Source organism: Castanea sativa, chromosome 11, assembly GCF_040712315.1.
Source record: "Castanea sativa cultivar Marrone di Chiusa Pesio chromosome 11, ASM4071231v1".
Lineage (NCBI taxonomy): Eukaryota > Viridiplantae > Streptophyta > Magnoliopsida > Fagales > Fagaceae > Castanea > Castanea sativa.
In genome coordinates, this window is record NC_134023.1 from 64,314,158 (window position 1) to 64,458,336 (window position 144,179).

The 144,179-nt window shown below is 32.5% G+C and overlaps 8 protein-coding genes across 9 annotated transcripts; 2 read left to right on the forward strand and 6 right to left on the reverse strand.

Moving 5' to 3' along the window:
- Positions 1-4,553: 4,553 nt before the first annotated feature.
- On the reverse strand, positions 4,554-11,643 carry LOC142614952 (serine carboxypeptidase-like 40). Its single transcript, XM_075787598.1, has 7 exons — positions 11,024-11,643; positions 9,774-9,878; positions 9,387-9,661; positions 6,079-6,343; positions 5,728-5,932; positions 4,919-5,024; positions 4,554-4,794 (listed from the first exon to the last, which is right to left on the reverse strand). The coding sequence occupies exons 1-7, from the start codon at positions 11,394-11,396 to the stop codon at positions 4,654-4,656; spliced, it is 1,470 nt and encodes a 489-aa protein (XP_075643713.1). The 5' UTR covers positions 11,397-11,643; the 3' UTR covers positions 4,554-4,653.
- Positions 11,644-28,756: 17,113 nt separating this feature from the next.
- Positions 28,757-40,829, reverse strand: LOC142617989 (serine carboxypeptidase-like 40). The gene is made up of 7 exons (XM_075790969.1): positions 40,385-40,829; positions 34,274-34,381; positions 33,871-34,145; positions 32,313-32,573; positions 30,621-30,832; positions 29,181-29,289; positions 28,757-29,059 (listed from the first exon to the last, which is right to left on the reverse strand). Exons 1-7 carry the CDS (start codon positions 40,755-40,757, stop codon positions 28,901-28,903), a joined length of 1,497 nt encoding a protein of 498 aa, XP_075647084.1. The 5' UTR covers positions 40,758-40,829; the 3' UTR covers positions 28,757-28,900.
- A 5,972-nt stretch (positions 40,830-46,801) lies between these two features.
- On the reverse strand, positions 46,802-55,547 carry LOC142617988 (serine carboxypeptidase-like 40). The gene is made up of 7 exons (XM_075790968.1): positions 55,106-55,547; positions 53,235-53,342; positions 52,835-53,109; positions 48,991-49,251; positions 48,301-48,512; positions 47,211-47,319; positions 46,802-47,091 (listed from the first exon to the last, which is right to left on the reverse strand). The coding sequence occupies exons 1-7, from the start codon at positions 55,479-55,481 to the stop codon at positions 46,933-46,935; spliced, it is 1,500 nt and encodes a 499-aa protein (XP_075647083.1). The 5' UTR covers positions 55,482-55,547; the 3' UTR covers positions 46,802-46,932.
- A 9,353-nt stretch (positions 55,548-64,900) lies between these two features.
- Positions 64,901-72,250, reverse strand: LOC142614636 (serine carboxypeptidase-like 40). The gene is made up of 7 exons (XM_075787195.1): positions 71,878-72,250; positions 69,028-69,135; positions 68,627-68,901; positions 67,116-67,376; positions 66,388-66,599; positions 65,296-65,399; positions 64,901-65,173 (listed from the first exon to the last, which is right to left on the reverse strand). Exons 1-7 carry the CDS (start codon positions 72,248-72,250, stop codon positions 65,013-65,015), a joined length of 1,494 nt encoding a protein of 497 aa, XP_075643310.1. The 3' UTR covers positions 64,901-65,012.
- A 10,330-nt stretch (positions 72,251-82,580) lies between these two features.
- On the reverse strand, positions 82,581-89,886 carry LOC142614635 (serine carboxypeptidase-like 40). The gene is made up of 7 exons (XM_075787194.1): positions 89,405-89,886; positions 88,625-88,732; positions 86,578-86,852; positions 84,619-84,879; positions 83,890-84,101; positions 83,002-83,110; positions 82,581-82,883 (listed from the first exon to the last, which is right to left on the reverse strand). Exons 1-7 carry the CDS (start codon positions 89,778-89,780, stop codon positions 82,725-82,727), a joined length of 1,500 nt encoding a protein of 499 aa, XP_075643309.1. The 5' UTR covers positions 89,781-89,886; the 3' UTR covers positions 82,581-82,724.
- Positions 89,887-94,781: 4,895 nt separating this feature from the next.
- On the forward strand, positions 94,782-95,420 carry LOC142616951 (uncharacterized). Its single transcript, XM_075789683.1, has one exon. It carries the CDS (start codon positions 94,782-94,784, stop codon positions 95,418-95,420), a length of 639 nt encoding a protein of 212 aa, XP_075645798.1.
- Positions 95,421-128,681: 33,261 nt separating this feature from the next.
- On the forward strand, positions 128,682-133,838 carry LOC142615535 (F-box/WD-40 repeat-containing protein At3g52030-like). 2 transcript variants are annotated; one of them, XM_075788273.1, is made up of 4 exons: positions 128,682-128,928; positions 129,638-129,838; positions 132,987-133,042; positions 133,760-133,783. In XM_075788273.1, the coding sequence occupies exons 1-3, from the start codon at positions 128,771-128,773 to the stop codon at positions 133,012-133,014; spliced, it is 387 nt and encodes a 128-aa protein (XP_075644388.1). In that variant the 5' UTR covers positions 128,682-128,770; the 3' UTR covers positions 133,015-133,042; positions 133,760-133,783. The 2 variants fall into 2 exon arrangements, with proteins under 2 accessions (XP_075644388.1, XP_075644387.1); XM_075788272.1 differs by lacking the exon at positions 132,987-133,042 and having other exon boundaries at positions 133,760-133,838.
- Positions 133,839-136,106: 2,268 nt separating this feature from the next.
- On the reverse strand, positions 136,107-141,818 carry LOC142615536 (serine carboxypeptidase-like 40). The gene is made up of 7 exons (XM_075788274.1): positions 141,362-141,818; positions 140,392-140,499; positions 139,986-140,260; positions 138,354-138,614; positions 137,627-137,838; positions 136,529-136,637; positions 136,107-136,409 (listed from the first exon to the last, which is right to left on the reverse strand). The coding sequence occupies exons 1-7, from the start codon at positions 141,735-141,737 to the stop codon at positions 136,251-136,253; spliced, it is 1,500 nt and encodes a 499-aa protein (XP_075644389.1). The 5' UTR covers positions 141,738-141,818; the 3' UTR covers positions 136,107-136,250.
- Positions 141,819-144,179: the final 2,361 nt, after the last annotated feature.

The window sequence follows — 144,179 nt, forward strand, 5'->3', positions numbered from 1 at the left end:
TGATCATAGTCGTTGAACACTTGTGCACCTAGTATGGCTTGGATCTCTTGCTTGATGCCTGGCCTTATGTTTTTGCTAAAGAACAAGGCTGTCTTTCCTCGGTTGATGGCTTGGCCCGAAGCTACTTCATAGCTGTCAAGAATATTCAAAAGTTGTTGGCATCTAGGTTGCACCGACACGGCAATTTTGCCAACGTACCGGTGTCCGACACGTGTCGGACACCGGTACCAGTACGACTCGCCGGACTCCGGTGTTCGAGCGGTGTCGTTTTTTTTTTTGCTACTCCGACACGGCCCCGACGCGGCTCCGACGCGGTGGACACTCCAGCAGTGGGAAAAAAAAAACAAAAACCCAATGCCCAGAAGAGAGAAGTGAAAAATCTCAAATCAAAAACCCACACAGCCCAACCGTTGATTTCCCTCTGCCTGCCGCCCTCTGTCCCTCGCCGGAGCTACATCAGGCCAATCGGCGAGCTCCCTCTGTTCCTTCCGATCTCTCTCTCTCGGCGTGGACAGATCCGAGCTTCTTTTCTGCCCTCTGTCCCTCGCCGGAGCTACATCAGGCCGATCGGCGAATCGGCGAGCTCCCTCTGTTCCTTCCGATCTCTCTCTCTCGGCGTGGACAGATCCGAGCTTCTTTTCTCTCTCCCTCTCTGTTTCACGTTTTTTTTTCTTCTTTTATCTGCTGACTGCTTAAACCTTGTACTGTGGAGTGTTATATTTATAACACCCAAACCTCCTCTTTTTTTTTCTTTTTCTTTTTTAATCCCCTCACTGTGTTATACTTTACTATATATATATATATATATATTTTTTTTTTTTTTCTTCTTTACTCAACCTTGTGTTATAAATTATAATGTTTATTATGACTTTAGTGATTTTTTTTTTGTGTCCTGCTTATTTTATTTTATGTTTTTAGTTTGATATTGAATGTAGTCTATTTAAACTTTTGGTTTGTACTCTAAACATTTTATGTGTTTTATTGTACTACTTTGAATGTTAGTTTACTTATTTGTAATTAATACGTAATTTAAATTCTAGATATAAACGTATTTTATGTCTAAAAATATTTAAAAATATGTCTAAATATAAAATTTAATTAATTATTTAATTGCCGTGTCCACGCCGTGTCGTGTCCTTATTTTTCAAAAATTTCCGTATTGCCGTATCCGTGTCCGTGTCGTGTCCGTGTCCGTGTCCGTGTCCGTGCATCATAGGTTGGCATTCCTCAACCTTAGCTTGGCAAAATAGTAGGCTATCATCTGCGAAGAGTATATGAGAAACGCGAACTCCCCCTCAGCTGGATAGAATGCCTTGTATCCGTCTTTGCTTCTCAGCTTTTCTTAACATGGCTAACAATCCTTCGGCACACATGAGAAATAAATATGGTGATAGTGGGTTACCTTATTTTATTCCCCTTGTAGGCTTGACCCTTTGGCTCACTATTGATGAGAACCGAAAATGATGCTATACTAACTGTCTCCATTGCAAGTGCAATCCACCTCGCATCAAATCCCAACTTGACCATCATCTTCCTTAAGAACTTCCACTCTACTTAGTCATACGCCTTGCTAATATCCAATTTCATTGCCATTTGACCATCTTTCCCCTGTCTCCTATTTCGCATCCTGTGGAGCACTTCAAAAGCTACTGTGGTATTATTGGTGATTAGTCTTTCCAAGACAAAAGAACTCTGAGTATATGAAATTACCCTGTGCAAAATCAGTTTCAATTGGTTGGCTAGGACCTTTGAAAAGAGGCAAGATACTACCTTCTCCAAACTGATTGGTTGAAAATCACATTGGACTGAGGCTCATTCTTCTTTGGCACCAATACAATGTAAGTGTAGTTCATTTTTTGTAGTAAATGACTCGAATTAAGAATAAAGAGGATAGCTGTAGTGACATCAGAACCAACAACATTCTAATATTTTTGAAAAAAGAAGAGAGACATACTATTTGGGTCTGGGGCTTTTGATGGGTGCATTTGGAATAGAGCTCGATGTACCTCTTCACTTCACCCGAGTATGGTTGTAGTAGTGGACTATTCATCTCTGCTATGACACGTTGATCAACTGATTCAAGGACCTTGTCTATGTTACCATCATCAGGTTGAGCTAATGTGAACAAGTCCTGAAAATAAGCTTTTGCTATCTCTGTAATCTGCCTCTCATCTGTACACCATTCTCTCCTTTCGTTGAACACCCCCAGAATTTGATTTTTGCGTCTTCTTTGGCTCGCTCTTTGATGGAAATACTTTGTGTTTTTATTCCCTGCAGGTAACCAAATAGCCCTAGATCTCTGTCTCTATGTCAATTCCTCATGGTGCAACATTCTATTGATTTCGGCCTTTGTTTCCTTGATTCTGTCCAAGAGTGCTGGATCATTCCTTCTAGTTAGCTCCTCTAATACTCGATGTTTTTCCTGCAAGTGGGCTTTAGTGTTGCCAAAAGTCACCTTACCCCAGTTTATCAAGCCTGTCGATTATATTTTATTTTCTCGAATAAGAAAAATATCGGGCTACCTTGAGCTGCTGGGTGTTTCCATGCCTCCTTAATAATATTTCCACACTCCTGATGGGATGTCCATTTCTCCTCAAATCTATGGGGAATTCTTTTTCTTCTGCCGGCTTCCCTAGTTGTGTCTACAACCAGCAAGATTGGGATGTGGCCCGAGTAAGAGGCAAAGAGGTGTACAACCTGACTCCTAGGGAACAAATCTCTACAAGCCCCATTTGCACAGGCTCTATCAATCCATTCTTGAACAAATGCATCGCCAGGCCTCCCATTATTCCATGTGAATATGTTCCCTTGATAACCTACTTCAACTAGTCCATAGTGGAGAAGAGTATTCCAAAAAGCTAGCATGGGAGCAAATGCTTTTCCTTGGATCGTAATACCTCTTATCGTAATGGATTTGTCTTATTGGGGAAGGTTTCCCTAAGAGTGGTTTTTTTTCTATGAATAGTCTTTCTCGGGTTTTTTACTTCGTCACGATATCGTTGCCTTTTTTTTTTCTTTTTTCTTTTTTAAATTTTTTTTAAAATTTTATTTTTTTACGTAATAGGAAAAAGATATCTGGATAGCCCACATGTCGGTTCTATGTCTATTGGATTTTTCTTATTGGCCGGAGATACCTGCATCCATTATTTTGAATCCAAGGCCCACTCTCAAAAGTATGAGCTATTTGAATTGAAAAGGTTGGATCGATTTGTTGAAAGAATAGTGGTTGAAAAATTTTCGGTTTATTCCAAACAGATTGCATAAACAGTTATCTCAAGCACAGTTGTAACCTGCTAAATCTAAAAGGAATAATAATCAAAACAGTTAAAACAACACATAAATTTTGGTGATGAAGTATTAGAAAATCAATGAAGAACTCCTTCAAAAGAAAAGCCAAATCAGGAGATCCAACCCTTTAAAAAATCCATACTATAAAAGAAACAATTACAATAGCCTACCTAGAAAACCTTTGCAGCTTGACTTTCTATGTAATCTCAACAAACGTCATGTTTGCCTTCCTACTGTGGTAACCCTAGAGCAATGAATTAGAATTCCAATGCAAATCTCTAGAGATTTTCTAGCTGTACCAATAAACTCACTGACATAGGTTTTGGTTTTTTATAGTTTGGATGAGCAACACTGAAGTGTAGCGAGAACTCTCAAAGATAAACCATGAAAAGAGTGTCTTAACGAGAAGCACTAAGAAGAAGAATTTAGAACTCTTTGATATTAAGGTCCCGTTTGGTAACAGTGTTTAAATATCAAAAACTGTTGTTTAAACATCACAACATGTATATTCACAGATTTTTTCACCCATATATATTTTTACAAAACTTAAACAATGTTACTAGAAATCTCTTATCAAATGGGCTCTCAGAGTGTATTGTAAAATGAGTTGTTAAAATAGATAAAGTGATTTTTTGAGTTGCTAAATGCTAAACTTTTTTAGAATTTTAATGTGAATGCTCTAAGGAGAGGAATTTAGAAGTTTTTTAAGTTCAAGAAAGTTTGGCTTTTAGATTTAATCTTGTACGTGAGATTTCACTCTTGCTTTGTAACAATAATTGGTTTATGTAGAGAAAAATATAGGTTAAACAAAGTATTACATCAAGTCAATTTATTGTTCATGCAATTCATAGTCAAGTGAATTAACTTTTTGTCAATTAAAAGCTCAGAGATGGCAAAATTGTAACAACATCAAATGATTATATCTCACTCATTTTAAATCCAAATTGAGTCTAATTTTTGTCTATTATGAAGCCTCGACTGTTTATTTTACAATGAAACAAGTTTCACTCAAAAATTGTTTATAAGATAAAATATATGAGTAAAAGATCTTCAACTTATCCTTTTTGAGTAAATCCAAACTTTGTTGTCTTTGAGTAGCTTCTAGCCCAGAGTCAACATCAAAACGATTTTATTTATACAATTCAATTTTGATATGTTCTACACTAGGATTTACCAACACATTATGAACCCTAACTGTGATATAATTGTTGGAAAAAAAGATTGGACAACGTATTAGATGATTGAAAAGTAAAAACAAGTTGCGCTTTGCTCTAAATAGAAACTTTCTATTAGGTAAACGCAGATAATCAAATGAAACATAGTTTGCACTACAAAGGAACCGACTTAGCTAGAGCCATATATAGACTAATGAAGTGGTTTGCCTTCAAGGAAGTGCTTGATCAAAGAAAGTGCTCTTGCAGGCTGGTAGCTCGGCACTAAATGTCCTGCTTCTCTTACTGTCGCAAATGTTAGGTCTCCCTCATACACTTGTGTATAGCCACCAACCTGTGATGACAACAACAAAAAAAAGTTATCTCCACTGTTGAATCAAGGATATTAAAATATTTATAGCCTTTTTGAAGCAAAAACACGTATTGAAATATTCAAGATAAAAAGAATTATGCAATACCTCTTTATTGAGGAACCAAGGATGCCATGTAGTCTTCACAGGAAGCTTCATTTTGTTTATAGAGTATTTGGTTGAAGTAACAGGAACCCTTCCATCAATGTCGCCGCTGCATTTCATCCAACAAAGACCCATTTGAGATTTTTTAATTTGATCATATATTCATAGGGATTATGATTTCAAGTATGATTGACAACCTCTATTTTAACCAATTAGGTTCAATTAATACCTTGTATAGCTGTTATTAGAATTATATCACTTGACAAACTGTATGTTTACAAAATATCCAGATAATTAATGAGTACTAACTAATCATATTTATAAAATATTTACATTTCAAGTTTTTGTGTATTTTAAAATTATATATAAAACATGAAATTATTAATCGAATAGTAAATAACATTTGATAAACATAAAATTTGATATTGATATTAAGAAAAGGAAAATGTATAATACAACAGTTGTATTGTCAATATATTAATATAATTACACTTATTAAAGGTCTATTTAATTTGGTACAGCTTATTTTTTAATTTTTTTGAAAATGAGCTATTTGAAAAGGCTATGCGTAGGAAAAAAAATGAGACTTTAAAAAACTACGCTATGAAAAAAGTGTGGTTTCAAAAGAGGATGCCAACAGGCACTAAGTGGCGTATCATTAACAAAAAATTTCATCATATGTAACTTGATGATGGTGATGATAATTTTTTTTATCAAGATGATAATGATAATACTATAAAAGAAAAAATAAATAAAGGTTGAAATATATTTCAATTCCTTATGCCAGTAACAATACCACATCATCTCTTTACCTAAAAATCCACACTCGAATGCCATTGCTCATAAATTCCTTCAAAAGGGGAATAATGGTTGACGGGCTATCTCTCCATTCTTGTATGGTATCACCACATTGTTCCCATTCATGTGTGAGTTTAGTAACATTAGCATGAAGGGCTTCTTGAACATCAGGTCGATTCAGATAAACATACATATAGTTAGTACTACATGGATCAAATTCTAGTATTTGCACCATAACATAACAAAACAAAACAATTCACTTCAAATTTTTTAACCTTCTAAATGGGGTAAATTTGCATCCCCTTAAAATGATTTGCCCTTCTAATTTAGGCTCAAGCAGCACAAATATAGAGAAATGCGTCAACTTACAGATGCTTTCTTGGGTCGAGTTGTGACATTGGAAGAGAAGCACATGGGAGCATAAATGTTATAGATATTGATGTCGATAATATTATCTTCGAGAGTTCCATAGGATGCTTCGCACTCACGAGATTGAGTGGTGGCATTGGGTGAAAAATCACAGTATTTGTGTATTTGATACACATCTTGGTCCGAAATGATAGCATGGCTTCCAAGGTAATCAACCATTCCTTGTTCGTCTGTTTCATCATTGATCACCGCATTTCCAATCTGCATTATAAATAAAAAATCAATGATAAAGCATGTATTATAATAACGCGATCTACCATGAAACATAATTGAAAGCTCGATAATCTAATGACTAGAGCTAACTAAGATCCTCAAATTTAATTACAACTTGATTAATTTTAATCTAAGCACACTGGATGCGAAATATATGTGTTTAGAAAATTAAATAATTGAAGCACTTAACAATTGCATAGATGAACATATAAGTGCATTGCAAATATGTAAAGGGCAGTTGGGAAAAGAAACTCAAAAACCCAAGATACACGGCAATGTGTTATCGAAGAGGAAAACCGAAGAGCTCGGTGTAAAAACCTTTTCATGGCCCTCTAAGCCGAAATGATCCACTAGTGAATAAGTTGGAGTATAAGGATACCAAAAAGATCATTCAAGCATAATCTATCCAAAATACTTGAGCCCTCCAAATCCTAGCTACCAATGGACTTCACAGAGTCTTGTCTTCACTAGCTTCCTTGATCCCGCAATACCACCCGATTGCACTGCCAGGTCTCACTGGCTTAATTTGGCAATAATCCAATGCTTCCCAAGCTCCAAAACACTTTCAACACTCAATTTGGGCGTGGGTTGTGTTTGGGTACAAAATTTCCTCTTAATGTATGATAATGGAAGAGGGGAAGGAGAAGAGACTACGATTTTTCTCTTGAGGATGAGTAGGGGTCATTTGGTAATGTTTTTCTAGTAACGTTGTTTGTATTTTTTGAAAATACGTATAGGTAGAAAAGTATGTGGAAATACGTATAATGTTGTTTAAACATTGAAAACTGTTACTTAAAACACCCTACCAAACAAACTCCTCTCTCTAAAATGGTGGATGTTGTAAAAACCTCTTTCTAGGGTTTTCTATCTAATTAGTCTCTTTGCAATTTTATGAATAATGAGGGTATATATAGTGTGAGTGAAGGGTAAGAAAATCACACTTAAAATCCCAGTTATCAGTGCATTTCGCAGGTCATCTTGCGAGTTGGCCAAGTCGCAAGATTACTCGGGAAATACACTGACTTTTCTGCTTTTGGTATGTGCTCCTCATGTGACATTCAACTGTCTTGATCAAATCTTCACTAATTAAGAATAAAACCATTACAATTAAATCCCACAAAATACAAGGAAATAAATTAATGAAATTACAACACTTTTCGTCATGAAAAAAAGCCAACATAAATATTATGTAAAAACCATAACTTTACAATAATTAGATCGAGATATTATTGAGATGTTGTTTTCTTCTTCTTTTCTATTTTTTTTTTCTCCTAAAATTTGACAAAAATATAGTCGTAATTGGAAAAAAAATCAAGTTTAAAAATGTCCATAAACAAATAAGCTAATAAACTAATAAAAAAAAATCTAATCCAAACACATGTATTACAAATGATTATCAATAAGCTTCTTTGTATATTTTTCTTAATTATCATGAGTGGTTTAATAATAGAAATCCTCCTTCTCATTTTTTTGCTTTCCATTAATCTATGCTCCACTAATTGTAGTATGTCATGCATTTGAAATTTAGTTATTTTATAATTAAGATAAGTAAAAAAAAAAAAGTAGTAAATTGTAATTGATAGAATATAAAGTAAGAAAAAAAAATAGATAGAATATTTTTATTTTTGACTTAAATCCTTAATAATATAATTTTAATTAAAAATGAGTTTATTTTAAATATAACCACCTTTCCCTAGGGCAGAATCTTATTGTTTATCTCACTTCCCTAAATCATAAAGTTCATTTTATCTAATTTCTTTAACAATTAAACCTCATTCAGTTTTATACTCTAAATTTAATCCTTTTATTTTTAACCATTTAAAGAGGATTATTTTTTACCAAATTAGAAGATAATAACACCAATCACATGAAAGCTTGTAGGTCCATAACTCATAGTATCACTAAAAAAATGTTATTGTTATAGTCTAAGTCATGTCTTTAAAGTAAATTGTAATTTTTATTGGTTAGTCCTTTAATTTTTAACTTCGAAGGACTAAATTTAGCCATTTTTTAAGGACTAAGTTTTATACTTATGAAACTTTGAGGACTAGAAAATCATAAGGCCTTGTAAATCTTGTGAGAGTTTTGTAAGTCCATGACTCATATGATCACTAAATTTTTTTATTTTATTGTTATAATCTAAGTCATGTCTTTCTTTTCGTAATGTTAGACAAAAATGAAACTGTAAAGAACTAGGCAAGCTATAAGTATCTCATAGTGGCTATACTTTAACTTTTTCGAAATTGACCTATTTTCCCCCATATTATTATTATTTCTTCTTCGGCGATCAATTCTTATTATTGAGTTTATATAGACTAAAGAAAATAAGAGATAAAGACACATACAAAGTGGAACTTAGTTGGGCTGGATCTTCGTAATGTTTGTCACAGCCAAGTGGTGAGTGGCGTGGGACCAACTGTGACCACCCTATTTCTTCTCCTTACGGGAAAAGAAAAAATAGACTAACGATGAGTTTAAGTTAAGAAAAATTTCGTCAAAAAAAAAAAAAAAGTTAAGAAAAATTACAGTTTACCTTCGTAAATTATACATTATTTTATATTTACTCACTAAACTATGAGAATGCATAAGTATCTTCCTAAATTATTATCCGTACGTAACACTGATTTTTCTAGACTATAAAAGTGCACACTATTACCTCTAAATTATTATTTATGTAACACTTTTCACCTTATTCCATGAGTAACAGTTTAACAAGTAAGTGTTCATTCTTATAGTTTTGGGGGTAAGTATACATTCTCATAATTTAGAAGTATAAAGAATGTATAGTTTGGGGGGGGGGGGGGGGATTTTAATTTCCGCTTTAACTTCTAAGTTTCAATCATTATTTGTTTTTGAAAAGGATTTATAACCACTTTTATTGTCCCGTCCAATTATTTCCCTTAGACTCTTCCAATTATTGTGTGTGTGTTGTCTTCATTTTGAAAAGTATGAGGAATATATATATATATATATATATATATATATATAGAGAGAGAGAGAGAGAGAGAGAGAGAGAGAGAGAGAGATGTACAATAATTCCTTTGAGGTTGATAATGGTCTTGTTAGCTTTCTTGTTATGGTAGAGAATGGTATGTGCAAGTTGAGGAACATAATGTCCAGCATAGCTTTCTCCAGAAATATAAAAGTCACGATCCTTGTACTCTGGAAATCTCTCTAACCAATTCACCAAAAACACATAATTATCTGCTGCAGTTCTACTATCCCCACTCTTATCATAATCTGATGTTGTATTGGAGTAAGAAAATCCTACACCAGCCGGAGACTCAAGGAATAGAACATTTGCAGCTGTAGAAAAAAAAAAATCCAAATTAAGATAAAATTTAGCTTCAATTTTAGACAAAGAAAAAATAAATAAACTTAGAATTTTTGGCAAATAATAATAATTAGATAAGCATACCATAATTCCATGAAAATTTGTTTGTATAAAGTGTTTTGCCATCACTGTGCACACGAAATGGTCCAAGCTCTACCAATGCTCCAGTAAAAGATGAACAACCTGGACCTGTGGATAAATAAAGGTTTGACATTAATTAATAGTATTAATTAGGTGGCATCTTCTCAAAAAAAAAAATAAAAATAAAAATCCAGGTGGCACATAATGTTTATATAATATTGTATGTTCTTAAAAAAAATAAAGTTATGTTATATAATATTTTACATGTCTCTTTTTATTTTAAATTAATGGTATGCAAGTGCCTTTAATAATCTCAATATACAAATGCTAATAAAGTAATACAATCCCATTTACGTACAAGGGTTTTTAAATTAAAAAAAAAATGTAGTGCCCAAAAGTTTTATAACTCAATTGGTATTTCCATTAAAAACACCCTGGGATCATTATACTAGGATAAAAATATGATAAATAATGCATGGTCATCTTGACTATACTAGGATAAAAATATGATAAATAATTTTATTAAATCATACGGTCAATATATTTTTCATTGTGAGTGCCTCAGTTCTGAGGGCATTGGATTAATCTCTCGGATAAGCGTAGTCTTCTAAGCCACATATTAGGTAATGATAGAGAATAGATATATCTATGCGTGGTGTCAAAATGTTGGTTGAGCAACTTGAACCAAAAACCTTATGTACCACACACATAAAGTTTGAAAAACAGTACATCATTCAATTATTTTTTCAATAATTTGGAAAGAAAACAAGAAAAAAAAGGGGGGGGGGGGGTTATAATATCATTCAAAAAGTTAGTCCAACTGTCTCCTCCAAAGTTTCACTACAAAAGATTGGGTGGTGGTGGGTAAGAGTGGGGGTTTGATTCCCATATCATCACTTAGAATTCTAGGTCATGCACTTAAGAAATACAAAGTAGTACCAGGATGTTGTCTGTGAGTAGAGGACATGGGATCAACCAGAGAACCAAATATCCAGTAAGTCAGGAGAGAATGTGAAAAAGCTGTTTTGGTTTCTTTATTTTTCAAAGGAAATTTTAAGCTGCGTCAATTTATGGAAGTTCTTTAAGTAAAATTGTAATACCATTAACAGTACTATTTCATGTATTCTTATCCATACTATCACTCCCTGACTCTATAGAAGGAAACAAATAAGATGAAAACAGAAAAAGACAAGGAAACAAAACAGAAATTGTGCTAGTCACATTGACTTGAAGACAAGAAATAGATCAAGTACCTCCATTGAGCCAGAGAAGAAGAGGCAATGAATTCTTAGAATGATGTGCTTCAACAAAATAGTAATAAAGTGCTCGACCAGCTGATTTATCCACTGTGACATAGCCACCATATTGAGAGAAATTCACATATGGTTGTCCAGGCAATCTCTCAATCCTATCTTCCTGCTTCAACCCCACCTGAGGATGAACATTAGCTTCATCGACATGATCAATCACCTTGAAAAGACTTGTGTCCACACCAAAATTTTGCTTCAACCTGGACTTGTAAAGATAGAATAGTGTTTGTCCTTCCATCTTTTCATTAGTTTGAGACACAAAGCATAAAAGAATGAGCAAGGATAGAAGAATCCAACAAAAAAGCTTACTTTCCATTGTGTTTGTTTCTCTCTACTTGGACATGATACACAAATATAAGGAAGTGATGAATGGAAAAAGATAATGGATTTGGTCTTAAGCTATAGTTGTTTATATAATATAGTAGAAGAAATTAAGATGGTTCCAAATGTGTACGTTTCACCTTCTAAGATCAGTTAAACACTTTGAATAGCTATAATGGCGATTCCGCCAAGTGCCACGCACTCTCATCCTAGATGGTACTCAAAAGATGCCTTCCGATGCATGACCTCTAGGAAGAAAAAACAAAAACACAAAGGTTAGTATAATATGCTTAATTGTTATATATTATATATATAATGCCAATAATGATATATATATATATATATATATATATATATATATATATATATATTCTTGTGATACACTAAATAATTATAAATTAAAGAATATATTTATTCAATATAATTGAAATCGAACATAAAATAGATTTCAAATTTTAGAAAAATAAAAATAAATTTAATTATGGGTGAAAGCACATCATGTGCGACCAAGTTTTATCAAAACCAGAAACTTTAATAGATTTTAAATAATAATTTTTCTTTAAAATTCTTAGAACTTCATTAATAATTTCACCTAAATAAGCTGTACTTATTAGTAATTTCAATGTAGGTACTTAGTGTCTGTTTGATAACAGTTTATTTAGCTGAAATTAAAAACCTTTTACTAAAAGTATTATAGATAAATGTAAAAGTTAATTGAATAGTACAATGAGACTCATGAATAGTACAGTGAAACTTATGAATAATACCAAAAAGTGCAGTAAAACTCATAAATAGTAGCAAAAATAAGTTGAAATTGCAAATAAACTGAAATTTTCAGCTTGTCTCAGACGGACACTTATACTAACAAAAGCGCGCACATCATACAATTTGTAATACTTGCAACAAAAAAAAAAAAACTACATAGAATATGCACTACTATGAAATCTGATTTTATATATGGCTGAAAGAAAAACTTTTTGGCAGATTATTAAAATAATTTAATTTAAATTAAATTTTCTCTTTTAAATTTATTAAAAAAAATTAATGATAGAATCTTCATTGGAGTAATATTTTTTTCACTTCTTGAAACTTTGACAATATATTTCACTTAGAGAAAATTATGCTAATAATTTAATGTGGCCAAATGGAGCATGCACAAATTAATTAAAAATCATTTGTAAATTGAATTATATATTTCACTAACATAATTAAATGTGAACAATAAAATAAATAGCAAAATCAACAAAAAAAATACCTCAAGTTAAGTGACAAAAGTATATTGTTTAATTAATTATCCATATAAATTAAAATAAAGATAAAATAAAGAAACAAACTTCTTTTAAAATTTCATTGAAATTTTTTATAAGTAATTTTAAATTGGAATAGTAATTTAAATTTCTCAAAACCTTGGCAGTAGAATTTAACTAAGAGTAAACTATGTAACTTTATTATAGCCACATGGCAAAAGAACATCATATAATTTGTAACATTTACTTTCAAGTATGACGAATAAAACCCAACTTTTATTGTTTATATATAAAAAATTATAGATAATTAAACTAATTTAAATATATATATATATATATATAATGAATTTTTTTAGATATAATATATATTTTTACCTTCATAAAACTTTAATGATCAATTTTTTACTTAGAGAAATTATGCTAATAATTTTAATGTACTTATGGTGTGCGAAAGGAGGAAAGCACTGTATTATACTTAAACTAAGCCATTTATCGTAAGCACAAGCAATTTTGTTTATATATATATATATATATATATTAATTTGGTTAAGTGTAATAATTTATATATATATATATATTTTTTGAAGTTTTGGATAAGTTTGTTTTGAAATCGTAGATTAGTAGAAAAGTGTCATATTTTGTAGGTATTTTAAGTGAAGTTGGAGATATATTTTTACCAAGTTGTTCTCAAGTTTTTTTTTTTTTTTAATTTTTTTTTTAACCTAAGATTTATGGGTATTTTTGAACCATATAAAAGTCCAGTTTAAAGAAGGGAATCCTATTATAAATAATATCGATAAGTGGATCATCAAATAGTATTTTGTTATATATTTACAAAATGATGAGAAGTAAACTGCTTTAAATAATGTTAGTGTTGAGGAAGTGCTTGGCCATTTAATAACACATGCAATTTTCCCAACCTCGATGGCACCTTCCTTAATAAATCCATCAAGGGCTTGTTGGTAAGTTTCGGGATATGTTTGAACATTCCACCGTACGTTTGTACATTCCCTGGAAAATGGAAGTATAACTTCATTTTATCATTTATACTAATGAATAATGAAGATATAAAGCTTATTAGAATCATTTGGAGAGAAATAATCCTTTTTAATAACTAATCATTTAATAATCCTTTTTTTAAACTAAGCTAATGATATATGACAAATTTCAAGAAATTTCTCTTTTCTTTTCTTTTTTCAGGGTAAGCCGACTAAGCCCTATGTTTAGTTAAGGGTGTTTGGTGGAGATGACAATCGATTGGCAAACAATTAGTGACAAAGGAACTGGGTGGGTGGGTGGGTGGGTGGGCAAGGGAGGGGGGGGGGGGGGGACAACAATTGCATAGGAATAGGGGGATGGTTGTTGAGGAGATATATCATTGGAACCTCGCATAAAACTGTTTTTTTGATCTAACATCATTGACGATTTGTTGGCATTTTTCTAAAATCAATCTATATGCAACTCGCACTGCACCCTTCTCACGCCAACTGTAAAATGGACCTTAATAACTATGCCTCCTTATCCCACACTGCAGTGAATTCTGATACCACTTGTTGGGAAGATAACAATTTGAATGGAATCTAATTGAAGAGTTAATAAAATACCATTTAACCCAAAAAAACTTAAATATATGAGTTTGGATCCCATTATCTCTTTACTTTTTCTCTACTCAATATTAATGGGTATAACAACTATGAGAGAGAGAGGTTTGGATGGAGGTGCGATAGAGCTATAGGGATATGATTATATGCAACCAATAAGAATTATCCATGTGTAAGGATAAGATAATATGTGATGAATGTGAACCACATGTAAGGTATATTTAGTAAAAGGCATAGGATAAGATTTGTACTCATTTTTATTTTAAAAGACAGTAAGATTATATATATTTGTAATTAGTGTGACATCAATTTTTATTTTTTGAAAAGGACGTCAATTGTTTTTTTTTTTTTAAATTAAAAAGCAAGAGTTATCATAGTCATATCTAATTTTAAATGATATCTATAATGATTTGATATTAGATCAAATTTTAGATTTATGATATTTGATTTAAAAAAAGGTTAAAACCTACTGTGTGCATTGTGACCAATTAGGACTCAGAAGGGTAGGGTTGGGCAGTCTTTTGAACAACCTCTTCTATGGATTTTTCCATTCATTAGTATACGAGAAATGTTATGTTCATAATATTTTTATGACATTTTTATAATAAATTCTAAATAATAGGTTATTATTAGTTCTTATAAGTGGACAAAAAAAAAAAAAAATTAAGTTGTGGATTTAAATTAGAACCAATAGTAACTTACAACTTATAATTTCTTATAAAAATATAGTGGTCGTAGGCTTGTAGCACTTCTCTTATTATATACACTAAGTTTAAATAAAATATTATATACGCGTTGCAATTAATAATGTAAGAAGCAAAGTAATTTTATATAAGCTTTGCAATGCACACGGTTGGTTTTAACATATACGACTTCTAAAACAGCCGCTCAGTTTTAATCCTAAAATTGTTGGGGTCTACTATAATCTTCAATAGACTAAATAGAATCAATCACTAGTTTTTTTTAATCATTTTATTCTATTTATGCAAAATAATATATACTTTTAGTTATTTTCTATACTGATGTTTCACCACTATTAATATTATTTTTTGATATTTTTCTACACTTTTTCTTTCTCCTCCACATATCTACTCCCACTTCTAGAAATAAGACGAAAAATGCAAGGCAACAAAAATACACATGATAAGTGTGGCCCATTAGATACTCCAAATAATAGAGACAACTTCAAACTATAATTTAATTGTCTAGAGTAATGGTCCAATATCTATACTATTTCAGTATTTCTTTTATAAGAATATCTATACCATTATTAAGAGAATTTATCTCTTGGTGTCCACTTTTTTAAATGGTCCAAAACACGTTAATTTTTTTTTATTAATAAAAACCACTTTAGATCATAGATTAACATATTTCAAATTATAGATTGACACATCAACATATTGCAAATACTTAAATTTTAGATCACATTTATATATAATTTGAAGCACAATAAAAGTTAAAAGTAGCTTCTCACATTCTACTCTTTTTGCGCGTGTTGTAGGCTTTTTTTTTTTCATTTTATTTTAAAGAAATTGTTTTTTCTAAAAATTACACATGATAAGTGTGGCCCATTAGATACTCCAAATAATAAAGACAACTTCAAACTATCATATAATTGTCTAGAGTAATGGTCCAATATCTATACTATTTCAGTATTTCTTTTATAAGAATATCTATACCATTATTAAGAGAATTGATCTCTTGGTGTCCACTTTTTTAAATGGTCCAAAACACGTTAATTTTTTTTTTATTAATAAAAACCACTTTAAATCATAGATTAACATATTTCAAATTATAGATTGACACATTAACATATTGCAAATACTTAAATTTTAGATCACATTTATATATAATTTAAAGCACAATAAAAGTTAAAAGTAGCTTCTCACATTCTACTCTTTTTGCGCGTGTTGTAGGCTTTTTTTTTTTCATTTTATTTTAAAGAAATTGTTTTTTCTAAAAATTACACATGATAAGTGTGGCCCATTAGATACTCCAAATAATAAAGACAACTTCAAACTATCATATAATTGTCTAGAGTAATGGTCCAATATCTATACTATTTCAGTATTTCTTTTATAAGAATATCTATACCATTATTAAGAGAATTGATCTCTTGGTGTCCACTTTTTTAAATGGTCCAAAACACGTTAATTTTTTTTTATTAATAAAAACCACTTTAAATCATAGATTAACATATTTCAAATTATAGATTGACACATTAACATATTGCAAATACTTAAATTTTAGATCACATTTATATATAATTTAAAGCACAATAAAAGTTAAAAGTAGCTTCTCACATTCTACTCTTTTGCGCGTGTTGTAGGCTTTTTTTTTTTTTTTTTCATTTTATTTTAAAGAAATTGTTTTTTCTAAAAATTAATGAAATAAATAATGAATAATAAAATTAAAATTTCGAAATGTACTTAATTTCCACTGCTGTATTAGTGCGAGCAGAATTTGATGGATAGTTTCAAATTTTTGTGTCCCTCATCTTTTTAATTGCTAAGTAATTTTCAAAGTGTATTAGGTTATTTTTTGAAGTACTAAAACTAGACACCAAAGAGTTTTATTGTCTTAATAATAGTATAGATAATTTTCTATACTTTTCTGATTAAAAAAAGAAAGAAAAAGAAAATACATTTGTTTGTAACTGCTTACACTTTTCTGATAGGAAAATGAAGCCTTTGTCCTTGACTAATTGAACAGCTGTGTTGTGGCATTAACTGAACAAAAGAAATAAAAACAAAGGAGGATTGTAAAGGTGAGTATGAGACAAAAGAAGACGACTCTAAGAAATGGATTTGTCCTTGCCTATATAAATTGGAGAGCTAAGTTCTTTGTTGGTATTACAGGTCGGTGGCTATACACAAGTGGACGACGGAGACCTAACATTTGCAATATTAAGAAAGGTAGATCATTGAGTGCCTAGCTAATAGCCTGTAAGACAAGGGTGTAGTCAGGATTTGTTACTTAGTGGACAGATTTTTAATACAAAAAATACAAGTATATAAATACATACACGTGTTGCCTAACATTGAAAGAACTTGTTTTTAAGTCACTCATCTTGTGACCTAAAGAGAGTGTTTGAGAGATTGTTTGAAATTACAAAAACTCTTTCCAATAAGATTTCTTGGAGTGTATAGACACTTCATTTTGTACTTCTTATGACTTGAGCCCTCGTTCAGTCATTTCCCAATGACGATACCACTAGAAGGGTTTAGGGCTGATCTAAGATCTACCCAAAAGAACTCTTTAGTTGAAAGATGCTTTTGGGAAAGAAAAACCTCTTGCATGAACCTTAAGCATGTGTATGTAGCCTCAAGCATGAATACACAGCCTTGCGCATGCGTACGCATTAGGGTTTTAGAAAGCCACATAACAAAAGTTTTTTTTACAGAAAATGTGGTAGAGCTAATCCCACATCACTTAGGAAGACCCCTACCCCTCCTATTTGAACACTATAAAAGGCCTGATGGGCCTTTTTCCACAACACACTTAATCCACTTCAAAATAGTGATTTAAGAAAGGCTTTTTACTTTTAAAAAAAATCCTAGAGTAAAGTTTCTTGGCTATGACCTATTTTGGTTCTTATCCCTCTAGTCAAACTTACTAACTCACTGAGTATTTTGTTTTGTAGATTGACCAAGGAGAACAGTCAAAATCAAGGTCCAAGAGCTCTTGTGCTTAAGCTAAGGGTCTAGCCTAATTTCTTTTATTTTATTTATATTTTTTATTTTTTTTTTCTGTTTCCATTGTTTTGATTATCCTCTGTTGCTTAGGTTTACTGCTTTGTAAATTAGAAGCGTGCTAGGACAAGAACATGCGTAGGCATGCTTCTGCATGCGCATGCATGTTCAACCCAGAAACCTAGAATTGTTTGTTCTTCTATTTTCTTTCTATTTTATTAGTTTAAATGCATGTTTTAGGTCTATATAGTTTAATTTATGCTTTTTAAGGTTAGTATGTAGTAGTATACCATGTTTTATATGCTCTCATTATTATATTAAGAATTAGGGTTAATATGCTTGTGTGAACACTTGAACATTCCTTTCAACATGAACATACATTAATGTATAGCTGTTGTGGTGTTGTGAAACAATGAGGTAAGTGAATGTAAGTCATACATTATAACGTAGACATGCATAAATGCGATGAGTGTGATGTGCTTATGAACATATGATGCCTTGTTGTGTGCAATGCTTGGATGATGAACACAATTGATACTCCATGCCTACGACCCTTGAATGTTGTAATTGTTTAGGTTTAAATGTATTAGAACTCCAATTTGTAATGTTGGCAAACCATGATCAAAACATTTAGTCTTGTTTTAGACTTGCTCAAAGTATATTTAAGTTGTAAAGTTGGAATCGAGTATACTGCAGGATTTATTGTGTAAATCTGCCTGGCTCGATTAATCGAAAATTATATTCGATCGATCGAAGCTCGTGCAGATTATTTTTCTGCTGAATTTTCCAACTTAGCCCAAGTCCGGTTTGACGTGTAGGGTTTTATGTTTTATCTTAAGTACAAAAGGGAAAATCCTAACCACATTTTCGAGGTTGTTGTGGTTGCTCTTTATGTTGTGTGTGTGAATCTTTTGTGAGATCTAGAGGTGTTTTCCTTCAGATACACTTAGGGTTATCAAGATCTAGATTGATGTCAAGAGTTTTGTGATCAATTCAGTTGCAGATTCAAGTGCTTAAAGATATACAAGCGGGAGTGCTTGTGCTTGCTGGGAATCCAAGAAAGAAGTAATTCGTGAACTCGAAGCTATCACGTGGTTGTGGTAGTAAGTTTCCTACTCGAGCTGGCAATAGGATGTTAGTGGTCTAAGTCACTATTGTGTAAACTTCAATTCTTACATAGTGGATTCAGTTTGCCTTAAGGATAGCTAGGTTAAATCCTCCCCAGGTTTTTTACCGGTTTAGTTTTCCTAGGTTATCGTATTGCTATGTTATTTATTTTCCGCACTGTTTCAATGATATAATTTCTATGTGTTAACCTAAATTTGCATAATTTACCTAAGTTAATCACTTGGCTAAATAACTAGGTTAATCTGGTTGCATTTTAAGGGATCTAAAAACGTACAAGTGGTATCAGAGCCAAGGTCATAGGTTCGAGTCATTGGAGCTGCATTGTGAGGGATTTCACAATTCACTCAAATATCAATGGGCTTGGTTTGTGATTGAATGCTATAAAAGATTTGTGTCCCCTCATCCTTCACCAATTGGTCATTGGATGGATTGGTAAGGCACACGGTCCGACAAGTGGTATCAGAGCAGGTTAGCTCTAGTGTTTCGATCATTTAATCTAAGAGTTGATCCTTGACCCCCTATTGTCATGGAACACGGCCACTCTTTTGTGATCCCACTTCACTTTGCTGGGAATAATTATACTAATTGGAAAGTAAGGGTAAAAGCATTCCTGAAATCTATTGATGAGAGATCTGGAACTTGGTTGAATACGGATGGGAGAAGCCCACTACTCCAGTGAGTGAGTGGCAAGTTTCTCAGAAAGCAGCAACCGCTTTTAATAGCAAAGTTATGAATACTATTTTTAATACTGTTTCTATAGAGGAATTCAAGAGAATCTCTAATGTTGAGGTTGCTCACACTGCATGAAATATTCTCCAAACTATGTATGAAGGCACAAAGGCAGTTAAGATCAACAAGTTACAGCAATTAACAACTAGATTTGAAAGCATTAGGATGTCTGATGATGAAACTTTTGATGAATTCTATGCTAATGTTAATGATATTGTTAATTTTGCTTATAATTTGGGTGAAATTTATGATTAACCTAAAACTGTTAGGAAGATTCTTTGATCTTTAACTGAAGATTTTAGACCCAAAGTAACAGCCATCATTGAAAGCAAGGATGTGGACTCCATCCCTATTGATGAACTTGTAGGATCTCTTCAGTCCTATGAGTTGGACCTACCTAAGACTAGCAAATACAAATCAATGGCTTGTGTCATGCTACATAACAAAAAGATGCCAAAGTTCTTCTGCGGAGAAGTAGTTAACACTACTTGTCATACACTTAACTGGGTGTATTTTAAACTTGAGTCCAAGAAAACTCCTTATGAACTCTGGAGAGGAAAGAAGCCTGTTGTCAAATACTTCCGGATATTTGGGAGCGACTGTTATATTCTACGTGATAGGGAGAACCTAGAAAAGTTTGATGCAAAGAGTGACAAGGGATATTTTCTGGGATACTCTTCCACTAGTAGAGCTTACCGAGTATACAACTTGAGAACTAAAACAATCATGGAGTCTTCCAATGTGGTGATCAATGATGAATTGTGTACAGAAACTCAGTCAGAAAACATTCCTCTGATTCAAGAAAAGATTGTGGAAGTTGATGACCCTATTTCTGATGATTATATTGGGAAGCATAGTGATGAAGAGTTGTTATTGTTGAATGATGTTGTTTCAGTACCATCAAGTTTAGAACCATCTACACCGGTTCATGAAACTCAACAAAGACAAAGTGAGCCTAGTCCTTCATCAGAACAACAAGGTACTTCCACATTTCTGGTTAAAGGTCCCTCTTCAAGAGTAAAGTTAAATCATCCTATTACAAACATATTGGGTAGTCTGAATGATAACATGAGATTGAGATCCAAAGCTTTGAATGTAATTACTCACTCATGTTATTTATTCCAATTCGAATAAAAAAAGGTGGATGAAGCCCTTCAAGATGTTGATTGGGTTAATTCTATGCATGAAGAACTTCATTAATTTGTTCGAAATGATGTGTGGGAATTAGTTCCTAGACCAAAAAGAGTCAATGTGATTGGAACTAAGTGGATATTTAAGAACAAGTCAGATGAGCATGGAACTGTTATCAAAAATAAATCAAGGCTTGTTGCTCAAGGGTACTCACAAGTGAAAGGGATTGATTTTGATGAGACCTTTGCACCAGTAGCTAGACTGGAATCTATTAGGATACTTTTGGCTATAGCGAGTCATTTGAATTTCAAGTTGTATCAAATGGATGTTAAGAGTGTTTTCTTGAATGACATGTTGCAAGAAGAGGTATATGTTGAATAACCAAAGGGTTTTGTTGATCCTCATAGACTGAATAATGTCTACAAGTTGAAGAAAGCTCTCTATGGTTTGAAACAAGCTCCAAGGGCTTGGTATGATAGGTTAACTGCATATCTCATTGAGCATGGCTTCAAAAGAGGATTTACAGATACTACTCTCTTCATACGAAAGGATAAGGATTACTTTGTAGTAGCTCAAATTTATGTTGATGATATTGTTTTTGGTGCTACTAATGATTCTCTTGCTCAATATTTTGCAGACGAAATAAAGGCAATGTTTGAAATGAGTATGGTAGGTGAACTAATTTATTTCTTAGGATTACAGGTGAAGCAAACAGATTCTGGAATTTATATCAACCAAGCAAAATATGCAAGAAATCTAGTCAAGAGATTTGGACTTGAAAATGCCACACATGCTAGAACACCCATGGCTGCAAATGCAAAATTAACCAATGATCCATCAAGTGAGTCTATTGATGTTACATTATATAGAAGCATGATTGGTTGTCTTTTATATTTAACTACTAGTCGGCCTGATATTGCTTTTAGTGTTGGTATCTGTTCTAGATTTCAATCTAATCCTAAGGTTTCACATTTGAATGCTGTTAAAAGAATCTTTAAATATGTTGGTGGAACTTGTGATTATGGATTGTTTTATAGCAAAGAGTTAAATCTATCTCTTGCTGGATTTTCTGATTTTGATTGGGCTAGTAATGCCGATGACAGAAAGAGAACCACTGGTGGGTGTTTTTATGTAAAAACCAATCTTGTTGCTTGGATGAGTAAGAAGTAAAATTCTATATCTTTGTCTACTGCAAAGGTAGAATATAATGCTGCTGGAAGTTGTTGTTCACAGCTTCTTTGGATGAAAAAGCTTTTGAGTGATTATGGGATATCACAAGACACCATGGTTGTTTATTGTGATAATTCTAGTGCTATTGATATCTCTAAAAACTCTGTTCAACATTCTAAGACTAAGCACATAGAGATTAGATATCACTTTATTAGGAATTTGGTTGAAAGAAACATTGTTGCTCTTGAGTATATCCCTACTGAATGTTAGAATGCTGACATCTTCACCAAACCACTTGATAGAAGTAAGTATGAGACACTTCGTTAAATAATTGGTGTGATTCTTTGTCCCTAGTCATTCTTGGCTTTCTTGGTCCTTGTGTTTCATCACTCTTCTCATTGTGATCATTCTTCTTTGTTGATTTTGTGCCCTTTGTCTTTCTAAGACTTGCATTGCATAACATTCATGTATTTCATTCTAGGTTATTTTTTGTTATTTCTTTTCAAAAAAACAAAAAACAAAAAAACAAAAAAAATGAAGGAAAAGGTAAGCAAAATGTGTTTTGCATTTTTTTTCTTGAATTTGAAATCAAGGTTGGCGAATTTATTTTTACATAACATGTTTATGTACCTTGTTTAGTTTAGATGGGCTTATTTTATTGCACTTTACTAGTTTGAGCTTTGTAGTGCATGTTGTGTAGGAAGATGTTTATAGTTTTTGATCACTTTGTCTTGATCTTGAAGTCACATGTCTTTGATTGTCGGACTTGATTTTAATGAGAAAGGCATAAATAACCATCTCACCATTGTTTACTAGCCAATCATGAACACCTTAGTGCATATCATAAGATTTTGTGCTCGAGAAAGTGTATCACATGCACAAAAAAAATATAAGGTGCAGCCTTGGTTTAAATGAGATAAAATTGATGTGTACATTATTGGACTATAATTAAATCAATCAAATAAAATTGGTGTGTACATTATGAGGCAAATAAAAAAAAAAAAAAACTTTCATGTTTGTAAGCTTTTATTCTAGGAGATGTGAGAGTTATATGATGTAACTCTTTAGATGATAATCTCTTTCAAAATTATGTGATGAATTTTATAGAAATTGTAATTAATTATTATCTACATATCACCTCACATGTATCTCAAACTTTTGCTAGTTGCACACATTACACAAGTTACTCTTTGCTAAACTTTGTACATGTTATTGTGTGTGATTCTGGTTTGGCCAACCAAGTTTGAAAATTCCTTGAGTTTTATGCAAAACGTATTTGAAGTTTTGAGAATTTAAGGTGAATTGATTGAAAATCTTTATTTTTGGGAAAACTGGGTTCAAAACAAGTGTTTTTGAAAAACATTTTATCTCATACTCATGCATTTTATTTATAAAATAATATGATTTGAGGAGTTTCTGCATAAAATTGCTTTTAAAAAAAAAAATTGTTTTTCCAGAATTTCGATTGATTGAAGTTGTTTCTAGACCGATTGAAATTGCAATTAAAATTTTGGTTTGGTTCTGTGTGTTTCAATCGGTGCTCGATTGCTGTTGGATCAATCGAAGGCGTTTTTGATTGATCGAATCTAATTTTCAATCAATCGAAAATCGTATAGAGAGTTTTTTAAAAACTGAGTTTTTCACATGTTCAGACATTATTTCAAAATTTTCAAAACTCTTTCTCTCTCTATTCGATCAGTCTAAGAGTCAAAGCAAGTTTTTTGTCGTTTTCTGTCAAATTTCTTCAAGAGTTTTTGTCATCTAAGGCCGGTAAGACCTTTATACCCCTCATTTTTCTTTTATTTTCATGTTTACATGCATTTTTACCATGCATTAAAGGGAAATTTCAAACCTAAGGGAAATTGGGATTTTTGATGATTCAAGCTTTTTCTTTGGAAATTGATCAATGAGTTTTTGTTGTGGGATGATATACAACTATTCTTGGTGAATTAATTTGATTAATTTGATGAATTTTGGAAAACTAAAATTTCTAGGGTTTGAAACTACCTGAATTGGGGATTTTGTTCAATTGGGTTTAATTGGATGAAATTGGCTTGTTGGATTGATTAATTTGATCATTATAATGTATTATCTATCTTGTTTAATGATTAATTGGTCAATTTCTTGAAAATTGTACAAGTGATTTTTCAAAATTTACGGGTTTTTGATATAGACTCTATGCTCAAGCCAATTTTGTGATTTTAAAGTTAAATTGAACTTATTCTCACTGCATTAGATCATGCATCATCTGATTATACCGTTCATGCATCATATAGATTGTTATTTTTCTATATTGTTTTGTGCTAAATTGCAGTCTGCCCTTGGTTTTTCTTTTCTTTTCTTTTGGTTCCTTTCTGTGTGTTTTGTTCTATCCTTAGCACCATGCCTAGGAAGACTAGAGCAAATAGGAAACTCTACTTTTCTTCTACACCTTCTTTTGAGAGCGATAGGTTTCTGAGTGAGAAAAACTAGGAAACCTATGAGACTTTGAACCTTTTTAGAAACGTTTGGGCTGAGAGAAATGTTATTTTAGATGAACTTGACCCTAAGATTAGGAGAAGCTTTGAGCGTAGGGGTTGGTTACCATTGCTGGATATTTTATACCCCCCTCCGGCTACCTTGATCAGAGAGCTCTACTCGAACCTCTCTGTTCACTCCTATGATGCCAACACTCTTGTGAGAAGTTGGATACGAGGTGACAAGTATACCATTACTCCTTCGGTAGTCACTGATGCTCTTGGGGTGCCATTGGTCCAGCATCCTATTTATCCTTACGATGAGTCTCCTCCCCTTAATGACATCATGTCATACATCACTGGTACTTCTATCCAGTGGGGTTCTGATCCTTGGATCATGTCTGCTGAGTTGACCAAGATTCATTATCTTTTCTTTTAGATTGCTTGTCATTCTTTGTGGCTTATCTCTCATTTGCACACCATCCCTATAGAGAGATGTTCATTTTTGTATGCCCTTGTTATCGATATTCCTATGAGCTTTCCTCATCTTTTCATTCTTTCTTTGATTGAGGTTCATCGAAATAGTTCTGTTTCTCATGCTCTTTTCTTTCCTGTTTTTATTCATCGGATCCTTTTGCATTTGGGTTTAGAGAACTTTCCTGCGTCTGAGCCTGTCCATATAGTTGCTCTTATAGGTGCCACATTTCTTAGGCAGAGGCTTGCTCAGATGAGAGCAAGCTCTAAACATCCTAGGGTTGAGACTTCTGGTGTCATTCCTCCTCCTCCCTCTTCTACAGGTGATACTTCTGTTGAGGAGTCCGTCGATCTGACTCCTGCTGTTGTTGCTGTTCCTCCACCTTCTACTTCGGATGATTCAGACATTTGTCATATGTTGGAGACTGTCATAACCGTTCAGGCGGCTCAGGGTTAGCTCTTTCCTCATCTTTTCATTCTTTCTTTGATTGAGGTTCATCGGAGTAGTTCTGCTTCTCATGCTATTTTCTTCCTTGTTTTTATTCATCGGATCCTTTTGCATTTGGGTTTAGAGAACTTTCCTGCGTCTGAGCCTGTCCATATAGTTGCTCCTATAGGTGCCACATTTCTTAAGCAGAGGGCTGCTCAGATGAGAGCAAGCTCTAAACGTCCTAGGGTTGAGACTTCTGGTGTCGCTCCTCCTCCTCCCTCTTCTACAGGTGATACTTCTACTGAGGAGTTTGTCAATCTGACTCCTGTTGTTCCTTCACCTTCTACTTCGGATGATTTAGACATTTGTCTTATGTTGGAGACTGTCATAACCGTTCAGGCGGCTCAGGGTCAGCTTTTGGTGGACATGCTTGATAAGCTTCGTGCTTTGCGAGTGGATTTGGAGAGTATTAGACGATCACCTCTGCCTCCTTTTGATTATGAGTGAGTGCCCTTTGGCAATTCGTTACAAAAAGGGGGAGTACATATGTAGAGGAGAGGACATTTTGTTGTTAGGGGGAGATTTTGTTGTTTTGGAGCTATGAAGATTTAGACTGTATCTAGGTGCTTCATTCTGTATTTACTTTTTTGGCTCATGATTTATTGTGTATAGGTTATCCTTGATAGGGGGAGATACTTTGATTATATGTCTCTTGTTTCACATTGTTTATTGATTTATATTTATGGGGTTATTCATGATATATGTCTTTATTTTGTGTTATGTGAAATCAAGAAGTCATTGTGTTTTACTTGTATTTTCCACACATGTTTATGTGTTTGTTAAGTGTTACAAAAATATACAGGTTGATTCAGTCGTGTTGTTGTCTACACTTGCAACTGATGGATAACAGTTAGGTTGAATTTGTTGTGTTAGGCAATGATTTTGTAAAGGGCTGTTTTGTTTGTAACTTTGAGCACTTTGTTTAAGTTTGTGTTTTGTCACGGATTGCCAAAGGGGGAGTTTGTTGGGTTCTAAGTCTTTAGGATTAAATGTATTGGAACTTCAATTTGTAATGTTGGCAAACCATGATCAAAACGCTTAGTCTTGTTTTAGACTTGCTAAAAATATGTTTAAGTTGTAAAGTTGGAACCGAGTGTATTGTAGGATTTACTGTGTAAATCTGTCTGGCTCGATCGATCGAAATTAGACTCGATCGATAGAAGCTTGTGCAGATTTTATTTCTGAAGAATTTTCCAACTCAACCTAAGCTCGGTTTAATGTGTAGGGTTTTATGTTTTATCTTAAGTATAAAAGGGAAAACCCTAGCCATATTTTTTAGGTTGTTGTGGTTGCTCTTTATGTTGTGTGTGTGAATCTTTTGTGAGATCTAGAGGTGTTTTTCTTCACATACACTTAGGGTTATCAAGATCTAGATTGATGTCAAGAGCTTGGTGATCAATTCAGTTGCAAATTCAAGAGCTTAAAGATAGAAGCTCGAGAAAAATTTATTTCTGCAGAATTTTCCAACTCAGCCCAAGCCTGATTTAACGTGTAGGGTTTTATGTTTTATCTTAAGTATAAAAGGGAAAACCCTAGCCATATTTTTGAGGTTGTTGTGGTTGCTCTTTATGCTGTATGTGTGAATCCTTTGTAAGATCTAGAGGTGTTTGTCTTCACATACACTTAGAATTATCAAGATCTAGATTGATGTCAAGAGCTTGGTGATCAATTCAGTTGCAGATTCAAGAGCTTAAAGATATACAAGCGGAAGTGCTTGTGCTTGCTGGGAATCCAAGAAAGAAGTAATCTGTGGATTCGGAGTTATCACATGGTCATAGTAGTAAGTTTCCTACTCGAGGTAGCAATAGGATGTTAGTGGTCTAAGTCACTATTGTGTAAACTTCAATTTTTTCATAGTGGATTCAGTTTACCTTGAGGATAACTAGGTTAAACCCTCCCCAGATTTTTTACCGGTTTGGTTTTTTTAGGTTATCATATTGTTGTGTTATTTATTTTCCGCACTGTTTCAATGATATGATTTATATGTGTTAACCTAAATCTGCATAATTTACCTAAGTTAATCACTTGGCTAAATAACTAGGTTAATTTGATTGTGTTTTAAGAGGTCTAAAAACATATAGTAATGATGTGCTTGCTACCCATGTGCTACATGATGCCATGTAATAAAGCATAATGGCTAAATGAAAGGTAGGACGTGTACCATGCCTAGATGAATGTTAGATTATGATTGTGGATGAGATGATGATATGTCTATTTAGATGAATTTTAGGACATGATGAGATATATACATTGATGTCGATAATGATGCGACAAGTTGATATGTCTATAAAATGCCATATGATATGCTATGATAGATGAATGCTAGGTTGTTTACTAGATGCATGTTAAAAAAATTATTAGAAAATTAAATATTGCACCCAAAAAATATCTGCGCCATTACCAACATGGACATGCCGTTTGTTAGTTTGATACATGAATGATTAAACTGTCAAAGTACAAAAACAGAAATCACTTTTGTGGTCATTGTGCTTCTTTCTCGTTTGTCCTAGAAATTACTGGCAGCACCGAAGAGCTCCCACAAAAACAAAGGCAACAATGAGACCCACACCCAATTCTAGAAACGACAGGTCGCAAAGGAAGAAGACAAACACAATCCAGTTCCTTAATAATGAGAAACACTGAGAAGGGGAATTTAGAACTCTTTTAAGTTCAAGAAAGTTTGGATTTTAGATTTACTCTTGTATGTGAGCCTTTCACCCTCTATTTGTAACAATAATTGGTTTATATAGAGAAAAATATTGGTTAAATAAAGTATTACATCAAGTCAATTTATTGTTTAGACAATTTCCAGTCAAGTGAATTAAGTTTTGGTCAATTAAACACTAGAGATAGCAAAATTGTATCAACTTCAAATGATCACATCTCTCTCATTTCAAATCTGAATTGAGTCCAATTTTTGCCTATTTTAAAGCCTCAAATATTTATTTTACAATTAAACAAACAAGTTTCACTCATAAATTATATATATATATATATATATATATATATAAAAGTAAAAGATCACCAACTCTTCATTTTTTAACAAATCCAAACTTTGTTGTCTTTGAGTAGCTTCTAGCCCAGACTCAACCCTAAAATAGATTTATTAATACAACCTAATTTTGATATGTTCTACACTAGGATTCACCAACACATTTATCAACCCTAACAGTGATATAATTGTTGGAACAAAACTAGACAACATATTAAATGAGTGAAAAGTAAAAACAAGTTGGGTTTTTGCTCAAAATAGAAACATGCTATTAACTTTTTATTAGGTAAATGCAGATAATCAAAAGAAACATAGTTGGCACTACAAATGCAAAGGAACCAACTTAGCTAGAGCCCATGTCAACTTATGAAATGTAGATAAAAATGAAATTAATTATGTCTACTCATATCAGGAAGTGGTTTGCCTTCAAGGAAGTGTTCGATCAAAGAAAATGCTCTCGCGGGCTGGTAGCTCGGCACTTGATGTCCTGCTTCTCTTACTGTCGCAAATGTCAGGTCTCCCTCATACACTTGTGTATAGCCACCAACCTGTGACAACAACAAAAAAAGTTATCTTCATTGTTGAATAAAGGATGTTAGAATATTTTGAGCTTTTTGAAGCAAAAACATGTATTGAAATATATTCAAGATAAACATAACCATGCAATACCTGATCTTTAGTGAGGAACCAAGGATGCCACGTAGTCTTCACAGGAAGCTTCATTTTGTTTATAGAGTATTTTGTTGAAGTAACAGGAATCCTTCCATCAATATCACCACTACATTTCATCCAATAAAGACTCATTTGAGATTTGTATATAAGCTTTGATTATCATATATTGATTAGAATATATAAGGATGCCAAGATATGATCCACAAGTCTTAAACAAAAGGTAAAAAGTCACTGAAATCATCAATAACTTCTTTGCTTGTTAACCTGTTAGCGTGCAATAAGCACTAAAATATCCTAAAAATTAAGGTTAATTCTTCAAAACTCCTTGTGATTTTGAAGTTAAGAAGATCTGTATTTGGGATTTGATTTCCTCTATATATTGTAGTTTGTGGTTCATAACCATTTTATAACCAATTAAACCCCAAGTAGTAGTAAGATCTATCGGTTTCAATTTTTTTTTTTTTTAATCTGAGATAGAAATCATACTTTAACCTACACTAAGTATATGTGTATGAAATTTCCTCTGAAAGCTTGAACTTTGGTCTTTGCTCCTCCTTTAGGTCTCTTTATTCTAAAGCTTTTTCTCTAAAATAAAGAGATCTAAAGGAGGTAGATATGTTTGTGATCAACTCATTAAGCAAATGAAAGAGGCTAGGGTAAAATACTATTTTGGTCTATATACTTTACCAAAATCTTGTTTTTCATCTCTAAACTTATAAAAATTCATTTTTCGTCCTTAAACTATTAAAAAGTTCATATTTCGTCCCTAAACTATTAAAAATGTTTTTTTTATGTCTTTAAACTTTACTAAAAGTTTGTTTTTCATCCCTAAACTATCGAAAAAGCTCTTTTTTCATTCTTATTTTTGCCTCTATACTATTCAAAAAACTCTTTACAAAGTTTAGGGATGAAAAAATAACTTTTTAAAGTTTAGGATCGAAAAACAAACTTTTAATAAAGTTTAGGGACCAAAATAGTATTTTATCCAAGAGGTTAATTTTTTCCATTAAGTTGGAGTATTTCTTAGCAAAGATGAACTATGTAATTATTTATAAACCAATTAGCAATAATAAAAATAATGCTAAAGTACGAATTACAATGATCAAACTTTTACCTGTTTCACTGTAGTTCTTTAAGCTTTTTTTTTCCCATACATTTAACATTAATTTGTTTTTCATTTAATCATTTAGTCTAATTCCATCAAACATCATCGTTAGTTTTAATGATTTTATGGCTTTCCAATACGACTTCATTTTGGTGGACATAAAGAATGACAAAATTGAAAATACAAGTTAAATGACTTTTTAAAAAAAATAAGAGAATTGAATTGGAAACATATCTAAATTAATTAGAGAGAGTAACAACAACAAAAGATAAAGGTTAATTCCTAATTGTGTCAATATAGAACAGCGAAAGATATGACAATAATATTTTTACCTGAAAATCCACACTCGGAGGCCATTGGCCATGAGCTCCTGCAAATGGGGAATGATGGTTGATGGACTATCAACCCATTTGCGTATGACATTACTACATGGTTCCCAGTCATGTGTGAGTCTAGTAACATTGGCATGTAGGGCTTCTTGAACATCAGGCCTATTCATATAAGCACGTACATAGTAGTCGCTGCATGGATCAAATTTAAATATCTGCACCTCATAATAACAGAACAATGTAAATTACATTTTTAGTGTTAGAACATAAGTGATTCATGTTAGGAACATATGTCATCATGCATTGGTTAATCCTTTGACAAAACGCACTTTACTTGTAATTAGGTAGATCTAAGATGTGTTTAATATTTTAAGGAATAAGGTTTTAAGTTCAAGTATTAAAGCCATGCAAGTCTATCTAAGAAACAAGTGAAGAAGTGTCGATTCATTAAAATTCAATAGTTCTCTACTGATAGCTATCTATCGAGATTTAATGAGTCTCGACAGCTCTCGACAGATTCTATCTATCAAGGTCTCGACAGCTCTTGACAACTGTATTTATCGAGAATTATGAAAATTAATTTTTCAGATCTGATTTTCGGCCCATGCTTATGTATTTGTATAGGGTTTCAATTCTCACAATCCTAGACATATATAAGGCTTATTTTAAAGGCTGACACACAAGAGAATACAAGGAGAACACATGAAAAAGGTGACCGCTGTTTTATTCTCTCTGAAAGAAGCTACTGCGTCTTTGCGTCTTATAGTTTTGTAACCAAGTAGTTATTGATCTTCATTGTTGATGAAGTGAAGAACTTTGCAACCAACATTCTTCTTCCTCAAGTTAGTAAGTGAGTCACATACTGGGATCCGTGCATAAAAAAGGTGGCGTTCATATATTGAAGAGTTCAGATGTTCTGAAGCGGTAGAAGGTTTCTACTGTGAGTTCATCTACGGGGATTGTGGAGTCTAGGGACAAAGGTTTTGTACTAGACCTGAAACTTCTCTTTACTATAGTGAATTGCTTTTCAGAAAGGTTTTCCCCCAGGGTTTTTATGGTGAAACTAGTTTGCTTCATTGGTTTTCTTGGTTCATCATGTCTTGTCTTATTTTATTTTCTGTTGTGTATGATATTGATGTTAGTTTGTTTTAACAAGATTTATTCATAATAAATTTAATTAATAACTTGGGTTTAGAACCTATTAATTCTATCAACCAGGGTCTAAATTTCCCAACATTTAGGAGCAACAAAGTCATGATATGATATATTATAAATGACATTGCTTTTAAATAATAAGTGTGTTAAAACTAAAAGGGCATTTTGAAAACTTAAAACGTTATTTTGCAACTTCAACTTCTCATAACTTTTTTATAAAATTCATTTTAAACTTAAAATGCCGTTTTGCAAGCTTATACAAACGCACCCATATTTTTTAGACTGATGCAACATGAATGATGCGTGTAAAAGAAAAAAAAAATCCTTAACAACTTCTAAGCTAAAAGGACATTTGTTGGTTAAAAATTGAAGCACCATTGGATCTTAATTAGAAGCATGTACGCAATGAAGGAAATTAAAAAAAAAAATTACGAAACTTTTTAAGAACTTGGATTCTTTAATTTCCTAACCACTTGTATATTTTCCTTCTTGTTTTATTCTTTCTCGTTTCAAGCTCACTAGAAAAATTTATCAACTTACAGATGTTTTCTTGGGCTGAGCTGTGAGATTGGAAGAGGAGCACAAGGGAGCATAAATGTTATAGATATTTATGTAGAAAATATCCTTCGACGCTGCTTCACTGGCTGCAATGCACTCATGAGACTGAGTGGAGGCATTGGTTGAGAAGTTGCAATATTTTTTTATTTGATACATGTCTCGGTCTGAAACGATTGCATGGGTCTCAAGGTAATCAAGCATTCCTTGCGTATCTGTTTCATCGTTGATCAATGCATTTCCAATCTACATTATGAAAACGAAAACATTAAGATATTTGTTTTGTGATTCTATAATTATAATGGAAGGAAGATTTGAATCCTAAGATATATGTTTCTATTAGAAACGTCAAAGATGTTAACCAATTTATAAGCTTCAAAATAATTCTAGGATAACCAATAAACTAATTTTAAAATTATAATACTTACTATATATAAGTAGTTTTAGAATTTTGTGGCTTGCTCTACAACTATTTCAAGCTTGAGCCTCTTGAACCAAGAATCCTACCTTTACCTTCATTTCCTCATTGCTTCACCATTATTACTTTTTTTTTTAATTATTTTTTAATCAGCTTATTTATTTATTTTTTTTTTATTTTACAATTCGACAGTTGGAAAAATTTGAACCATGAATACTTCTGTGTAAATTAAACACCAACCATCCACACATTTTGACCTTTAATCTGTATAATTAAATCATCTATAATTTTCATTTGATAGTATTTATATCTTATATTTTTTTTAAGAAATTTATTTTACAAATGGTAAAAGCTATAGCTTAAGAAATCCAAGAGTCAAAGTGACTTAAATCTCTTATCTCTACATGTGTAATGAGAATGAACTTATAATTCCTATATGATTAGTCAATCAAGGATATCAACATTTTACTTCTAAAAAAAAGATATCAATATTCTCTTATTTTATTATTAAAAATCTTATACCTTAACTAGTTAGTACCTTCTAGATGTTTGGTGTTTCTAACGAAAATATCCTAGGTTCAAATCTCCTTTATCTTATTGTAAGTATTGAATTATCTATAACCCAAAAAAGAAAAAATTACTCGTTTTATCCATATGTGAATATATCCGAAGTTCACTGTGTTTTAAAAATTGGTTTAAAAAACAATTTGCAGTTTAAACATTTCAATGATCTTCAATAATGAATATCAGATTTTAAAATTGAAAAAAGAAACTCACAAACCAAACAAACTTATAAACTGTTTTTTGTTTGTATAAACTTCTACCAAGCAGTTTTTCAATAACTATTTGTACTCTAGAACGTCAACTCACCTTGAAAATCATTTTTAAAGTTTGTAAGTCATGTGATCACCAAAACAAAGTATGTTGTTAATTACAGTCTAATATACTAAGGATGTCTTCTTCACCATCTAAATTTCAGTAAATTCTTCCTTTCGAAAAGCTTAAAGATATATAAACACCTTTTGTGTGACATCTAACTAATTGCTCCTCATAGACTAGTATCTAAATTACAATTGTATGTGTGTGCTTTGAGGGAGAATGAGAGAGAGAGAGATATATATATACAATGATTCCTTTGAGGTTGATAATGGTCTTGTTAGCTTTCTTATTATGGAAGAGAATGGTATGAGCAAGTTGAGGAACATAATGCCCAGCATAGCTTTCTCCAGCAACATAAAAATCACGATTCTTGTACTCAGGAAATCTTCTAAGCCAATTCAACAAAAACACATAACTATCTCCTGCAGTTCTTCTATCCCCACTCATACTATAATCCAATGTTGTGTTGGAATATGAAAATCCTACCCCGGCAGGAGATTCAAGGAACAAAACATTTGCGACTGAAAAGAAAATTCAAATAAATAAACATTGAAAATCTATGTTTGGAAAATAATGAGAATTACATTATTAAATTTTGAAAAAAAAAATAATAACCATAAAATAAATGTTATGAGATATATAGCTATACCATTATTCCATGAAAATTTGTTGTCATAAAGTGTTTTGCCATCACTGTGCACACGAAATGGTCCGAGCTCTTGCATTGCTCCATAAGCAAGAGATGAACAACCAGGACCTATGGAGAAATTAAGCAAGAATAATAATCATCCAATAGGACCATATTATAACTAGGTGGCAGATACTTAAGATGTAGATAACATATCTTCTCTGTTGACAAATACAATATCGAGTTATAGTATTTAAATTTCACTTTTATTTTCTATTTAAATGGTATATACGCCAGTGCCTTTAATATCAAAATATAAATGATAAAGTAATTAATAATACCTGTTAGGTTCTGAAAGTTTAAAACTATTCGCAAATCATGAGCACAAACTTGTCTAAATATAGATTCTTAAGTCTATAGGTATATTAGACAATATTCAAGTTGCTACAAGTCAGAATACAAGAAAAAGGAAGCTGCAGGTTTAGAAGTTCGAAACATCTTAGGTTCGACTGATCGGGAAGAATACTCGGCCGATCAAGACACGGATCTACAAAATTTAATTTTTGCTGAACAGCTCATTAAGCCCATTAAGTGATTAGGGTTTCAGATCTAATTCTCCTAGTATTTAAAGGAAACTCTAACCACCGTAAACCCTTGGTGCGATGGTCACTCCACAAGTATAAATGCTTGTGGAGTGTGGGGGGCAAGTGCCGAGGTTCAAGTCTCCAGGAGGGAGTTTTACACATATATACACTTAGATTAGGCTAAAGTAGAATTCTATCTTGTATAAAAAAAAAAAAAAAAGAAAAAAAAAAAAGAAAGGAAACTCTAAGACATGTTTGGTTATAACTTTGGAGGTGCTATTTTGAGATCGAAAAGGTATTGTGCTTTCTCCTTTCAAAGTCACTATCGGAATTCCATCTACACATTATTAGAACCGGAAGATCTAAAGTTGCTGCTATAAGATCATACATAGCTGATGATTTAAAACTTTGAGTGGGATCTCAGAGTCATAAACGTGGGTATTTGTGTGTGACATATTCAAATAGAAGAGTTTGTGGATTTAGATATGCATGTGGTCGTGTGAGTAAGTACTATAAGGGTTAGCTTTAGATTTAGGGAAAACTCTATTGTAAAACTTTCATTCTATCATAGTGAATTTGTTGCATTGAGAATAGATTACTTAAATCCTTCCCAGGTGTTTACCTTGAAACTGTTGGTTTCATTATTTTTTCTGGATCATCATATTACTTTCCTTCTTTACTTTTCTACAGTAATTAATATGATTGTATGTGTTTAACCTAGATTCGAATAATATACCTAAATACCAACTTGGTTAAATAATTAAATTAAAGAATTTGAGTATAGAAGTGTGTAAATGAACAAAAAATACCATAACAAGGCTTCTTCTTATTTTGTGTAGTGTTATATATATATACACTAGCTGTTAACTCGTGTGACGCACGGAAATAGCTATTGAATGAGTTTCAAGAAAAAAAAAAACCATTATTTTTTAGTTGAAGCAATAAGCAAAAATGCATGATTTAAAAAAAAAAAAAAAAAAAAAAAGATATTGAAAGAAATAGCACAAAGTTTTATTAGTTAGATAGAAGAAAGTAATGTTGTTTTATTTATTAATTTGTGTTGTGTGTGAGTGTATATATATATATAAAAGATAAGTTGTAATATATATGCCAAAAAATGCCTATTGACCGGAAATGTACTTATTGGCCGGAAATGTGCCTATTGGCCCGAAAAGTGCATACCAAAAAATGTCTATTGAAAAGTCATAACCTTTCATATTTGATATACAAATAGATAGCTATTGATCGAAAGAGTGCCTATTGGCCAAAAATGTGCTTATTGGCTGAAAATGTGCATACCAAAAAGTGTCTATTGAAATGTCATAACCTTTCATATTGGATATATTGAAAGGTACCTATTGAATGAAAATGTGTCTATTGACCGAAAATGTGTCTGTTTAAAAATGAAAAGTCACAAATATTTGGTATTTTTAAATATATACATGGCATTAATTTATGTAGTTGTATGGCGCAATAAAGAGAGATTAATAAAAAGTCAAACGTTTCAGTTTTATATTGAAAGATTGTAATATATATACCAAAAGGTGTCTATTAAAAGGTTATAACCATTCAAATTGAATGAAAAGATGTCTGTTAAACGAAAAGGTACCTATTGAACAAGAAAAGTGTATATTGAATGATCATAATCTTTTGGGTATAAATATTTGTCATATTTATCTAATAACTTCTTCTTATTCATCATTCTTAAAAATACAAGAAACCTGTGGATATTTTTCAAAATTGCTATTTGTAATTTTTGTTTGTTTTGCTAAATAAGGAAAAAGTCTAAGAACAAGTATGCACTTCTCTTTTTATAACTTATGTTTTCCATTTCCCATGATCTTGTCCCACTAATCACAAATATTTCTTTTCGTTTTATATATACCATAGGCGTATAGGCACATAAACGCCGAAAAATATGGGAAGGAACTTCCTTGACGCACCAATCGAAACCTAATCATTTTTCTAATTTTTTTTTTAATCTTGTCCCACATTTAACGTTTTTACCCATTTCACTATTGAAGTATTTAAAGTTTCTTGCTTATCTCATAAATGAATATATATCAAAATAGTAGTAGTTAAATGAATAGTAAAAATGCCATTTTAATTGTTTAGTCTTTTAGGCTGTGTTTGGTTTAATGTAAAATGTTTTCCAAGTGTAAAATATTTTCAGCTATTTAGTCTTTTAAGCTGTGTTTGGTTCAATATAAAATGTTTTCCAAGTGTAAAATATTTTTAGGTGAAAATATGTTTTAGAAAAGAAAATATTTTTAGGTGTTTGGTGGCATTTAAAAAAATACTTTGAAAAATATTTTTTAGTATTTGGTTGTGTTTTTGAAAATACTATAGAAAACACATTTTCTACTTGTTGCTCACATTTTCTCAGCTTCCAAACAAATATATAGTATCACCTATCAATATATAAACACAAAAGAAACAAAACCCAACAAAAAAATTCATCAAATCCGGTCAAATTGAGAGAAGAAGGAAGAGAGAGAGGCGACTGGGTTCGATCTAGAGGCAGTGGAGGCAAGATCATGCGAGGGAGGCGACTAGGTCACGGTGGATCACTTGTCTTGCGGTGGTTTGCTTGAAATGGGTAGAGATAAAAAGGGTAGATCGATGACATGGGTGGTAGAGGGAGGAAGAGGGAGGAAGAGAGAAACAGGGCAGATCGGCGGTGGAGTCGATCTTTGCTTGATCGGTAGTGAAAGGCACGACCCAGATGGTGGTGGAGTCAATCTCAAGTTTAGGTGACTGGCTTCTCTCTCTCTGACGGTGGGCGACTCTCTCTCTCTCTCTCTCTCTCTCTCTCTCTCTCTCTCTCTCTCTCTCTCTCTCTCTCTCTCTCGGTTCGATTCCTTTTTTTTTTTTTGGGTAATGGTTTGAAGGTAAAATAGATCTGTAATCTATTTTACACTTCAGCCAAGCTCATTTTACTACCAACGAAAATAATTTTCCGCTTGACCAAACACACGTCAGGGTGTAAATTGTTTTTCCAAATCTATTTTCAGCAAAAACAAATGCAGCCTTAGATAGGATGAATCTTTTTTCTTTTTTCTTTTTAATAATCAAACTTTTTTATTTTCATAATCAAATAGAATGAATCTAAATTCAAGATAATCTTTTTTTTTTTATTTATCATCAATTCAATTAGTGGGTCCCATATCTATATCTATATATATATACACACACTTAATCTTATCATTCTGCACCAAAACCCTAGATCCTCCAACCCTTCATTATATTTTCTGCTCCTTCATTATAGTATATACTAATTTTCTTGCATGGTTAGTTGAGAGGGTTGCAAAAATTAATAACTATCCAAAGGAACGGTGCAATTGTACACCAACCGTAGGAAAGATAGGTTTTTCCAAATGAAAAGTTATAGCTTTATGTGTTTTTTAATTGTAGTCATGCAATAATTTATGTTTTTAAGAAAAATTAAAGAGAAGTTACCAAATGAAGAAATCATTGAGTATTTTTGTTACTACCGTTGATGTGGCTTGATTCCTAGACATTTTCACTATTTAACAAAAAAAAAAAATACAGACTTACAAATAGCAATTTTAGAGAAAGAGAAGAAATTGAAAAGAAGTTACCAAATGAATATAAACCACTATCTATACCCAAAGGATTATAATTCTTTAGTAGACACATTTTCATTCAATAGGTACATTTTCGTTTAACATACACATTTTCGGTCAATAAGCTCATTTCGTTCAAAAGGCACAACTGTTCCATGCTTTTTAAATGTATACGTGTCATAAATTTATGTAGTCATGTGGTGTAATGAAAAGTGGTCAACAAAAAATCAAATGTTTTGACTATTATTATTATTATTATTATTATTATTATTATTATTATTATTATTATTATTATTATGTAGTTTTAAATATTAGCTATAGGCTTCTTTAGGAACAATTGACTATTTTTCAAAGTAAAAGTTTGATGGGGGTAGCAATGCTTTTTGTGCGACCGCGGCTCCAAGATTTTTTTTCTTAGGGGTAAAAAAAAAAAAAAAAAAAGATTAATCTTGAGTAAGAGATGAATTTTGTGGTCTACATGATTCTATTCAAATTTTTCCATGGTACTAAGAAGATAATAAAAGACAAATTATAAGTTCATTCAGTATATTGTTTCTTCATATAATGAACATACTAATTATGATTGCTAAGACCAAATCTTAGAAATAATCTATAGTTTTTAAATACAATCCCACTATGTACCCATGGCATGATGACCACTTCATACGTATAAGTTCTTTTTGGGGTGGGGGACAGGGGTCAAGATTCAAGTTTTTAGGAGGGAGTTTTACATACATATACACTTAAATTAAGTCATTAGAATAAGATTTCTATATCATGTTAAAAAAAATAAAAATACTATAAATATATTAATTATTGTCGTTAAGTGAACTTTAGTTATTATTAATTAGAATATTTTTACCAATTAGTTTATGTCTTTACTCTGTCCAATTTTTTTATTTAACAATTGAAGCCAACTTTGACAATGTACTATTGGTTTTATAATTTTATTAAGAAAATTTTTGTTGTGTTAACATTTGTTTTTGTCTTCACTCAATCACTCCTCTGTCCCACACCTCTTGTCTAATTTTTTTTTTTTTCCTTTTAGAATCATCTATTGTCTAATTGTTTAATTGTCTTTTAAAGTTAGCATTCTCTAAATACTAATTGACTAATTGACCCAAGCCCTAATCCCCACTTAATAAATAAAAAATAAAAAAATTTTAAATTAGCCACTCCACTCACATATTCGATCAAAAGTATAAATTCATTGTAACTTTATTTAATAATTCAACTTAACTTCGACAACTATTGGTCTTTGTAATTCTGTTAAGAAAATTTTTGTTGTGTTAACATTTTTTTTGTCTTCACTCAATTACTCCCCTATCCTACACCCCTTGTCTAATTTTTTTTAATTATTTTTTTTAGATTCATCACTTATCTAATTGTTTAATTGTTTTTTAGTGTTAATATTTACTAACTACTGATTGATTGACTGTCCTATGCCCCAATCTTCACTTAACAAATAACAAATAAAAAATACATTCAAATTCAACCACTCCGCTCGCTGATTCAATCAGAAACTTTATTTGCAAGATTAGATTGTTAAAGGGATCATATTTAATTTTATTTTAGTTGGTTTTGAACTTTTAAAATATAGATTTAGAGACTCAAGAAGTTTAAATTTGTATTTTTTTATTTTTATTTTAGGGCGGCATTAGCTTTGCTCTAGGGGTTCAACCCCCTAGACCAAAGCTAACGTGGCCCCTGTTTTTGTGAGGAAGGGCAACAAACTAGTTAAAAATAAAATATATTCTTTCTTTTTTTCCTTATCGGTTATCCATCCCTGTCCATCTCTAAAACTTAAAAGGAAACAGATTAATAAAAAGAAAAGGCACTAAACACATAAGCAAAGAACAAAACGAAAAAGAAAAAGGAAAAAGTATTTATACATGTGTTTCTACTATTTGATAGTGACATTAACTGGAGACTGAGATAGGATCAAGTATAGTACTGCATACCTCCATTAAGCCAAAGAAGAAGAGGCAATGAATCCTTAGAATGTTGAGCTTCAACAAAATAATAATAAAGTGCACGACCAGCTGATTTATCTACCGTGACATAGCCACCATATTGAGAGAAATTCACTTGAGTTTGTCCAGGCAATCTCTCAATCCTATCTTTCTCCTTCAACCCCTCCTGAGGATGAACACTAGTTTCATTGACATTGTCGATTGCCTCAAAAAAACTCATGTCGAAGCCAGAACTTTTCTTCAATGTGGAATTGAGAAGAAAGTCTAGAGTTTGTCCTTGCATTTTTTCATGAGTTTGAGACACACAGCATGAAAGAATGAGCAAGGATAGAAGAATCAAACAAAAAGGTTTACTTTCCATTGTGTTTGTTTCTCTCCACTTAGACACAAACGAGACACAAATATAAGGAAGAGATGAAAGGAAAAGGATAATGGATATGGATATTAATTAAGCTATAGTTGTTTATATAATGAAGTAGAAGAAAGATGATTCCAAATGTGTATGTATCAACTTTTAGGGTGAGTTAAAAACTGTCATTGTCATCCTAGATCGATGTTAGTCATTAGTCAAAGATGCCAAGGAAAGAAAAAACAAAAAACAAAAAGGTTAGTTGAATATGTTTTGTTATATATGTACTACCAATAACGATATAATATACTAATTAATACTAATATTATAATTAATCGTGGGTAAGGATTTTCAACTGTCCGAGTATTAGTGTTCAAATTAGATATAAATTAAGACTATATTTATTTAGTAGAATTGAAATAGAACAAAATAGATAGCAATTTTTAGGAAAATAAAAATAAGTTTCATCATGTGTGAAAGCACATCACGTGCAACCAAGTTTTATCAAAACCAAAAACTTTAGATTTTAAATAATAAATTTTCTTATATAATTCTTAAAAAATGCATCAATAATAATTTCATTTAGACCAAAGCACGCGCATAAAAAGAGCTACATAGCATGTGCACGACTATAAAATATGATTTTATGGCTGAACAAAAAAAAAAAAGTTATGGCGGAATATCAAAATAATTTAAATTAAAAAATATTAATAATTAAATATTAATCATCGGAACAATAATTTTTTGACTTCTTGAAACTTTGACAATATATTTCACTTAGAGAAAATTATGTAAATAATTTAATGTGGCCAAATGGTGCATGCAAAAATTAATTAAAAATCATATGTAAATTGAATTAAATATTTCAATAATATAATTAAAATTGAACAATAAAATAAATAGAAAAATCGAAAAAAAAAATACTTCTAGTTACGTGACAAAAGTACATTGTCTAATATCATTATCAAAATGAAAGTAATAATAAATTATCCATATAAATTAAAATAATCATAAAATAAACAAAAATATTTCTTTTTTAAAATTTCTTTGAAATTCTTAATAATTAAATTAAGTTTCTTGAAAGTTTTCATATATCATTAGCTTAGTTAAGAAAATTTCTTATCCTCATTCACTAAAAAAAAAAAAAAAAAACGATGTTATTTTAATATAATTGCATGGCAAAAGCACATCAGATAATGTGTAACATTGTCTATGTATATTTAACTTCATTAAACTTTAGTAATAGATTTCTACTTAAATAAATTATGCTAATAATTTTAATATACTTATTATAGCGTGCGAAATGAAGAAAGCACATCACATGATGCATGCGTGTGAAATGACGAAAGCACATCACATGATGCATTATACATAAACTGAGCCATTTGTCGTAATTAAGGACATGCAATTTTGTTATATAATATAATAGTATTTGATATATATGGTCAAAATAACGAGGAGTAAATACTTTGTTCATGGTCTTCAATCATGTTCCTTTAAATAATTTTAATATTGAGGATGTGCTTGGTCATTTAATAACACTTGCAATTTTCCCAATCTCGATATGGCACCTTTCTTAAGGAATCCATCAATGGCTTGTTGACAAATTTTTTGAACACTCCTCCGTTAATTTGTGCATTCCCTTAAAAAAGGAAGTATAACTTTATTTTATTATAAGTTTTAGTTAATTCAATTGGTAAAGTTTTTAATTGTTGAATAAGAGATCTTGAAACTCTCTTAAACAAAAAAAAAAAACAAAAAAAAAAAAACTTCATTTTTTCATACTAATGCAATAATGAAGATATAATTTTTTTTTTATATTAGCTTCATTTTATTAGAATCATTTGGTGAGAAATTAGACAAAGAAAATGATAAATTTTTTTCCTTTTATTTTTTTTTAACTAAGCTAATGATATATGAAAATTTTCAAGAGGTTTCTTTCTTTTATTATTATTATTATTATTATTATTATTATTATTATTATTTAAGGGTAAGCCTACTAGACCCTATTTTCAGTTAAGGGTGTTTGGTGGAAATGACAACCGATTGGCAAGCAATTTGTGACAAAGGAATTGGGTGGGCAAGGGAGGGGGGAGCAACAATGCCAAAGGAATAGGGGGATGGTTTGTTGAGGAGATAATACCATTGGAACCTCGCACAAAACTTTTTTTTTAAACTAAAATAATTGCCAATATTACTTTGTTGGGTGTTTCTCCAAAATCATCTAATATGCACCTCGCATTGCACCCTTCTCACTCAAACTACAAAATAGACCTTAATAACCTTGCCACATTATCTCACACCACAATGGATTCTGATACCACTTTTTTGGAAGATAACATATTGGAGAAATCTAATTGAAAAGTTAATATAACATCGCTTAACCCAAAAAGCTTAAATTTATGAATTTAGATCCAGTTATCTCCATTACTTTTTTTTCTATCCAATATTAATGGCAATAGCAACTATGAGAGAGAGAGAGAGAGAGAGAGAGAGTTTAAATTGAGATGCGATAGAGCTGTAGGTTTATGATTATAAGCAACTAATAAGAAATATCCATATGTAAGGATAAGATTATATGTGATAAATGAGAACCACATGTAGGGTAAATTTAGTAAAAGACTAGATATATAGGATAAGATCTTACATAATGTTACATCATTTTTATTTGAAAAGAGAGTAAGATTATATATATTTATATATTTATTTATTTATTTGGTGTGACATCAAAATTTTTTTTTTCTATTAAAAAGCAAGAGGTATCATAGTCATATCTAATTTTAAATGATATGATATTAGATGAAATTTTTTAGATTTGTAATATTTTATTTAAAAAATGGTTAAAACTAACCGTATGCATTGCAACCAATCAAGATTCAGGAAGGGTGGTTGGGTTGGGCGATCTTTTGAACAGCCTTGTCTTGATGGATTTTTCTATTCATTATTACGAAATATTTGCATATTTTAATGTAAGAAACAAAATACCAATTGTAGTTTCTCTTTTCTTTTACTGCTCAAAATACTTGTACTTTTAACACATCCCACTTCTAAAACAGCAACTAAGTTTTTATCCTAAACTTTTTGGCGTCAAATTATAATCTTCAATAAACTAAATAGAATCAATTAAATTTATTTTTTTTCAGCCATTTTATTCTATTTATCCAAAATAATACTTTCTATTATTTTCTATATTGATATGTCACTTTTCGCTACTATTAATATTATTATTTTGACCTTTTTCGTTCTCTCCGCATATCTTCTCTCACTTCTAGAAATAAACCGAAAAAAGCACATGCAACGTGTGACCCATAAAAGCGACTTCAAATAATAGAGACAATATATGTCACACTCTATCACATAATTGTCTAGGACTCTAGAGTAATGGTCCAACATCTACACTATTCTTTTATAAAATATCTATACTTTCGTTAAGAGAATTGACCTTTTGGTGCCCACATTTTTAAATGGTCCAAAATAAGTGCACATTCGTCTCTTTTTATGCGTGTTGAAGACTTTTTTTTTTTTTTTTTCAAGAGAAATTGTTTCTCCTAAAAAGGAAATGAATAATGTATAATAGAAATAAAGTTTAGAAAAGTAATTAATTTCCAATGCTTGGATGATTAACATGATTGATACTCTATGCCTACCGCCCTTGAATGTTGTAATGATATGCTTGCTGCCCTTGAGCTACATGATGCCATGTAATGTCTTATGCCATGAGATAAAATATGAAATGCTTAGATGAAGGGTAGGACATGTACCATGCCTAGATGAATGTTAGATTTATGATTTGTGGATGAGATGATGACATGTCTATTTAGATGAATGTTAGGATATAATGAGATATATACGTCGGTAATGATGCCACGAGTTGATGATGTCTATAAAATGTCATATGATATGCTATGATAGATGAATGCAAGATTGTTTACTAAATGCATATTAAAAAAATCATTAGAAAATTAAATATTGCTGTAAAGAGCGAAAATTCCTGACTTATCACAAGCTGACACATCATACTACTAAGTTCACAAAGTACGGCCAATTACAAAGTGTCACATACTGCTATTAGGTTATGCTATCACTATTCAAAAACCAAAACAGAAATTTGTCAAGTGTTGTTGAAATAGGGGCATAAAATGCATTCAAAAAATCAATCTTACATCAACACGTGAAAGTGATGACCCAGACAGTCCAATCGGGTGCTGACATGTGTCACATTGAAAATCAAAACATTTTAGCCAATCAAAAGATGCCACATGTCTTGGAGAAAAAGTCTAAAGCTCCTCCAATCAGACTGTGACTGTCACCAATCAAGCTTCGCCACGTGTTGCCCACCCACCCCCAAACTCCTATAAATAAAAGCTTTCCTAAGGCATTTCCAGATACCAAGACATCCAAAGCACAAGCAACACCAGAAAAGATTCAGAAGCCACATGTCTTGGAGAAAAAGTCTAAAGCTCCTCCAATCAGACTGTGACTGTCACCGATCAAGCTTCACCACGTGTTGCCCACCCACCCCCAAACTCCTATATATAAAAGCTTTCCTAAGGCATTTCTAGACACCAAGACATCCAAAGCACAAGCAGCATCAGAGAAGATTCAGAAGCACTCAGAATTATATAAGCTCTGCAAGAATCTAGCCTCAAAGCCTTCAAAAACTTCAAGAACTTTAACCGAAAAACCGAAAAACATTCGAAGCAAAACCATCCAAACTATCAACCTAGATCTTGAAGTTTGTTGGAACCAAGCTCAAAAGCCTCCAGAAACTTTGACAAGCCATAAATCAACGAAGCTCTACACATCCAAGCCTCTAAAGCACCGAAGAACTTCCACCACAAACCTTCGAAGACGAAGAACGCACCAAAAACACGAAAAATAAAGAGTTTCTAACAAGCCCATAGCCAAAAATTCATTGTAATTCTATTTCAAGGCTCTTCGATCCATCTTTTAGCCAAATTGAAGGATATTTGGTGTTTTAGTCAAAATCACATTATTACAATTCCAACTAACAAGTCTTTCAAGGAGATCGAATCAGAAAATCAATCTTTTGTAATTTCAGAGAATTGTTCAACATATTCATCAATACAAATTCGCATTTGTGAAACTATTTTACTTGTTGAATTTATTTCAAACTAGAAATTTAGTCGCCTACAATTGCACCAAAAAAAAAAGTATTATTACTGACATGGACATGCTTTTTGTTAGTTTGATACATGAATGATTAAACGGTTAAAGTAAAAAAAAAAAAAATTAAAAAAAAAAAAAAAAAAAAAAAAAAATCGCTTTCATGGTCGTTGTGCTTCTTTCTCATTTGTCCTAGCAAGCGGTAGCGCCGAAGAGCTCCCACAGAAACAAAGGAGACGATGGGATCCACACCCAATTCAGGGCACAGAGGAAGAAAAGGAAGACAATCCAGTCCCTTAATAATGAGAAACACTAAGGAGAGGAATTTAGAACTCTTTTAAGTTCAAGAAAGTTTGGCTTTTTGATTTACTCTTGTATGTGAGCCTTTCACCCTCTCTTTGTAACAATAATTGGTTATATAAAGAAAAATATAGGTTAAACAACAATCACAGAAAGTCAATTTATTGTTCAAGCAATTTAACAGTCAAGTGAATTAAGTTTTGGTCAATTGAACACCCAGAGATAGCAAAATTGTACCAGCTTCAAATAATCATATCTCACTAATTTCAAATCCAAATTAAGTCTAATTTTTTTCCATTTTAAAGTCTCAATATTTATTGTACAATGAAAAATAAGTTTAGCTCAAAAAACATTTATAGGATAAAAGATTTAAGTAAAATGTCATCAACTCATCATTTTTGAAAAAATTCAAACTTTGTCGTGTTTAAGTAGCTTCTAGCCCAAACTCAACCCAAAAACAATTTTATTGATACAACTCAATTTCAATATGTTCCACACTAGGATTTACCAACACATATATTGAACCCTAACAGTGATAATATACACCGGTGGATTGTTGGAACAAAACTCTGACCACATATATATTAAATGATTGAAAAGTAAAAAAAAGTTGGGCTTTGCTTTAAATAGAAACTTGCAATTAGCTTTTTATTAGGTAAACGCAGATAATCAAAAGAAACGTAATTAGCACACTTCAAAGGCAAAGGAACCAACTTAGCTAGAGCCTATGTAGACTAATGAAATGCTTCTAAAAATGAAATTAATTATATCTATTGATATCAGGAGGTGGTTTGCCTTCAAGGAAGTGCTTGATCAAAGAAAATGCTCTCGCAGGCTGGTAGCTTGGCACTTGATGTCCTGCCTCTCTTACTGTCGCAAATGTTAGGTCTCCCTCATACACTTGTGTATAGCCACCAACCTATAACAACAACAAAAAAAGTTATCTTCACTATTGAATAAAGGATGTTGGAATATTTTGAGCTTTTTGAAACAAAACCATGTATTGAAATATTCACGATAAAAAGAACTATGCAATACCTGATCTTTATTGAGGAACCAAGGATGCCATGCTGTCTTCGTAGGAAGCTTCATTTTGTTTATAGAGTATTTTGTTGAAGTGACAGGAACCCTTCCATCAATATCACCACTGCATTTCATCCAATAAAGACTGATTTGATTATCATAATTAAATTGATAAGAATATATAAGGATGCCAAGATGTGATCCACAAGTCTTAAACAAGAGGTAAAAAGTCAACGAATAATCAATAACTTCTTTGCCTCTAACGTGTTAACATGCAGTAAGCATTGAAACGTCCTAGAAATTAAGGTCAACTTTTCAAAACTCCTTGTGATTTTGAAGTTAAGATGACCTGTATCTGGGATTTGATTTTCTCTATATATTGTAGTTTGTGTTCCGTAACCATTTTATAACCAATTAAACCCCTAGTAGTAAGAACTATTGGTTTTGACTTTTTTTTTTTTTTTTAATCTGAAATAAAAATTATACTTTAACTTACTCTAAGTGTATGTGTATGAAGTTTCATCTGAAAACTTGAATCTCGATCCTTGCTCCCTTCCTTATTTTCTTTACTAAAGTATTTTCTTTAGAATAAAGAAACCTAAAAAAGGTAGATATATATGTTTGTGCTTAACTCATTAAGCAAATGAAAGGGGTTAACTTTTTCCGTTATATAAGGTGGAGTATTGATCTTAGCAAAGATGAACTATGTAATTATTTATAAACCAATTAGCAATAATAACAATAATGCTAAAGTACGAATTACAATGATTAAACTTTGACCTGTTTTCACTTTAGTTCTTTAAGTTTTTTTTCCCCATACATTTAACATTAATTTGTTTTTCATTTAATCATTTTGTCTAATTCCATCAAACTTCATCGTCAGTTTTAATAATTTTTTCACTTTCCGGCCAATACGACTTCATTATGGTGGACATAAAGAATGACAAAATTGAAAATACAAGTTAAATGACTTTAAAAAAAATAAGAGTATTAAATTGGAAACATGTCTAAATTAATTAGAGAGAGTAACAACAACAAAAAATAAAGGTTAATTCCTAATTGTGTCAATATAGAACAACCAAAGATTTGACAATAATAATTTAACCTGAAAATCCACACTCGAAGGCCATTGGCCATGAGCTCCTGCAAATGGGGAATGATGGTTGATGGACTATCAACCCATTTCTGTATGACATCACTACATGGTTGCCAGTCATGTGTGAGTCTAGTAACATTGGCATGTAGGGCTTCTTGAACTTCAGGCCTATTCATATAAGCATATACATAGTACTCGCTGCATGGATCAAATTTAAATATCTGCACCACAAAATAACAGAATAATGTAAATTACATTTTTAGGAGCAAAAATTCATAATATGATAGATTATAAATGGCATCTCTTTTAAATAATGAGTGTGTTAAAACTTAAAAGTGCATTTTTAAAACTCCATAACGTTTTCTCACAACTTCAACTCGACATAACCTTTTTATAAAGGTTCATTTTAAACATAAAAACGCCATTTCGCAAGCTTATAAAAATGCACTCAAATTTTTCAGACTAATGCAACATGAATGATGCGTGTAAAAGAAAAAAAAAATCCGTACAACTTCTAAGCTAAAAGGACATTTGTTGGTTAAAAATTGAACCACCATTGGATCTTAATTAGAAGCATGTATGCAATGAAGGAAATTTAAAAAAATTACAAAACTTTTTAAGAACTTGGATTCCTTAATTTCCTACCCACTTGTATATTCTTTCCCGTTTCAAACTCACTAGAAAAATTTATCAACTTACGGATGTTTTCTTGGGCTGAGCTGTGAGATTGGGAGACGAGCACAAGGGAGCATAAATGTTATAGAGATTGATGTAGGAAATATCCTTCGACACTGCTTCACTGGCTGCAATGCACTCACGAGATGGAGTGGAGGCATTGGATGAGAAGTTGCAATATTTTTGTATTTGATACACATCTCGGTCTGAAACGATTGCATGGGTTTCAAGGTAATCAAAAATTCCTTGCGTATCTGTTTCATCGTTGATCACTGCATTTCCAATCTGCATTAAGAAAACGAAAACATTAAGATATTTGTTTTGTAATTCTATGATTACAATGGAAAGAAGATTTGAACTCTAAATACATGTTTCTATTAGAAACATCAAAGATGTTAACCAATTAAGCTTCAAAATAATTCTAGGCTAACCAATAAACTAATTTTAAAATTATAATACTTACTATAAGTAGTTTTAGAATTATGTGACTTGCTCTAGAACTATTTCAAGCTTGAGCCTCTTGAACCGAGAACCCTACCTTTACCTTCATCTCCACATTGCTTAACCATTATTGTAAAGTTTTAGACCTCTTAACACAATATGTTTAACTTAGTTGTTTAGTCAAGTGATTACTTAGATAAATTATTCAATTCTAAGTTGACACATACAAATCATATCATGTGATTAATACGGAAATATAAAGAACATAACGATATGATAATTCAGGAAAACTTAACCGGTAAAAAATATAGGGAGGATTTAACTTAACTATCCTCAAGGTAAAAAATAGATCCACTATGCAAAAATTGAAGTTTTTACAATAAGACTTAGATCACTAACATCCTATTGATACTTCATGTAGAAAACTTACTACCACAATCACGTGACAGCTCCGAGTTCACGGACTACATTTTTCCTTAATCTGCTGCAATCACAAGTTCTTCTACTCGTGACTTTGAGATTTCACTCAAAAGTTTCAGATCTTCTTTAAGTTCTTTAAGCAGCAACTGAAGCGATCATCAAGCTCTTGATACAAATCTTGATCTTGATAATCCTATATGTGTGTATGAAGGTAAACACCTCAAGATCTCATAAAAGATTCACCACACAACACTCAAAAGATCTCTAAAATGTAGCTAGGGTTTTTCCTTTTATATGTGAAGTAAAACATAAAAACTCTACACGTCAAACGAGCTTGGGCTGAATTGGAAATTCTGAGAAAATTAAATTTGCATGAGTTTCAATCGATCGAATCTAATTTTCGATTGATCAAGCCTTACAGATTTTGTCCAATAATTTTTGCAATCACTCAATTCCAATTTTATAATTAAATATGCTTTGAACAAGCCTAAACCTAGACTCTATGCTTTGATCATGGTTTACCAACACATTACATATTGAAGTTCTAATACATTAGTCCCTAAGGTTTTAGAACCTAACAATGATTACTTTTTAAAAAGAATTAAATTTTAATTTGTACTTTTTTTACAATTCAATAGTTGGAAGGATTTGAATCTTAGATAATTCTGTGTAAATTAAACACCAGCCACCAACATTATGACCTTTAATCTGTATAATTAAATCATTTGTTATTTTCATTTGGTAGTATTTATATCTTATTAACTTTTTAAGAAATTTCTTTTACAAACTTTAAAAGTTGTAACTTAAGAAATCATGAAGTCAAAGTGAATTAAATCTCTTATCTCTATGTGTGTAATGAGAAAATCCTTATTCCTATGATTAGTCCATCTAGGATATCAATATTTTACTTTCAAAATAAGATATCAATATTCTCTTATTTTATCATGGTTAAATTGCAAATTACACCTTTAAAATTTGAAAGTGATTGAATTTTATACCCTGAATTTTCAGATTTTAAATTTTATCCCATGAATAAGTTTGTGGTGTTTGAATTGTACACTCTGACATTTTAGAACTTGGATTTACGACTTAAAGTTTAGTATTATTTGGATTTTGCATCCCTAAATTCTGAAACTTTAGGATGTAAAATCCAAACACCTCAAAAGTTTAGGGAGTAAAATCCAAACACTTCTAAAATATAAGGAATAAAATCCAAATTATGAAATATCAAGGTGTAAAATCCAAACATCACCAAATTTCAGGGGATAAAATCCAAATTTTGAAATTTTAGGGTGTAAAATATAATCATCCCCAAAAGGGGTGTAATTTGCAACTTACCATTTTATCATTAAAAACCTTATAATTTAACTGGTTGGTACATTCTAGATGTTTGGAGTTTCTAACGAAAATATCATAGATTCAAATCTCCTATACCCTATCGTAAATATCGAATTATCAAACAAAAAAAAATAATAATAAATTTACATACTTTATACATATGTGAATATATCCGCAGTCTGCTGTGTTTTACAAATTGGTTTAAAAAGCAATTGGAGTTTAAACATCTCAATGATCTTGAATAATGAATATCAGATTTTAAAACTTGAAAAAAGAAACTTACAAACCAAAAAAACTTTATAAACTATTTTTTGTTTATATAAACTTCTACCAAACAGTTTTTCAATAACTAATTGTACTCTAGAACGTCAATTCACTTTGTAAATCATTTTAACATTTGTAAGTCATGTGATCATCAAAACAAAGTATGTTGTTAATTACAGTATGATATACTAAGCATGTCTTATACTTCACCACAGTGGCGGAGCTAGGAAATTTATCCAGGGGACCAACTAATTATAACAAAATTCTTGAAAAAAAAATTCATCAAAACAAATAGTTAGTTCCATATATTAACTTTAAAAACTCACAAAGCTAAATATTTGAAATTTATAAACTAGTTATATAATTAAGTTAAAATATATATAAAATAAAGAATAATATTATATATTAGATGTTAGTATATGAATAGTGAATAAGTTGATTCTACAAACTAAAGAATAATTCTTCTTAGAAAAAAGAAAGAATAATAAATAAAGTTATAAACAAACACATACAGCCATACACGTGTTTTAGCTGAAGTTTAGAATCAGTCAGTTTAAACTTTAAAGTTACAAGACAGCAATAAAACTACTAAAAGAGCACATGGTATCGCAAAAAAAAAAAAAAAAAAAAAAAAAAAAAGAGAGGGGCAGAAACCGGCACCTATCGACTTGGACTGGAGCATGAACAGAGAGGACCATGTTGGCGAGGTGATTTGATAGACGGCGTGGTGGCATGAGGTTTTCACACAATAAATTGATCTGTTTTATTTTATCTGTTGATTTGGATTTTTTTTTTTTTTTTTTTTTTTTGAAGAAACTGTTGATTTGGATTTTAGACAATTGGGGTTTTGTAAGTATTTAAAGAGGCCAGGCCCACAGCTAATTAATGGTCCAAAGCAATATTTTGTTTTTTGGGTTTTTCTTTTCCTATGTAAGTTTTGGGTTTTCTGTTCCATTCCTTTTTACAAGTTTAAATATTTGAGGATCAAATATAAGTGTTTTAAGGACTAAACTCTACTCTATCTATTTGCTAATAACAAAAAGTTCTCAAATTCTAAAATTTAAGGGAGCCGAGAAGTAAGTTGTAATTGATTTTTGTTTGTTTTGACGAAGCTAATGGGAATTTCAAAAAGTTAGGAGGGTCATGGGCCTCCTTCCCCCCCCCCCCCCCCTGCCCCCCCACCACGGCTCAGCCAGTGCTTCACCATCATGATAATTTTTTAGAATGGAAAGACTAACAAGTAGTGTAACATCTAAATTTCAGTAAAGTCTTCATATCGAAAAGCTTAAAGATATATAAGCATTTTTAGTGTGACATTAATTTAATTATTTCTCATTGACTATTATCTAATTTACAATTGTTAATTTGTGTGTTAAGAGAGAGAGAGAGAGAGAGAGAGAAATACAATGATCCCTTTGAGGTTGATAATGGTCTTGTTAGCTTTCTTATTATGGAAGACAATGGTATGTGCAAGTTGCGGAACATAATGCCCGGCATAGCTTTCTCCAGCAACATAAAAATCACGATTCTTGTATTCAGGAAATCTTTTCAGCCAATTCAACAAAAACACATAATTATCTCCTGCAGTTCTTCTATCCCCACTAGTACTATAATCCTTTGTTGTGTTGGAGTACGAAAATCCTACCCCGGCAGGAGACTCTAGGAACAAAACATTTGCGACTGAAGAGAAAATTCAAATAAAGAAACAAGTAAAATTGAAAAAATGTTTTGGAAGAGAATGATAATTATATTATTAAATTTTGGAAAAAAAACCATAAAATAAATTAATGTTATGAAAGCTATACCATAATTCCATGAAAATTTGTTTTTGTAAAGTGTTTTGCCATCACTGTGCACACGAAATGGCCCGAGCTCTTGCATTGCTCCATAAGCAAGAGATGAACAACCAGGACCTATGGAGAAATTAAGCAAGAATAATAATCAATCAAATAAGACCATATTATAACTAGGTGGCTGATATTGTAAATCAAGGGAAAAAACTGTTTTGGTTTGGCTAAAAAAGCAATATGTTTCGGTACCAATTAATACCAGTGTACTGTTTCGAATATATCGCTATTTTGTTATTAAATTAATAAATCTTTTATATAATCTATTAAAAATATTGAAAATTGTAATTAAGTCCATCCCGAATTTATTTTTGATGAGAAGTCCATCCCAAATTAATATGTTCAGTTCCAGCCAAGTGTTAAAACTCAATATAAATATATATTAACTACTAGTTTGAGAATGAAAAAAAAAAAATCAAAACTTATAATTAGTAACTTAGTATTTGCCACCTGGAAGGTTGACAAACCACATAAATTCATTGATTTGTCCACAACTTTTTAGTGGGTAGACGGTAGACTTTCACTTACTTTTTGAAACATGGGGTACAACTAGGCAATGAAATAAAAGAGTAGGGGTAAAAAAGAGAAAGCAAAAGATAGAAAGAGAAGCTAAAAGAAAGAAATGATAAAAGACGCAATTACAAAGAGTTGTTGACACTGACAAAAATGAGAGGAGAAAAATAACGCAGCAACGAAGAAAAAATTAAAGGCGTTTTAAGATGTTTTTGGTACTGGTTTGGTAACTGATATGAATTTTTTCTGCCGAACCTGCTGGTACAGTACGAATTTTACTTCTTGCTATAAATACTATAATATAAAAAAAAAAGGTGGCAGATACTATAGATGTAGATAACATTTCTACTTTGTTGACAAATATAATATCGAGTTATAGTATTTATTTGGTTAAAATGCAAAATTTACTTTTTCAGTTTCTTTAGAATTTATTTTAGTTCTCTAACTGTGCTTTTTTTCATTTTAGTTTTCTAAGTTTCAAATTTATTCAATTAAAGCATTCCCGATAACTTTTGTTAAATTTTTGTGAAAATCAAAATTCAGAAAATATTTTTCAATCATTAATTGAACTTTTTTAATTTAAAAAATTTGAAGAAAATTTTAAAAAATTGAAAAATTAATCATAACATATATCAAAAGTTGATAGGAAAGCCTTGATTTAATAAACTTAGAGGGCTGAAATGAATTTTAATGATGCATAAATGATAGGTTTTGCATTTTAGCCTATTTATTTTTTACATTTTTATTTTCAATTTAAATGGTAAGCAAGTTACTTTAACATTAAAATACAAATACTATAGTAAATTATAATTCCATAACAAGGCTTCTTCTTTTTTGTGTGTATATTATATGTATGTCATTTTTTTTTTATCAGAGAAAATTTCAACCTATGACGTTCGCTCTTAATGATAACTATTTATCATCAGACCGAAACACCAATTGACATTTATTATTTAACTGTTAGTTATAGGCTTCTTTAGGAACAATTGACTATAGTTCAAAGTAAAAGTTTCTTGGAGGGTAGAAATGCTTTTTATGAGGGAGGGCAACACACTAGTTAAAAATAAAATATATACATTCATTTTTTTTTTCCTTATCAGTTATCCCTCCCATTCTATCTCTAAAAATTAAAAGGAAGCAAATTTATAAAAAGAAAAGGCACTAAAAAGTAAAAACAGAAAGAAAGAACAAAACGTAAAACAAAAAGAAAAAAAGTATTTACTTCAGACAAAATAACATGCATTTACATGTGTTTCCACAATTTGATAGTGACATTAACTGGAGACTAGGATTGGATCAAGTATAGAACTGAATACCTCCATTAAGCCAAAGAAGAAGAGGAAATGAATCCTTAGAATGTTGAGCTTCAACAAAATAATAATAAAGTGCACGACCTGCTGATTTGTCCACTGTGACATAGCCACCATATTGAGAGAAATTCACTTGGGTTTGTCTAGGCAATCTCTCAATCCTATCTTTCTCCTTCAACCCCTCCTGAGAGTGAACACTAGTTTCATTGAAATTGTCATTTGCGTCAAAAAAACTCGTGTCGAAGCCAAAACCTTTCTTCAATGTGGAATTGTGAAGATAGACTAGAGTTTGTAATCCTTGCATTTTTTCATGAGTTTGAGAAACAAAGAATGAAAGAATGAGCAAGGATAGAAGAATCCAACAAAAAGGTTTACTTTCCATTGTGTTTGTTTCCCTCCACTTAGACACGAGACACAAATATATAAGGAAGAGATGAAAGGAAAAAGATAATGGATTTGGATCTTTATTAAGCTATAGATGTTGATATAATGTAGTAGAAGAAGAAAGATGATTCCAAATGTGTACGTTTCAACTTTTAGGATGGGCTAACTATCATTCTCATCATCCTAGATGTTAGTCATTAGTCAAAGATGCCTTGGGAGAAAAAACAAAAAATAAAAGGTTAGTAGAATATGTTTTGTTATATATGTACTACCAATAATGATATAATATACTAATACTAATATCATAATTAATCGTGGGTAAGAATTTTCTACTATCCTTTTATGAGGAGTATAAAAGGATAATTAGGGTTCAAATTAGATATAAATTAAAGAATATATTTATTTAATATAATTGAAATAGAAAAAAATAAATAGCAAATTTTAGAAAAATAAAAATAAGTTTAATTATGGGTGAAAGCACATCATGTGCGACCTAGTTTTATCACAACCAAAAAATTTAGATTTTTTTAATAATTAATTTTCTTTTAAAATTCTTAAAACTTCAGTAATAATTTCATTTGTTGTAAGTGCATGCAATTTTGTTTTGTTTTTTTTTTTAAAAGAGTTTTAACCTATGACATTCGCTTTTAAAGAGTTTTTAAAGAGTCTTCACCAATCAATTTTTAGTGTGGACAGGAACTGAACTCCAGATCAATGTTACCGATACCGTACCGGCCAGTGCACCGGTACCGGTACACTTTTATTTTGTACCGGAAAAAATACCGGCCGTACCGGCCGCGTACCGGCCATACCGGTCAATACCGGCCGATACCGAGCGTACCGGCCGGTACAGAAAAAAGCCTTTTTTTTTTTAGTTTTGTAATTTTTGAATTTTTGTAAGGGTATAATGGTAACTTATTAGTATTATTTGTTTTCTTAGTATGCAATGAACAACAAGCTTTCTATTTTTTATATTGTGTTTTTTTTTTCCTTTTAATTGATACTAAAGTCTAAAACTATGAATAATTTGTTCTGAATTGAGATAATGTTTTATGATAAACTTTTATATTTACTATAATATAAGTGAAATATTATATACTTATAAACATGGTTCTAGAGATTTTGGTGTGTGTGTGTGTGTGTGTGTATATATATATATAAAATAGCGGTAAACCCGAAACGGTACACCAGTATTGACCGGTATCTGAAATATATCGTACCGGTGGCCAAACCGGTACAGCCTCCGGTACGCTATTGACTTCCTTGCTCCAGATATCTTATTCAAATATCAGAAACTTTACTTGTTAAGCTAACTAGAATCCACTGCAATATTGTTAAATAATATAAGTGGATCATGTACTTGGTCATTTAATAACACATGCAATTTTCCCAACCTCGATGGCACCTTCCTTAAATTTTGGAATTTGTTTGAACATTCCTCCGTTAATTTGTGCGTTCCCTTAAAAATGGAAGTACAACTTCATATTCCCAACCTCGATGGCACCTCCCTTAAATTTTGGAATTTGTTTGAACATTCCTCCATTAATTTGTACATTTCCTTAAAAATGGAAGTACAACTTCATTTTATCATGGTAATGAATAATGATGATATAAAGGTATAAAATGGTAAATTCTTTTTCCTTTTATTTATTTATTTTTTGAGATAAACAGTAGAATCCTTTTATTTTATTAACTAAGCTAATGATATATGACAAATTTCAAAAGGTTTCTTTCTCTCTTTTTTTTTTTTTCTTTTTTTTTTTTCCTGATGGGTAAGCCGACCAAATCATTAAACCCTATTTTCAGTTAAGGGTGTTTGGTGGAGATTACAATCAATTGGCAAACAATTAGTGACAAAGGAATTGGGTGGGCAAGGGAGGGGGGAACAACAATTGCAAAGGACTAGGGGGATGGTTGTTGAGGAGATAATACTATTGGAACCTCGCACAAAACTGTTTTTTTAAACTAACATTATTGACAATACTACTTTGTTTTGGGTATTTTTTCCAAAATTATCTATATGCACTCGTGTTGCACCCTTCCCACTCAAACTGATAAATGGACCTTAATACCTTGCCACATTATCTCACACTGCAACAAATTAAATTAATTCTAATATCATTTATGGGAAGATAACTCGTTGAGGGGAATCTAATTGAGGAGTTTTTTATTTTTATTTTTATTTTTTTTACAAGATAGAATTTCTACTTTAGCCTAATCTAAGTGTACATGTGTGTGAAACTCCCTCCTAGATACTTGAACCCAAAAAGCTTAAATCTATGAATTTGGACCCAGTCATCTCCTTTACATTTTCCCTACCCATTATTAATGGCGATAACAACTATGAGAGAGAGAGAGAGAGAGAGAGAGAGAGAGAGAGAGAGAGAGAGAGAGGTTTGGATGGAGATACGATAGAGCTAAAGGGTTGTGATTCTATGCAGCCAATAAGAAATATCCTTGTGTAAGGGTGGAATCTAATTGAGGAGTTAATATAACATTGCTTAACCCAAAAAGCTTAATTCTACGAATTTGGACCCAGTCATCTCCTTTACATTTTCTCTACCCATTATTAATGGCGATAACAACTATGAGAGAGAGAGAGAGAGAGAGAGAGAGAGAGAGAGAGAGAGAGAGAGAGAGAGAGAGAGAGAGAGAGAGAGAGAGAGAGAGAGAGAGGTTTGGATGGAGATACGATAGAGCTAAAGGGTTGTGATTCTATGCAGCCAATAAGAAATATCCTTGTGTAAGGGTGGAATCTAATTGAGGAGTTAATATAATATTGCTTAACCCAAAAAGCTTAATTCTACGAATTTGGACCCAGTCATCTCCTTTACATTTTCTCTACCCATTATTAATGGCGATAACAACTATGAGAGAGAGAGAGAGAGAGAGAGAGAGAGAGAGAGAGAGAGGTTTGGATGGAGATACGATAGAGCTAAAGGGTTGTGATTCAATGCAGCCAATAAGAAATATCCATGTGTAAGGGTGGACCCAATCATCTCCTTTACATTTTCTCTACCCATTATTAATGGCGATAACAACTATGAGAGAGAGAGAGAGAGAGAGAGAGAGAGAGAGGTTTGGATGGAGGTACGATAGAGCTAAAGGGTTGTGATTCTATGTAGCCAATAAGAAATATCCATGTGTAAGGGTGGAATCTAATTGAGGAGTTAATATAACATTGCTTAACCCAAAAAGCTTAATTCTACGAATTTGGACCCAGCCATCCCCTTTACATTTTCTCTACCTAATATTAGTGGCAATAAGCTGATAACAACAACTATGAGAGAGAGAGGTTTGAATGGAGATGTGATAGAGCTATAGGTATATGTATATGATTATATGCAGCCAATAAGAAATATCCATGTGTAAGGATAAGATATATATATATATATATATATATATATATATATATATATATATATATATATATATCACTGGCGGAGCCAGAGGGGGGCGAGGGGGGCACCTGCCCCCCCTAACTCCTAATTATTTTTTTTTTTGTATTAGTAGTCACATGGAGGGGAAAAAAAAAAAAAAAAACTTCTACTTGTTGAAACTTGAAAGTGACCAATCCACCTATTTCACTATTTTTTTTTAATTTTATATTATTATTTACACAATTTTTACTATATATGATACTTTTCACAGCATTTTATCTTTGAAAATGATGCTAGAGATATTACAAATTTTACTACTTATGTCTTACAAATTGGCATGTTATCAATCACAAAAAATAATTTCAAATATTTATTCATTATATTTTTTAAGTAACACTAATTATATTTTTACTCCATCAGTTTGTAAATTTTTTAGTAGCTATGAATTGGTTTTTTTTGTTTATTTATTTTAATAATATGAAATATATTCATATTTGCTTAAAATCGTTTATTTATTTTGTTATTATTGTTGATTAATGTTTTTTAGATAAATTTCACTTTTAATATCGTTTTTTAATTTTGCCCTCTCTAGACTAAAATCCTAGCTCTGCCACTGATATACATATATAATATGTGATGAATGAGAACCACATGTAAGGTAAATTTAGTAAAAGGCTAGGCATATAGAATAAGAACTTACATAATGTTACGTCATTTTTGTTTTTTAAAAAGAGAGAAAAATTATATATATATATATTTTTACTTGGTGTGACATCAATTTTTTTCCTATTAAAAAGAAAGACGCATCATAGTTATATCTAATTATAAATGATATGATCAATATTAAATGAAATTATAGATTTACAATATTTGATTTAAAAAATGATAACAACCAAGTGTGTGCGTTGCGACCAATCAGTATTCAGGAGTGTTGGATTGGGCGGTCTTTTGAACAGCCTTGTCTTGTTGGATTTTTCCATTCATTATTATGTAATATTTGCATATTATGATGTAAGGAGCAAAGTGATTTTATATATACTTAATGGTCCGTTTGGATTAAAAGGAGTAGAGTAGAGTAGAGTAAATTTAGCCTAAAATTAGTCTAGTTTTAACCAACTTTATTCTACTCTCCTCCGCTCTCGGCCCTCCTCCTCCCCTCCATATATCCAAACGGGCCATTAGCGATTTATATTATAGTTTCTCTTTTCTTTTACTGCTCAAAATACTTGTATTTTTAATATATCCCACTTCTAAAACAGCAGATAAGTTTTAATCTTAAAAATTTTGGGGTCAATAATAATCAGACTTCAAATATATGTTTCCTTTTTTCAGTCATTTTATTCTATTTATCCAAAATTATACTTTTCGTTATTTTCCATTCTTATATATGTCATTTTTCACTAGTATTAATATTAATATTTTGACATTTTTTTCTACTCTTTTTCGTTCTCTCCACATATCCGCTCCAACTTCTACAAATAATACGAAAAATGCAAGGCAACATTAATGCACATGCAATGTGTGACCCATAAGAGACTCCAAATAATAGAGACAATATATGTCACACTCTATCACATAGTAATTGTCTAAAGTAATAGTCCAACATCTGTACCATTTTTCTTATAAGAATTTTCTATACTTTTATTAAGAAAATTGACCTTTCGGTGCCCACTTTTTTAAATGGCCCAAAATAACTACACGTTAATTTTTCTTTTTTCTTTTTTTTAAGAAAAGAAAAACAACTCTAAGTTATAGTAGCAAATAAGGAAAAAAAACACACATTTCAAATACTTAAACTTTAGATCAAGTTTATAATTTAAAGCAAAATACAAGTTAATAGCAGCTTCTCACATCACTTTTCTTTTCTTTTTCTTCAAGAGAAATTGGTTCACTTAAACAGGAAATGAGTAATGAATAATAAAAATAAAGTTTAGAAAAGTAATTAATTTCCACTGTTGTACTAGTGGGAGTAGAATTGTATCATTTGTGTCCATCTGTTTAACCCCTAAACAACTCCAATGTGTATTAGGTTGGTTTTGGAAGGGAAAAAGTAGCCACCAAAGAGTTTTATTCTCTCAAGTCTTCGTTTTTTTGACTTTTTTGGTGTCTACTTTTTTAAATGGTCCAAAATTAAAACACATATATATATATATATATATATATATATATATATATATATATATTTATTTATCAAAAAAGAAACTCTAAGTTATAGTGGCAAATAAGAAAAAAAAATTCAAATACTTAAATTTAGAACACTTTTATAATTTAAAGCACAATAAAAGTTAATAGTAGCTTCTCACATTCTGCTCTTTTTATGCGTGTTGAAGACTTTTGTTTTCTTCTCTTTTTTCAAGAGAAATTGTTTCTCCTAAAAAGGAAGTGAATAATTAATAATAAAAATAAAATTTAGAAAACTAATTAATTAATTTCCACTGCTGTACTAGTGGGTGTAGAATTGTAACCTTTGTGTCCATCTGTTTAACTCTTAAACAACTTCAATGTGTATTAGGTTAGTGTTTTTTTTTTTTTTTTTGAGAAACATAGAGAAACATATTAGGTTAGTATTGGAAGTAAAAAAAAAAAAAAAAAAAAAGACACCAAAGAGTTTTATTCTCTTAATAATAGTATAGATAATTTTCTTTACTTTTCCGATTAAAAAGAAAAAAAAAAAACATTAATTTGTTTATAACTGCTTACACTTAATTTCTCATAGGAAAACGAAGCCTTTGTCCTTGACTAATTGAACAGCTGTGTTGTGGCATTGATTGAACAAAAGAAATAAAAACAAAGGAGGATTGGAAAAGATGAGTATGAGACAAAAGACGACGACTAAGGAATGGATTTGTCCTTGGCTAATTAAAGTGGACAGCTAAGTTGGAGTTACAGGTCGGTGGCTATACACAAGTGGACGATGGAGACCTAACATTTGCAATATTAAGAAAAGTAGAGCTTTGAGTGCCTAACTATTATATAGCCTGTAAGACAAGGGTATAGCCAGAATTTGTTACTTAGGGGACATTTTTTTTTTTTTTGTTAATACGAAAAATACATGTGTGTATATATATATATATATATATATATATATATATAGACATACATGTGTTGCTTTAACATTGAAAGAACTTGTTTTTAACTCACTCATCTTGTTACCTAAAGAGTGTTTGAGAGATTGTTTGAAATTACAAAAATTCTTTCCAATAAGAATCCTTTGAGTGTATAGATACCTCATCTTATACCTCTTATGACTTGAGTCCTCATTCAGTCGGTTCCCAATGACGATACCACTAGAAGGGTTTAGGGCTAATCTAAGGTCTAGCCATAAGAACTCTTTAGTTGAAAGATGTTTTTGGAAAAGAAAAACCTTACATGAACCCTAAGCATGCGTATGTAGCCTCAAGCATGAATACACAGCCTTGCGCATGCACATTAGGGTTTCAGAAAGCCATGTAAGGAAAGTTTTTAATGGAATATATGGTAGACCTGATCCCACATCACTTATGAAGACCCCTACCCCTCCTCTTTGAACATTATAAAAGTCCTCATGGCTCATTTTCCACAGCACACTAAATCCACTCCAAAATAGTGATTTAAGATAGGCTTTTTACTTCAAAAAATTAACATCCTAAAGTAAAGTTTCTTGGCTAGGACATATTTTGGTTCTTATCCCTCTAGTCAAACTTACTAACCCACTAGGTAATTTGTTTTGTAAATTGACTGAGGAGAACGGTCAAAATCAAGCTCCAAGAGCTCTTGTGTTTAAGGTAAGGGCCTAACCTAATTTCTATTATTATATTGTTTTTTTCTTGTTTCCATTGTTTTGATTATCCTTTATGTAGTTTAGGTTTATTGCTTTGTAGATTAGAAGCATGCTAGGACAAGAACACACGTATACATGCTTCTGCTTGCGCACGCATGTTTAACCCAGAAACATAGAATTGTTTGTTCTTCTGCTTTCTTTCTATTTTATTAGTTTAAATGCATGTTTTAGGTCTGTATAGTTTAGTTTATGCTTTTTTAGGTTAGTATGTAGTAGTATAACATGTTTTATATGATTTGATTATTAGATTAAGAATTAGGGTTAATATGCTTGTGCGAATACTTGAACTTACGTTTGAACATGAACATACATTAATGTATAGGTGTTGTGGTGTTGTGGCATTGTGAAACAGTGAGGTAAGTGAATGTAAGTCATGCATTATAACATGGACATGCATATATGCGATGAGTGTGATGTGCTTGACGAACATATGATGCCTTGTTATGTGCAATGCTTGGATGATGAACACGATTGATACTCCTTGCCTATGGCCCTTGAATGTTGTAATGATATGCTTGCTACCCATATGCTACATGATGCCATGTAATATCTTATTCCATGAGATAAAGCATGAAATGGCTAGATGAAGGGTAGGACGTGTACCATGCCTAAATGAATATTAGATTATGATTGTGGATGAAATGATGATATGTCTATTTAGATGAATTTTAGGACATGATGAGATACATTCGTTGACATCGATAATGATGTGACAAGTTGATATGTCTATAAAATGCCATATGATATGCTATGATAGATGAATGCTAGGTTTTTTACTAGATGCATGTTCAAAAATTAGAAGAATTAAATATTACTCCAAAAAAAAAACGGTACCATTACCAATATGGACATGCCATTTGTTAGTTTGATACATGAATGATTAATCTATTAAAGTAAAAAACAAAAAACAAAACAAAACAAAAATCACTTTTGTAATCGTTGTGCTTCTTTCTTGTTTATCCTATAAATCAACGGGAGCGCTGAAGAGCTCCCACAGAAATAAAGGCAACAATGGGACTCACACCCAAACTTTATTGTCTTTGAGTACCTTCTAGCCCAGACTCAACCCTAAAATAGATTTATTAATACAACCTAATTTTGATATGTGTTAGGACATATGTGAAACTTGTTAGAACATATGTTATGTAAATTGGCTAATCCTTTGATTGTAATTGAGTAGATCTAAAATGAGTTTAGTACTTCAAGGAATAAGAGTTCAAGTCTAGTATTGAAACCATGCAAATTTATCTAAGAATCAAGTGAAGAAGCATTGTTCATTAAAGCTCAACAAATAGCTTCACAGATAATATCTATCGAGGTTTAATAAGGAATCTCGACAACTGCTCGACAGAAACAGTATCTATCTAGAATTAAGAAATTCACATTTTCAGATCTATTTTTCATGCATATCCAAGTTATTTGTGCAGGATTTCTTTTCTCACAATCCTAGACATATATAAGGATTCTTTTAAGAGCCGTCTCATGTGATGCAAAGTGATTATTCATGCATATTGTGACCGGAGACAATTTGCCCTAATTCATTATATTTTTTGTAGAAGCTATTGCGTATTTGCACCAAGGGTTTTGTAACTAAGGAGTTTCGTAACTAAGGAGTTTCTTGATATTCATCGTATAGATGAATTGAAGAATTTTGCAGCCAACATCTTTCTCAAGTTGGTGTGTTAGCCACGTACTTGGATCCGTGCATCAATTGGTTGGTCACGTACTTGGAGTCGTACATTAAAAAAAGAGATTGTCACTACATTACAAGCCCAATTGGGTATTGGGGTAATGGTTCAACTATAGGTTGGTATTAAGTACTGTGATTCATTTTACTTGTAATCGCTTGTTTTGATAATAGTGGATTCTCGGAAGTAGTGATCTTAAATTCACCCGGTGAGATTTTGCCTTGGTGGTTTTCCCCATTCGTAAACAAATCACTCGTGTCAAATTTAATTTCCACTGCATTTAGTTATTTGGTGATTTGTTTGTGCTACCACGCTTATTGCATGTAATTGAATCTAATTAAGTGTTTAATTTACCAAAGGAGTCAATACATTCTTAGCCTATCAATATGTTCTACACTAGGATTCACCAACACATTTATGAACCCTATCAGTAATATAATTGTTGGAACAAAAGTAGACCACATATTAAATGATTGCAAAAGTAAAAACAAGTTGGGCTTTTGCTCAAAATAGAAACGTGCTATTAACTTTTTATTAGGTAAATTCAAATAAGCAAAAGAAACATAGTTAGTACTACAAAGGCAGAGGAACCAACTTAGCTAGAGCCTATGTGGCCTGATGAGATGCAGATAAAAATGAAATTAATTATGTCTACTGATATCAGGAAGTGGTTTTCCTTCAAGGAAGTATTTGATCAAAGAAAATGCTCTCGCGGGTTGGTAGCTCGGCACTTGATGTCCTGCTTCTCTTACTGTCGCAAATGTTAGGTCTCCCTCATACACTTGTGTATAGCCACCAACCTGTGACAACAACAAAAAAAGTTATCTTCACTATTGAATAAAGGATGTTAGGATATTTTGAGCTTTTTGAAGGAAAAACATGTATTGTAATATTCAAGATAAATAGAACTATGCAATACCTGATCTTTGGTGAGGAACCAAGGATGCCATGCAGTCTTTATAGGGAGCTTCATTTTGTTTATAGAGTATTTTGTTGAAGTAACTGGAACCCTTCCATCAATATCACCACTACATTTCATCCAATAAAGACTCATTTGAGATTTGTATATTTACTTTGATTATCATATAATGATCAGAATATATAAGGATGCCAAGATATGATCCACAAGTCTTAAACAAGAGGTAAAAAGTCAGTGAAATAATCAATAGCTTCTTTGCCTCTAACATGTTAACATGTGGTAAGCACTGAAACATCCTAGAAATTAAGGTTAACTCTTCAAAACTCCTTGTGATTTTGAAGTTAAGATGACCTGTATCTGGGATTTGATTTCCTCTATATGTTGTAGTTTGTAGTCCGTAACCATTTTATAACCAATCAAACCCCAAGTAATAGTAATTAAGACCTATTGGTTTCAACTTTTTTTTTTTTAAATCTAAAATAAAAATTCTATTTTAATCTACTCTAAGTTTATATGTGTAAAGTTTCATCTAAACACTTGAACCTCAATCTTTGCTCTCTCCTTTAGGTCTCTTTATTCTAGAATTTTTTTCTCTAGAATAAAAAGACCTAAAGGAAGTAGATAAGTTTGTGGTCGTTAAGCAAATGAAAGAGGTTAATTTTTTCCATTAAGGCAGAGTATTGATCTTAGCAAAGATGAACTATGTAATTATTTATAAACCAATTAGCAATAATAACAATTAATAATGCTAAATTGCAAATTACAATGATCTAACTTTGACCTGTTTTCACTTCAGTTTTTTTTTCCCCCAAACATTTAACATTAATTTGTTTTTCATTTAGTTATTTTGTCTAATTTCATCAAACATCATCGTTAGTTTAATGATTTTTTCACTTTCCAATGCAACTTCATTTTGGTGGACATAAAGAATGACAAAATTGAAAATACAAGTTAAATAACTTACAAAAATTAAGATTATTGAATTGAAAACGTTTCTAAATTAATTAGAGATAGTAACAAAAACAAAAAATAAATAAAGATTAATTCCTAATTGTGTCAATATAGAACAACGAAAGATATGACAATAATACTTTTACCTGAAAATCCACACTCGAAGGCCATTGGCCATGAGCTCCTGCAAATGGGGAATGATGGTTGATGGACTATCAACCCATTTCTGTATGACATCACTACATGGTTCCCAGTCATGTGTGAGTCTAGTAACATTGGCATGTAGGGCTTCTTGAACATCAGGCCTATTCATATAAGCATGTACATAGTACTCGCTGCATGGATCAAATCTAAATATCTGCACCACAAAATAACAGAACAATGTAAATTAGTACATTTTTAGGAGCAAAAACTCATAATATGCTGTGTTATAAATGACATCTCTTTTAAATAATGAGTCCCTTTGGTTAAGTGATTTGGGAGCCTTAAAACGCATTTTTAAAACCTAAAACCTTGTTTCACAACTTCAAATCCTCATAAACTATTTATAAATGTTCATTCTAAACCTAAAACACCATTTCTCAAGCTTGCACCCAATTTTTTCAGACTAATGCAACATGAATGATGCGTGAAAAAGTAAATAGAAAATAGAAATCCTTAACCACCCCTAAGTTCTAAAGCTAAAAAGCACAGTTTTTGCTTAACAATTTAAGCACTTTTGTATCTTAATTAGAAGCATGTATGCAATGAAGGAAAAAAAATTACATAAATTTTGTAAGAACTTGGATTCCTTAATTTAATAACCACTATTATATTTTCCCTTCTTGTTTATTCTTTCTCACTTCAAACTCACTAGAAAAATTTATCAACTTACAGATGTTTTCTTGGGCTGAGCTGTGAGATTGGAAGAGGAGCACAAGGGAGCATAAATGTTATAGATGTCGATGGAGGAAATATCCTTCAACGCTGCTTCACGGGCTGCAATGCACTCACGAGATGGAGTGGAGGCATTGGATGAGAAGTTGCAATATTTTTGTATTTGATACACATCTCGGTCTGAAACGATTGCATGGGTCTCAAGGTAATCAAGCATTCCTTGCGTATCTGTTTCATCGTTGATCAATGCATTTCCAATCTGCATTATGAAAATGAAAACATTAAGATATTTGTTTTGTAAATCTATAATTACGATGGAAGAAAGATTTGAACCCTAAATACATGTTTCTATTAGAAACGTCAAAGATGTTAACCAATTAAGTTTCAAAATAATTCTAGGCTAACCAATAAACTAATTTTAAAATTATAATATTTACTATATATAAGTAGTTTTAGAATTATGTGGCTTGCTCTACAACTATTTCAAGCTTGAGCCTCTTGAACCGAGAATCCTACCTTTACCTTCATCTCCTCGTTGCTTCACCATTATTACTTTTTTTTAAAAAAATTAATTTTTAACTGCATTTATTTTATTTTTTTTTACAATTCGATAGTTGGAACGATTTGAACCATGGATACTTCTATGTAAATTAAACACCAGCCGTCCACACATTTTGGCCTTTAATATGTATAGTCAAATCATCTATAATTTTCATTTGATAGTATTTAGATCTTACAACTTTTTAAAGACATTTCTTTTACAAATGGTAAAAGCTGTAACTTAAAAAATCATGGAGTCAAATGACTTAAATCTCTTATCTCTACATGTGTAATGAGAATATCCTTATTCCTATGATTAGTCGGTCAATGATATCAACATTTTACTTCTAAAAAAAGATATTAGTATTCTCTTATTTCATTATTAAAAATCTTATAACTTAACGTTGGTGCCTTCTAGATGTTTGGTGCTTCTAACGAAAATATTCTAGGTTTAAATCTCCTTTACCTTATTGTAACTACTGAAATTATCTACAACCCAAAAAAAAAAAAAAAACTCATTTTATCCATATGTGAATATATCTGAAGTTCGCTGTCTTTTACAAATTGGTTTAAAGAATAATTTGGAGTTTAAACATCTCAATGATCTTGAATAATGACTATCAGATTCTAAAATTGAAAAAAGAAACTCACAAACCAAACAAACTTATAAACTGTTTTTTGTTTATATAAACTTCTACCAAACAGTTTTTCAATAACTAATTGTACTCTAGAACGTCAATTCACCTTGTAAATCATTTTAAAGTTTGTATGTCATGTGATTACCAAAATGAAGTATGTTGTTAATTACAGTCTAAAATACTAAGGATGTCTTCCTTCACCATCATGATAATTTTTGAGAATGGAAAGACTAACAAGTAGTGTGACATCTAACTAAATGCTTCTCATAGACTATTATCTAAATTACAATTGTATGTGTGTGTTTTGAGAGAGAGAGAGAGAGAGAGATACAATGATTCCTTTGAGGTTGATAATGGTGTTCTTAGCTTTCTTATTATGGAAGAGAATGGTATGAGCAAGTTGAGGAACATAATGCCCAGCATAGCTTTCTCCAGAAACATAAAAATCACGATTCTTGTACTCAGGAAATCTTCTCAGCCAATTCAATAAAAACACATAATTATCTCCTGCAGTTCTTCTATCCCCACTCATACTATAATCCAATGTTGTGTTGGAATACGAAAATCCTACCCCGGCTGGAGATTCAAGGAACAAAACATTTGCGGCTGAAAAGAAAATTCAAATAAATAAACATTGAAAATCTCTTTTTTGGAAAATAATGAGAATTACATTGTTAAATTTTGAAAAAAAAAATAACCATAAAATAAATGTTATGAGATATATAGCTATACCATTATTCCATGAAAATTTGTTGTCATAAAGTGTTTTGCCATCACTATGCACACGAAATGGTCCGAGCTCTTGCATTGCTCCATAAGCAAGAGATGAGCAACCAGGACCTATGGAGAAATTAAGCTAGAATAATAATCATCAAATAGGACCATATTATAACTAAATGGCAGATACTTAAGATGTAGATAACATTTCTTCTCTGTTGACAAATATAACATCGAGTTATAGTATTTAATTTTTACACTTTTATTTTCTATTTAAATGGTATACATGCCAGTAACATCAAAATATAAATGCTAAAGTAATTAATAATACCCGTTAGGTTCTAAAAGTTTAGATGAGCACAAACTTTTCCAAGTATAAATTCTTAAGTATATAGGTATATTAGGCAATGCTCAAGTTGCTACAAGTCAGAATACAAGAAAAAGGAAGCTGCAGGTTCAAAAATTCGAAACATGTTAGGTTCGACTAATCGAGAAGAAGACTCGATCTATCAAGACACGGATCAGCAAAATTTAATTTCGGTCCAACAGCTCATTAAACCCATTAAGTGATTAGGGTTTCAGATCTAATTCTAAACCCTAAGACACGTTTTGTTATGACTTTGGAGGTGTTTTTTTGAGATCTAAAAGGTATTCTGTCTTTTCCTTTCAAAATCACTACCGGAATTCCATCTACACATTATTAGAACCGGTAGATCTAAAGTTGCTACTACAATATCATACATAGATGATGATTTTAAACTTGGAGTGGGATCTCACAGTCACAAACATGGGTGTTTGTGTGTGACATATTCAAATAGAAGAGTTCATGGATTCAGTGGTCTTGTGAGTAAGTACTATAAGAGTTAGCTTTAGATTTAGGGAAAAATCTATTGTAAAACTTTCATTCTATCATAGTGAATTTGTTGCATTGAGAATAGATTAGATTAAATCATTCCCAGGTGTTTTACCTTGAAACTGTTGGTTTCATTGTTTTTTCTAGGTTATCATATTACTTGTCTTTTTAACTTTTCTGCACTAAGTAATATGAATGTATGTGTTTAACCTAGATCTAAATAATATACCTAAATACTAACCTAGTTAAATAATTAAGTTAAACAATCTGAGTATATAGGAGTCTAAATGAACAAACAATACCATAACAAGGCTTCTTCTTATTTTGTGTAGTGTTATATATATATATATATATATATATATATATATATATATATATATATATATTTGTTTTAAGTATTAGTTATAGGCTTCTTTAGGAACAATTGACTATTGTTCAAAGTAAAGTTTGATGGGGTAGCAATGCTTTTTGTGCAACCGCGGCTCCAAGATTTTTTTTCTTAGGGGTAAAAAAAAAAAAAGTTAATCTTGAGTAAGAGATGAATTTCATGGTCTACATAATTTTATTCAAATTTTTCCATAGTACTAAGAAGATAATAAAAGATAAATTATAAGTTCATTCGGTATATTGTTTCTTCATATAATGAACATACTAATTATGATTGCTAAGATTAAATGTTGGAAATAATCTATAGTTTTTAAATACAATACCACTGTGTACCCATGGCATGATGATTACTTCATACGTATAAGTTCTTTTTGGGGTGGGGAACAAGGGCCAAGATTCAAGTTTTTAGGAGAGAGTTTCACACACATATACACTTAGATTAGATTAGAGTGAGATTTCCATATCATATTAAAAAAATAAAAATACTACAAATATATTAATTATTGTTGTTAAGTGAACTTTAATTATTATTAATTAGAATATTTTTATCAATTAGTGTATGTCTTTACTTTGTCCAATTTCTTTAATTAACAATTGAACCCAACTTTGACAGCGTACTATTGGTTTTATAATTTTATTTAGAAAATTTTTGTTGTGTTAACATTTATTTTTGTCTTCACTCAATCACTTCTTTGTCCCACACCCCTTGTCTAATTGTTTTTTTTTTCTTTTAGAATAATCTATTGTCTAATTTTTTAATTGTCTTTTAAAGTTAGCTAGCATTCTCTAAATACTAATTGACTCATGCCCTAATCCCCACTTAATAAATAACAAATAAAAAAAAGTAAATCAGCCTATCCACTCACATATTCGATCAAAAGTATACATTAATTCAACTCAATTTCGACAACTATTGGTCTTTGTAATTCTGTTAAGAAAATTTTTGTTGTGTTGACATTTATTTTTGTCTTCACCCAATCACTCCCCCGTCTTATGCCCCTTGTCTAATTTTTTTTTTTTTTTTTTAGAATCATCCCTTATCTAATTGTTTAATTGTTTTTTAGTGTTAATATTTACTAACTACTGGTTGACTAACTGGCCTATACCCCAATCCCCTCTTAACAAATAACAAATAAAAAATACATTCAAATTCAGCCACTCCGCTTGCAGATTCGATCAAAAACTATATTTGCAAGATTAGATTGTTAAAGAGATCATATTTAATATTATTTTAGTTGGTTTTGAACTTTTAAAAATATAGATTTAGGGACTCAAGACGTTGAAATTTTTATTTTTTTATTCAAGGGTGGCGTTAGCTTTGCTCTAGGGGTTCAACCCCCTAGACCAAAGCTAACGTGGCCCCTGTTTTTGTGAGGAAGGGAAACAAACTAGGTAAAAATAAAATATATTCTTTCTTTTCTTGTTTTTACCTTATCGGTTTTATCCCTTCCTGTCTATCTCTAAAACTTAAAAGGAAACAAATTAATAAAAAGAAAAGTCACTAATCACACAAACAAAGGACAAAACGAAAAAGAAAAAGAAAAAAGTATTTATACATGTGTTTCCACTATTTGCTAGTGACATTAACTGGAGACTGAGATAGGATCAAGAATAGTACTGAATACCTCCATTAAGCCAAAGAAGAAGAGGCAATGAATCCTTAGAATGTTGAGCTTCAACAAAGTAATAATAAAGTGCACGACCAGCTGATTTGTCCACTGTGACATAGCCACCATATTGAGAGAAATTCACTTGGGTTTGTCCAGGCAATCTCTCAATCCTATCTTTCTCCTTCAACCCCTCCTGAGGATGAACATTAGTTTCATTGAAATTGTCGACTGCCTCAAAAAAACTCGTGTCGAAGCCAGAACTTTTCTTCAATGTGGAATTGTGAAGATAGTCTAACGTTTGCTCTTGCATTTTTTCATGAGTTTGAGACACAAAGCAGGAAAGAATAAGCAAGGATAGAAGAATCCAACAAAAAGGTTTACTTTCCATTGTGTTTGTTTCTCTGCACTTAGACATGAGACACAAATATAAGGAACAGATGAAAGGAAAAAGATAATGGATATGGATCTGAATTAAGCTGTAGTTGTTTATATAATGTAGTAGAAGAAAGATGATTCTAAATGTGTATGTTACAACTTTTACGGTGAGTTAAAAACTATCATTCTCATCCTAGATCGATGTTAGTCATTAGTCAGAGATGCCTAGGAAAGAAAAAACAAAAAAGAAAAAGGTTAGTAGAATATGTTTTGTTATATATGTACTACCAATAATGATATAATATACTAATACTAATATTATAATTAATTGTGGGTAAGAATTTTCTACTACTATCCGAGTGTTAGGGTCTTAAAACTTGCATCGATAACAATTTCATTTAAGATAAAATATACTTATTAGTAATTTTAATGTACTTATATATACTTCATCACAAGACCAAAGCACGCACATCATATACAATTTGTAATACTTGCATGAAAAAAGCTACATAGCATGTGCACGACTATAAAATATGATTTTATGGATGCAAAAAATAAGTTATGGCAGAATATCAAAATAATTTAAACTAGTCGTTAACATGTGATACACGGGATTGTTTTAAATCAAATGTTAACTTGTTCAAGTTTAAACATTTCTCTAATTTCAATTATTGAAAGCTAAATTGACTTTAATATAAGATGAAACATGTAATTATGATGAAACTATCAAAATATTACACATAAAATCATTAAAAATGAGATAAATACAAATATTATGAAGTAATATATTACAATAATTATAATGTGTTTTTACATTTGGTTTAATAAGTATTACAAAAGAATCATTAAATAGAATAAATATACAATTGTGCTTACATCTTCAAGCTTTATCCGATGCTTTTCAAGAATTTATTTCCTCCCTTTCTTAGGCTCTTCTCTTTTCTCAACTTCCTCAAACTACTTTATTTTTTGCCAAATTAGTATCAAGTATAACACCAAATTATACCAATTCATCAAAGATTTACAATGTAAAACCAAACACTCTTAATGTCAATAAATTTCATGATAACCCCACCCCAACTCTTGAAGTATTAAAAAGGTTCAATATGTCTATAATCTTCATGAAAATAAGTATTTCATTGGTTGTCATCATGAGATTCAGAAATAAATAAAATAGATTATTCATGCACAAAAAAACTTCAATATATCCAGTTATAAATAAAATACCAGTACGAATTGTCTAACATTCTTGAGATCAAAAGGTAAAGATATGGTTGTAACCCTTAGTGATGGTGAAGTTTCTGATCACGAGTCTAGAAGTGATGAAGATGGAAACTTCTTTGCTTTCATAGCTACTGCTGTAGTTAATGAAAGTAATTTTGTTGAAGAAAACCCTTCTGATGGGGAACTCTCTGAGTGTGCTGACTTACAAGAAGCTTATAACAAGCTATGTAAGGCTGCTGCAAAGGATGCAATGAGTGTGGATTTAGGGCTAAAGAAGATAGCCACTCTTGAACATGAAAAGAAAAACTTCTTGTTGAATTTGCTTGATGCTAATGAACTAGTTAATAAGGTGAAGACTGAAAATATTATGTTACTTGAAAAGATTAAGAACCTAGAACTAGAATTATCTGTTGCTAGAGAACAAACAAATAGGTCTGCTAGTTCTAAACTTGATCATATGTTAAGTATTCAGAAGTCTCCTTTAGACAAATCGGGTTTAGGCTTTGTTGATAGCATCTCTATGTCTGAAACTCATTCCACAAAGATAGAGGTTGTCAAACCAAAAGAAGATGTTCTTGCTCCTAGGAAGATTAGGGTTGATCTTAAAGAATCTAAGCCTAAGAATCCTAACCTCCCTAAGGACAAGAAGCATGATAGACCTTTGTGGGTTTGTCATTTTTGTGGAAAAACTGGGCATACTTGCCCAAACTGTTTCAAGTTGCAAGCTGCAAAGCAAACAAATAAGCAAAAAGTACTTATGCCTCAAGCACAAGAACTTATGGTATTTATTGGTGAATTGGTAAAAGCATTAAACCTTTATACCAATGCTGGAGTTGCTCATTATTCTATTATGAATATATAATAACTCCAAAACCAGAGTTTCATCTAAGAGGTTATGTATGCAAAAGGCTCGATCTAATTGAGTCTTTCTAACATTGTCCTTGTGCTTCATCGCAAAATCCTTTGTGACCATTTTCATAAAAAACAAAAAAATGGAAAGAGGAATGTGGAAGGATGTATTTTGTATCACATATCATGGATGTGTAGTTAAGGTTGACCATATTATCTTTACATAACATGTCTACGTACCTTGATTAGCTTGAATGAGCTTATTTTTTTTGCACATTGCTAGTTCTAGCTATGTAGTGCATGTTGCGTGTGAGTTGTTTATAGTTTTTGATCAAATGATCTTGATTTTAAAGTCACATGCTTTTGATTGTAAGGATTAAAAAATTCTAAGAAAACGGCATAAATAACCATCTCACTACTATTTACTATCCAATCATAAACACCTTAGTGCATATCGTAAAATTTTGTGCTCGAGAAAGTGTAGCACATGCACAAAAAGAAAATAAGATGTAGCCTTAAAATAAATAAATAAAAGGAAATAATAATAATAATAATAATAATAATAAATTGCATGAATACAATAAGGCTAAAATAAATAAATAATGCATTATTGCAAGCTTGTTTTCTAGGAGATGTGAGAGTTATATAATATAACTCTTAGGTGATAGTCACTTTCAAATTTATGTGATGAATAATGTAGAAATTATGATTGATTACTATCTACATATCACCGCACATGTATCTTATGTTGTTACTAGTTGCACACGCTTCACAAGTTATTTTTTGCTAAACTTAGTACATGAAATTGTGTGTGAATTTGGTTTGGCCATCCAAGATTATATATTCTATGTTTTTGATACAAAATATGTTCATTGGTTGAAAATTTGGGGGTAAAAAGTGTGAAAATCATGTTTTTTAAATTTTGGATTGAAAACAAATGTTTTTGAAAAAGTTTTAAACTCATTCTTATGCATTTCATTTATGAAATTACTTGAATTGAGTGTTTTTTGCATAAAACTTCTACTGTTTTCCAAAAAATTCAGTTTTCTAGAATTTCGATCGATCGAATGTGTTTTTCAACCGATCGAAAATCCCTTAATTTTTAAGCTTGGCCTCGAGTTGGTTCAATTGATCCTTGATTAGTGTTCGATCAATCGAATATGTTTTTCGATTGATCAAAACCTTTTTTTTCAACCAATCAAATTTTTAAGTGATTTTAAAGAAAACCTTCCATCTGGTTCAATTGGCACCCGATCGGTACTCGACTGATTGAGATTCGAAAGGAAAGAAAAATAACAGTCTTTTTCAACTTACGTGTTCTTCACTTTTTCAAATATTTTTTTCTCCTTTTCGTCCTTTTCTCTCTCAACCAATCCAATCCAAGATTGTTTGTCATTTTCCTCCTCAAGTCTTCAAGGGTTTTTGTCCTCAAGTGTAGGTAGACCTAAATACCCTTCCTTTTTCAAGTTATTTACATTTTTCATGCATTTTCTTCATGACTTTCAAACTAAAGAAATTTGGGGTTTTTGATTTTCGGGTTGTTTTTGTTCATATTTGATCAATGGGTTTTTGTTCCTAGTTCATATACATATGATTTCCATTCATTAATTTGATCAATTTTGTGATTTGTGAAGAATTGAAAATTCTAGGGCTTAAAATTTTGAGAAATTGGGGTTTTTGTTCAATTGGGCTTAAAGTGATGAATTGACTTGTGAAACTAATGGATTAATTCATTATATGATGTTCCCCAACTAATATAATGTCTAATTACTCAATTTGATTTGGTTTTGAAAAATGGATTTTTATAAATTTGGGGTTTTTGGTTAAAACTCTTGGTTCTAGTCACTTATTGGTAAATGTTGAAAAATTGAACAAGCTTTTTGTGCATTAGAGCATGCATCATATGTGCATTCATTACATGCATTATATAGATTTTTATTTATTATTGTATTTTATGCTCTAACCCTTTCTAATGCAGTCTGCCCTTGGTTTTTGTGTTTTTCTTGCTATTTTTTTTTTCCTTTCTACTCTTAGAGTCATAGTTAGGAAAACTAGAGCTAAGAAAACCTCGACCTCCTCCTCTTCAGATTTTCAATATTCTAGGTTTCAGTTTAGGTCTAATCAAGAGGTTTATGAAAAATTGAATATCTTTAGTTCTGTTTGGGCTAAAAGAAAAGTTATACTAGATGAGGTTAACCCTGAGATATGTAGGAACTTTGAGAGTCAAGGTTGGTTACCTCTTCTGGATGTAGAGCATCCCCCTTCGGCTGCTTTGATTAGAGAGTTTTATTCAAACCTCTCTATCCACTTTGATAATTCCAACATTCACTATGTGAAGACTTGGATAAGAGGTGAAGAGTTTGTCATTACCCGTGAGGTAGTGACTTCTGCTCTTAGTGTACCTTTGGTACAGCAACCTATGTATCATTACACAGAGTTTCCTCCTCTTGATGACATTATGTCTCTTCTTACTGGTACTACCATTAGTTGGGGTACTAATCCTAGGGTTACCACTCATGAGCTTACTGAGCTCAATTATTTGTTCTTCAGGATTTCTTGTCATAGCATTAGCCTATTTCTCACATACATACCATTCCTATTAAAAGATGTGCGTTCTTGTAAGCTCTCATCACTGATACTCCAATTATTTTTCCTACTCTTTTCATTCTTTCTCTTGTTGAGATTCATAGATATTTGTTCTCTTGTAATGCATCTAAAGCCCCTCCTTCTGGTGATCCTATGGCTGAGGCTTTTGTGGACCCCACTGTTGCTGTGGATCCTCCACCATCTACATCATTTTATTCGTCTATGCGTACTATGCTGGAGACATGTCTCACCGTTCAAGCGGCACATGGACAAATTTTGTTGGATTTGCTCAATGAGGTTGCAGCCTTATGAGCAGATTTGGCTGATGCTAGAGGTGCTTCTCCACCGAGTCCACCCTCAGATGAGTCTTGATTGCCCTTTGGCAATACGTCACAAAAAGGGGGAGTGCATAGTGATAGGGGGAGATGAGGAGACAGAGATATTTTTTTTATGTAGATTGTATTTTAGGGGGAGATATGAGATATGTTTTGATGATGTGTTGTATATGTTAGGGGGAGACACTATTTTTATATTTTTATGTTTCTTGTTTTATTTATGTTTATGTTCTTGTTTCACAAACTATGATACATTGGTTATGAGTTATATAATGAGGTTATTTATGGTATATGTCTTTTATTTTATGTTTTTGAAAACAAGAAATTTATTTGGTTTACTTGTATTTTTCACACATGCGTTTATGGTTTGTTTAGTGTTTTAGGAATTTACAGGTTGATTCATTCAAAGCTGCTGTCTAATTTTGCAACTAATAGATAGTAGTTAGGTTGAATTGTATTTTGGGCAACAATGTGTAATTAGGCTGATAGACTTGCTCAAAGTCTGATATAACTCCCCCTTTACAGGTTTAGACTTGTTCAAAGTTTGGTTTTATGTAAGTTTGGAATAAAGTAATTGCAGGAAATTACTATTCAATTTCTGTAAGGCTCGATCGATTAAGAATCGTGGATCAACAATTTTCTGCAGAATTTCTAAACCAGCCCAAGCCCATATGATGTGTAGGGTTAAGTGTTTCACTCCAGGTATAAAAGGAAAAACCCTAGCTACGTTTTAGAAGTCTTTGTTGAGTGTTCTGTTGAATTTTCTGTGAGATCTGAGAGGTGTTTACCTTCAAACATGCACATAGAGCTAACAAGATCAAGATTCATGTCAAGAACTTGATGATTGCTTCATTGCTGCATAAAGAACTTTCAAGAAGATCTGAAACCTTTGAGTAGAGTCTCAAAGTCACAAGTAGGAGAACTTGTGGTTGCTGTAGATTAAGGAAAGAAGTAGTTTGTGAACTCGAAGCTGTCACATGGTCATGGTAGTAAGTTTTCTACATAAGGTAGAAATAGGATGTTAGTGGTATAGGTCTTATTGTACAAACTTCAATTCTTTCATAGTGGATCTGTTTTTACTTTGAGAACAACTAGGTTAAATCCTTCCCAGGTTTTTAACCGGTTTGGTTTTCCTGGATCATCAAATCTGTGTGTTTTTTACTTTTCACATTATATTTATTTTACACATATTTGTTTAACCTAGATTTAATTAAAAAACTTGTTAATCAACTTGGCTTAATATTAGGTTAAACATATTGTGTTAGGGGGTCTAAAACCTTACTACTCCTAAACAACTTCAATGTGTATTAGGTTAGTTTTGGAAGGGAAAAAAAGTAGACACCAAAGAGTTTTATTCTCTCAAGGCTTCGTTTTTTTTTTTTTTTTTTTTTTTACTTTTTTCCTGCCCACTTTTTTAAATGGTCCAAAATTACAACACATTATATTTTTTTTATCAAAAAAGAAACTCTAAGTTATAGTGGCAAATAAGAAAAAAGAAATTTCAAATACTTAAATTTTAGATCACTTTTATAATTTAACGCAAAATAAAAGTTAATAGTAGCTTCTCACATTCTGCTCTTTTTATGCGTGTTGAAGAATTTTGTTTTGTTTTCTTTTTTTCAAGAGAAATTGTTTCTCCTAATAAGGAAATGAATAATGAATAATAAAAATAAAGTTTAGAAAACTAATTAATTAATTTCCACTGCTGTACTAGTGGGTGTAGAATTGTAACCTTTGTGTCCATCTGTTTAATTCTTAAACAACTTCAATGTTTATTAGGTGTAGAATTGTAACCTTTGTGTCCATCTGTTTAATTCTTAAACAACTTCAATGTTTATTAGATTAGGGTTTTTTTTTTTTTTTTGAGAAATATATTAGATTAGTGTTGGAAAAAAAAAAAAAAAAGACACCAAAGAGTTTTATTCTCTTAATAATAGTATAGAAAACTATCTTTACTTTTCCAATTAAAAAGAAAAAAAAATACATTAATTTGTTTATAACTGCTTACACTTTTCTGATAGGAAAACGAAGCCCTTGTCCTTGACTAATTGAACAGCTGTGTTGCGGCATTAATTGAACAAAAGAAATAAAAACTAAGGAGGATTGGAAACGATGAGTATGAGACAAAAGACGACGACTCTAAGGAATGGATTTGTCCTTGGCTAATTAAAGTGGAGAGCTAAGTTCATAATTTGTTGGCGTTACAGGTCGGTGGCTATACACAAGTGGACGATGGAGACCTAACATTTGCAATATTAAGAAAGGCAGAGCTTTGAGAGCCTAACTATTAGCCTGTAAGACAAGGGTGTAGCCAGAATTTGTTACTTAGGGGACAGATTTTTAATACAAAAAATACGAGTATATATATATATATATATATATATATATATATATATATATATATATATATATATATATACATAAATGTGTTGCTTAACATTGAAAGAACTTGTTTTTAACTCACTTATCTTGTGACCTAAAGAGTGTATAAAATTACAAAAATTCTTTCCAATAAGATTTCTTGGAGTGTATAGACACCTCATTTTATACCTCTCATGACTTGAGCCCTCATTCAGTTGTTCCCCAATGACGATACCACTAGAAGGGTTTAGGGCTGATCTAAGGTCTAGCCAAAAGAACTCTTTAGTTGAAAGATGTTTTTTGAAAAGAAAAACCTTGCATGAACCCTAAGCATACGTACGTAACCTCAAGCATGAATACACAACCTTGCGCATGTGTATTAGGGTTTCAGAAAGCCATGTAAGGAAAGTTTTTAATGGAATATGCGGTAGAGCTAATTCCACATCACTTATGAAGACCCCTACCCCTCCTCTTTGAACACTATAAAAGGCCTCATGGCTCGTTTTCCACAGCACACTAAATCTACTCCAAAATAGTGATTTAAGAGAGGCTTTTTACTTCAAAAAACATCCTAAAGTAAAGTTTCTTGGCTAGGACCTATTTTGGTTCTTATTCCTCTAGTCAAACTTACTAACCCACTGGGTATTTTGTTTTGTAGATTGACCAAGGAGAACGGTCAAAATCAAGCTCCAAGAGCTCTTGTGTTTAAGGTAAGGGTCTAACCTAATTTCTTTTGTTTTATTGTTTTTTTTCTTGTTTCCATTGTTTTGATTCTCCTTTATGTAGTTTAGGTTTATTGCTTTGTAGATTAGAAGCACGCTAGGAGAAGAACATGCATATGCATGTGCACGCATGTTTAACCCAGAAACCTAGAATTGTTTGTTCTTCTACTTTCTTTCTATTTTATTAGTTTAAATGCATGTTTTAGGTCTGTATAATTTAGTTTATGCTTTTTTAGGTTAGTATGTAGTAGTATAACATGTTTTATATGCTTTGATTATTAGATTAAGAATTAGGGTTAATATGCTTGTGTGAACACTTGAACTTACATTGGAACATGAACATACATTAATGTATAGGTGTTGTGGTGAATGTAAGTCAAGCATTATAATAGGGACATGCACATATGCGATGAGTGTGATGTGCTTGGTGAACATATGATGTCTTGTTATGTGCAATGCTTGGATGATGAACATGATTGATACTCCATGCTTATGGCCCTTGAATGTTGTAATGATATATATGCTTACTGCCCATATGCTACATGATGCCATGTAATATCTTATTCCATGAGATAAAGCACGAAATGGCTAGATGAAGGGTAGGACATGTACCATGCCTAGATGAATGTTAGATTATGATTGTGGATGAGATGATGATATGTCTATTTAGATGAATTTTAGGACATGATGAGATACGTATGGACATTGATAATGATTTGACAAGTTGATATGTCTATAAAATGCCATATGATATGCTATAATAGATGAATGCTAGGTTGTTTACTAGATGCATGTTAAAAAAATTATTAGAAAATTAAATATTGCTCCCAAAAAAAACTGTACCATTACAAATATGGACATGCTGTTTGTTAGTTTGATACATGAATGATTAATCTAAAAAATAATAATAATAACTTTCGTGGTTGTTGTGCTTCTTTCTTGTTTGTCCTAGAAATCAGGAGTAGTGTTGAAGAGCTCCCAAAGAAATAAAGGCAACAATGGGACCCACACCCAAACTTTGTCGTCTTTGAGTAGCTTCTAGCCCAGACTCAACCCTAAAACAGATTATTAATACAACCCAATTTTGATATGTTCTATATTAGCATTCACCAACACATTTATGAACCCTATCAGTGATATAATTTTTGGAACAAAAGTGGACCATATATTAAGAGCATTCACATTAAGAATTCTAAAAATTTTAGCATTTAGCATCTCGAAAAGCCACTTTATAACATTTAACATCTCACTTTATAATACATTAAACATCCGAACTTCTATTTTTTTTTTACAACTTCATTTAAATATTATTTCTTTATTATTTTTTATTACTTTTTTTAAATTTTTTTCATCCTCCCTCCCTCTCGGTCTCATTGTTTCTCTCTCCCTCTCAGTCTCACTGTCTCAACCCAGCAATCCTACCTATTGCCAGCCACCAGCCACCCCAATTCTAACGACCACCACAACAATTAGAGACCCACGCCGACTAGCCACCACAATCCTACCCATTTTTTATTCTTCCACTCTTTGTCTCTCTCTCCTTTGTGTCTCTCTTTCTTAACCCAGCACCGCTGGCCACCATATCCACCCACCGGCCCACCGATCAGAGACCGACATTCTCCAAAATCAAAAACAATCACCGGATCCATACACTGCTCACAAAACCCATACTTAAAAATATTTCTCAAAACCTACATATAGATCTGATTTCTACCACCATATCCCAATTCTATTCCCATGAAGATAGAGAGAATCAAACAACCGGATCACATTAAGAAAATGTCTGTAATTAAATTTAAGCAAATAAATATCATGAAAATTTTCCACATTGTTTGTACATAGATCTAACAAAACTAAGCAAAACCCAGATCACAAATAGCACCAAACAATATAGAAATCCATCTAGAGGTGAGGTATGGTTTGATATACCTGAGGAAAGCTTGAGTCTGATGAGAGAGAGAGAGAGAGAGAGAGAGAGAGGGGAAAGCTGGGGGAGAAGAAACACACACGACACATGAGAGAGTGGGAGAGAGAAAAAGAAAAAAATATATTAAAAGATTCTAGCATCTTGCTATAGTAGGGTCTCAAAAATGAGATTCTACTGAGCTCAATGCAAAAAATTTTAAGATTTAGCATATTAATTTGTTGTAGCTAGATTTTTATCATGCATTTGAGGTGCTAAAAATGCTAAAAAAATGGCATTTAGGATTTTTAGCACATTTGATAAGAATGCTCTAAATGATTGAAAAGTAAAAACAATTTGGGCTTTTGCTCAAAAAAGAAACATGCTATTAACTTTTTATTAGGTAAACTCAAATAACCAAAAGAAACATAATTGGTACTACAAAGACAAAGGAACCAACTTAGCTAGAGCCTATGTGGGCTTATAAAGTGCAGATAAAAATGAAAATTAATTATGCCTACTGATATCAGGAAGTGGTTTTCCTTCAAGGAAGTCTTTGATCAAAGAAAATGCTCTTGCGGGTTGGTAGCTTGGCACTTGATGTCCTGCTTCTCTTACTGTCGCAAATGTTAGGTCTCCCTCATACACTTGTGCATAGCCACCAACCTGTGACAACAACGAAAAAGTTATCTTCACTATTAAATAAGGGATGTTAGAATATTTTGAGCTTTTTGAAGCAAAAACATGTATTGAAATATTCAAGATAAACAGAACTATGCAATACCTGATCTTTAGTGAGGAACCAAGGATGCCATGCAGTCTTTATAGGAAGCTTCATTTTGTTTATAGAGTATTTTGTTGAAGTAACAGGAACCCTTCCATCAATATCACCACTGCATTTCATCCAATAAAGACTCATTTGAGATTTGTGTATATACTTTGATTATAATATATTTATCAGAATATATAAGGATGCCAAGATATTATTTACAAGTCTTAAACAAGAGGTAAAAAGTCAGTGAAATAATCAATAACTTCTTTGCCTCTAACATGTTAACGTGTGGTAAGCACTGAAACATCCTAGAAATTAAGGTTAACTCTTCAAAACTCCTTGTGATTTTGAAGTTAAGATGACCTGTATCTGGGATTTGATTTCCTCTATATGTTGTAGTTTGTAGTCCGTAACCATTTTATAACCAATTAAACCCCAAGTAATAGTAATTAAGACCTATTTGTTCCATTAAGGTGGAGTATTTATCTTAGCAAAGATGAACTATGTAATTATTTATAAACCAATTAGCAATAATAACAATTAATAATGCTAAATTACAGATTACAATGATCTAACTTTGACCTGTTTTCACTTCAGTTTTTTTTTTTTTCCCCAAACATTTAACAATAATTTGTTTTTCATTTAGTTATTTTGTCTAATTTCATCAAACATAATCGTTAGTTTTAATGATTTTTTCGCTTTCCAATGCAACTTCATTTTGGTGGACATAAAGAATGACAATTGAAAATACAAGTTAAATGACTTACAAAAATTAAGATTATTGAATTGAAAACGTTTCTAAATTAATTAGAGAGAGTAACAACAACAAAAAATAAATAAAGGTTAATTCCTAATTGTGTCAATATAGAACAACGAAATATATGACAATAATACTTTTACCTGAAAATCCACACTCGAAGGCCACTGGCCATGAGCTCCTGCAAATGGGGAATGATGGTTGATGGACTATCAACCCATTTCTGTATGACATCACTACATGGTTCCCAGTCATGTGTGAGTCTAGTAACATTGGCATGTAGGGCTTCTTGAACATCAGGCCTATTCATATAAGCATGTACATAGTACTCGCTGCATGGATCAAATCTAAATATCTGCACCACAAAATAACAGAACAATGTAAATTAGTACACTTTTAGGATAAAAAATTCATAATATGATATGTTATAAATGACATCTCTTTTGAATAATGAGTCCCTTTGGTTAAGTGATTTGGAAGCCTTAAAAAGCATTTTTAAAACCTAAAAAGTTGTTTAGCAACTTCAAATCCTCGTAACCATCTTTTAAATGTTCATTCTAAACCTAAAACACCATTTCTCAAGCTCGCACTCAATTTTTTCAGACTATTGCAACATGAACCATGCGTGAAAAAGAAAATAGAAAATAGAAATCCTTAACAAACTCTAAGTTCTAAAGCTAAAAAGCACAGTTTTTGCTTAACAATTTAAGCACTTTCGGATCTTAATTAGAAGCATGTATGCAATGAAGGAAAAAAAATTACATAAATTTTTTAAGAACTTGGATTCCTTAATTTAATAACCACTATTATATTTTCCCTTCTTGTTTATTCTTTTTTCACTTCGAACTCACTAGAAATATTTATCAACTTACAGATGTTTTCTTGGGCTGAGCTGTGAGATTGGAAGAGGAGCACAAGGGAGCGTAAATGTTATAGATGTCGATGGAGGAAATATCCTTCAACGCTGCTTCACGGGCTGCAATGCACTCAAGAGATGGAGTGGAGGCATTGGATGAGAAGTTGCAATATTTTTGTATTTGATACACATCTCGGTCTGAAGCGATTGCATGGGTCTCAAGGTAATCAAACATTCCTTGCGTATCTGTTTCATCGTTGATCAATGCATTTCCAATCTGCATTATGAAAATGAAAACATTGAGATATTTGTTTTGTAATTCTATAATTACGATGGAAGGAAGATTTGAAACGTCAAAGATGTTAACCAATTAAGTTTCAAAATAATTCTAGGCTAACCAATAAACTAATTTTAAAATTATAATACTTACTATATATAAGTAGTTTTAGAATTATGTGGCTTGCTCTACAACTATTTCAAGCTTGAGCCTCTTGAACTACCTTGACCTTCATCTCCTCGTATATTCACCATTATTACTTCTTCTTTTTTTAATTTTGAATCTACTTTTTTTTTTTTACAATTCAATAGTTGAAAGGATTTGAACTATGGATACTTCTATGTAAATTAAACATCAGCCGTCCACACATTTTAACCTTTAATCTGTATAATTAAATCATCTATAATTTTCATTTGATAGTATTTATATCTTATAAATTTACAAGAAATTTCTTTTACAAATAGTAAAAGCTGTAACATAAGAAATTATGAAGTCAAAGTGAGTTAAGTCTCTTATCTCTACATGCGTAATGAGAATATCCTTATCCTTATGATTAGTCAGTCAAGGATATCAATATTTTCTATCTAAAAAAAGATATTAATATTCTCTTATTTTATCATTAAAAATTTGATAACTTAATTTGTTGGCACATTCTAAATATTTGGTATTTCTAACAAAAATATGCTATGTTCAAATCTCCTCTACGTTATTGTAACTATTGAATTATTTATTAAAAAAAAAAAAAAACTCATTTTATCCATATATTAATATATCCGTAGTCCGCTACCTTATTGTAACTATTGAATTATCAACAACAAAAAATACTCATTTTATCCATATATTAATATATCCAAAGTCCGCTGTGTTTTACAAATTGGTTTAAAATTCAATTTGGAGTTTAAACATCTCAGTGATCTTGAATAATGAATATCAGATTTTAAAGCTTGAAAAAAGAAACTCACAAACCAAACAAACTTTATAAACTGTTTTTTGTTTATATAAACTTCTACCAAACAATTTTTCAATAACTAATTGTACTCTAGAACGTCAATTCACCTTGTAAATCATTTTAAAGTTTGTAAGTCATGTGATCACCAAGACGAAGTATGTTGTTAATTACAGTCTAATATACTAAGCATGGCTTCCTTCACCATCATGATAATTTTTGAAAATGGAAAGACTAACAAGTAGCGTAACATCTAAGTTTCTATTAAATTACTAATTGTCCCAAAAGTTTAAGCTATTGAGATATGATAAATTTAATCATTTAACCAATACTTCTAGCACCCCCCTCACGTGTGGGCCGAAACTACCTTTTAATTGGTGAGGCCCAACACGCGGGAATTTAAATAGGAGGTAGAGTGGAAGAGACAATGATTGAACTCAGGATCTCATGTTCTAATACCATGTTAGATTACCGATTGTCCCAAAAGTTTAAACTATTGGAATATAGTAAATTTAATCATTTAACCAATACTTCTAATAGTTTCAGCAAATTCTTCATTTTGAATAGCTTAAAGATATATAAACACTTACAGTGTGACATCTAATTATTTCTCATAGACTATTATCTAATTTACAATTGTTAATTTGTGTGTGTTTTGAGAGAGAGAGAGAGAGAGAGAGAGAGAGAGAGAGAGAGAGAGAGAGAGAGAGAGAGAGAGAGAGAGAGAGAGAGAGAGAGAGAGAGAGACATACAATGATCCCTTTGAGGTTGATAACGGTCTTGTTAGCTTTCTTATTATGGAAGAGAATGGTATGTGCAAGTTGAGGAACATAATGCCCAGCATAGCTTTCTCCAGCAACATAAAAATCACGATTCTTGTAGTTAGGAAATCTTTTTAGCCAATTCAACAAAAACACATAATTATCTCCTACAGTTCTTTTATCCCCACTCATACTATAATCCTTTGTTGTGTTGGAGTACAAAAATCCTACCCCAGCAGGAGACTCAAGGAACAAAACATTTGCGGCTGAAGAGAAAATTCAAATTATGAACAAGTAAAATTGAAAATATGTTTTGGAAGAGAATGATAATTAATTAATTATATTATTAAATTTTGGGGAAAAAAACCATAAAATAAAGGTGTAAATGCAATTTTAGTCCCTACATTTTGACCTTTTTTCATTTTAGTCCCTACATTTTAATTTTACCACTTTTAGTCCCTAAATCAATTAACGCGTTTCATTTTGGTCCTTTAGGTTAGCCCCCACTAACAGAAATTGTTTAGGTGGCAAACTGAGTGCATTGCTGGCACATTAAATGCTGACGTGACCAATTAAAAAATAAAAAAAATAGCATTTAAAAAAATGCCATGTCAGCTTCTAAATATTAAAAAAAAATTTAATCAATTTTAACGAAATTAAAAAAGAAAAAACAAATTATAAACATTAAAATACATCAATTCAGATCTAATTCATTTTGAATAAGAACACAATCACAGATTTAAACATCAACACAAGAACATAAAACACAAACCCAAAACCAAACACAAACTCAACACTGAACATAAAACACAAACTCAAATCACAAATACAAAGAATACAATTACACAGCCCACCCAAACCCAGACTACATCTTCGGCATTTCCTTCCTCAAATCCCAAGACTACTCCCTCAACCTCCAAACACAAACTCTCCATTTCACGACATAAATAATATATTAACTCAAAACCACCATAAACTAACCGCCAACAGCAACGGTAAATCACCACCAATGGCAAATCAACCACAACAAACTACAATTACAATCACTGGATTTCCAACAAATTCTAAATCCAAAAACCTCAACAAAAGAGGAAAAACTAAAAAAATAAAAACAAAAACAAAAACAAAACAAAAAACTCAAAATCTTCAACAAACACCGCCGGCCCACTACAGCCATAAACATCGCCGCCCACTACACCCACAAGCATCGCTGGCCCAAAACTCAAACCAACCACCGCCACAACCACGACACCACCACCGGCCCAAAATCCCAACCCAACCGATCAACCAATGACCCAAAACCCACACATCGAAACCCATCCCAAATCTCACACCCACGACCGATCAAGAGATCTGAAGGTCGACGGCGAGGGCTGTAGAGGTTGGCGGCGAGAGATATTGAGCAAGAAGGATAGGGAAGAGATAGAGAGTGACAGAGATAGAAGAAATGAGAGACCTAGCGTGGGAGGTCGGCGGTGAGGGATTTGGAGGTTGGCGGCGATGGCTGTGGAGGTTAGCGGCGAGATGAGGAGGCGAGAGATCTTGAGCAAAGATGAGAGAGATCTTGAGCTAGGAGGACTGAGAGGGAAGAGATAGAGAATGAAATGGAGAGTTTGTGTTTGGAGGTTGAGGGAGTGAGCTTGGGATTTGAGGAAGGAAATGGCGAAGGTGTAGTCTGGGTTTGGGTGGGCTGTGTAATTGTGTTCTTTGTGTTTGTGATCTGAGTTTGTGTTTTATGTTCTATGTTGAGTTTGCGTTCTTTGTATTTGGTTCTGGGTTTGTGCTTTATGTTCTTGTGTTGATGTTTAAATCTGCGATTGTGTTCTTGTGTGTTCTTTTTCAAAATAAATTAGATCTAAATTGATGTATTTTATTGTTTTTAATTTTGTTTTTTCTTTTTAATTTCGTTAAAATTGATTAGTAATTTATTTATATTTAGAAGCTGACATGGCATTTTTTTAAATACTAATTAAAATTTTTTATTATTTTTTAATTGGTTACTTTAGTATTTAATTTGCCAGCAATGCACTCAGTTTACCATAATTCCATGAAAATTTGTTTTTGTAAAGTGTTTTGCCATCACTGTGCACACGAAATGGCCTGAGCTCTTGCATTTCTCCATAAGCCAGAGATGAACAACCAGGACCTATGGAGAAATTAAGCAAGAATAATAATCATCAAATAGGACCATATTATAACTAGCTAGGAAATTAAGCAAGAATAATAATCATCAAATAAGACCATATTATAACTAGGTGCCAGATACTATAGATGTAGATAACATTTCTACTCCGTTGTCAAATATAATATCGAGTTATAGCAATTAATTTTTACATTTCTATTTTCAATTTAAATTGTATGCACGTGCCTTTAACATTAAAATAAAAATACTATAGTAAATTAATAATACCAGAACAAGGCTTCTTCCTATTTTGTCATTTTGTGTAGTGTTAAATATATGTAGTTTTAACTTTTAAGTGTTAGTTATGGGCTTCTTTAGGAACAATTGACTATAGTTCAAAGTAAAAGTTTCTTGGGGTAGTAATGCTTTTAATGAGGAAGGGCAACACACTCGTTAAAAATAAAATATATACTTTCATTTTTTTTTTTTTCTTATCACTTATCCTTCCATGTCTATCTCTAAAAATTAAAAGGAAACAGATTAATAAAAAGAAAAAAGCACTACAAAACGAAAAGGAAAATATATATATATATATATATATATATATATATATATATATATATATATATTTACTTCAGACAAAATAGCATGCATTTAACTGGAGACTGAGATAGGATCAAGTATAGTATTGTATACCTCCATTAAGCCAAAGAAGAAGAGGCAATGAATCCTTAGAATGTTGAGCTTCAACAAAATAATAATTAAGTGCACGACCAGCTGATTTATCCACCGTAACATAGCCACCATATTGAGAGAAATTCACTTGGGTTTGTCCAGGCAATCTCTCAATCCTATCTTTCTCCTTCAACCCCTCCTGAGGATGAACACTGCTAGTTTCATTGAAATTGTCGATTGCCTCGAAAAAACTCGTGTCGAAGCCAGAACTTTTCTTCAATGTGGAATTGTCAAGATAGGCTAGAGTTTGTCCTTGCATTTTTTCATCAGTTTGAGACACAAAGCATGAAAGAATGAGCAAGGATAGAAGAATCCAACAAAAAGGTTTACTTTCCATTGTGTCTGTTTCTCTCCACTTAGACACACACGAGACACAAATATAAGGAAGAGATATGAAAGGAAAAAGATAATGGATATGGATCTTAATTAAGCTATAGTTGTTTATATAATGTAGTAGAAGAAAGATGATTCCAAATGTGCACGTTTCAACTTTTAGGATGAGTTAAAAACTTAGAATAGCGATGATGGCTTTTCCACCAAGTGTCATTCTCATCCTAGATGTTAGTCATTAGTCAAAGATGCCTAGGAAGAAAAAACAACAAAAAGGTTAGTAGAATATGTTTTGTTATATATGTACTACCAATAATGATATAATATACTAATAGTAATATTATAATTAATTAGATATAAATTAAGAATATATTTATTTAATATAATTGAAATAGAACAAAATAGAAAGCAATTTTTAAAAAATAAAAATAAGTTTAATTATGTGTGAAAGCACATCATGTGCGACCAAGTTTATCACAACCAAAAACTTTAGATTTTAAATAATAAATTATTCTTATAAAATTCTTAAAACATGCATCAATAATAGTTTCATTTAGAATAAAATATACTTATTAGCAATTTTAATGTACTTATATACACTGCACATCACAAGACCAAAGCACGCACATCATACAATTTGTAATACTTGCATAAAAAAGCTACATAGAATATGCACGAATATAAAATCTGATTTTATGGCTGAAAAAAATAAGTTATGGCAGAAGATCAAAATAATTTAAATTAAGTAAAAAATATTTTTTAAATTAAATAATAATAATAATAATAATAATAATAATAATAATAATAATAATAATAATAATAATAATAATAATAATGATGATGATGATGATGATAATGACATACATTGTCTAATATCATTATCAAAAAGAAAGTAATAATAAATTATCCATATAAATTAAAATAACCATAAATTTCATTATCTTTGAAATGATAATGATATACATTGTCTAATATGATTATCTTTGAAATGTTTAATAATAATTAAATTATTTTCGAAGTGGTACTTTAAATTTCTCGAAACTTTGGCAGCAGAATTTAACTTAGTGCTAATTACTATGTTATTTTAATATAATTGCATGGCAAAAACATATCATATAATGTGTAACATTTATACTGAGTCACATAATGCAAGTATAATATATATATATATATACACACACACACTGGCTGCTCCACATGCAAGCTAGGGTGGTCACAAAACCATTCTGACTTGCACCTAACTTGACAAAAAAATGTATATATACAATTGAAAAAAAATATTGTAAGCGCACATTTGTACCCGGACCCAAAGTAGGTGATGGGCACAAGCCCAATGAGCCTTATATAATGAAATTTGTAGAATATAGATTTGAAACTTAGGTTTGGGATGTTGGAAATTTGATCAACAGGCTAAAATGACTCAATCTATGCAAATGATAAGCAAATATAACAAAGAAATCTCCTTGGACGTAAGCCGAGGACAAGTTGTATATTCCTTTTCTTTCTATGCCAAAGATTACAATTCTTAGTTCTTTTTCTCGCTAAGAAGCCAGTCCCCTCCTCTTTCCTCTCTCGTCTCCTTATATATTTCTTCTTCTTCACTGGTTCGTCCACGTGTCATACAAATCTTCCTCTTAGATCCTTGTCCCATCCACCACCTTCTTGAAGTCTTCAAATAATAGCAGGAATGCGGAATTCCATTGTTCAGATGTCATTTCCCCATTAATGCGGCCAAGGAAGTAGATGCAGAGCCTTTAATGCGGTGGTAGCAGCTTTTTCCTTAGATATTTCTCACATGTTCCTGCTTCTAAAGGGTGCTTGGATCACCTTCTTACCCATCAGTTCTTCTAAAATTCTGCCTCTAACCCATTTAGCAAGTCCCAGGGTCGTTGGTGGGTCTGTCCGAGGAGACATTCTTCCTCAGATAACTCCTCGGACCTCTACAGTGCAGACCGACTTGTGGGCCTAGAGGCCCTGATCAAAACAAACTAATACCAGTCAATCAGGCCTAAAGCCTAAACGTTTATTCAAGAGCTTTTACTCCCCACAAATATCATATGCTAAACTAACTTATTGTAATCACTCTAATAAAAATGTTGAACATCCTGACTTGAGTATCACAAAAATTTGAGTTCAACAAAAATAAGAGTAATGTTAGATTCACAACATTTTTATAATACTTTTACAACAAATTCAAAGTAGTGAGCTGTTACTAATTCTAATTTGACCCAAATACCGATAATATTTTTTTACCCACCTATAAAAGCTTTTTGCATAAGATTTATTGTAAGAATATTGTGAATGTAGCATTACTCGAAAATTAATTCCCTTCCCCTCCCCCCCCCCCCCCAAACATAATCTTTAATCCCTTTTATAATTTTTTTTTTAAATATAAAATAATAACAATAAATATTAGCCCAAATAATAACAAACATAAACCAAACAACAAGTGAACAAATTGTTCAACAAAAAGCCTATTATAAAATAAAAAGATAAAAATGGCTAGTCATTTAAATTTGTAAAATTCAACCTATTCAATAAAATAATCTCTAATTTCATTTTTCCTTAAAAAATGGTACTAAGAAAAATAGTGGTTGTGAGTTCTTTTTTATGATAACAACAGCTATACTCTTTTTGGTTTTGCAATCACAACAATTTTTCTCTCCTTAGTGATTTGACTTGCAATTGTAGCAAATATTCAAGTTAGCACTTTATTAGGTTTTGTATAGTTTAAATTTCTTAGTGACTACCCTAAAAACAATTCCTAGAGCCGCCATTATATATATATGATCCCTAGTTAGAGTGTTAGACTTAAGTGATTAAATTCACAATTTCCTCCTAACAGCCTCTCCTCACGTAGGAGTCTACTCTCTCGTTTACTAAACGAGAATCTCCCTCCCTTAGGGCAACCTGAGGGTCTGCTTTTTTCAATTTTTTGGACTGCGTTTGTTAACTCTGTTATTATGACGGAAGATGTGATTGAGAGTTTGGGGAATATGAAGCTTACAGCAGAGGAGGAAAGTTATTTTGATATCTAAGGAGGCCAGATTACCTGCGATTGAGAGTTGCAATCTGAGTTTAATCGGCAAATTTTTTACTTGCAAGGCTTTTAATAAAAGGGCGGCATTGTCAACAATGAGAAGAGTGTGGGGGATGCAATCCGGCTTGCAAATTATAGAGGTGGGAATGAATCTATTTCAGTTCAAGTTTCAAAATGATTTTGATCTGAACCGTGTGTTGAAAGGGGGACCGTGGTGTTTTGATAATCAATTACTAATACTCAAGAGATGGCATAAGGGGATGACAGCAAGTAATGTGAAGTTGGAGTGTGCATCTTTGTGCGTTCAGATTTGGGGTGCTCCTTTTGATATGCTTTCTTCTAAAGTAGCAACTGAAGTAGGGAGTAGGTTGGGTATTGTGGAAGATGTTGAACGGCGTCGAAGACAAGATATGCAAAAAATTTTCATAAGGGTCCGGGTTGCATTGCCTATTTCAAAGCCTCTGAGGCGTGGAGGTTTCATTTCAGACTCTGATGGTGTATGCACATGGGTAACGTTTAAGTATGAGAGGTTACCTATTTTCTGCCATTATTGTGGACTACTTGGACATGATTTACGCCATTGTGCTAGTCACTATGCTGTGGAGAAAATGGTGGGGAGATAGAGTACCAATATGGTGATTGGCTGAAGGTTGCAGGTAGCAGACAGCGATCACCACCACGAAAGGAAGAGGCGGAGGAGAAGGCTGGTGCATGGAGGTCCGAAAATCTGGGAGAGGATTTCTATCAACATGATGATCAGGCCGAGGATCAAGGGATAGAGATGAGTAGTCAGATGGTGTGCCACGAGAAACAAGAAGTGGAAGAGGTTGATGATAATACGTTACATAAGGAGGTTGTGAATAAACGACAATCTGATCCTATTGATGTTGCTACGGTAGTAGGCAACTTGATTAATAATTCTAAGGAAAAAGGAGTAGCGGATAGGCTGATGTCAGATGATGTGGTTTCAGATGTGGGAATTGTAGAATCAAATTTGGAGATGCCACAAGCAGATCAGGTAGCTAGGTTGAATGGGCATCATGGGCCTAAACAAAAGTCTACCTGGACTAGAATTATGAGGATGGACTATGGGCTAGGAAGCTTCACTAAAGCACTTGGGGGTCCAATATTAGGGAAAAGAGTTAGTGAGCAGTATTCTAATCTCTCTTTGTCACATGCAAAGGAAGTTCAGAAAGTGAAACGTGAGAAATTATCTTCAAGTTTTGCAGATGGATCGGCGAGGGTGGACGACCACCCTTGCTGGGAGCAATGAAACTCTTAAGTTGGAACTGCCAAGGGCTTAGGAACCCTTGGACAGGTTGAAGCCTTCACAAAATTGTGAGAGAACAAGCTCTCAATGTGTGTTTTCTGATGGAAACAAGGTTGGACAAAGAAGGGTTTAATAGGTTGTATGGTGAGTTGCCTTACCCACATAAAATCATTGTAAAAAAACCGGATATGGGTGGTGGGTTGGCTCTGATTTGGAAGGAAGGGGTAGTGTTAGAGTTGATAAATTACACAGATAATCATATCCTAGTGAAAGTGAAGGAAGAAGATAGGTTCGAATGGTAGCTGACATGTTTCTATGGCTGGCCAGAAACAAACATGAAATATAAGTCTTGGGAATTATTAGAGCATCTTAAAACTTTTGTGGGGGGACCTTGGATGTGCATTGGTGATTTTAATGCAATCATTCAGTCTACATAAAAGCTCAGCAGAAGACCACCTCAAATGAGCCAAATTGATGCTTTTCGTGCTACCTTGGAGGTTTGCTAGTTGGAGGATTTGGGATTTAAAGGATATCCATATACCTGGAATAATAAAAGACCGGGTGATGCAAACACAAAACTCAAGCTAGACGGAGCTGTTGTGACAAAGGATTGGGGAGACAAGTTTTAGCTAAGTTTTGTAACTCATCTTCCCCCTCATGAGTCAGATCCTCTTCCTATTATTCTTCGAACAAAACACATGAAGCCGAGAAAGGGTAGAAAAGGCTTTAAGTTTGAGGAAAATTGGTTGCATTGGGAGGATTGTGAGGAGGTTGTGTCAGATGCATGGGTGACTGGTGAGTTTGGGGGTCAATGGTTAGGGATGATCCAACATAAAATAAAGTGTTGTGGTGAGGCTTTAAGTGCTTGGGGTTCAACTAAAACAAACCCGAATACTAAGGAAATTACACAACTGCAAAAAAGGATAGAACTGTTAAATATGGAGGAGACAACTGAAGCTTCGCGAGCTGAATTTTTGGTTGTATGCAAAACATTGGATGATTTACTTCTAAAACAGGAGATTTTTTGGACTCAGAGATCTAGAGTGGCTTGGTTGAAACATGGGGACAAGAACACAAAATTTTTCCACTCAAAGGCTTCACAACGTAGAAGGAGAAATCATATAAAGGGGATAAAGTATACTAAGGATGCTTGGATGGAGGAGGAGGAAGAAATAGCTGTGGTGGCGACTGATTATTTTGATAACTTGTTTACTGTAGGTACATGTTCCCAAATTGATGATTATCTCAATACTGTACCTCACAAGCTGACCCCAGAAATGCAACAAGATTTAACTAGTGATTTTACTGCTGAAGAAATCAAGGCTGCACTGTTCTAAATGGGGCCAATCAAGGAACCTAGGCCTGATGGTATAAACGCACTTTTTTTCCAAAAATTTTGGCATGCAGTGGGTGATAGTGTTGTTAATGATGTCCTGGATTATTTTAATTCTAGTGTCATGGTTCCTGCTATAAATCATGCCCATATTGTGTTGATCCCTAAAATAAAGTCACCTGAGAAAATGTCTGACTTCCAACCTATTAGTTTATGTAATGTTATTTACAAGATTATATCCAAAGTTTTGGCTAATAGGTTGAAACATATTCTCCCAAGTATTATAGCCCCTACCTAGAAAGGAGACTCATCACAAACAATATATTTGTGGCCTATGAAACTTTACATACCATGCACTCTCAGAAAAAAGGCAAAAAGGAATCTCTTGCATTGAAGCTTGACATTAGTAAGGCATATGACCGTGTTAAGTGGCACTTCCTGCAGGGTATTATGGCAAAGTTGGGTTTTCTAGTCACTTGGATTAGTTGGGTGATGGGTTGTATCACCATGCCTTCTTTTTCCATTCTTATTAATGGGAAGCCATATGGCAACATCAGGCCATCTAGGGGGATTCGTCAGGGGGATCTCTTATCACGATACCTATTCCTATTGTGTGCTAAGGGTTTTACTTCAATGATGGCAAAGGCGAAGATGGATAGGCAAATTAAGGGTGTGTCTATTTGTAGAGAGGCACCAACAATCTCAAATTTAATGTTTGCAAATGACTCTATTCTCTTTTGCCAAGCAACTACTAGAGAGGTGCAGGTGATCAATGAGATGCTACAGGTTTATGCTAATGCTTCAGGCCAGTGTATTAATATGGAGAAGTCATCGATTTATTTTAGTAGCAATACCCATGGCAGCCATAGGGATGAGATTGTGTCACTCTTGGGTGTAAAGAAGGTGTAGCGATTTGACTCTTATTTGGGTCTACCAACATTGGTGAGTCGAGCAAAATACTAAGCTTTTTCTTTCTTGAAGGATAGAGTTTGGAAAAAATTGCAGGGTTGGAAGGGAAAGCTGTTATCCAAGGCGGGGAAGGAAGTGCTTATCAAGGCAATCACTCAAGCTATTCCTACTTATACCATGGGGGTATTTCAATTACCAGTGAAATTGTGTGATGAACTAAACTCCTTGTGTGCTAAATTTTGGTGGGGGCAAATAGGCAATGAAAAGAAAATTCATTGGAAGAGTTGGGATTGTTTAACTCAAGCAAAAAAGGAAGGGGGCATGGGCTTTAGAGATTTGAGGTATTTTAATCTTGCTATGTTAGCCAAGCAAGGTTGGAGGTTGCTGAAAAATCATGAGTCTCTAATGTTTAAATGCTTCAAGGCAAGATATTTTCCTCGGTGTAATTTTCTTTATGCGAAAGACTCTCCAAACAGCTCCTTTGTATGGAAAAGTATGGTGGTTGCCTTACCAATTTTGAAGAGTGGGTGTTGTTGGAGAGTAGGGAATGGAGAGTCCATTGTGGTTACCAAGGATAAGTGAATTCCAACCTACCCTTCAAACAAGATTCTACATCCGGTGCATGGAATGGAGGAGGGCTGGAGAGTATCGGATTTGATTGATTAGGACCATCATGGGTGGAAAAAGGAAATCATTATGACACATTTTAATCAAGAAGAGGCTGAAGCTATTTGTAGAATCCCTTTGAGCCGAAGGGTTGTGGAAGATTCAGTGGTATGGCTACATAATAAGAGGGGTGAGTATTCGGTTCGGTCTGGGTACCATCTTCCATGACAGGTTTTAAGGAAAGCTAGTTGGGCTGAATCATCAAATAGGAGTGGATGGCAGCAGATGTGGAGCACGTTATGGAAGCTAAAATACTTGGGAAGATAAAAAATTTTGGCTAGAGGGCATGCCGTGATATTCATCCCACATGGATGAGTCTAGCAAAACGCAAAGTTGTTCTAAAAAATTTGTGTCACTGCTGCCAGAGGGAACCCGAGGATGCTGTTCATGCTATATGGGAGTGTGGAGCAGCCCAAGATGTTTGGGCAGGAAGCCTCACTGTGTTGTAGAAAATTCAGACTAACCATTTTGATTTTATGCAGCTTTTTGAATCTTTGGCGGACAGGTTATCTACAACAGAGATGGGGCTTTTCTTTGTTCAAGCTTGGCTCATATGGAATCAAAGGAATGTGGTTGTACATGGAAGACATATGAAGGACCCGCGGTGGTTGAATAACAAAGCAGCTAAAATGTTAGAAGAGTACAAGAAAGCTCAAGCAAGTACTGTCATCTCAAATGCAGCACCAAGAAGCAGCAGCTACTAACAGCCCCCTGCACAGGATGTCTACAAATTAAATTTTGACGCAACGGTCTTCTCGGACATTAATTGTTCTGGTGTTGGCGCAATAATTAGAAACCATGCAGGTGAGGTGATGGCTGCTGTGTTGGCAAAGGGAGAATATGTGCAGAACAGCGATAAAGCAGAAGTATTGGCATGTCACAAAGCCTTGGAATTTGCTATGGAAGCTGGATTCTCAAACCTGATAACTGAGGGAGATAATTCAAATATCATGAGAGCACTTTCGGCATCTGCAGTAAATAATTCATTGTATGGACATGTGGTTGATGACATTAGATCTTATTTTTTGGGTTGGCAATCTGTTGGTATTAGCTGTGTAAAAAGGGAAGGGAACATGGTAGCTCATTCCTTAGCTAGATTTGCTAGGAACATTGTGGATGTTTTGTATTGGATGAAGGATGAGCCCCACCTGCTATAGATGTGTTGCATTATAACCGTTTACATATTAATGAATGAGTGAATCGTTCAATTTTTTTTTTTTTTTTTAACTTTAGTAATAGATTTCTACTTGAATAAATTATGCTAATAATTTTAATATACTTATTATAGCGTGCGAAATGACAAAAGCACATCACACGATGCATTATACACATAAACTGAGCCATTTGTTGTAATTATGGACATGCAATTTTGTTATATTATAAAATAAGTGGATCATGTAAATGTATTTGATATATATGGTCAAAATAACGAGGAGTAAATACTTTGTTCATGGTCTTCAATCATGTTCCTTTAAATAATGTTAATATTGAGGATGTGCTTGTTGATTTAATAACACATGCAATTTTCCCAATCTCGAAATGGCACCTTCCTTAAGGAATTAATCCATCAAGGGCTTGTTGACAAATTTTTTGAACACTCCCCGGTTAATTTGTGCATTCCCTTAAAAAAAAAAAAAAGGAAGTATAACTTTATTTTATTGTAAGTTCTAGTTGGCTCAATTGGTAAAGTTTTTTTATTGTTGAATAAGAGATCTTAAAACTCTCTTAAAAAAAATTCATTATATCATACTAATGCAATAATGAAGATATAAATTTTTTTATATTAGCTTCATTTTATTAGAATCATTTGGTGAGATATTCGACAAAGAAAATGATAAATTTTTTTCCTTTTATTTTTTTTTTTAACTAAGCTAAGAATATATGAAAATTTTCAAGAGGTTTCTTTCTTTTTCTTTTTTGTTTTTTAAGGGTAAGCCTACTAAACCCTATTTTCAGTTAAGGGTGTTAATTTGGTGGAAATGACAACCGATTGGCAAGCAATTTGTGACAAAGGAATTGGGTGGGCAAGGGAGGGGGGAACGACAACAATGAAGGAATAGGGGGATAGTTTGTTGGGGAGATAATACCATTGTAACCTCGCACAAAACTGTTTTTTTTTTTTTTAACCAACTTCATTGACAATATTACTTTGTTGGGTGTTTTTCCAAAATCATCTATATGCACCTCGCATTGCACCCTTCTCACTTAAATTATGAAATAGACCTTAATAACCTTGCCACATTATCTCACACCACAATGGATTTAATACCACCTTTTCAGAAGATAACACATTGAGGAGAATCTAATTGAGAAGTTAATATAACATCGCTTAACCCAAAAAACTTAAATTTATGAATTTGGATCTAATTATCTCTATTAATTTTTTTCTATCCAATATTAATGGCAATAACAACTATGAGAGAGAGAGAGAGAGAGAGAGAGAGAGAGGTTTAAATCGAGATGCAATAGAGCTATAGGTATATGATTATAATCAACCGATAAGAAATATTCATGTGTAAGGATAAGATTATATGTGATGAATGAATTGAGAACCACATGTAGGGTAAATTTAGTAAAAGGCTAGGCATATAGTATAAGATCTTACATAATGTTACATCATTTTTATTTGCAAAGAGAGCAAGATTATATATTTTTTATTTGGCGTGACATCATTTTTTTTTCTTATCAAAAAGCAAGAGGTATCATAGTCATATCTAATTTTAAATAATATGATATTAGATAAAATATTTTAGATTTGTAATATTTTATTTAAAAAATGGTTAAAACTAACCGTATGCATTGCAACCAATCAGGATTCAGGAGGGGTGCGTTGGGTTGGGCGATCTTTTGAACAGCCTTGTCTTGATGGATTTTTCTATTCATTATTATGAAACATTTGCATATTTTAATGTAAGAAGCAAAGTGATTTTATATACACTTAGCAATTTATATTATATCCATGACCAAACACCATTTATAGTTTCTCTTTTCTTTTACTGCTGAAAATACTTGTACTAATAACACATCCCACTTCTAAAACAGCAAATAAGTTTTAATCCTAAATTTTGTGGGGTCAAATTATAATCTTCAATAGACTAAATAGAATCAATTACATGTATTTTTTTCAGCCATTGTATTCTATTTATCCAAAATAATACTCTCTATTATTTTTTATATTGATATGTTATTTTTCACTACTATTAATATTATTATTTTGACCTTTTTCTACACTTTTTCGTTCTCTCCACATATACGCTCGCACTTCTAGAAATAAAACAAAAAATGCACATGCAACGTGTGACCCATAAAGAGACTTCAAATAATAGAGACAATATATGTCACACTATCACATAATTGTCTTGGACTCTAGGGTAATGGTCCAACATCTTTACTATTCTTTTATAAAAATATCTATATTTTATTAAGAGAATTGACGTTTTGGTACCCACTTTTTTAAATGGTCCAAAATAACTACACAACAATTTTTTTTTATCAAAAAAAAACTCTAAGTTCCGGTGGCAAATAAGGAAAGAAAAAGAACATATTTCAAATACTTAAATTTTACATCACTTTTATAATTTAAAGCACAATAAAAGCTAGTAGTAGCTTCTCGCATTCTACTCTTTTTATGCGTGTTGAAGACTTTTTTTTTCTTTTCTTTTTTTCAAGAGAAATTATTTCTCCTAAAAAGGAAATGATTAATGAATAATAAAATTAAAGTTTAGAAAACTAATTAATTAATTTCCACTGTTGTACTAGTGTGAGTAGAAATATTGTAACCTTTGTGTCCATCTGTTTAACTCTTAAACAATTTCAATGAGTATTAGGTTAGTGTTGAAACTTGAAAGTAAAAAAAAAAAAGTAAACACGAAAGAGTTTTACTCTCTTAATAATAGTATAGATAATTTTCTATACTTATCTGAATTAAAAAAGAAAGAAAGGAAAAAGAAAATACATTTGTTTATAACTGCTTACACTTTTCTGATGGGAAAACGAAGCTTTTGTCGTTGACTAATTGAACAGTTGTGTTGTGGAATTAATTGAACAAAACAAATAAAAACAAAGGAGGATTGGAAAAGATGAGTACGAGACAAAACACGACGACTCTAAAGGATTGGATTGTCCTTGACTAATTAAAGTGGAGAGCTAAATTTTTTGTTGGTGTTAAAGATCGGTGGCTATACACAAATGGACAACGAAGACCTAACATTCGCAAATTAAGAAAAGTAAGGCATGTTTGGTTGTGTGGTTCTATTATACATTTTCACATTTTAAACAACTTTACATATATTTTAATATGTTTTTTCACTCACACGTATATCAAAAATACTCAAATAATATTACTCAAACTCTTCTACCAAACAGGTCCTAACGCATCGAGTGCCGAGCTATTAGCCTGTCAGACAGGGCGGAACTAGGATTTGTTGCGTGGGGCCAGATTTTTAATACAAGTAGACGACAAAGATCTAACGTTTGCAATATTAAGAAAGGTAAAGCATCAAGTGCCTTCTGTACACTTGGAATAGAACTGTATTCATCTTCAATTTCATCAATCTTGCAACAGCTGCTACTACGAACCAAGTTTTGTTGCGTGAGGCCAGATTTTGACTACGAAGATCTAACATTTGCAACATTAAGAAAGGTAAAGTATCAAGTGCCGAGGTATTAGCCTATAAACAGGGGCGGAACTAAGATTTGCTGCGTTGGGCAAGTTAGGAGTTTGCAGGGTTTACAATAGTAAGTCATCTAGTTGTACAAAAGTTCAATAAATAGATTGTTGTAGGTTTTTCCATTAAAGAGGTTCTTTGGTTTTTTATTTCATTACCAGATCTTGTATTATATTCTTTTTAATAGGTTAGAAATATAGAGAATTGTACTCACTCGACATCAATACAAATTGCATTTGTGAAATGATTTAATAATTTGATTTCTAAAGTTGATATTTTGCAATTACAATTAAGTACCCCAAGTGCAAAAACGAATTAAGGAAAGAAGGAAGAGACTATTAAAATGGAGAAAGATGAGTACTTCAAATCAATTAACATGATTTGTGCAGCATAAAGAAACACTAAGGATATCTTTGGTTGGAATGATTTTGGAGAGGATGGAAAAATGGAAGTGGAAAATAGGAGAGAAAATAAATGGAATGACCGTTTGATTAGGAGGGGAAGGAGAGAGAAAAATGGTAAGACCAGCTATTTTCTTTCCAGCCCCACAAATTGGGGAGAAAACGGAGGTGTGTTTTGGACCAAATTGTCATTCCCCACCAATTGACACTTTTTTGTCTTTTTTTTTTGTTATTTAATAGGGACATAACTGTAAATTATACTAATTTCATTTTTTATCCTCTCATTTATCTTCTTAACCAAACAAATAAATTTTTCATCTCTCCACTTTTCTATCCTCCCAACTAAACACACAAATGGTCTAAACTCTTTTATCTTGGCACTTTTCTACCCCTCCAACCAAACAGACTCTAAGTCATATCCATAAAGAAGAAACTTTAATAGTAGATGCAAAGAGATGAATAAGGATTAGAGGACGAAGAAATATTTTGAAAGGTTAAAGTGAATTGGCTGTAAGGAAATAGTAAAAAATACAGCTTTCTTTAATGCTATTCTGAGACCACAAAGAAATAATATTATAGGATGTTAAGATTTGTTGCTACGGATATGTTTTGTCAAAATAATAAATTTAATATTTAGAACAAAAGTATCGAATACTTTGTAATAAATCTCAGCTATTCAAATAAAATAAACAAATGAACTCTTAATAAAATAAAATAAAAACATCTTATTGATACTTAAAACGCTATCCACACCTTGCTACAAATTAACCAATTACAATCTTGCTTCAAGCAATGTTAGGAACACAAAAAGAAAATTTACAAATTTTACCGCAATTCGTCATGTGAACAAATTATGAGTGATAAATGGTTCACATCTCCACCCCTCATAACCCACCAAATGGTGAGTTGCTGCAAAAGTTACGGACTTTTTGTGTTCTTGCGCTCAAGAGCTTATGCAATAGATGAGAATGACGATCATCTAAAAGGTAGAAGAAAATTATCCTATACTGGCTAGAGTTGTATAGAATGCATGCAAGATTATCCTATACTGCCCTCCATAGTCAACAAAGGAGATAAGGCATTAATAGTCTATCATCTATTAAAGGTAGAAGAAAATTATACTGCAAGTTGAAAGTGTTGGATTTGTGTGAAGATCAGAAGAGTCAACAAAAGCAACTCTTCTTCGTTCAGAACTCTACTCCGCGTGTTTCTCGAAAAGAAAAAAAAAAAACAAAAGAACTCACTAAGTCTACTTCACGTTGTTAGTTTTCTTCACAAATTTTTTGTTTTTGTTTTTTTTTTTTTTTGTAAAGTTATGATTTATAACTCTATTTTATGTTAACTATATTTTATGTTAACTTTATTCCATGACAAAAAGTATTATAATTGCTAAATATGTTTCTTTATATTTTTGTGGGATTTTATTGTATTGGATTTAGTATTAAGTTGGTGAAGACTCAAGCTTATTTGAAGATCAGTAGATTTCGCGACTGTCTCGCTAGAAGCTAATTCGCAAAAGAGCCACGTGAGAAGCACATGTTAGAAGCTTAAGAGTCCTGCCAGCCTGGAAGATTTCGCAAGTGTCTCGTGAGTAAAAGCAATGAAGCCGGAATCTTTTAATTTGGGGTATAAACAAGCTCTTGTGTTGTAAAACAAATTTAAGCTTTCAATTGGTATCAGAGCGGGTACACTTGTTTTGGTTTCATTACCTAAGTGTGATCCTTGACCCCTTTGTGTGTTTTGCCATGGATAGTGTTTTGTATATTTCTACGGATGTTGTTGATTGTAACATGCCATGTGTTTGTGAAAATGTCTCTATGAGTGTTAATCCTCAATATTGTGATGACATGTTACATGAATCTATGGGTGTTGTTAATATTCCAAATGTCAAACTCTTGAAGAAAAAGACTACGAAGGTTCATGAGAATTTGAGCAAGTTTATGTGTGAAAAGGATGATTTGATTGCTAAGCTCAATGAATCCAACAAATTGGTTGAAAAGTATAAGAAAATTGCTGAACATTCTCTTGAAAAACTAAAGGAGTTTGAATGTTTGAATATCTTGGATGCTAAACTTGTTTTATCTAACAAACTTGTTGATGAACTAAAATGTGAAAATGAATCTCTTAAGATGCATGCTAAGTGTTTAATTGCTGAACCTATTGCTAAAAGGAATGAAAATATTTGTTGCAATCATGTTGTGGTACCCAATTTTGTGCCTATTGTGTGTTCTACCTCAAATGACAAATCGGTGTACATTCCTTCACACAAAAGAAATCAAAAGGTGGAGAGAAAGGCTCTTAAGCCAAAGCCTTCATTTAGGTCTCAATCTAAGGTTTTGAATGGATCTAAGTTTGTTCCAACTTGTCACCACTGCGGTGTGATTGGTCACATAAGACCTTAATGTCCCAAGTTGAAGAGAGAACAAAACCATGTTGTTATATCCCCTCTCAAAAAGCCTAGTGGACCTAAACACATTGTTTGTCACCATTGTGGTGCTTTTGGCCATCTTAGACCACATTGCTCTAAGTTTCATGCTCTTAAAATAATCAAAAGAAAAAAGAAACTTGAGCTTCTTGGAAGTTGTGCTATGAAAGCTAAACCGGTTTTGTGGGAAAATGGTAAGTTGTTAAAGAAAGCTTTTGATGTTCTTACCTCCTTTTCTATGTGCATCTCCGGTTCTCATTCTTCCAACCCTCGTCTCACTTCTCATGAGACACTTATTCCAAACAATTGTTCCGTTTGGATGAGGAATGGTTCCTATGGTTAAGCTTTTGCTTGTTTGGTCCTTCATCTAATTCTTTCGATCTTTGTAGGACCCTTTATGCATTGAATGCTTCATTATCATGCATTTGTGCATCATGCATCTCTTTATATGCATTGTTTTGTTTTTACATTTGATCTTACTTTTATACTTTTGTTTTTGTGTGTGTAAAAATCCAAAAACTCATAAAAATTGAAAAATCTTCAAAAAGTTTGATCGCTTATATTGTGTATATCACATGTGAGTTTGACCTAGTACTTTCGTACTAATGGCATAGTGCATTTACGAGTTTAGCTTGTTTTGTATGCACATCTATTTTTGTAGGACAAATCTTGAAATCTATGTATAATTGTTGTAAATCGATCTTCAAATTTGTCATGAATGATTAGTCGATAATCTTGTTGGTCTTGATACATGCATAGACTTGTGCCTATATCTTTTCCCACACTTTTATTTATTTATTTATTTTGCTTAAAGAACTCATCAAATGTCAAATCTCGAAAAGAGATATGGAGCTGCAAAAGCCATCGCACATACCAGAATTTGACTAGAAAAAATGGAAAGCAACTTGTATTGAAATATATGGTGCCTCAAAAAGCCAAAGGCTTAATCACTTACAAAGTTGAAATATCAAAAGTTTAGGCATCAATCTCAAAATGAGATGTACTTTGTTCAAAAATGATCATATGTTATGTTTTGTAAAGAAGCCAAAATGAAAAGCTTCAAAGTTTTGTACTCATTCTTGTGGGAGATCATATATGTTCATTTCTATAATTGAGATAGTCCACTTGACTTAGTACTAGTTGTGTATGACTTGATTGAATTGATCATTGAAACTTCATTCTAGACTAAGGACTATACCACATTTGATACTCACACACAACACACAAGACTTTGTTCAATGAATGCTTATTTCATTCGTATGATTGTACATGATCAAATGTGATGTGTATACTCAATTGCTTGCCGATCAAAACCAAAAAGGTTTTTTGATTATTTTATATGTTTTTGAAAGTGTTTTTATACTTTCGTGTTTCAAGTTTTTGTTCAAAATGCATTTTTGTGTTTTTCTTCAAAAACTGGTTCAGAGGCTTTTCACGAGCAGCTCGTGACTTAGAGCTACTCGCGAAAAGTGCTTAAGGGAAATTAAAAAGTCACATTTTCATCTAGAGAGTCTCGTTACTGCCTCGCGAGTATTCCGCAACTAAACTCTACTCGCGAAATGGTTTTAGGCAAAAACTGGAATTTTTCAAGTTCATACAGAGACTTTAGCGAGTGTCTCGCGACTATGTCACTACTAAAAGCTTCTCGTGAAAGTCTCTATATGTCTCAAAACTAATCTCACGACTCTCTAACCCGCGAAAATCGCGTGTTTTCAGTTTTAAGTAGCAGATGTGACATTTTTTTTTGAATCACTCACTTTCCCTCACTTTGTCTCTCAAACCCCAAGCAAAATCTCTGTAAACTCCCTTCAAGGTATGTTTTCCTAAACATTTTTTTCCATTTTTGTCTTAGATTATGCAGAAATTCTCTTAGGGTTACAAATTTTGGGGTTTTTCAAAACAAGGGTTGGGTTCATGTTTTCTAAGCAAAATTTTTTCCAAATTGTTGATTAAGGTGAATCCCATTTGCTATGTTTGTGTATGTGTTGGCCCCATGTGGCATTCTAAGCATGTATTTAGGAATTTTCATTTGTGCTCTTGCATTGTTTTTCATGTAAAACTCTATTGCATGTTAGGTGTTTGAAAAAATGTCCAAATGACATTTTTGTGTTGTTTTGGACTCAAATGAGTTCCAATGCTTGGGTTTACCCTTGATTAGACATGCTTGACATGATTTGATCATTGGATGTGTGTTTAACACACTTTTCCCATTTTGTGCCTCACAATGCTATGCCATGCATCACTTAGGCACACACTATGCATCACCTGCCGCACACACATGCATTAGCACATGCACTCACATGCATCAGCGCATACACACACATGCACAGTCATTTTTTTATGCATTGTGTTTATGTTTACATGCTTCAATGCTTATAACATGTTGTTTTGAGTTTATTATACTCTGTTTTAAGTTGTTTTACTTTTGATTTTGGACTAACTTGAATCTAATCAAGTGTTTGTGGTCTGTTTTGTGTTTCTGTTTCTCTTTTTGTGCTTTATATCTGTTTCTCTTTTTGTGCTTTATATCTGTTTTGTAGATGTCTCCCACCAAGCATACTGCTAAGAAACCATCTTCCAAGCGTGCTCGCACATATTCTGACAACTTCAAGTTTATTGAGGCAGACATGAAGTACAATGACTTCTACAAATGAGCAACTATTATCATGGAAAGAGTTGTGCAATTAGAAACTCTTGCGGACACTTTCATACTTGAAGTGTTCAAGGAAAGGACATGGACAAAACTGCTAAATCCAAGTGGAGTAGTGTACTAAGAGATTATTAGAGAGTTTTTCTCCAATGCTAGTGTTGAAGGGGATCATATAAACTACTGGGTACGACATAAAGAATTTGTCATCACTAGGGACAGCATTCAGGAGTTTTTAGAAGTTTGTCCTCCATGTCAACCAATCACGATGCAATATGATGAAAGATTGGAATCTACTGAGGAGATGGTAAGGATACTTGGCGGTACTTCTAAGAAAACCTCCATAAACACAATCCAATTCAATTCAAAGATGAGAACCCTTGGTCATGTGATGATCAACAACTTATACCCGGTCTCCAAGCCAAGGACCATCTTCCTGTTCGATCTCTTCACTCACAAAGAGATTGATATTTGTGGACACATCCTCTATCTTTTGAAGAAGAGCATTGTGAAGCAAAACTCCAGAACAGTTTTTCCATTCTCTTCAATTATAATGGGCCTAATTGCAAAAATGAGGCTCAAACTTCCGAGTGGTCTCACTGTGGTTCAGAGGGATTATCCTATTGGTGGTCACACAGTGATTCGAAGCATAGCTCACATCAAAGGATTAAAGACCGGCACTTCTCAAATTCCAAGAGCTGCTGTTCAAGATGAAGGTGGAGACACAGAAGATGAGATTGATCGCTTCACTTCTACCCCAAAGACCACAGCACAACCATCCTCTTCAACACCTACACGAGGATCCGATCGTCTTGATCACCTTCTAGCAACGGTTGATCAGATATATGGCATGCTTGAGTCTCATGTGCATCATACCACGGAGCAATTTGCTTACCTCCAAGGTCAATTCACTACCCTATCATCACAGATCGAGGATATGTCGACGACTCATGGGTCCGACTCCGAATCCGATCAGTTCTAGCTCATTTGGCCATTCCAGTCAAAAAAGGGAGAAACTTTTGAGGGGGAGCAGTACATTTTGAGGGGGAGATACATAGAGCATAGCGAAACATAGTGTAGACTGTAGCACATGCACTTTTTAGACCTTTTGGCTAATTATTGTTGTGGTTTAGTTGTTTACTTGCTCTTTTATTTACGTTGCTTTCTTTTAAAGCTTTAAGTACTTTGATTTAAATTCAGTTTTATATTCAGTACTTCGTGTCTATCTCTTTGCTTTGTAGCATTTTTTTGTACTTATAGTTAATCTTGAGTACTACACTCTTATGTCCTTGTTGGATCGTGTATCCTTATGCAAATACTTTGGTATTTTGCATTGGTTGAGTGTTTTGGACATGAAATTAATTCTTACTTTGCACTTAATTGCATTGTGTGTCTAGATGATCGTTTACTAGTTAAATGATCACTGTAGTCTTTCCATATGACTGTTTTGGTGTATGATCAAGTTGTCGTATGTTTCACATCATGTTTACTTGATCGCATTTTACTTGTTACATTATACTTGTTCTTTTATTACTTGCTTTAACCTTGAGGGTCTAATGTGTTTTGTGCAAGTGTTTCAAGTTACAGGTATATATGTTCCAAGTGCTTCACAACTTCTAGATTTAGGTGTGAGTGAGTTTTGTCATTGTTCCCAAACTCACGTTTAAGTCTAGAGTCTGTTATAGGGTGTTTTGTCACGGAATTGCCAAAGGGGGAGATTGTAAAGTTGTGATTTACAACTATGTTTTATGTTGGCTTTATTCCATGACAAAAAGTGTTGTGATTGCTAAATTTGTTTCCTTGTATTTTGTGGAATTTTATTGTATTGGGTTTAGTATTAAGTTGGTGAAGACTCAAGCTTATTTAAAGATCAATAGATTTCGCAACTATCTTAAGCTAACCCGCGAAAGAGCCACGTGAGAAGCACATGCTGGAAGCTGAAGAGTCGTGCCAGCTTGGAAGATTTCGCGAATGTCTTGTGAGTAAGGCCTTCCCGTGAAATACTTGCGAAACTCTCTGCCTGGAGGATTTTTTAAGTGTGACTTTCTTACCCTTCACTCATACTATATATACCCTCATTACCCACAAATGTGTAAGGAAGCCATTCGAGAGAAAATTCCTAGATAGGTTTCCTACAACACACACACCCATCTTTTAAAGAGAGAGCTTCCAATCCTTAGTGAGATTCATTCTAGCCTCTTCTCCTTCCCTCTCCCATTGTCATACCTTGTGAGGAGATTTGTACCCAAACACAATACACACCTTTTCAGAGTGTAAAGAGTGTTTTGGAACTTGGGAAGCTTTTGGGATTTGCCAAATGAAGCCGGTGAGGCTTGGCGGATGCAATCGGGCATATTGCTGGATCTGGAAAGCTAGAGAAGACATGACTCCATGAAGTCCGTTGGTAGCAGGAGCTTGGAGGGCTCAAGTACATTGGGTAGACTAGACTTGGAGGGTCTTTTGTTATTTGTGTACTCCAACTTTATTCTCTAGTGGATCGATTACTGCTTGGAGGGCGGCGAAGAGGTTTTTCGCCGAGTTCTTCGGTTTCCTCTTCGATAACACATCGGCGTGTTATCTTGTGTTTGCATCTTTCTTCTCTTACTCTTATGCTTTACTTTTATTGTTTGTTGTTCATGTTTATGCACTAGAGTAGTATCAGTTGTTTGCACTTCATTTATTCTTATTTTCGCACTTAGATAAGTTAGAGTAAAAACAATCTAGTCGTAATCATTTAATTTGGGGTCTAAACAAGCTCTTGTGTTGTAACACAAATCCAAACTTTCAAGAAGAAATTTTCTTCACAATTTGAATGTGAAAAACAACCTAATTTAACAACATGCAAATAACACATGCAAACTATTTTAAGATCGAATAATCACCATCTAATTGCTAAAATTGAATCTTACATATAGGAAGCAACCCAACAAGTTGCAACTAAGTCTGGATTCTATGTATATAGAATATAGATGAATATATGCAAGAAATTGTAAGGAAACTCATGAGAGCCTCTAAAAGCCTGAGATGAACATGGGTCAATTGAAAAATCATGCACCTAGTGACCTCCTTAACATGAAGTATTAAAGCTAATGTAAATGAGGAATGCATCATAATTGAATTATGGGTGGACTTGGCAAAATAATATTGGCATTTCGAGAATGCATAAAAATAGGTCAGGAAATGTGGTTTTTCATAGTTTACCATTGAATGTGATTAGACAGGTAGACACCATGTTACATATACTCTCCATTATCAATATTTGGAAGGAAGAAATGAAAGGCCTGAAGCTCATATTTGTGCTAATGAATGTAAATAGGATAGCTCATAAACTAGCCTCTTTTGGTTTAACATATGATGAAGAGTACGAGTATCTATGGATTGCAAATCCTTTTTAAGTCTTAGTTGACGGCTGTAGCCAATTGTTGAGTGGATAAAAGAATGTAGAGTACTTTATTATGAGAAATGTCTGGACACGATGGAGACTCGTAGGCTTTCAAGAATCTTATAGCTCAACTACTTTAGAGTGTTTTTAACAAATAAGTTCAGTATTTAAATCTTCATCCCTAATAATCAAAGGATTTTGCTAATGTGTGCCCTAAGGACACACAATAATGAATCATTTTTGAAAATATCAAATTATAAAAATAATTTATATAATATCTCGAAGCTTAAGCATTTATTATTGCTACGCTTCTGTTAAACCATATCAAGGATCATGTCATCATTTCTTTTAAAAATATGTATATAAATATTAATGTATGCAATAATGCATTATGCCTTTACATGCAAGGCACTTTCCTGGGTATTTTTTTGTGGTATACCAACTTTCACTACATGGTACCAAATTCAACTTGAATAAAGCCTTCAACAGGCACATAGAATCACAAATGCATGCATGATAATTTAGTTAAAAATATTAATGTGAAAACAAATTTGATTGATGTTAATTTAGTTAAAAATATTAATGTGATGACAAATTTGATTGATGTTAGTTTAATAACAAACCACTCCCATTACATTGGAATACATTACTTATCTATACAATTATTTAAGGGGTTTCCCCTGTTTGGATTCTTCATTTCTTAGTTTGAAAATGCCCTTACACCTTTACGATTAAGTAGAGAAACAACTAAAAGACAATTCGGTAAAAATGCAACTCTAACTCCAACTAAAACATTGCCTAAAAAATAAGACCACTCTCCTTTTAATTTTCAAATTGCTTTATCCACTTATAAATTAGATATCTATACTACTATTTAAGGGGCTTCCCCTATTTGGATTCCACATTTTGGATGCCTAAAGTACCCTTATCATATCCACTTACAAGTTTTCAACTAACGAGGATAAATATGTAAATTAAAACTCCTACACTTTAAAACCCACAAACTCACATACGCTTTGCAGTTTCTATCTCACTTTCTATCTCTCATTCTTCTTCAAATTGAAGACATTTAATTTAGCTCTACATCCTCCTTTCTTTTTCTTCAGATTAAAGACATTTATTGTCAGAGATTCCAATAAATTTTCAGGTTCTATCTTTTGCAAGTTCCTCTTTGTTTTCTTTTCTTTGGTTTATGTTGATTTTCTTTGAGCTTTACTCTTTTTTTTATATATATATGTATCTCGTTAACTCTCTTTTTTTTTTCTTTTTCTTTTTAAATGTAATTTTAAAATGAATGGTTCCTTCATATACTCTACCACTGTACTTCTTAATGAATTGTCATTTCATGCTGTAGGTATTGTGATCCAAAGACATGGCTGTCTTATGCTACAAAAGAAACATTCAACCAACAAATTTTCAGGTTTTATCTTTTGCAAGTTCCTCTTTGTTTTCTTTTCTTTGGTTTATGATTGACTTTCTTTGAGTTCAACTTTTTTTTTTTTTTTTATATATGTATCACGTTAACTCTCTTTTTTTTTCTTTTTTTTTAAAATGTAATTTTGAAAATTTGAATTTGATTAGATTTTAAAGAGTCCATGATAAAGTTAAATTCTAAAAAAAATTTATCTTCTATTTCCTTACTTTTTTTTTTCCTTCTACGTATTTTTTTTTCTTTTTAAGATTTTTTTTTTTTTTTACCTTCATTGTATATGTTTTTGGTGTTAAATTTTATTTTTTTATTTAGTTATTTATTTAAATAGTTGATGATGTGGTGATTAGATTTTAAAGAGTCCATGATAGAGTTAAATTCTAACTTTGGTTTGTTGATTAAATTTTTTTAAAAATACTTGGTTTAACTTTAATTCTTTTATTACTCTCAGGTTCACATACGCACAAATGTTTTGGATTGCATTGAGGAGTCATTGGAATGAAATATTAGATAAGTTCAGGTGAGAGACTTTACAATAATTATTATATGTATTAAACCTCACATAAAGTGGTTGTTATCAAAGAAATTTTTGTAAAAAATTTCTTTTGTAATAGAAACTATATTTTTTATTTGTATAATTCTATGTCAAATTCAATTTAAATTTTTTTCCATAAGTATTAATTTACTACTTCATAAAAAATGTTACGTACCTTTTTCTCAGTTTTAAAGGTTGTTGATATTGTTGATATATTTGAAATTTAAACTATTTTTAACTATTGTTATGGATGTGTAGTGTTTCTTTTGGTAATGTTGTTCTTTTTAAAAAAAATTAATAACATTTATCAATTTTTGTTTAATCCAAAATTTAGTTTTTTAGTCCTAAAAGTTAGCCACTTACTACTCATCCATAACAAAAGTTAAAAATCTAACCCACAATCCCACGTTTTTTTTTTTTTTTTAATTTTTAAACAACCTCAGGTTTCCTTTCGGTTTGTTCAAAATCCAAATAATGGTAATGTTCTATTTGAACTCAACTAACTTCTTTAATTACGTCCCATGCGGTTTGTTGAAAAAAAAAAAAACTATACATCCTTATCCAGAAAGATATGCTCACCTCACATTCTCTCTCTCTCTCTCTCTCTCTCTCTCTCTCTCTTTTCCTTTTTTCTTTTATCTATAATACTATTTAAGCAACTGCACTTATTTGAACCAGATTTTTTTTTTGTTCCAAAATACCCCTACACCCCTAGGTTTAAGTAGAGACATAACTAAATGATAGTTTGGTAAAAATACATGTCTAATTTGCACTAAAATATTGCCTACAAAATAAGAATACTCTTCCACTATCTCACTTCTTCAAAGTAACTATACATTTATTTTTTTTAAATAGAAAAATAAGTTAAACACCCCACATTTATCCAAAAACAAATCTATATATATATATATATATATATATATATATATATATATATAAAACAGCTTTCACCTCAGTAAAAGCAATTTACTCTCCGTAATTTCAGCAGTCTTCAGCCGGCATCTGAGGCTCCATCCAGCCTATAAAAGGAAGCCAAGACTTCATTCTTCAGCAGGTCCAATTTTAGGAGCAACTTCAGCAACTCCAAAATTCCCTCCTTCTTTGTTAAGGATCCTCAAAAATCACAGATCTCCATCAGGCTCAGTACTCCATTACAGTTATTATGACTACATGAATGCCTTTGAAAAATTACTCTTCTTCCAGAATCAAAAATTTAATCATTCATGGTTCTTAATGTTCAGTAAAGATTTTGAGAGCCAAACCCCCTCCTGGTTCCTTAAGTGGTGGGAAATGTTTGGATCCATCCCTCAAATCTTCCCAAAACCATTACAAGATGCTTTAAGGTACTTTGATTCAAGATGCAGCTCTTCCAGACACAGATCCCAGTTCCCAGTAATCTTGATCTTCACCCAGAGGTACAGGATCCATTGGATCAGTATGTGGAAATACACAATTAACAGCAACCTCTTAGATCGAGAATTCTCAGTAAAGTGGTGGGACGGCCTTAAGATTAATCCAATTATCAATCAGGTTTATAAGGATTATCCTCCCCCAATTCAGAAACCCGTTGCCCACAGGAGAAGATCTCAGTCTAGCCTAGACTCTGTCCAGATTGCCGGAAAATCTAGCAAAGAGTTAAAAGAATTGGCCCAGCAGCTAATAGCTCACTCACAACAGCTAGAATCAGAAGAACAGGTCTCTCCTACTGCCTCTGAGGGATCCGTCAACCACAATCCAATTGATCCGTTCCAAGATTCCCAAGATCCTTACAGTGGGTATAACTTGGATAGCGATTAGAAAGTATCCTGACAAAGCAACTCAGGATAAGATCACAATCCGGTTACTATTCATATCAGCATCTGATGGATACCCATCATAAGGATTCCATGGAGAATTATCATCACAATTGTGCTCATGACATCTGGCATAGTGATTGTAGAGTCCACAGTAGAGGAGAGGTTCTTTTTCCTTGTACAGGAACTCTCTAGGGTTATTTGGACCAAGTTTCTTGAGATTTCTGATGGCAGAGTCATATGGACGTCTTCCAAAAACATAGATCCTATCTGTAGAACCTATAAAATGGTAATCCTTCCATAGATCCTGGCTGATATCAAGAATTTGGTCGTTGAAGTAGTTCCTCCAGCGTTCTGCTAGGGCATCAGGGTATCTGTATGAAACATATGTGTACCCTTCATACCAAGGGTCCTGATAAGTAAAACCATTAATGAGGACAAGATGCTTTGAGGGATGAACTTCCATCTAGTTTTCATATACTCTGGAGCTGCTCCCAAAGTATTCTTCCCATGCGGATTGTACTAGGATATTATCAATATCATCTGAATCATCTGAATTAGGAATAGTGGTTGTGACCAGCATTTTGAAATGTTCATACCAAAGATTCAAACTTTCGAACATAATCTTGCTTTTCAGAATACGAGATTGTAAATCTGAAGGCAAGTTGGCAGTGGCACTTCTTAGAGTAGCTCGAGTCTTAAGACTGAGCCTAGCATAGTCAGTGCCCATGATTGTCATTCTATCCATTGAATGGATATCCTCTTTGCCAGAGAGTTGACTGGTTAAGACCTCATTCATAGCCTCAAGGCTAACTAGGTGAATCTCTAGGGCTCTGAGGGTTTTTTGGAAAAGGTCTTGGTTTGATCTGGTGTAGGCAAATTGAAGGTTATCAAGGAGACATTTAATGGAGTAGGGTAAGTCTGTGTAAGCTCCATTATTGAATTGTAATGCCCTGGATAAGACTTCCTGTAAAACAATAGCCATATCACCACTGGAATATGTCACCGTTGGAGGGACAATTTCCTGAAGGGATGTTGTTCCTCTATGGCTGGTAGAGGATGCGCCTTCATGCTTTACAAAAGACTGTCCCGCTGGTAGTCTTTTGTCTTGAGGATAGTCCCTTGCGGGTACTTTCCCCTTGCCCTTCTTCTCTGCTGAAGAAGTCATCTTCCACTTACTAGTGGTATTAAATATTGCTCTCTTTCTCTCCTGCCAAGAAAGGTTTGGATCATTTGAAATTTTCAAATAATTTTTAAAAAACCTTTTGCTTTTAAAACTGATGGATGCAGAGATGCAAATATGATGGATGCATGATGACAATTGATTGGAGTAAAAGGGATAATCAATTGTTTTGGCTGAATCAAGTTGCTGGGCTTGATTATGTGATGGGAGGATGGTGACAGTACTGAGAGTTTTTGATATAGAAGCTTTCTGGAGGGAGTTGACTTCCCAAGGTTCGGGGCTTCTCATGAACTCAAATTTGACTGACTGACCAAAGGGATGGGCTGTGATTCCTTCATTATCTGTGATGAAAGGATATAACAAACACAAGAAAGGATTTCCTAAGATGACTCTATCTGTCATGTTTTTGACAAGGACAAATTTTGTCATAAAGGATATGCCGCCTCGGCAAACCTCAACTTGTGTGATATTGAAATCAATTTGCATTCTTCCGCCACTTGCGGATGTCAATCTCTCCTTGGTCTTCTTAAAATACTTGGAGGGAATGATTCCTTCTTGAATGCAATTAAGATCAGCACCTGAATCAATTAAGGCTATGACCTCAAATTCAAAATCTTTGCTGATGACAATCCTGACTTTGGAATGCCATTTATGGAAATTAATCTTGCTGATGGTATCTAAGAACAAATCTTTGCTAGGTTCCTAGATAAGGTCAGCTGTAGGGTTAACTGTTTGATCAACTTCATCATCTGAGGGATCTTCCTCATTGCTTTGATGAGAAGTGTTTTCCAAAAGTTGGATTCTTCGGTTGAGAAGATCATAATCGACCCTAAGAATGGTTAATTCTTGCTTCAGGGTTCTAACTTCTGACTTAGTTTCCTTAATCTCCTTATGAAGGTCGTTGACGGTAACTTCCTTCTTAGACTGGGTAAACCTATTGTAGATTTGCTCTAAATCTACCTTGGGTTGCTGGATCCTTAGTGCAGGTTTGCTAGTTTCCTTTACTAAGGTCTGATGGAAAAGGGTAAGCTTCTGAGCTTTGATGATAGGATCTTCTATAGCCTCTATGAGGTCTAAAAGGAGTTCTTCTTGTCTGTTGAGAACACTGATGATTTTGTTCCTACAACAACCATCTTTGCATGGTGTGGGTTCATCCGGGCCACTAGAGGTACTGGTCCTAGAGGAATCAGAGGATGACCTGTATATCTGCCTAAGCTCACTATCACTAGCGCTGCTGAATGACTCGCTGTCTGAGCGGTCAAGTTCTAGTAACTTAAAGATCTCATTTTTGCTGGGTTGGTCACTAATGAGGGTATTGATAAGGGATTTGGCCTTAGCTCTACACTCGCTCTTGAAATGACATTTCTTTCCACAGTTGTAGCATTTGCCAGATGCTTGTGGAATGGGTTCTTTGGATTTTCCTTTCTTATAGAAATCATCAGTCTTGTACTTCTGCTTTCTATAATACTTGGTTGCTTCCTTCCTATAGGATTTTTCAAAGGATTCCTTTCCTTTGTGCTTGGATTTCCTCTTGGAAGGTTTGACTGAGGGTAAGCCATACTATGTACAGAAATGTCCTATTTCGTACTTGGCTTTGTTCTTGTTCATATGGCTTTGGATTTTGAGATCTCTGCACATCTTCATTCCTTCACTTCGAATGGTGCTAGAGATGTCTCCATAGGTTAGGTTATCATAGTCTATGACACCTGAGGGGCTGCAAAGGGTTTCCTTAACCTTCTGGCTGAAGAGGGTTGGTAAACCATTAATAAATTTCTCCTTCCAAAATGGAGAATTACAATCTCTTCTGTGCATGACCCTAGTGGTAAAGACGTCTTCATACCACTTGTAATCTCCTAGGGTTTTACACCTAAGGTTACTCAGCTGCTCATAAATCCTAGCTGTGATATTGCTGGGTTTTCCTATGAAGTGTTTCATGATTGTATAAATCAGGGTATTGACTCCATCAGAAATTCCTTGTTCAATTTCATTGATGATGGGGTTTCCTTCCTCATCTTTCTGGATGGCATACTTGATGTCTTCTTTAGACACTTCAGTAACGCAATTGTTCCACCATTGCTGGAGTTTACCTGTGAATCCTAATGCCATCATTTCAATGACTTCTTTATGGTTTCCGGGCCGAAAATCTTCCTAGGTTTGGTTTGGTCAGCCCGTTGAAGCCGAGAGAAGGCGTGTTAGGGTGGTCCCCATTATTGGAGGAGAGTCCGGCGGAAAGGAGTTCACAGATCAGGTGTCTATCCCATAGTTGTATTTTTGTGCTTCAGATCTAAAGGTTAGATCCAGAAGTTTGAGGATAAAGGTGACTAGGTTGTAACTTTGAGGTGCATAGTACTATGGATAATATTTCTTTTTTAATAGTACTATAATCAATCTGAGTGGGAGTCCATATTCCCGAATGGAAACAGACTATCTGTTCAGGAGAATTTGGAATAGCACGCTGGAGGAGGATGCCACCATAACCTATGTTTGAGGCATCGGTCTGGACAATCTTGAAGGAATTGTCAGCAGGAATTCCTAAACAAGGAAGGGTTTTAACATATTGTTTGATATGCTGGACCACTGTAGTATGGGCTGGAGTCCAGGGGGATGGATTGGTTCGAAGTCTATCAAAAAAGAGCTTGCATTACTGTCTAAGATTTTGATAGAAATCTGAGATGTAGTTGAGAGAACTTAGAAATCTCTAAAGCTGGGTTTTATCTAGGATTTCATCTGGAAACTTATCTGCAAACTGGATAGCTCTGTCTATGGGTTTGAAAACACCATGATGAATATCAAAACCTAAGAAACGAACTCTAGTTTGGAAAAGTTTGATCTTGGGGGCTGAAACAACAAGACCATTGAGCTTGATGGTGTTGAGAAATGCTCTAAGGTGTTTCTTATGTTGTTCTAAAGAATCTGAGAAAATGAGTACATCATCGATGTATACAATGGCATGACTGGAGAATGGATTAAAAATCTTATTCATGATATTTTGGAATTCAGAAGGTGCATTTTTGAGACCGAAGGGCATCACATTCCATTCGTAATGGCCGAAGGGTGTGGTGAAGGCTGTTTTATACCTATCAGGCTCTTTGATTTGTATTTGCCAAAATCCACTCTTCATATCAAACTTGCTGAAAACAACTGCTTTGCTAAGCCTGTTGACTAAGTCCTTTTTGTTGGGAATTGGGTACCTTACCCATTCTAAGACTTTGTTGAGGGGCTTGTAGTTGATGACTAACCTAGGGACACCTCTCTCTATCTCAGCACTTTTCTGGACATAAAAGGCTGGACAAGACCATGGTGATCTAGATTTCCTGATGATTCCTTTTTTAAGGAGGTCCTCTATCTCAGCTCTGCAAGTATTCATAAGTTCCTGGTTCATTTGGATAGGTCGAGCTTTGGTAGGGATATCCTTTTCATTGAAATCTTTGACATATGGGAGAGCTACCTCGTGTCTCTTTCTATGCCAAAAAGCTGTGGGTAGATCAGAGCAGACTTCCTGCTTAAGTTTTTCCTCGAACTTTCTGATCTCTTCTTGGAGGATTTTACAAGTTAGTTGGTCCTCAACTTTCTTGCATCTTATTTCCTCCTTAAGGTATTTAAGATGTATGGTCTTGGCACTAATCATGTTTAAGGTATTGGAGACAAAGTTTGCTTGGATAGTGCTAATGTTTCTAGGCACTGGTCCACTAAGAAACTTAAACTTGATAGTTTGGCCAAAGGGTTGGGTAGTGATTCCTTTACTATCCACTGTGAAAGGGTAAAGGATGCAAAGGAATGGATTTCCTAAGATGACCTTGTCTGTCATATTTTTGACAAGAACAAATGTGGTTTTGAAACACATGTTATCTTGGCAAACATGGGCTTTAGGAAGTTTGAATTCGATCTGCATTTTTCCGCCACTTGCGGATGTCAATCGTTCCTTAGACTTCTTAAAGTATTTGGAGGGAATGATCCCTTCTTGGATGCAGTTGAGATCAGCACCTAAATCAATTAAGGCTATGACCTCGAATTCAAAATCTTTGCTAATGACAATCCTGACTTTGGAGTGTCATTTATGAAAGTTAATCCTAGTAATAGCATCTAAGAACAATTCTTTGCTGGGTTCATGGATGAGATCAGCTGTAGGGTCAACTGTTTGATCAACTTCATTATCTGAGGGATCTTTCATATTGCTTTGATAAGAAGTGTTTTCCAAGGGTTGAGTTTCCTGGAGGGTATTAAGACTTTGCTTTAAGGTCCTAATTTCACACCCGGTTTCTTTGGTTTCTCTTTGAAGGTCGTTGATCTTAACTTCCTTCTTGGACAGGACAAACCTATTGTGGGATTGGTTCCCATCTACCTTGGGTTGATGGTTACTGGGTTCAAGTTTACTTGGTTCTCGTACCGAAGGCTGGTGGGTTTGGCTAGGCTCCTGAGGCTTGACAACGGGGTCACCCATTCTTAGGTGAGAGTTTTTGGTGCTACAATTTCTCTTGAAATGGTCACGCTTGCCGCAACCATGACATTTTCCAGGCTTGTTCATAGTTCTTTGGTAAGCTTTGGAAATAGGTCGATGAGCTCTGCTAGCACGTCTTTCTGGTCTTTTCATTCTCAGGCGTTTCCACTTGGCTTCTAGGGTTTCATCATCTGTGTCAGAGGAGGAATTGCTAGAGGTTGTACGGATTTTTAACACCTTAAGCTGACTTGTACACTTTGGTGAAGGAACGGCTGAGGTTTTTGCTAGTTCTTCAAGTTTCTGGGCAACAATTTCTAAGGCTGTTTTGTCTTTAGGATAACTGAAGTTGGTTGCAGGAGACTTGACTAGAGGCTGCTTAAGAGTTGGATTGCTAACCATATCCTTAGTTGGGTTGGGTTCATCTAAGGTCCAAGTTCTGGTAGAGGCACAAAATTGCTTGTGCTGGCCAAAATACCTTTCGAAGTATATGAAAAAGGGGACATTACGGGATATTTCCCTCATGAATGCCGTCCATGCTTCAAATACCTTTTCTTTTTGATCTCTGGTATAATTGGCTTTGTAGGCTTCTCTTTGAGTCCTGTTTTCCTCAGAACTAAACTCCTTACCTAACTCTTCTAGGTCAGGAACGAATTCTCTGTTTAGGACCAAGATACTCAGAGATTCTTCTTGCTGATCTGGAGGCTGTTCCATATCAGTTTCAGATGGGGATGGAGGGGATTGCTCACGATCGTCTTCCTCATTGACAATCGAATCCTGTTTGGCTGTGTAGCAAGGTGTGGTGAGTTGGGAATTGGTTCTAACTCCCTGAAGTTAAACACCTAAGTCTCTTCTAGACCTTGGGAATGGTGATCCTAGAGGTCTGGTTGAGCTACACTGGGATGCAGATCTATCTCTAAGGTAGATAGGTGACTGCCTATGGGGCTGATGTAGATCGGTTGGAGATCTAAACCGGGATATATCCAGAGGTTGCCTACACTCATAATCTAGAGGAGTGCTAAGCCTAGATCTGTCGAAACTTAACCTAACCGTGCCGTCGGCTAGTTGTTGGACAAATTCTAGATCTGGATTCTGGGCTGGGTTTTGGATCTGTAGAGTATAGTTCTCATTCTCTAAAGTCCAATTGGTTGGGAAAGTGACTTCTGACCATTTGAGGGTTCTTGGAACCTTAATTTTGGCGCTAGGGTCAGTGGTCTGGATGAGGGTTGTCTCACCTTTCTGTCTCCTATCAAGTGCTCCAACATTCATGTTCGTTCTCATGCACTTGTAGTATACTCTGTATATCAAGGCGATCTGACTGGTTCCCTGTGTCATGAAGGTTCTATGGGTCTTGATATTAAGTGTGAGGGCTTTGATAACTGTGCTGTCATGGAGATAGATAGAAAAATCTGGGAAACAGTTAAAATGGATGGGTCTGTTGCTAAGACTGGTTTCTGTGGTTCCTAGAAGGCTATCGTCGAATCTGATGTGACGAGCATCTCTAAGGGCCATGAGGATTGAGCTGTTCAAACCTCTTCTGGTGAGTGGTTTCACTCCAACTTGGACTAATCCTATGTGCAGGAAGTTATGTCCTTTGTCTTTATGCTTCTGGATAGCTGAAGGGGATAACAAGTAGCACGTTTCGTACTCCTTGTTTATTCCATAGACTTGTTCTATGGTCTTAACATGGTAGTCTGTTTTGAACGCTCTGCTCAAAGACCATGAAGACTTATAGAATTGGCTGGTGGCTACTTTTGGGATATTCCAATCTCCTATGTCTAGATCTAGATCGGATAGCTCATAAGACTCCGAATTAAGTACTCCTATGTCTGTTGGGATATCTGGAATGGATGTAGGTTGGGAACATCTAATGCTGGTGGAAGAGGAACTCCTAAACAACCTATTCATGATTCTGGGGTTACAAGTTTAAATCAACGATTACAACCTAGTCACCTTTATCCTCAAACTTCTGGATCTACCCTTTAGATCTGAAGCACAAAAATACAACTATGGGATAGACACCTGATCTGTGAACTCCTTTCCGCCGGACTCTCCTCCAATAATGGGGACCACCCTAACACGCCTTCTCTCGGCTTCAACGGGTTGACCAAACCAAACCTAGGAAGATTTTCGGCCTCTTTATAGAACAGAGAACACCACAGACTTTGGTAACAAATCTCACAGGTATATAAATCTGCAACAAACTTTAGGGCTAAACACAAAAATAGGAAGAATCGGGATAACAGGGAAGCAAAGGTTAATCTGAACAAATAATCACAGAATAACAAATAGGATGGTTAGAAGGAGGCTCAGCCTACCATTTGCAGATGTAGTAGAAAATAATGAAATAATAGCAGACGAAGAAATAAATAAATGGGAATAGAAGAGTTATCATGAAATAGATGTAAAACAAAATATGGGGTATGAGAGATATATCCATAAAATAATTCAAAATAATTATAATGCCAAAATAATCTGGATAACTATGGCGGCAGTGCCGACCAACTTGATTTAATGATAAACAGTAACTTACAACTCCGACCGGGCCAAACTTGGCTCTGATACCAAAAGGCCCCGACCGATCCTGCCTTCCAGGTACGATGACCTACCAGAAGGTCTTACGTTTCCGCATCGGCGACGAGAGAACCCAAGGGTACCTATCAGAGTCGACGAGGGCGTAACCCGTAAACCAGGGCAACCACACGCCAAGCAGGCGGAGAGCCTCTCCATATCCCTGTAGGGGAGTGAGAGTTCCTGCTTCGCACAAAGGCGGCGGCTCTGATACCAAAAGGGGGGTAAGTTACAAGATAAGGCCGGATATAATAAAAAATAAAACTAAAGGAAAATCCAGATTGTTTTTTTTCTAAAATACCCTTACATTCCTATGTTTAAGTAGAGACAAAACTAAAGAACAATCCAATAAAAATAAAACCCTAACTTCCACTAAAATATTGCCTAAAAAATAGGGTCACTTTCCTATTGATTTTCAAATTTATTTATCCACTTATAAATTATATTCTCAAAATAAAAATTATATATATAATAAAAAACATAGATTTTTTTTTTTTTGCTACTACCACTAAAAAAAAAAAACCTCATCTCACGCGTGAAGCACGTGTGATAAGGCTAATATCTATTATCTATATCTACACTATTATTTAAAGGGGCTTCTCCTGTTTGGATTCCTCATTTTTAAGTTCAAAAATGCCCTTACACCTCTATGATTAAGTAAAGAAAAAACTAAAAGACAATTTGGAAAAAATGCAACTCTAACTCCCACTAAAACATTGCCTAAAATATAGGACAACTTTCCTCTTAATTTTCAAATTGTTTTATCCACTTATAAATTAGATTCTCAAAATAAAAACACAGATTTTTTTTCTTTTGGCTAAAAAAAAGCCTCATTGCACGCGCAAAGCGTGTGTGATGAGGCTAGTATTTATTATCTATATCTACACTATTATTTAAAGGGCTTCCCCTATTTGGATTCCTCATTTTTTTTAGTTCAAGAATGTCCATATACCCTTATGTTTAAGTAGAGACAAAACTAAATGACAATTCGGTAAAAATGAAACTCTAACTCCCACAAAACGTTGCCTAAAAAATAGGACCACTTAATTTTTAAATTGATTTATTCACTTATAAATTATATTTTTTATAAAAAATTATATATATATATATATATATAATAATAATAAGATACAGTTTTTTTTCCACAAAATAAGACCACTTAAAAAAAAAAGCCTCATCGCACATACGAAGGGTGTGTGATGAGGCTAGTCATAGGTTACAGTTTTACTTTCCATCATCACTTTATTATTATTCTAAATATTACTAATTTTTTGAGTTATGTTTACTAATTACAATTCGGCATTTGGTCCACTTTGGTCTAGTTTGGTCAACTTTGGTCCAATTCGGTCTATTAACTACTATCTAATTCAGTCCATTTAGGTCAACTTTAGTCCATTTAGTCTATTTCGGTCCAATTCGGTCCTTCAATCCATTTTAGTCCACATTAGTCCAATTTAGTCCATTCTGTCTACTTTAGCCCACTTAAGTCCATTTAGATCTAATTCAATTTATTTAATCTACTTTAGTCCAATTTGGTCTTATTGGTTCATATGATCCACTTTGGTCCAACTCGATCCATTTTTTTCCATTTTGACCCACTTGGATTCATTTTAGTTTGCTAATTTAAGAACAGGAAAAAACATGTTTTGGTTAGTACTATTAGTTATTTAAGTAATATCGATTATAATTATATAATAAGTTTTGATTATAATGATAATAATAATTTTCTTAAGATAATACTAGCCTCTGAACACGCGCGTGAGGCTCTTCTATTTTTTGGGTAAGGGTTAATTTAGAGCATTTATTATAATTTGAGATTACTATATTTTCCAATCATAAAAAATAAAAATAAAAATAAAAAAACCTAGGGGTGTGATGAGTATTATGTGTGGTGAAATAATTTTTCATCACACCCCTAGGTTTTTTTTTGTGATTGGGAAATGTAGTAAGCCCAAATTATAATAAATACTCTAAATTAACCTTTACTCTAAAAAATAGAAGAGCCTCTGAGTACGCGCGTGAGCGCGTGCTCAGAGGCTAGTGTTATTAATTTATTTCTCTTAATAATTTTTTAATGGGAGTTATATATGAAGTTATTATAATCTTAAAAGATAGTTACTTAGTAAAAAAAATCCATAAAAATAACTAAAAAAAGGTAAGAAGGGTATTTGAATTTAGATTAACACCAAAAATTTACACTGTTGTTTTGGGTTTGAATTTTGAAAATTGATCCAAAGCATTTCAAATTGTCATCCCTAGATTTTCTCAATCATTGCAAAAGTATAAAATCATGGAAAACATTACTTCTAAATAATATCTAAATAATAGGCAAAATTTTAGAATAAAAATACTTAAAACATTTTTTTTAAAAAAAAATTTAATGTAAAATAGTGCTGGCATATTATTAAAATACCTAAAACATTGGGATTTTTTTTTTTTTTGGATTGAAGTTGTAAAAAAATAGGAAACCAACGTTGAAGGACTCACCACCCCCCCCCCCCAAAAAAACGTTGATGCAAATTTATTAAATGAGGACACGTAACACTTGATGCAAATTCAAATTAAAAGGCATGGTTTGTTTGGAGTCTTTTTGTCTTTTGGTAAGTTATTTTGGATTAGATTAAATTGTACATATTTTAAAATTTTTAAAATGAAGTAACATTTTAATCAAATATAAGATATATTTAAGGGTATAGGTTTTAACCCCTAAAAGTTAGTCTATTATTTAGAAGCAATTTTCACCACAACTTTAAAATTTTATCTTTAAAGATAAGTTCTCCAATATCATATTTTATTTAGTATCTAAATAATAGGCAAAATTTTAGGAATAAAATACTTAAAACATTTTTTTAAAAATTAAATGTAAAACAGTGCTAGCATATTATTAAAATACCTAAAACATCCGGATTTTTTTTTTTTGCTTGAACTTGTAAAAAAATAGGAAACCGACGTTGAAGGACACGTAACACTTGATGCAAATTCAAAAGGCATGGTTTGTTTGCAAACTGCTTTTGCTTATCCCCAGAACCAATGATTTGCTGCTCCAAAACAAAGACTCGTGAGATACTTTAAAGGCTGCATTATTGAAAGAAATGATTGAATTCTCTTGCAAGGTTTTCATTCTTGGGTCAATGAATTGAAACATGTCCATACCACTACCTCTGTCAGCACGAATCAGTAATTCTAGCCACCCACATGTCACTTCATCACTATCATCATCAAAGCCTATAATAAATGTGTAAAACAACAAATAGCCAAAACACAATAAGACCTAAAAATTTACATAACCGAACTGTAAAAGGAAAAGAAAGAAAGAAAAAGAAAATTTTTAATTCAAACAATGACCTTTTGTGTTCTGTTTTGATTCTTCGCCTCCCTTGGTACATTCTCGCTCTCAATAAAATCCAAGAACATTTTTTCCTTGTAGTCACGTTACAGCCTTATTGCAGATAGTTTTCAGTTGCATAAGAAAATTAGCGGATAGAAATTTGGAGGCGTACGGTTGTAGTTGGGCAATGAAGGATCTAATTGTTGAATTTTGGGATCAGTTATTTCAACCAATTTTGAGTTTGAAACCGTGAGAGTGGTTTTTTAGATGGTGTTCTACATGGGAGTTAAAGAAGCATTTTTACTAAATTTTGCCCTTACTTAAACATAGGGTGTAGGGGTATTTTGGAACAAAAAAAATTCGGTCCAAACAGGTGCAACCCCTTAAATAATAGTATAGAAGATAGATGTATAATTTTTATTTTGAGAATCTAATTTATAAGTGAATAAAGCAATTTGAAAATTAAGAGGAGAGTGGTCCTATTTTTTAGGCAATGTTTGGGTGGGAGTTAGAGTTTCATTTTTACTGAATTGTCCTTTAGTTTTGTCTCTACTTAAATATAGGGGTGTAAGGGTATTTTTGAACAAAAAATGAAAAATCCAAACAGGGAAAGCCCTTTAAATAATAGTATAGAAAAAATTTGAAACTTAAAAATTTTAATCTTACCAAAAGAAATGAAGAAAGTATAATGCATAACAAATTAATTAGAATAATATAGACCACTTCAAAAAAAGAATAATATCAATAAAATAAACACCAAATATTATAATATTTGTAAAAATAAAGAGGATGGAAATTACTTTTATATATTTTCAATTTAATAGTAAATAAATTATCAACAATAAAATTTAGAAAATAAATTATACATAATACTATATCTCAAAATAATTTGGTCTATGATGGGTAATAATCTATACTACTATTTAAGGGGCTTCCCCTGTTTGGATTCCACATTTTTATAGTTCTAAAATGCCCCTATATCCCTATGTTTAAGTAGAGACAAAACTAAATGACAATCTGGTAAAAATACAACTCTAACTCCTACTAAAACATTACCTAAAAAATAGGATCACTCTCCTGTTGATTTTCAAACTGTTTTTCCCACTTATAAATTAAATTTTCAAATAAAAATTATATATATAATAAAAACACATGTTTTTTTTTTGCTACAAAATAGGACCACTAAACAAAAAACTCATACGTTACTATCCCTTATAAGAGACGGTTCTCTCTCCTCTGTTTGTATAGTCTCTGTCTCCTCAATCTCCACTCTCAACCTCTTTTATCATTATGTGATTAATCTGCTTCTCATGAAATTCTCTCTCTACAATTTTCTCTTACTCTTATTTTTTAAATTTTTTTTAGTTTGCGTTGCAGAGAATGATGATAATGCCAATTACTCAGTTCCACTGCCACGTGATACCTAGCAGAGGGCGCGGTTGTCTTCAAAGAGAAGTTCCCACAGGTCTTCTTTGTTTACCAATGGGTGGTTTTTTTACTCTTCTTTGAGGTAGGCTTACCTTTGTTCCCTCTTTTCTATGAATTTATGTTTAAAAAATAGTGAGAAATTGAAAATTGAGATCTCAAAGTTTCATCTTTCTCACGTTTTAAAAATTTGTCATGACCTTTCTAATGAGATTTTCTTATTTGTCACCTTTTATTTGCGGATGATTGTTTTCCCTTTATTCATGGAGATGACATAGTGTATTCTACCTATATAAGGTAGCGATATTAAAGTTGGCTGAGTGAAAGTGTTATTTTATGAATCAAGTAGTCTAAGTAGATAGTATTTGGGAACCTCAAATTTTACTTTGATGTATTTTTAGGTGCTGAAAATTCTGCTTCCCACTTATATTCTGGGAAGTCCTATTTGCTTTCTGCTAAACAATAACCAATAAATTATACTCTAAAAGTGATATTATTTGCAAGTACAAATGCTACTATAAAATTGATGCTTCACACTCATCGGGATATCCACAATCCATCTTTCTCGGTTTCAAAATCTTTCATAGCTACTTTTTGTAGTAGTCATCTTTGTGAATACTCAATATTTTGAATTAATTCAATTCATTTTCATATGAGATGGAAAAAAAGAAAGAAAGAAAAAGACTACATAGCCATGGAATGCAATTTACAACACAAATGTTCTTATGAATATATGGTATTATAGCTGGGAATGGTGGGGAAGGAATGAAATGTGTGCATGTGTAATTTCACTCTCTCTCTTACTCCTTCTATAACATAAGCGCTGACAATCCTTTTTATTTGAAAATTGGGAGCAATTAGTGAATTTAGTTTTGTTAGATTGATGAGTCTTTTTTTTTTCTTTCTTCTATACTATTATTTAAGGGGCTTTCCCTGTTTGGATTCCTCATTTTTTTAGTTCAAAAATACCTCTACAGTCCTATGTTTAAGTAGAGACAAAATTAAAGAACAATCTGGTAAAAATGCAATTATAACTCCCATTAAAACATTGCTTAAAAAATATAACCACTTTCCTTTTTATTTTTAAATTGATTTATTCACTTATAAATTAGATTTTTAAAATAAAAATTATATATATAAAATAATTAAATACAGTTTTTCTCTACAAAATAGGACCATTTAAAAAAAAATCTCATCGCACCCACGAAGTGCATGTGATGAGACTAGTAATACCTTAATAGCATTATGTACTAAGCACAATTCACCATGTAAGCAGTTGTGAAAAAAATTTGTCGAAGATGTCCGACATAAATAAATAAAATTTATATAATAAATAAATAAAAAACAGCATTACCGTTACTGAAATGGACATTTCCGTTTGTTAGTTTGATAAATTTAATGATTAAACGGTTTAAAGTAAAAAAAAACAAAAAAACAAAACAAAACAAAAATCACTTTGGTAGTCGTTGTGCTTTATTTCTTTCTCGTTAGGCTTAGAAAATAGCGGCAGCGAGCGCCGAAGAGCTCCCACAGGCCACAGAAGCAAAAAAAGGCGACGATGGGACACACACCCAGTTCCTCAAACGACAGGTCGGAGAGGAAGAAGAGGAACGCGAAAACGACAATCCAGTCCCTCGAGCACGACACCCTCTGTATGATCTTCGCCCTTCTCGACTTCTTCGACCTCGCTCGTTGTTCCGCCGTCTGTAAATACTGGTTCTCTCTCTCTCTCTCAAATCTCTTTTGATAATTAAGGACAAAGTTATGATCTTTCCAAATTATTGTAAAAATTCAAATGGGTATTAACTTTATTGACAAATTTCTAACAATTGTGACATGGATTATGCGAATTGAGATAGTCTATAGAGTTCTTAGGATAATCCCACTATGGATTTTCTGAAAAATCATAGCCATCCATTTTTTAATTTGTTTATGCAAATGAATTAGATTTTGTCACATTGTCAATAATTTAAATAAATATTAATGTTCACTTCCTCAAAATAAATAAATGACGGTGATGTGGCAAAAATCTAATTAATCCACCGATTTCAAAATTTATGAATATAATTTTAGTACCCCATGATGGAGAGTTACAATAAGTAGATCGTGATCCGAGTAATGGTAGATAATATATACAACCAGACATTGAGTACATTTTTGTTGTGAATTGATTTGGACTTGCGGACCGGTTATGCATGGCATCATAATTCAGCTTCCAAATTGGTTTGTAACAAAATTGCAATAGAACTTATAATACCTAGAGAAATTTTCATGTGAATTGGAATTATAGGAGAGGACACATTATAAAGGTTGCCTGTTTTTTGTGATAAGTTTGTATGTCATTCATATATGTCTAGTTACCACACCAAAAAAAAAATGTAGTTATATGTCTGACCAATTTACTTTCTCAATGCTTTTTATGAAGGAATACGATTATTAATAAGTCTAAAATGCTGCGGGAATTCTACGCCAAGCAGAAGCAGAACTCTGCAGATTTTTCCAATAAGTCTACATGCTCAGAGACATCGTTAAAGACATACTTAGAGGAGCTTGCCATGGAGCATCACGGATTCTCCTTGCAAGAAGGTTTGATTGATATTGATCAATGGAAAGGTCATTCAGTTGGGTAAATCCTCTTCTTCTTGTTTGGTTGTCATTTATACGTAAGTTCATTGTGAATGATTACTTGTTATATTATGCAAGAACAGTCTGAATATAGTTGGAGGTAGATTATGAACATTTGAAAAGTCTCTGAGTACTATGTTGATAGCCATAGGCATAAGGTACTCGAGAGTCTGTTGTGCTATTAAACTGTTCTCTCTCATAAAACAGTTCTTACGTAGTTGTTTCGAAGTCAATTCAGATCAAATTATGTTTAAACTTCAGAATCATGGAAACTTAAATATCACTAGGGAAGAAACTTCGCTCTATAGTAGCTTTTGTCAATTGATTCTTAGAGTGAACTAAAGAATCTGGGCTGTTTAATAATAACTTTTAGCAAGCTCATTTGGTAACACATAAATCAGGTCTTAAATTGAATGGACTATATAGAGACATTTAGTAACAGCATACTTAATGTTGAAAGTAGACCACACTCGCTGCTGCAATTTTGTGTTCTTATTGAACTGACCCTTTATTCCATTATATTCTAATCCATTAAGCGTTCACCCATCACATAAACAACAATCATGTTGCCACCATGATCGCAATGACCATTATTAAAGTTACACCATCATTGTCACCGCAAAAAGGTTAAGGCAATTGTAGATTGGTCCAACCCAAAAATATTTATGACATTTAGAGTTTCATGGGCTTGCTTCCTTTTACCGTAGGTTCATCTGAAGATTTCGTATTATCATGTGCTCCATTACTAATTGTACGAAACAAGGTGTGTTTAAATGAACAAATACTACTAAAATGGCATTTAAGGAGGTCAAACAAAAGATGACCTAGGCACCTATCATGTGCCTTGCAGATTTTTTTTTTTTTTTTTTAAAAAGTCTTTCAAGTAAAATGTGACACATCAAGTATTAGCATAGGTGGATTACTTGGTCAAGAGCAGCATCTAGTAGCTTATTGTAGTGGAAAAATGAATAAGGCTAAACAAAGGTATTCGCCACCATTATCTTCTCTCACAAAAATTTGTCATCTATTTTGACCATGAAAGCCCTCTGCAACCTCAACTCTCATAAGAAGTTAAATTTTAGGCATGGCCGTTAGGTTGAGTTCCTACAATGCTACTTATTTGTAGTGAAACATGATTTAGGAGTTGAGAATAAAGAACCTAATTCTCTTAGTTGAAGGTATCCTTGCTATCAATCATGAGCATTAAGGTTACAGGTTCAAGAGACTTAAGGAGGAGTATGAATTGCGCCGAGACTTGAAGAGATATATAGTTCCCTATTTAGCGTATCCGTCTACAATCTTCAACATGGGTATTTCTCCAAAGACAATTTAGTATCCCATGAACTTCAGTTAGATTTCCTAGCATGGGAGATTATGTAGGAGGTCTTTCAGACATTTTGGTTTGGGTACGAAAATTGAGAAAGTAAAATGTCAATTAAATTGCTCAGCCTTAAGTGAGACACTGCCAAGATAATTGGGAAATGCTGAAATGTCAATTGGCCAAACATCACTAGCAACACCAGTCTTTATATCCCACTACCTTTCCCAAATTTTCCCTTGTCTAGATTTGAGCTTGGACATTGTGTTAGGATTGCCACATACCTTTAGATGAGCATATTGTTATTGAGGAATTCAACACTCTAGTTTGTTGGCGAGGATGGCTAGATTATGATCGCACATGGATTACTTGTTTTGAGCCGGTAGATTGACCCAAACTTGCTTGATTGACCCTAGCTACGTTTTAGAAGTCTTTGTTGAGTGTTGTGTTGAATCTTCAGTGAAATCTGAGAAGTGTTTACCTTCAAACACGCATATAGAGCTAACAAGATCAAGATTCACGTCAAGAACTTGATGATTGCTTCAGTTGCTGCATAAAGAACTTTCAAGAAGATTTAAAACCTTTAAGTGGAGTCTCAAAGTCACAAGTAGGAAAACTTGTGATTGCTGCTGATCAAGGAAAGAAGTAGTTTATGGACTTGAAGCTGTCACATGGTCGTAGTAGTAAGTTTTCTACACGAGGTAGCAATAGGATGTTAGTGGTCTAAGTCTTATTGTACAAACTTCAATTCTTTCATAATGGATCTATTTTTACTTTGAGGATAGCTAAGTTAAAGCCTCCTCAGGTTTTTAACCAGTTTGGTTTACCTGGGTCATCAGATCTATGTGTTATTTACTTTTCACATTATACTTGTTTTACACATATTTGTTTAACCTAGATTTAATTAAAAAACTTGTTAATCAACTTGGCTTAATATTAGATTAAATATATTGCGTTAAGGGGTCTAAAACCTTACAACTTCTAAACAACTCCAATGTGTATTAGGTTAGTTTTGGAAGGGAAAAAAGTAGACACCAAAGAGTTTTATTCTCTCAAGGCTTCGTTTTTTTGACTTTTTGGTGCCCACTTTTTTAAATGGTCCAAAAATTACAACACATTATATTTTTTTAATCAAAAAAGAAACTCTAAGTTATAGTGGCAAATAAGAAAAAAAAAATTCAAATACTTAAATTTTAGATCACTTTAATAATTTAAAGCAAAATAAAAGTTAATAGTAGCTTCTCACATTCTGCTCTTTTTATGCGTGTTGAAGACTTTTGTTTTCTTTCTTTTTTCAAGAGAAATTGTTTCTCCTAATAAGGAAATAATGAATAATAAAAATAAAGTTTAGAAAACTAATTAATTAATTTCCACTGCTGTACTAGTGGGTGTAGAATTGTAACCTTTGTGTCCATCTGTTTAACTCTTAAATAACTTCAATGTGTATTAGGTTAGTGCTTTTTTTTTTTTGAGAAACATATTAGGCTAGTGTTGGAAGTATAAAAAATAAAAAAATAAAAATAAAAAGTAGACACCAAAGAGTTTTATTCTCTTAATAATAGTATAGAAAACTATCTTTACTTTTCCGATTAAAAAGAAAAAAAATACATTAATTTGTTTATAACTGCTTACACTTTTCTGATATGAAAACGAAGCCTTTGTCCTTGACTAATTGAACAGCTGTGTTGTGGCATTAATTGAACAAAAGAAATAAAAATTAAGGAGGATTGGAAACGGTGAGTATGAGACAAAAGACAACGACTCTAAGGAATGGATTTGTCCTTGGCTAGTTAAAGTGGAGAGCTAAGTTCTTAATTTGTTGGTGTTACAGGTCGTGGCTATACACAAGTGGACGATGAAGACCTAACATTTGCAATATTAAGAAAGGTAGAGCTTTGAGTGCCTAACTATTAGCCTGTAAGACAAGGGTGTAGCCAGAATTTGTTACTTAGGGGACAGATTTTTGATACAAAAAATACGAGTATATATATATACATACATGTGTTGCTTAACATTGAAAGAACTTGTTTTTAACTCACTCATCTTGTGACCTAAAGAGTGTATGAGAGATTGTTTGAAATTACAAAAATTCTTTCCAATAAGATTTCTTGGTGTATAGACATCTCATTTTATACCTCTTATGCCTTAAGCCCTCATTCAGTCGTTCCCCAATGACGATACCACTAGAAGGGTTTAGGGCTGATCTAAGGTCTAGCCAAAAGAACTCTTTAGTTGAAAGATGTTTTTGGAAAAGAAAAACCTTGCATGAACCCTAAGCATATGTACGTAGCCTCGAGCATGAATACACAGCCTTGTGCATGCGCATTAGGGTTTCAAAAAGCCATGTAAGGAAAATTTTTAATGGAATATGTGGTAGAGCTAATTCCACATCACTTATGAAGACCCCTACCCCTCCTCTTTGAACACTATAAAAGGCCTCATGGCTCATTTTCCACAGCACACTAATTCCACTCCAAAATAGTGATTTAAGAGAGGCTTTTTACTTCAAAAATCATCCTAAAGTAAAGTTTCTTGGCTAGGACCTATTTTGGTTCTTATCCCTCTAGTCTAACTTACTAACCCACTGGGTATTTTGTTTTGTAGATTAACTGAGGAGAACGGTCAAAATCAAGCTCCAAGAGCTCTTATGTTTGAGGTAAGGGTCTAACCTAATTTCTTTTATTTATTTATTTATTTTTTTGTTTCCATTGTTTTGATTATCCTCTATGTAGTTTAGGTTTATTGCTTTGTAGATTAGAAGCATGCTAGGACAAGAACATGCGTATGCATGCGCACGCATGTTTAACCCAGAAACCTAGAATTGTTTGTTCTTCTGCTTTCTTTCTATTTTATTAGTTTACATGCATGTTTTAGGTCTGTATAGTTTAGTTTATGCTTTTTTAGGTAAGTATGTAGTTGTATAACATGTTTTATATGCTTTGATTATTAGATTAAGAATTAGGGTTAATATGCTTGTGCGAACACTTGAACTTACATTTGAACATGAACATACATTAATGTATAGGTGTTGTGGTGTTGTGAAACAGTGAGGGAAGTGAATGGAAGTCATGCATTATAACATGGACATGCATATATGCGATGAGTGTGATGTGCTTGGTGAACATATGATGTCTTGTTATGTGCAATGCTTGGATGATGAACATGATTTATACTCCATGCTTATGGCCCTTGAATGTTGTAATGATATATGCTTGCTGCCCATATGCCTCATGATGCCATGTAATATCTTATTCCGTGAGATAAAGCACGAAATGGCTAGATGAAGGGTAGGACATATACCATGCCTAGATGAATGTTAGATTATGATTGTGGATGAGATGATGATATGTCTATTTAGATGAATTTTAGGACATGATGAGATACATATGGACATTGATAATGATGTGACAAGTTGATATGTCTATAAAATGCCATATGATATGCTATAATAGATGAATGCTAGGTTGTTTACTAGATGCATGTTAAAAAAATTATTAGAAAATTAAATATTGCTCCCAAAAAAAAACTGTACCATAACCAATATGGACATGCTGTTTATTAGTTTGATACATGAATGATTAATCTATTAAAGTAAAAATAAAAAATAAAAATAAAAAAATCACCTTCGTGGTCGTTGTGCTTCTTTCTTGTTTGTCCTAGAAATCAAGGGCAGCGCCGAAGAGCTCCCATAGAAATAAAGGCAACAATGGAACCCACACCCAAACTTTGTCGTCTTTGAGTAGCTTCTAGCCTAGACTCAACCCTAAAACAGATTTATTAATACAACCCAATTTTGATATGTTCTACACTAGGATTCACCAACACATTTATGAACCCTATCAGTGATATAATTGTTGGAACAAAAGTGGACCGTATATTAAAAGCATTCACATCAAGCATTCTAAAATTTTTAGTATTTAGCATCTTAAAAAGCCACTTTATAACATTTAACATCTCACTTTATAATACACTAAACATCAAAACTTCTATTTTTTTTTTTACAACTTCATTTAAATATTATTTCTTTATTACTTTTTTGTTTTTATTTTTTTCATCCTCTCCCTCTCGGTCTCACTGTTTCTCTCTCCCTCTCAGTCTCACTATCTCAACCCAGCACTCCTACCCACCGCTAGCCACCAGCCACCACAATTCCAACAACCACCACAACGATTAGAGACCCACACCGATCAGCCACCACAATCCTACCCATTTTTTATTCTTCCTTTCTTTGTCTCTCTCTCCTCTGTGTCTCTCTTTCTCAACCCAGCATCGCTAGCCACCATATCCATTCACCGACCCACCAATCAGAGACTGACATTCTCTAGAACCAAAAACATCACCAAATCACCAGATCCATGCACTGCTCACAAAACCCATACTTAAAAATATTTCTCAAAACCCACATATAGATCTGATTTCTACAACCATATCCCAATTCTATTCCCATGGAGCGAGAGAATCAAACAATCGGATCACATTAAGCAAATGTCTGTAATTAAATCTAAGCAAATAAATATCATGAAAATTTTTATACATTGTTTGTACACAAATCTAACAAAACTGAGAAAAACCCAGATCACAGATAGCTCCAAACAATACAGAAATCCATTTAGAGGTGAGGTATGGTTTGATATACCTGAGGAAAGCTTGAGTTTGATGAGAGAGAGAGAGAGGAAAGCTTAGGGAGAAGAAACACGCACGGCACACAAGAAAGTGGGAGAGAGAAAAAGGAAAAAATATTTAAAAATTCTAGCATCTTGCTACAGTATGGTCTCAAAAATGAGATTCTAATGTAGCTCAATGCTAAAAATTTTAAGATTTAGCATATTTGTTGTAGGTAGATTTTTATCATGCATTTGAGGTGCTAAAAATGCTAAAAAATAGCATTTAGGATTTTTAGCACCTTTGATAAGAATGCTCTAAATGATTGAAAAGTAAAAACAAGTTGGGCTTTTGCTCAAAAAAGAAACATGCTGTTAACTTTTTATTAGGTAAACTCAAATAACCAAAAGAAACATAGTTGGTACTACAAAGGCAAAGGAACCAACTTAGCTAGAGCCGATGTGGGCTTATGAAATGCAGATAAAATTGAAAATTAATTATGTCTACTGATATCAAGAAGTGGTTTTCCTTCAAGGAAGTGTTTGATCAAAGAAAATGCTCTCGCGGGTTGGTAGCTCGGCACTTGATGTCCTGCTTCTCTTACTGTCGCAAATGTTAGGTCTCCCTCATACACTTGTGTATAACCACCAACCTGTGACAACAACGAAAAAAGTTATCTTCACTATTAAATAAAGGATGTTAGAATATTTTGAGCTCTTTGAAGCAAAAACATGTATTGAAATATTCAAGATAAACAGAACTGTGCAATACCTGATCTTTAGTGAGGAACCAAGGATGCCATGCAGTCTTTATAGGAAGCTGCATTTTGTTTATAGAGTATTTTGTTGAAGTAACAGGAACCCTTCCATCAATATCACCACTGCATTTCATCCAATAAAGACTCATTTGAGATTTGTATATATACTTTGATTATTATATATTGATCAGAATATATAAGGATGCCAAGAGATGATCCACAATTCTTAAACAAGAGATAAAAAGTCAGTGAAATAATCAGTAACTTCTTTGCCTCTAACATGTTAACGTGTGGTAAGCCCTGAAACATCCTAGAAATTAAGGTTAACTCTTCAAAACTCCTTGTGATTTTGAAGTTAAGATGACTTGTATCTGGGATTTGATTTCCTCTATATGTTGTAGTTTGTAGTCCGTAACCATTTTATAACCAACTAAACCCCAAGTAATAGTAATTAAGACCTATTGGTTTCAACTTTTTTTTTTTTTAATCTGAAATAAAAATTCTATTCTAACCTACTCTAAGTTTATGTGTGTAAAGTTTCATCTAAAAACTTGAACCTCAATATTTACTCCCTCCTTTAGGTCTCTTTATTCTAGAGAAAAAAATTCTAGAATAAAGAGACCTAAAGGAGGTAGATAAATTTGTGCTCGTTAAGCAAATGAAAGAGGTTAATCTTTTCCATTAAGGTGGAGTATTGATCTTAGCAAAGATGAACTATGTAATTATTTATAAACCAATTAGCAATAATAACAATTAATAATGCTAAATTACAAATTAAAATGATCTAACTTTGACCTGTTTTCACTTCAGTTCTTCTTTTTCCCCCAAACATTTAACATTAATTTGTTTTTCATTTAGTTATTTTGTCTAATTTCATCAAACATCATTGTTAGTTTTAATGATTTTTTCGCTTTCCAATGCAACTTCATTTTGGTGGACAAAGAATGACAAAATTGAAAATACAAGTTAAATGACTTACAAAAATTAAGATTATTGAATTGAAAACGTTTCTAAATTAATTAGAGAGAGTAACAACAACAAAAAATAAATAAAGGTTAATTCCTAATTGTGTCAATATAGAACAACGAAATATATGACAATAATACTTTTACCTGAAAATCCACACTCGAAGGCCATTGGCCATGAGCTCCTGCAAATGGGGAATGATGGTTGATGGACTATCAACCCATTTCTGTATGACATCACTACATGGTTCCCAGTCATGTGTGAGTCTAGTAACATTGGCATGTAGGGCTTCTTGAACATCAGGCCTATTCATATAAGCATATACATAGTACTCGCTGCATGGATCAAATCTAAATATCTGCACCACAAAATAACAGAACAATGTAAATTAGTACATTTTTAGGAGCAAAATCTCATAATACGATATGTTATAAATGTCATCTCTTTTAAATAATGAGTCCCTTTAGTTAAGTGATTTGGGAGCCTTAAAACACATTTTTAAAACCTAAAACGTTGTTTCGCAACTTCAAATCCTCGTAACCTTTTTATAAATGTTCATTCTAAACCTAAAACACCATTTCTCAAGCTCGCACCCAATTTTTTCAGACTAATTTAACATGAATGATGCGTGAAAAAGAAAATATAAAATAGAAATCCTTAACAACCTCTAAGTTCTAAAGCAAAAAAGCACAGTTTTTGCTTAACAATTTAAGCACTTTCGGATCTTAATTAGAAGCATGTATGCAACGAAGGAAAAAAAATTACATAAATTTTTTAAGAATTGGATTCCTTAATTTAATAACCACTATTATATTTTCCCTTCTTGTTTATTCTTTCTCACTTCAAACTCACTAGAAAAATTTATCAACTTACAGACGTTTTCTTGGGCTGAGCTGTGAGATTGGAAGAGGAGCACAAGGGAGCATAAATGTTATAGATATTGATGTAGGAAATATCCTTCGACGCTGCTTCACTGGCTGCAATGCACTCATGAGACTGAGTGGAGGCATTGGATGAGAACTTGCAATATTTTTGTATTTGATACATATCTCGGTCTGAAACGATTGCATGGGTCTCAAGGTAATCAAGCATTCCTTGCGTATCTGTTTCATCGTTGATCACTGCATTTCCAATCTGCATTATAAAAACGAAAACATTAAGATATTTGTTTTGTAAAGGAAGATTTGAACCCTAAATACATGTTTCTATTAGAAACGTCAAAGATGTTAACCAGTTAAGCTTCAAAATAATTCTAGGCTAACCAATAAACTAATTTTAAAATTATAATACTTACCATATATAAATAGTTTTAGAATTATGTGGCTTGCTCTACAACTATTTCAAGCTTGAGCCTCTTGAACTACCTTGACCTTCATCTCCTCATATATTCACCATTATTACTTTTTTTTTTTAATAAATAATTTTGAATCTGCTTTTTTTTCTTTTTTACAATTCTATAGTTGAAAGGATTTGAACTATGGATACTTCTATGTAAATTAAACACCATCCATCTACATATTTTGACCTTTAATCTGTATAATTAAATCATCTATAATTTTCATTTGATAGTATTTATATCTTATAAATTTATAAGAAATTTCTTTTACAAACGGTTAAAGCTGTAACATAATAAATTAAGACGTCAAAGTGAGTTAAATCTCTTATCTCTACATGCGTAATGAGAATATCCTTATCCTTATGATTAGTCAGTCGAGGATATCAATATTTTCTATCTAAAAAAAGATATTAATATTCTCTTATTTTATCATTAAAAATCTTATAACTTAATTTGTTGGCACATTCTAAATGTTTGGTATTTCTAACAAAAATATGCTATGTTCAAATCTCCTCTGCCTTATTATAAATATTGAATTATTAACAAAAAAAAATACTCATTTTATCCATATATTAATATATCCGTATTCCACTACCTTATTATAACTAGTGAATTATCAACAAAAATAAAATACTCATTTTATCCATATATTAATATATCCGTAGTCCGTTGTGTTTTACAAATTAGTTTAAAATTCAATTTCGAGTTTAAACATCTCAGTGATCTTGAATAATGAAAATCAGATTTTAAAGCTTGAAAAAAGAAATTCACAAACCAAACAAACTTTATAAACTATTTTTTGTTTATATAAACTTCTATCAAACAGTTTTTCAATAAATAATTCTACTCTAGAACATCAATTCACCTTGTAAATCATTTTAAAGTTAGTAAGTCTCATGTGATCACCAAGACAAAGTATGTCGTTAATTACAGTCTAATATACTAAGCATGGCTTCCTTCACCATCATGATAATTTTTGAAAACGGAAAGACTAACATGTAGCGTAACATCTAAGTTTCAGTAAATTCTTCATTTTGAATAGCTTAAAGATATATAAACACTTATAGTGTGACATCTAATTATTTCTCATAGACTATTATCTAATTTACAATTGTTAATTTGTGTGTGTTTTGAGAGAGAGAGAGAGAGAGAGAGAGGGAGAGACATACAATGATCCCTTTGAGGTTGATAATGGTCTTGTTAGCTTTCTTATTATGAAAGAGAATGGTATGTGCCAGTTGAGGAACATAATGCCCGGCATAGCTTTCTCCAGCAACATAAAAATCACGATTCTTGTACTCAGGAAATCTTTTTAGCCAATTCAACAAAAACACATAATTATCTCCTGCAGTTCTTCTATCTCCACTCATACTATAATCCTTTGTTGTGTTGGAGTACGAAAATCCTACCCCAGCAGGAGACTCAAGGAACAAAACATTTGCGGCTGAAGAGAAAATTCAAATTATTAACAAGTAAAATTGAAAATATGTTTTGGAAGAGAATGATAATTAATTAATTATATTATTAAATTTTGGAAAAAAACCCTAAAATAAATTAATGTTATGAAAGCTATACCATAATTCCATGAAAATTTGTTTTTGTAAAGTGTTTTGCCATCACTGTGCACACGAAATGGCCCGAGCTCTTGCATTGCTCCATAAGCAAGAGATGAACAACCAGGACCTATGGAGAAATTAAGCAAGAATAATAATCATCAAATAGGACCATATAATTATAACTAGCCAGGAAATTAAGCAAGAATAATAATCATCAAATAAGACCAGATTATAACTAGGTGCCAGATACTATAGATGTAGATAACATTTCTACTCCGTTGTCAAATATAACATCGAGTTATAGCAATTAATATTTACATTTCTATTTTCAATTTAAATTGTATGCACGTGCCTTTAACATTAAAATAAAAAGACTAAAGTAAATTAATAATACCAGAACAAGGCTTCTTCCTATTTTGTGTAGTGTTAAATATATGTAGTTTTAACTTAATTTTAAGTGTTAGTTATGGGCTTCTTTAGGAACAATTGACTATAGTTCAAAGTAAAAGTTTCTTGGGGTAGTAATGCTTTTAATGAGGAAGGGCAACACACACCGTTAAAAATAAAATATATACTTCTTCTTTTTTTCTAATCACTTATCCTCATGGTTTTAAGAACCAAACCGGACATTGAACCCTTTTTAAAAAAATTCCGGTTCAATCCCGGTTTTTTACCGATTTTGAAAATTTTAAGCGGATTGTCAGTTCTCAATTGGACTGGTCGGTCCGGTCCGGTTTTTAAAACTATACTTATCCCTCCCTGTCTATCTCTAAAAATTAAAAGGAAACAAATTAATAAAAAGAGAAAAGCACTACAAAACGAAAAAGAAAAAGAAAAATGTATTTACTTCAGACAAACTAGCATGCATTTTTTTTTTTTTTTATGAGAACTAGCATGCATTTAATTACTTTGAGTTTCCACCATTTGATAGTGACATTAACTGGAGACTGAGATAGGATCAAGTATATATAGTACTGTATAGTGTATACCTCCATTAAGCCAAAGAAGTAGAGGCAATGAATCCTTAGAATGTTGAGCTTCAACAAAATAATAATAAAGTGCACGACCAGCTGATTTATCCACCGTAACATAGCCACCATATTGAGAGAAATTCACTTGGGTTTGTCCAGGCAATCTCTCAATCCTATCTTTCTCCTTCAACCCCTCCTGAGGATGAACACTGCTAGTTTCATTGAAATTGTCGATTGCCTCGAAAAAACTCGTGTCAAAGCCAGAACTTTTCTTCAATGTGGAATTGTCAAGATAGGCTAGAGTTTGTCCTTGCATTTTTTCATCAGTTTGAGACACAAAGCATGAAAGAATGAGCAAGGATAGAAGAATCCAACAAAAAGGTTTACTTTCCATTGTGTCTGTTTCTCTCCAGTTAGACACACACGAGACACAAATATAAGGAAGAGATATGAAAGGAAAAAGATAATGGATATGGATCTTAATTAAGCTATAGTTGTTTATATAATGTAGTAGAAGAAAGATGATTCCAAATGTGTACGCTTCAACTTTTAGGATGAGTTAAAAACTTAGAATAGCGATGATGGCTTTTCCACCAAGTGTCATTCTCATCCTAGATGTTAGTCATTAGTCAAAGATGCCTAGGAAGAAAAAACAAAATACAAAAAGGTTTTTTCGAATAATAAATACAAAAAGGTTAGTAGAATATGTTTTGTTATATATGTACTACCAATAATGATATAATATACTAATAGTAATATTATAATTAATTAGATATAAAATAAGAATATATTTATTTAATATAATTGAAATAGAACAAAATTGAAAGCAATTTTTAGAAAAATAAAAATAAGTTTAATTATGTGTGAAAGCACATCATGTGCGACCAAGTTTTATCACAACCAAAAACTTTAGATTTTAAATAATAAATTATTCTTATAAAATTCTTAAAGCATGCATCAATAATAGTTTCATTTAGAATAAAATATACTTATTAGTAATTTTAATGTACTTATATATACTGCATCACAAGACCAAAGCACGCACATCATACAATTTGTAATACTTGCATAAAAAAGCTACATATATAGAATATGCACGACTATAAAATCTGATTTTGTGGCTGAAAAAAATATGTTATGGCAGAATATCAAAATAATTTAAAATAAGTAAAATAATATTTTTTAAATTAAATAATAATAATAATAATAATAATAATAAAACCTTAATCGGAACAATTTTTTTTTTACTTCTTGAAACTTTGACAATATATATATTTCACTTAGAGAAAATTATGCAAATAATTTAATGTGGCCAAATGGTGCATGGACAAATTAATTAAAAATCATATGTAAATGAATTTATTTCAATAATATAATTAATTACTTTCATTTTGATAATGATATACATTGTCTAATATCATTATCAAAATGAAAGTAATAATAAATTATCCATATAAATTAAAATAACCATAAATTTCATTATCTTTGAAATGATATACATTGTCTAATATCATTATCTTTGAAATTTTTTTTAATAATTAAATTATAATCGAAGTGGTACTTTAAATTTCTCGAAACTTTGGCAGCAGAATTTAACTTAGTGCTAATTACTATGTTATTTTAATATAATTGCATGGCAAAAGCACATCATATAATGTGTAACATTTATACTAAGTCACATAATGCAAGTATAATATATATATATATACACACACACACTGGCGGCTCCACATGCAAGTCAGGATGGTCACAAGACCACTCTAACTTGCACTTGACTTGAAAAAAAAAAAAAATATATATATATATATATATATACACACACACACACTTGCTAAAAATATATTATATACTAAATTAACCTATTGTGACTACCCTAATAAAAATGTTGAACATCCTGACTTGAGTATTACAAAAATTTAAGTTCAACAAAAATAAAAGTAATGTTACATTCACGACATTTTTACAATACTTTCACAACAAATTCAATGTAGTAAATTGTTACTAATTCTAAGTTGACCCAAATACCGATATTATTTTTTTACCCACCAATACCAGTTTTTTGCATAAGATTTATTATAAAAATATTATGAACATAGCATTACTCCAAAATTAATTCTCTTCCCCCCCCCAAACATAATCCTTAATCCCTTTTATAAATTATTTTTTAAAATATTAAATAACAACAATAAATATTAGCCCAAATAATAACAAACATAAACCAAACAACAAGAAGTGAACAAATTGTTCAACAAAAAGCCTATTATAAAATAAAAAGATAAAAATGGCTAATTATTTAAATTTGTAAATCATTCAACTTATTCAATAAAATAATTTCTAATTTCATTTTTCCTTAAAAAATGGTACTAAGAAAAATATTGTGGTTGTGAGTTCTTTTTTATGATAACAACAGTTATACTCTTTTTGGCTTTGCAATCACAACAATTTTCCTCTCCTTAGTAACTTGACTTGCAATTGTAGCAAATATTTAAGTTATCTCTTTATTAGGTTTTGTATAATTTAAATTTCTAAATGACTACCCTAAAAAAATTCCTAAAGCCGCCATTATATATAACCAACTTTAGTAATAGATTTCTACTTAAATAAATTATGCTAATAATTTTAATATACTTATTATAGCGTGCGAAATGACAAAAGCACATCACATGATGCATTATACATAAACTGAGCCATTTGTCGTAATTAAGGACATGCAATTCTGTTATATGAAATAAGTGGATCATGTAAATGTATTTGATATATATGGTCAAAATAACAAGGAGTAAATACTTTGTTCATGGTCTTCAATCATGTTCCTTTAAATAATGTTAATATTGAG

What these genes read in the sequence shown, in the direction of transcription:
- LOC142614952 (XM_075787598.1), bottom strand. Translation starts at nt 11,396, where the DNA reads ATGGAAAGTAAGCTTTTTTGTTGGATTCTTCTATCCTTGCTCATTCTT. An exon ending in ACCCAAGAAAGCATCTGTAA is followed by an intron (nt 5,933 to 6,078) that starts GTTGACGCATTT and finishes TGCAAATACTAG; the next exon opens with AATTTGATCCATGTAGTACT. An exon ending in CTTGGTTCCTCAATAAAGAG is followed by an intron (nt 4,795 to 4,918) that starts GTATTGCATAAT and finishes TTGTCATCACAG; the next exon opens with GTTGGTGGCTATACACAAGT.
- LOC142614636 (XM_075787195.1), bottom strand. Translation starts at nt 72,250, where the DNA reads ATGGAAAGTAAACCTTTTTGTTGGATTCTTCTATCCTTGCTTATTCTT. An exon ending in CTCAGCCCAAGAAAACATCT is followed by an intron (nt 66,600 to 67,115) that starts GTAAGTTGATAA and finishes TTTGTGGTGCAG; the next exon opens with ATATTTAGATTTGATCCATG. An exon ending in CTTCGAGTGTGGATTTTCAG is followed by an intron (nt 65,400 to 66,387) that starts GTAAAAGTATTA and finishes GATGAAATGTAG; the next exon opens with TGGTGATATTGATGGAAGGG.
- LOC142616951 (XM_075789683.1), top strand. Translation starts at nt 94,782, where the DNA reads ATGAAGCCGAGAAAGGGTAGAAAAGGCTTTAAGTTTGAGGAAAATTGG.
- LOC142614635 (XM_075787194.1), bottom strand. Translation starts at nt 89,780, where the DNA reads ATGGAAAGTAAACCTTTTTGTTGGATTCTTCTATCCTTGCTCATTCTT. An exon ending in CAAATTTTCATGGAATTATG is followed by an intron (nt 86,853 to 88,624) that starts GTAAACTGAGTG and finishes TTTTCTCTTCAG; the next exon opens with CCGCAAATGTTTTGTTCCTT. An exon ending in GGTTCCTCACTAAAGATCAG is followed by an intron (nt 82,884 to 83,001) that starts GTATTGCATAGT and finishes TTGTTGTCACAG; the next exon opens with GTTGGTGGCTATGCACAAGT.
- LOC142615535 (XM_075788272.1), top strand. Translation starts at nt 128,771, where the DNA reads ATGGGACACACACCCAGTTCCTCAAACGACAGGTCGGAGAGGAAGAAG. An exon ending in TCCGCCGTCTGTAAATACTG is followed by an intron (nt 128,929 to 129,637) that starts GTTCTCTCTCTC and finishes CTTTTTATGAAG; the next exon opens with GAATACGATTATTAATAAGT. An exon ending in TGGAAAGGTCATTCAGTTGG is followed by an intron (nt 129,839 to 133,759) that starts GTAAATCCTCTT and finishes TTTGTTTTGTAG; the next exon opens with ATTAACTGAGGAGAACGGTC.
- LOC142615536 (XM_075788274.1), bottom strand. Translation starts at nt 141,737, where the DNA reads ATGGAAAGTAAACCTTTTTGTTGGATTCTTCTATCCTTGCTCATTCTT. An exon ending in TCAACCTCAAAGGGATCATT is followed by an intron (nt 138,615 to 139,985) that starts GTATGTCTCTCC and finishes TTTATAATGCAG; the next exon opens with ATTGGAAATGCAGTGATCAA. An exon ending in CTTCGAGTGTGGATTTTCAG is followed by an intron (nt 136,638 to 137,626) that starts GTAAAAGTATTA and finishes GATGAAATGCAG; the next exon opens with TGGTGATATTGATGGAAGGG.
- LOC142617988 (XM_075790968.1), bottom strand. Translation starts at nt 55,481, where the DNA reads ATGGAAAGTAAACCTTTTTGTTGGATTCTTCTATCCTTGCTCATTCTT. An exon ending in CAAATTTTCATGGAATTATG is followed by an intron (nt 53,110 to 53,234) that starts GTATAGCTTTCA and finishes TTTTCTCTTCAG; the next exon opens with TCGCAAATGTTTTGTTCCTA. An exon ending in CTTCGAGTGTGGATTTTCAG is followed by an intron (nt 47,320 to 48,300) that starts GTTAAATTATTA and finishes GATGAAATGCAG; the next exon opens with TGGTGATATTGATGGAAGGG.
- LOC142617989 (XM_075790969.1), bottom strand. Translation starts at nt 40,757, where the DNA reads ATGGAAAGTAAACCTTTTTGTTTGATTCTTCTATCCTTGCTCATTCTT. An exon ending in CTCCGAGTGTGGATTTTCAG is followed by an intron (nt 29,290 to 30,620) that starts GTAAAAATATTA and finishes GATGAAATGTAG; the next exon opens with TGGTGATATTGATGGAAGGA. An exon ending in GGTTCCTCACTAAAGATCAG is followed by an intron (nt 29,060 to 29,180) that starts GTATTGCATGGT and finishes TTGTTGTCACAG; the next exon opens with GTTGGTGGCTATACACAAGT.